This window comes from Apostichopus japonicus, chromosome 19, assembly GCF_037975245.1.
Source record: "Apostichopus japonicus isolate 1M-3 chromosome 19, ASM3797524v1, whole genome shotgun sequence".
Classification (NCBI taxonomy): Eukaryota; Metazoa; Echinodermata; class Holothuroidea; order Aspidochirotida; family Stichopodidae; genus Apostichopus; species Apostichopus japonicus.
Window position 1 is genome coordinate 17,455,386 of NC_092579.1, and position 144,179 is coordinate 17,599,564.

The window sequence follows — 144,179 nt, forward strand, 5'->3', positions numbered from 1 at the left end:
GTGCTGCTCCCTATTCAGTGATAACCACTAGTTGGTGTTTGCATAGTGCAAGACAAGACAAGACAAGTACAACAGCCTGAATATAGCCTATGAGTTCGCTGTAGAATTCCCCCTTGGTAAATGAGGATGAGTACGTACGAGTACATCTGAGCTCTAAGCGCGACTGAGAATACTAAGTTTGCACTATATAGGGTGCTATAGATAACAGAACTGCCTTGCGTGAGTATTGAGCCTTTACGAGTACAATACCATAAAAGAGAGTCTAAGTATGACGGGTAATTACAAATGTCAGAATATGAGTAAGGACTCAATACAATTAAGTTCCCTCAAAGTGTTTCTCTTCTTTTTCTTCCGTCCCGGAAGAGCTTCCGAACTGATTCAAGACGAGCCTATGGGAATTACAGTGAAGGCTGGTATCATATTGAAATTTATCATACCCAAATATAGAAATATCTTACTTCCATGCGTTCGTCAAGGGACCTATACTTCTGGGGCCACACCTCCCTCCCAACTTAAGGGTATCACCCCCCCCCCCTCCCCCTCGGCCCCAGCAATTGGCAGACAGGATGTTACAACAAGAAAAACATGCTGAGCAGTAAATGAATATATATCATGTAAATGCGGTACAACTTGCAGTCGGAAAATTCGTCATCGTTTCAAACTTTGCAAAGTATAGTTCCATTTGCGTCTAATAACCCTCCATTTACCAACATTTCTCAAAAGAAAGGAGCTAGAAGCCACTCCTTTGTCCCCCTCACTGATCTGTACACTAAGTGTACAGATCAGTGGTCCCCCTCCCCTGTACGACTTAAATATAAGTATACAACACCCCCGTACATAAAGTTAGCTGTTCCACTGGCGCTCGTAATCCATGCAGTTATGCTATAGGTCCTAGTTCCTTTATAGAGTATAGTTCTGCCAACCCACCCCATTCTAAAGTCCATCCGCTTTGCCACACATTTACATCGAAACAAGTTTTATGAAGGGAGCCTTGTTAAATATAGACATAATATATAATGACAATACCAAATACAACAGCAATAATATGGGCTTTATTGGGTGAATTACTCATTTTGTACCCACTTTTGGCTTCTCTCCAAGCTATAAAATTGACTCGATAATGGGCTTCGAAGCAGCAGAATAAGAAATAATTACAGACCGAATATGTTGTACACGGACACCAAGCATTATGGAACCATGTTGACATTAGCCAATATTCATGCAAAGACTTTTACCTCAAATTTTGATAAGTATCCTGAAAATGTTATCCCTAAAACTATAGCTCATCGCTGATTTCCATTGACAATTCCAATAGCAATACTGCTATATAGGGAAATGTTTTGTTCCATGCACCCGGATCCTTACCTCCCTGACGAAAAAATGTTGCCAATGAGTAGAAGTCGATGTTTGAAAAAATATTTAAATCGGATTTACAGTTTAAGGAGTACGATGTATTATATCGGCACAACACATAATTGAAAATAATTATTTATATGAGAAAAGAATATAAGATTTGAAAAAAATTACCTTAATTGATAACCAATTTTGATATTATTCCGCCATCTGACTAATCACGTCCTTTTGAAACCCCTATACATACATCGGTAAAGCAAGAAATTTAATATACATTCTAAATCCTTCATAATCATTGCCTTAGACATCACATGCCCTCCGAAAATGTAGCACAACCTTGATTTAATAAATTTTACAAATGTTTCACTAAGTTTGTGTTTTCTATATGCAGTAAACTTTGGCAAATCTTCCTTTATTTATGCTCCTCTTCGCTTGCAAGTGATAGCCAGTTAACGTGTAAGCTTTTAGCCTACTGAGTTCTGTTCTGCATACATTGAATAACGTTAGGATAGGTGAACTGGAACAAGTTCCATCTCTCACTTAACCTAAATATTAATGTTGGCGTAAGGTCGGAGTGAAGCATCAGTTTGTATAGGGTTGAGGTAAACACTTAATGGTATCCTAGTGAATGTATAGCATCCTAAGAATGTAATTTTGTTTGAATATATGCTGACTTGTGCGCGTCAATGCGAAACAATGAATTTGGTACCTAGGCTAGGCCTAAGTAGTAAGTCAGGCCTAGGTCTACCCTTGTAATGTTAGGCCTAGTAGTACTTGCTACAATTGACAATAACAGCCTGGTCGGGTTAAAGCATGTCTCTCAACAATCGATTCGCCAGGTAGGCAAACTCTACACTAAGACAGAGGTACTAACTTAACTTGCATTAACTACTTCAAACATTTTGAGAACAACGTAGGCCTAGGCTAGTGCAGAACATTGTCATTTTGTTGAACATGAGTTTGAGTTATAGTCACAGTTGTGGAACACTATCAAGGGTTTGTGACTATTAACTTCAAGACTGAATGCATAATGATCCTTAAACTATTATCTGCAATTGGTGCAAAGGTTTAGGCTAGATTGGCTCTACTGAATCCAAAGCATTACGTAAGCCTATCATGGATACAAATTACAGGCCACAAGTATATCCAATGAGGCCAACCCAAAGAGTAGCTAGGTTACCAGTCTAGATGATATTTATATTTATTGTTAGCATCCTGAAGAATTTTAGGTTCATGACTAATACACTGAACTGCAGCCTACCACACATGTAGCATAGGCTGCTCTGCCAAAATTATTTCAAGTCTTTGGTACTGTTCATATTCCTCCTTAGTGATAAACATTTATTACTTATTCTACATGTATTTTCACTGTGATAATAAAGTGGCTGTGAGGTGCACAGCAGCTTGTTTTGAGAACTCATTATTTTCTTTTCATTTTGTCAGTAGACTTGGACCTACACTGTATACTGTATATCCTATTCTAGACTGCAAAAAAATAGATTTTACAATCTTTACCGATATCTTTTCTTACCTATCAGCCACCATGGTGCGCATGAACGTATTGGCAGACGCTCTGAAGAGCATCTGCAATGCAGAAAGAAGATGCAAACGACAAGTGATGATTCGGCCCTGTTCTAAAGTCATCGTCAAGTTCCTCACTGTGATGATGAAGCACGGTAAGAACTGATCTAGTACAAATCGCTGCTCACTAATAAGGTCTTATCGTCTGGAGTCAAAACCAGATTCTAAACTGACATTTTTGGGGCTTCTTTGAAGCAATTTCAAGCTAGTCTGGTGCGTTATTTACTAATGTTATCAAGTTAATGTTGTAGAAGATTTTTCTCTACAATAATAATATAAGTATTGCATCGTCTCCCACCGAAATATTTTTCAAAAATCTATGATCATGTTTTGAAATGACATTGTTGATTTACTAAGCTTTGTACAGCACAATATTTGTTATCTTTCTAACCAATCTATTTTAAACTTGACAACTGGTAGTACCTTGGCAAATAATACTATGGATGCAAACCACAATAAATTACATTCAAGTCTAAGCGTGGGTGAGTCCTAATATTTTTGGAGTGAAGTACTCACTGTCTTAAAGGGTGTGAAGACTCTCGCAAAAAGAAACATCTAATGCCGGTAATCTGACCTAGTTTCGAATGAGGTGTAACAGAAGTGTTAGACACCACCATCGATCCCAGAAAATACGCACACAGCTTGCTACCTTCGGTAATTAGACACTAGTGTACAGTCAGTACATACAGCTGCGGTCAATACCCACAGCAAAGTGCACAAACGATACAGCGATGGACATCTCAGGTCCAGCTAAAGATAACAAGGTATCACGTTTCAATACTGTCTGCATTTTGTAGCAATAAGCAGAAAACTTCACTTGCAAGCAACAGAAATCAATTTTTTTCAGAGCGCGGTTTGGGGGGAGTCTTCAATGCCTTTAATCAAGTCTTTATTACTGTAATTATGATAGTGATTAATATGTATTGCCCAGAAACCTGTTTATTTTTGTTCATGTCTATATTATTTTGTATCTTCTACAGGCTACATTGAGGAATTTGAGATTGTTGATGATCACCGAGGTGGTAAGATTGTTGTCAACCTCACTGGAAGGCTAAACAAGGTAAGGTTGACTCTTGTTATGCAAACATTCAAGTTCCTTTAGAGCCCATCAGGGCCAGATAAGACCTTGAAATTTCACCAGGCAAAATGGTGAGGGACCTGAGCTATTTTGCAGACTGGTATTTGTTAACACTTGATTTGCATTAAGAGTTGAAAATTTTGTGAATTTCCCTATTGTTAATTTCAAGCAGCAGAAAATAAATACTCTTCCTTGAACCTACTTAAGAAAGTTTCACAAATTAAGAATATAGCCCACTGTGTCATTTCTGAAAAGGGAAATGTCAGTTTGAAATTCAAAAAGATTCCCTGTGATATTTGCTTCTAGTGTATACAGTAATGTGTTTATAAATTCACATGCATTTTGAGTAAATTTTCAAACTACAGCAGCCCTCAGTCTAAGCAAAGCCCAGCGCCAGTTGTGTTTTAATGAAAAGTTAACAACATACTCTTTGCAGTCTGTATGAGCAGAAAATGATTGGCATTGTAGCAGTCTGCAACAGAAATCTGTTGGTAGTAATGAAAACACAGTTAAGCTCTTTATTTTATTCTGTTAGCAGTCTGAATCATCATAATGTGCTCAACGGACACAACATTTAAACAGTCAGTGTAATTTCTGGAATAATTGTTTACAGTCTCGCTTACACCTTTTCCTCATCCTTCTTCCACAGTGTGGTGTGATCAGCCCCAGGTTTGATGTTACCATACCAGACCTCGAGCAGTGGACTAACAGCCTCCTTCCTTCCCGACAGTTTGGGTACTTAGAAATTTATGAATTTTTTTGTTTGTATTTAAGCCAGTCGTGAACAGAAACTGAGACTAGTAAGAACAATATTGAAAGATGAAAGTTATAAGCTATATGATGTTGTTTACAATGGCTATCACTATGACTCTTTTGGCGTAAAAAAAGAAAAGTAGAAACAGTTCACGTCCATCTAGTCATCATTTGGTGATGTTCTGTCCCTTCTTAATAGGAAGTTTAAAGTCTCAAAGCGTAAAATTTGATAAATATGTGTTACTACTGCCTTGAACATTTTTTTCCATAGTATACCAAAATCTATCTGTTACTGCCAACTTCTGAAATTTGGGGTAAAATTTGTCAAAGAAATGCTTCAAAGAATTTTAAAACCACACAAAGAGAAAAGAAAAGCTTCATACAATATCCCAATCAAAGAGGCTTTGGCTTGATAGTTATGTAGGCTCGTAGAGGTGCACAGTTATTACAAAACTTTTTCATCAATTTGTTTAGAATATCCCTTTATCACACTCTCAAGTTCCAAAATTTCAAGCTACATCTCGGAAATGACGGCTTCTGGATCTTGTTTTTGTATCTGTTCATTGTGAAGTAGTGCATTCTGATAGGGTCATGTGGTACCTCTTTATGAAAATGGTTGATTTGCCACAGAATGAGCCCCTGTGTTTTTGCATAAATGCTACATATAGATGTGTGCAATATACAGTACCATCATGTTAAAATACTAGGAAACAACAAATTTCTACTACTATACAGTTTAGTTGTAACTTGCTTCATGAAAGGACAGACACATTGCCAAAGGAATTAGCAAACAGGAAGTTGTAGGGAATAGTTTATACTGGAAAGCTTTGCTAAATGGTCAAATTGCTGTATAATTTAGATATCTTTTTACACAGAAACCAAAGTATTTTGTAAAAGACAAAATTTGCAAAATTTTGCACGTAGTCCGAACACAAAAGTAATACCCTGACCTAAGAGCAGTTACTTGACCAATTCCAATCACTAATCTCAGTCATATCTTTGTGTTTGGATGGAAAGTAACATTTATTTTACCGTACCACATCATGTCTCTGGTAAGAACATTGTCGTTTCTCTTTGCAGGTATGTTGTGCTGACAACGTCAGCTGGAATAATGGATCACGAAGAGGCAAGAAGGAAGCATGTTGGAGGCAAAATCCTAGGATTTTTCTTCTAAAGTTGGTCAAATTGTACAGTGGGGTTGATGAGATGAAGTAATACATTTGATGAAAGACAAGTGAACTTGTTCATCCATTCTTTGGCTTCATTGGTTGTCATTTCTTACAAGACAGACTACCTGTTTACTTTTGAAGACTGGCTTAATTAGTCTTGATATGTTTTAGTCCTAGAAAAAGGAACAATTTGAGTGCTAATCATGTTTCTAAAGCTATTCTGGATTTGAGGATAAATCCCTGGAATACTCCTTTAAGACTAAATCAATAATAAAGTCCTGTGCTCCTCAGTTCAGGAATAAAACTTAATGTTAATCCATTGTTATACAAATTCTATTCACTCCACCAATAAATGTAAGTTTGTGTTGCATCTGAGGAACTGAGTCATTGTCTGTGTTTTATTACACCAGGAAGTTGAAGCAGACTCCCTGGTTAGACTTTGTAGTGCAGTAACGTTATATAATTGATGACCCTTGGCTGTTAATAGGGTCATTCAAAAATTATAAACATGTCATATGAAAAACAAACTGCACTGATATTAGTGTTTTTTAACGGTCTACATTATCAAAATTTTGACATTCATTAAAAAGACAAGCTGTTAGCTAACTGTAGGGTGTTGCAGATAAATAATACAGTTGGGCTCAGTGCAGGTTACTTTTACTGCAACTGGTGTTGTCGATGATTACCCCAGCAATGGAAGTACATTCGTCTGCCCCCAAGATTCCTGTCCTCAGGTACTACCCACACCTGCTCATATGCTCAATCAGGCTGTGTCTCCTATGCGCACGAATAATCAGGTTACCATATAATTTTAAAGATATCTGGGGATGCGACATTGATGTTGACGCCCTCATCAGGGAGTATTTAAAGTACCTATTGAGGGTACTGTGGTGTTTGTTGGTGCTATGATTTCCGGACAAATGTCAGATGCTCAGGTTTCTGTGATACCTCCAAAAACACATTTCCAAATTGAAATTTATGCACAGCCTTCGTACAAATACCAGAATTGTCCCTAGGACAGCTTTAGCCTGGGACAGTACATGGACTGTCCCTGAAAGCAGCTGATGTCAGTTCGCTTTATGTATAACTATAGCTGCAATAAACAAACCCAGTTTTCCAATGTTAATCACTTGATAAACCGCCCACAAAGTTTTAGGTCACTACCTAAAATGGAGCAATTTTGGAGTTAATTATTATTTTTCAGCACGGGGGAGTTTGCTTTTGGAGCTAGTGATCTAAGATTTAAATTATAATCTCGATATGTCTCGGAATGCACTTTTTAAAAAAAAATAACATCTGGGAGGAAATTCCCTACAGAGGAGTTGGTTTCAATGACCCTAGTGCAACCCTCTATCAAACATCATTGCCTCAGGCTCTTCCATGAAACTTCAACCCCTACCCTAATCAGTCAGGGGAATCTTGGATTTGCCCTCCCACATCCCCAACCTTAGAAATCCTATGCTCCCCACTGATCATACACTGCCTCTCAGTAGTGCACAAAATTGGTGTAGTATCCCAAAAAACGAAATGCACATGAAGCAGTGCACTTACTAACAGTGGCTTTAACAAAATATTTGGTTTCTTCAATGATGAAGTACAAACAATTGCAAGTACAACTTGTCCTTCTTTCTTGAGATAAAATAGGCCCTCGATAAACCTAAACTCGAGTTGAATCTTTTGGGTTGCTGGTATAACATGACAAAAGACGGAGTCATTAACTTGACGTCTTACAATAGAAATTTCTTAAAACCTTTCAACAATTAAAAAAAAAAAAATCTAAAATTTCAGCCTGCAAACCTTGCTCGAAGTTTTCAACAGTACTTTCATAAGAAGAGAGCATTGTATACATAAAATCTGCAGAGATGCGATGCCTCGTTTACTTGTTTTGAAGGTTGAAATTACAATATATACCATCATATAAACGGCACTAACTGTTCGTTTTTATTGAACTGAGGTTTTTGCACTGTATTTTTCGCGTTCCATGCAACATACTCTTCATCTCAAAGGTTGCGAAACGACTTTGGTCAAGTCTACCTGTATGTTACATGTGAAAGTCGCCAAAAGATTGTCAGGTCTGAACAATAAATCTTAATTAAAGTGTTGTAAGGCAGTCTGCAAGATGGAGGTCGCAAATCCTGAATTGCTCCAAGATGAAATTGACGATGATGAGGTATGATTTGAACTGAAAACGTCGCTGCCATGCGACATAGCCTAACGTTGCTACCTAAGTTAGGCCTATGTTGATGTACTGTATACCTAACCCTACACTAGTTAGGCCTACTTTATTAGTAGTACTACCACTGTATTACTACTAGGCTATACTATTACTTATTAGGCCTACTACGTTTAGTTTAAGCTAGGCCTAGCCTACTGGGAGAATATGCAACTATAGTAAGTACTAGGCCTGGTATACTGTCAGGGCTAGTGTAAATAGTAAGTAAGCTAAACATAGATGAATGAGGTCTTGTCAACACTTGCAGGTAAATCTCAAATATGATGTGACTAACAAACATTAGGCCTAATGATTGTTAGGATCTGGCTGTTTGCATTAGGCCTAGGGCCTATATTTATCAGTCCACCCAGCTGTAATTTGAATGTTTCTGTACTGTACATGCCATTGAATTTCCTTCTCATTTGCATAGCAGAAATGATATAAAATGATGTCTTGCCCTATTCTCTCCGGAAATGATTTCATGCAGTAGGCCTAGGCTAGGGCACAGTATGTGTATGTGACAGCCTACATCATAAATGTTCTTTCCTTTCTATTTATATTATTTAATCAGTGGGTAATGTTCAGCAAATACCTCTTCCTCTGAATGATAAGATTTTTCATGATAAATTTAACTATTATTGGAACCCTAAGAAGTTATTGGCTGTAAAACTCCTGTCCCGAATATAGTCTGGCATTCTAAGCCATATCAACCAACAAGACAATTGGGAGACAACCTGCTGTACAGCCTGACACAAAGCCACAACTGTTAAAGGATAATAAGAAATGTACATATAAAGATGACATCACCAGCCATCAAAGGCTGATGGCAAAAACTTTGCTGGGTCTGAATCTGAATCAAGCATTTCATAAGAAAAATGATGTTGTACCATGCTATATTTGTTTAAAGCTGAATTTTTTTATCTCACTTGACTCTATTCCTGGCAGTCTTATGAAGGTAAGCATGGTTATAGCATGACAGGTGTGGTAACTACTGCGTGACTTTTAACACAGTGACTGCATCACATGTATACGTATTTTAAGTAAATTTTGTAATATTCAACTAAACTTTTTATTTTCTTGATTATACTTTGCCTTTTTCAGACCAAAACCTGGAATTTATATGTTATTTCTACAATCATTAAATTAGTAAAAAATGTAGCAATATTGATAGAATTGACACTGTTCTCTCATTTCCAGGAGTTTGAAGATGAGACACTCACAGAAAGATTAGTCGGTTTAACAGAAATGTTTCCTGAGAGAGTGAGGAATGCCTCTACTGTAGCATTCCAGCTGGGTCTTCAAGGAGTTAAGAAAGGCTACAGCTTCACGAGAAGTGCCATGTGGATAACAACAACGTCATTCGTAATCCTTATATTGCCCGTTTTATTCGAGACAGAAATGGCACAGATGGAGCAAGCTCAGATACAAAAACAAAGACAGGTACCGTGAAAACATGTTGTACTTCCTTTATTTCTGCCATTTTTTCTCCATAGTGCCTACAGTTGACAAAATTCATGATGGTTCGGTTGTATACAGTAGTACAGGAGCAAACTACCAACCTGTTGTTTTACTTTACTTTGGTAAGAGAATTAAGAATTCATAATTAGGTACAGTACAGCCAAGTTCTGTGGTGACATTATTAACCCAGTCCTCAAAATTGAAAGAAGATTCTTTTGTCCTGTACTGCTGACATTGTATTCCATCATGGGAAGTTTAATTGTCAATGTTGAAAGGTGGTTGTATTTCAGGGTGAGAGTAGCTATGCTTCAAGTATATTACCACATTACCAGCTGCCTTTAAGATGGCAGTAGTAACTGTATTTCATCTAGTAGGAAAAGCCCTCTGCAAATGGCAACTGCTTGTGATTTTTGTCTTCATTCAAAAGATCACTCACATACCAGCTTTTATTTGAAATCTTTCAGATTCTTTTAGGACCCAATGCTGCCGGAGCTCCAGGCGGGTTAATTCCAGGTGGGATGACACCCCCGATCCCAGGTACTGCTGTAGCACAACCAACCCCAGGGAGGTAATGACACATGATGTAGCTGATGAATGAAAGAGAAGGCCAAGGTCTTGGTAACTCCTGGGATAGGATTATGTCACTATGTGACTAGCCTGGATATATGCGAGAAAGAGATCTATATCAATACACCACCTACTTTAATGTCTATCAAAGTTTCAAATTTCTGAGTCGAACCACAAATGTTATGCTATTTGGTACATGATGTCACCTGGTCTTGTCTAAATAGAAATATCAGTAACCAACGATATGACCACTGGCCATGCATGGTTGATGTCATGGGTAGACTCCAGGTATATGGGGACATATGGCTATTATGTTGCAGATATTTCCATGCAAAGTGAGAGATCATAAATTGTAGATAGATATTAATTGCAAGAAAGATTGAATGAGTACTTGGTAAAAATAAATCTTAAATTGTTACTGGACGGTCTGGACCCCTTTCAATGGCCTAATGCAAAAATCCAATGAATGGTGGTATGTTGCTAAGGGTAAGTTTGCAGCTGAACTTTAGAAATGTGTGTGAAGATTAAAACTTGTTTCCTTTGCTTGAAGAGACAATGTCAGACATCTTATCATGCACATTTATAGCGATATAGATGTCTTGAATATTGCATAATATTTCATAAAATATTAAAACTAGTATGCTTCCATGTAGGCAAAAAAGCCAGGGGATCTCTTTTATTTTGGCATTTTTGTTAACCCCATACCAGGTAAATTGTTCCCCATTTGTACCTTACAGACAGTGCTGTCTTCATGTTATCATTTTATGATACTTCTGCTAAGCCTGAAGCTTCTCATAGATACACATTTAATATTCATAAAGTTTCCTTGACACACTCTGACTCAAATGAATTGTCCTGCTCTTCTGCTTGGAAAATAGTAAATAGCGGGATACTCGCCACTTTCATGTTTTTCCTCAAATAATTTTGGGATGTTAAACTTGTCATAATAATTTTGATTACTAATTATGCTTATCTTCTTGTAGTGGATGTTAATATGGAATTACAAGCTGTGACATTTGCCATTACAATGTTACAGAAGCTGCTAACCTTTCAAAGCCATATCAAAATTTTCACCCCCCTCTTTCTTGTCACTTTAATAATAACAATTCTGTCCAAAGTCAATGGTGTTTTTTGCTCTTGCTCAAAAAAAAAACTTGCACTTAGCCTCAGCGATAAATGGAAATGATAACTTCAGCCTCGATTTTTTAGATACGGCATAGAAAAAGGGACCACCGTACTGTGTGTGGTTGGTCAGTGTGATTCACGGTTTGAAAAGCAATGCAACTATGAAGGCTCTGCTTGGACATTTTTTAATACAGCCCACTAATGTTATAGTTTTTATTGAAATGGTATTTGATGGCAAGAGAAAGTTTTGCAGCAAATATAGTCAGCTGCTGTTAATTATGATGGAAAGAGAGTTAGGCTTTGTTATCATGATTTCTTGCAAACAGTATTTGTATGTTATGTCTTAGTTGGTCATTAAAGTTATTGAGAAGAAGCTGTATCTTCCAAAGTTTGATATTTTATCTTGATGGACTTTGTCTGATCTCTGCACCATACGCTGAAAGTGGTGCTCATTGGTTGATCTCGGAATAGTGTGAAAGGCCAGGAAATATAAACAGACACATTATCTTGATGCTGAGGAAAGTTGAACAGTTATGTATTTGTAGGAGCCTGTGCATATGAATAAACTTTCACTTTGTTAATTTCAATACAATTTTTTTGTCATTTCATTGAAGTACATGATATGAAGTACATGATATGAAGTACTGATATCAACATGGACTTCCATGCGCACCTCACAAACATACTTCTAAGACCTGTCCTCACCCTCACCCTCCCCCCCCCCCCTCCCCTTCTGTTCCCCAAACTATAACATAACTAAATGGTGTAAAGCTTGGGAATAAAACCTTTCCTTCCACATTACAGATGTTTGCCACTAAGAAGTGAAAAATTTAACCTTGTCTTTATTTTAAAATTTTTAAGTGAATGCAAACTGTTGTTACCTGAAAATGTTGCTAAAATAAGGTCACATTGGAATCCACATTGGTCAGATTGGCAAAGCCCATATCAAGAAACATGAACAATGCATTAAACAGACAAAAGCATAACAAATTCCAACAAAGCATGCCAGGGACTCCTGCTACCAAATTTCAAAAGTGAGGTGACTAAGAGGTTTGTGGACCTTGCCCCACCATCGAAATAAAACTATATAGTAAATCGAGTCCGGGAAATCACTAGCAGTGGCTAAATTCAATCTGAACTTGAAGTGTTTTGTTAGCAGGCATGAGATTCTTCCGCGGAGACGCGGATTTCCGATTATTTTTCTTTTCATTTTCGCGTTTTTTCTTGTAATTCGCGTTTTTTGATTTAATTTTTTTTTTTTGATTTTTTTTTTTGGGCCGAACATGCTGGACTGTGAAGGGATGGAACACCGAATTTGACCAGTGGTGGAATCAAGTAGCACAGAGCAAGCAAAAAAGCCTTTTTTTGGTTCAAAAAAGCAAATGGATATATTATACAACAGAAATTCCACACTTTTTTGGCGAGTTACGTGATGTGATAGATTCCATCTAGAGTCCACCATTTTGCATCTAAGCCCTCCTTACCTGGCAAAAATGTTCTCAAGGGTAGGGGGACACCCCCTCCCCTTAAACCCCTCCCCCAGGACGGCGATCGATGAATTTCAGATTTTTTTTCCCCGGCTCAGTGTCATCCCTGCTTGTTAGTAAAGTTGTTACATCTCTGAAACATGTAATCGTACTTATCTATGGTTTGGTCTGCATGCCTCACACCATTACACAATAGATAACAAGAGTTATCTAAATATAATCTGCAAGGCTTTATTGTGACAGTTGCATAAAAGCTCAACCTCTACATGAACATAACTGAAGGAAGCAGGTATGTCCCGACAATTCCTGTACAAAAATACTAGGGGTCCACATACCATTGATGTCTCTGGGAGAGTAGGTACTTCACATGAATTGATAACAAATTATTATTATCCCCCTCCTCGCGGCCCCTCCTTAAATTGTAAGAGTATTTCATAAAACGTGATGACCCTAGTCCAACTGACGATAGTGTTTTTACTGCAACATGAAGCAACCTCAAACATGTTCCTCACAACTGAGATTGATGAAAGCATATCTACAGTACATGTCCTTTATAAAAAACAAAACAGTTGATAACAAATTTGACTGTTATTAGATGGTCAGTCAATCTTTCTTTTAAGTACGCTGTTGTACCTCAAAGATTATCCTGCCAAGAGTCTTGATACCACTTAAAATATTTCCACAAATGTAATGTTACAAATTTGCCAATTAAGATTCTATTTTGCTAAAGTTCAAAGGGCAATTGAAAGTTCAACTTATGGCCCTCAGAAATCCACTCAGAGAAAATTTGACTAGTGATTTTCAAACATCCAAAATTTAATAAACTACACTGTACAGCTAGAAAAACATATTCTGCAGCACTTCTCATGAAACATTTTATTAAGCCAGGGAGCCAGGCTTCCAATGCAGTAACAGTTTTCTTGTCCATTGAGTTGATGGACTCTGTTTATCAATTGGAAAAGTTATGGTGGCCATCATCTGCATCACATCAAAACTTTTAACTCGAGGCTGGTGGTATGTACCATATTACCATGGATGTTCACAGCCAAACTCCTGTGCTATTATAAATGGCAACATTTGATTTCTAGCCCTTTCAATTATCAGGCTACCATCATCGATGTTGTTTGCACCCAATCTTTTCATCACTTTCGTTTATTCTTCCAAGAGGTCCCATCTCCAAGCTCCTTTTCCAAGATGTGTTTCTCTGCAGTGGACTCCGCAAGCTTCGAAAGAGAGAAATTTCCAAATTCAAATTTTTTTTGCTATGGTTTAGGAGATTATTAGCATAAATAGATATATATGTAGCTATGAGACTCCAATAACTGGCAGCTTGGTAATCAGTCCCTTAGATCACTGGTCAACTAAAATAAATTGAACTTTGAGTTCTCATTCAAGAGTAATCAGCACTGTTGTTACAATTTATAGTTTGTTATGTTCGATTGAACTTTTTCTAATTTTGCATCCTGACTCTACATTCTATGAGGGAGGTAGTATAATTTACTCACAATCCAATTTGAGCTTTCTAATTTTCTTTATGTGAAGTGCTTTAAGTTGTGATTTATAGCTGAGTAGGCTGTCATATAATCAACAGACCCATATGCCAATTATTCCATACTGTACACATAATGTGGAGTGCTTTAAGTTGTGATGTATAGCTGAGTGGGCTGTCATATAATCAACAGACCCACATGTCAATTATTCCAGACTGTACCCCTTAATGTGAAGTGCTTTAAGTTGTGATGTATAGCTGAGTGGGCTGTCATATAATCAACAGACCCACATGTCAATTAATCCATACTGTACCCCTTAATGTGGAGTGCTTTAAGTTGTGATGTATAGCTGAGTGGGCTGTCATATAATCAACAGACCCACATGTCAATTAATCCATACTGTACCCTTAATGTGGAGTGCTTTAAATTGTGATGTATAGCTGAGTGGGCTGTCATATAATCAACAGACCCACATGCCAATTATTCCATACTGTACCCTTAATGTGGAGTGCTTTAAGTTGTGATGTATAGCTGAGTGGGCTGTCATATAATCAACAGACCCACATGCCAATTATTCCATACTGTACCCTTAATGTGGAGTGCTTTAAGTTGTGATGTATAGCTGAGTGGGCTGTCATATAATCAACAGACCCACATGCCAATTATTCCAGACTGTACCCCTTAATGTGGAGTGCTTTAAATTGTGATGTATAGCTGAGTGGGCTGTCATATAATCAACAGACCCACATGCCAATTATTCCATACTGTACCCTTAATGTGGAGTGCTTTAAGTTGTGATGTATAGCTGAGTGGGCTGTCATATAATCAACAGACCCACATGCCAATTATTCCAGACTGTACCCCTTAATGTGGAGTGCTTTAAATTGTGATGTATAGCTGAGTGGGCTGTCATATAATAAACAGACCCACATGCCAATTATTCCATACAGTACCCCTTAATGTGGAGTGCTTTAAGTTGTGATGTATAGCTGAGTGGGCTGTCATATAATCAACAGACCCACATGCAAATTATTCCAGACTGTACCCCTTAATGTGGAGTGCTTTAAGTTGTGATGTATAGCTGAGTAGGCTGTCATTTAATCAACAGACCCACATGCCAATTATTCCAGACTGTACCCCTTAATGTGGAGTGCTTTAAGTTGTGATGTATAGCTGAGTGGGCTGTCATATAATCAACAGACCCACATGCCAAATATTCCATAACTTCAAGCAAGTGATTTCTTTAGCCTACATATATGAAAACACTTACCTACTTACATATTGTTCTCTTCAAGTATCTTTACCAATTAAGATCCTCTATCAAACCCCCACCCCCCCCTCCAACTTTACTCCCACACTCACCATATCGAGAAGAATTTCCATCTTGAGTTTCAACAGATTGTTTTCCTCCTGAAGGCTCTGGTTCTGTTTCTTCATCTTTACAAATTCTCTTTGAGTAACACTGCTATTGCCTGCTTCTACAAAGACACAAAAACAGAGACAATTTCCTTCATTAATTTCCAGGGGAGGCATTTCACTATTGGAGAAGAATTATGAGGTTGATTAACAAATTTAAAAACAAAATAAGGTGTGAATTAACGATCAAGAGGGACAAGGCAACTTTCTTAGTGAACTTATAAATTGCCTTGGACTTTAATTTAAATGGCAGGGCACCAATGGCAATATTTAAGCTTTCAAAACGATACAAATAAAATATTTTTTTAAATTAAAAAGGAAACCGAGGCATCTTCTTGTCCGAAGTAAGAGGAAACATGTAGAGAACTGACAGCACACAGGCACGATTAATGACATTGTTTGTAAAACTGTTCGCCTTGACATTAACAAACCCCTGTGACACCCACCCCCCTCCCCTTCCCCACTAGTTATGTTCCAGACAATATTTAGCCCTGATAGAGATTATTATGAGGTCACCTACTGCAACTAATTTAAAAGAGCATGAAAAGTTGTTGAATTCGGTAACAGAGGATTTTGAAGGGCTTTACGGCAAGTCGCAGGGCCACCAACCTCAAATTACTGTTAGTATCATCAGCTTGAATCCTGGACCAAATCTATAAATAGTTATTAGTTATCAAAATATTCATGCAGGAAATTACATGACCTGTTGCAGAACCCTCTTTTGAAGTATATCTAGTGCAAGACTAACAAAAAAAGGCACAAATATTTCTCTGTGTGTGTAAGGTTTTCTCACATCTATCGCACATATATACTAACTATCAATATACCACATGCAGGGATGTGTTCAGGAATATTTGAGTGCCGGGCAGATTGTGCGGAAGTGTGATCCACACCCTTGGAGAGGGATCTCATGGGTGGGGTACCCCCTCCCCGCTGGACAAATTTTGCACAGGAAGTATACTTAGGTTTGTGCTATTTTGCCTATTCTGTGCCATGTATTCTCCAAGATTTTGGTTATGGTAAAATTTGTTAAATTATCATCATAAACGTGACGGGCGGAGATGATTAAAATACTGTTTGTGCTGGGCGGCATTCAGAACTGCCGGGCGCAGCCGCCCAGTCACGCCCAGTGTGAGCACATCCCTGCACGTGACTCAGGCCTGCACGTTGTTACTCACCTGATACCCACATTCCATTTTCGTCATCAAACTTAAACTCATGTCCTCCAAGCTTGAACTTTGGCACATCATAGTTCATGCCATAGTTTTCCTCTCTTATCGAACTCTCTAAATTATTAAGGTTGTTCAGAGAGACCGATCTCCTGGGCGGTGTCTTTTTGGTGGAAAATTTGTTCCTTAGTGGCATTTTTGTCTTCTCATGAAAGGGTAGGTGACCAATGGCAATTTATCAGACCTCTTTGGACTGGAAGAAATTTTAAATATGTCAGTAACTGAAATAGGAGAAATAAAAAAGGCATAAATTATAAGAGGTTTCTGGAAAACTGACACATCCTTCTAGAACTTTCTTGCTATATAACATATGGTAACAATGGCACTTAGCATATATGTTCTTATAAAGAACAAACTGCCTGCATTGCATATGCATTAAAATTTACTGTACAATTTTAGTAAACAGTGAAATCATTCATGAGAGTGCCTTAAAAATACAAATTGATATATTACACTGGTTCTTTCATGGAGGCTAGTTTAAGGCTATAACAAAGTTTTGTGAAAAATATGTACGTAGCTTATTTGCATTGTAAACAACACATAAAAGACAAATATATCACACACCCTCCATGCAAATTGCTAGGTAGCTACTGGTTCACATTGTTGCTACTTAACAGAGAGTTAATAAACCTTTGAATGTTGATAGTAATTAGCCTAGTACTAGTCATACATGTCTGTCATGTGTCAGGCTGAATCATTCATACTTGTTTCATATTGGTGGGGCTTATTCGCAGGGCAGCCCTGTGAATAGCTAGACACATACACCTTATTCGCAGGGCAGCCCTGCGAATAGCCGGACACAAGTATCTTATTCATAGGGCAGCCCTGCGAACAGCCGGATACAGACACCTTATTTGCAGGGCTGCCCCGCGAACAGCCGGACACAGACACCCTATTTGCAGGGCTGCCCTGCGAATAACCAGACACAAGCATCTTATTTGCAGGACTGGCCTGCGAATAGCCAGACACATTCACCTTATTCACAGGGCAGCCTTAGACTGGGTTAACAGGCTCAGTAACTTTTGGGGCCATTGGAATTTGCTTTTGGGCACCAGCTATCTTTTTGAGTGTCTTAATTGGGAGCCCCTATTGTTTGAGGAATTTATTGGCCTTTGGGATTCCTATCTTAATGCTGTTAGGATTGGTTGTGGGAGCCTAGGACCTTAAGATTGAACCAGTCTAGCATTAGTACTGCCAACATAAAAAATGTCATCCCTCATTTTCACCTTTGTTTTTGCAGAGTGACTGCTCATTTGCATGTAAAGGTGTGGGAGGGGGGGGGGGGTGTCACACTCTTGACCATACTGGCTTTCAGGCAATGTCGGCTTTTGGGGAATCCCAAGATAAGCTCCCTTAAAATAAGCTTTTAAAATTGAACTGCTGGGGTTCCAAAAATTAGCTTATGAAGTGGCTAAGACTATTTGGGCCCAAAAGGTTGGCTTTTCAAGGCCCCTAAACTCACTGGTATCAATAGCAAAACCTGATAATAAACCTATTTTCAAAATCGTCACAGCTCTGCGAATAAGGTGTCTGTGTACGTTATTCGCCGGGCTGCCCTGCGAATACTCACTTCGATCCCTAATACTCAGCCTACCACCCAAAATAACGAGCTGAAAATCTGATTGAAATGGTTATTATCCATCCATTTGGTGTGTTCATTACCGTTTCTTGTTCGTGGTGGAGCGGACAGTCTTACTCTTACTAGCATAGCCCTAGTCTCCAGTTTAACTTAGCATGACTTAGGCTGAGTTACTCCCATAGAAATAGTTATAGTTCTTTGGTTACTTCTATTCCTAACGTTACACTCTGGCCTAACGTCAGATCTAGGCTTAGGCTAGTTGCACGATACGTTCTTCATAGCGTTACCTTACTGATTATTTTTCAAGGATAACGAGCAGTTTTCGTGTAGATTGAAGTCTTACAGTGACTATCTCACTGTTCATGATATCATATGGTTTTCTTTCTGTCCAATTTATACTTGCAAGGTCAGTTTACCGGTGCGAATTTCCGTGGAGACAAGTTTGTTTACCAAGAATGTCGACGAAGGTGGCACAGCGGTTCTAAATTTAATCATAAACCACAATCACTTACATTACAATATACTGTACAATCAGGGAGTTGTCAGGGTTGTAGGTTCATTCGTACAATTAATGTACGATAGATTTAGTTGCAATCATTAAGCCTAAAATATACTGAAATTCATACTTAAAAAATAAAAATTTAAAAACGTCATTACAGTCTGAGACTAATTTGCCTTTCTAACATGTTTTTGTGCTTCGAAATCGCTATACATAAGAGATTTTTTTTATCTGATTTCGCTTCTTCAAACTGTATAGGCTTCAAGGGGCGTCGCCCGCTCGAACCCCACCAGGGTTCTGGGACACAATCTAGGGAAATTTCAGATTAATTGCTCTATATGGTAAGTGTTTTGTCGAGGTCACGTACTTCCAAACCACCCAAGGGAACATAAAATCCTGAAAATGTGGCACCTGGGCTCCAAACACAATCTACAAAAAGAAAGAAAAAAATCGAAGTAGGCCCAATTCTTCTTTCTGGTACGTATTTATGTGCTTCAATATCAACTGAATAGTGTACGGCTTCCGGGGACTCCATGCCGCCCCCCCCCCCCACCACACACACACCACTGTGACTCCCAGGCTATCATACCTCATTCTGTACCTGTTTTATGTTCTCTACGTCTATTTTCAAATGGCGAACTCTTTTCTTTTTCTTGACGTAATAATATATGGCTTATGTCAGATATATTGTCAGCCTTTCATCGTTCCTATCAATCTCTATGTTGTTTATTTGATGAACATTGGCATTTAAATTAAGTTCATGCAATGTTCCTTCCCGTTTAGTCACCTCACATAATACATCCCTGGTGGGATACCAATAAAATTTATGTGGAGCAGCTGAATGAATCTATTTACGTTCAGAAAAAAAGTGGCTCATATCTTCAATTTATTGATGGATTACTGAATTTAATTCAAATTTCTCTTTCTCACATGTGAAAATAGGTGTTGAATATATAGCCTTCTACATTACAGTAAGTATACATATATGGTAGGCTATACACTTTAATTAATTAGCTTAATTGTTTATCATGCCTACAGTGACCGAGGTTACATTATCTATCATCAGTATTGGGCGAAACTTATTTTAAGCTTTCAAAATTAACTTCCTCACGGCTATGATTCTCCAAACTATTTCCAGACATTATAATAGAAAACGTGGCTAAATATACTTTTGGAGTGACAGTAAAATGCTTGTTTAAATTCAAGGATGGGTGGCCATTATTTGAATTTCTAGCCGTATTTGAGGGCGATACTAATGACCATAATGGTGCAACTTAAAATTTATGAAGCATAAAAAAAAGTCGTTTGCGTGACAATCTACTTATGACTTTTGATGACGCGGCAAGCAGCAAGGAATCATATCTAGTTGCGTGTAATTGGGCATGACTTTGTAATTTAACCTTTGCCAAAAATAACATCAAACTAAACATACATAGACATCAATCATAATTCAGCTTTCGTTTCAGCATGTTGGGGCATAAAAATTGGCGTGAGTGCGCCATTTTGAGTTAGGTCTGTTTTATTTTCCTGTTATTTTTTTTTAATGACCTGCATTTAGAGTGCCAACAAGTTTTCAATGTGTTGAAAATATACTACCCAACGAAACTAAGTCATCCATAAGACTACAAGAAGTATATGTAGTATTGTATAAAGGCTATACGTGAGTGAAGGGGGGGGGGGGAGGGTTGGAGTGGTGAGCAATTCAAAGATTGCTGAAAGTATGTCAAGTTTAGCGGAGGGGTCTGATTCTCCAAACTAGCTGTTCACTGCAGATATTGGAGAGTGTTACAACTAATGGGACAAAAACGTAACATCCGTCATCCAGTTTGTCACATATGTCAGAGATCTTTGTGAAGAACAACTGTCACAATCAGCATACTAGAAAAATATTGTTCCGTGTGTCTGATATCCTTATTCAAAAGTCGTTTCATAAATCAGTGGTGTCATATAGTGCCAGTATTGGATATGCAACTTTATATTTAGACATTCAATACAATATTTTTCATTCAACAATTTCAAAATCCATCCCAATTAGAGAATTCAAGATTGGAAAAATTGTAGTGAGTGAAGAAAACATTAGAATTCGAAGATGGGACTCAGTGACGTCACATTTAGACTTGATCAAGTCATCATATCTTGTGTGGGAAGAAACATTAAGTATGTGATATCTCCCAAGTGGAGTAAGATTTTTACAGCTGTTTGAGGAAGATTGTTCTTGGACTGAGGCCAGTTATCTCCATCGCTTTCACCGATAACGATCGTTGTTGGATGTGCGTCTCCTTGAAGTGTACAATTCAACAAGGACAAATGCTTTAAGACTTCACTACTGTCAACTTTATTTGAACTATCATGTATTTAACTCTCTGGAGGCAATATTTATGACTTTTACCAAAGAGCGACAGGAATGTATTGACAAGAAATGTGCTAAAAACCAACCAGAGAGACAGTCTTGCCTTTAAGATACGTGCCGTGTGGCACTTCGATGGCTGCTGGGGTACCACCCAGAAGCTGATTGTGTTTCAATAAGTGTCAACCGTAACCATGTACAGAGGAAAATGAACATGAAAATTAATTGGGTATATGTGTAAAACCATGTCACCCATTCAATCGTCGAATATCTTTGTTTGCTAGTTTGCAGACCTCGAAATATTAGTCGTAAAATTATCTTAAAGTATTTCAAAATGCCGCTTTAGTTCCATTATTCAATTAATTCCTTTCCTACTATACATTCAGATGTCGCCAAGGGGAGATGGTTGAGACAAGTGCCCCCCCCAACCCCACCCCAGCCAAGAACATTGCTCGGTGCCGTCCGTGGTGTGCCCCTATACATCGTAGCATTCACATTGATTTGTTTCACCTACCCTACTTTTTCATGACAGCGAGTACACAGATAGTTTAGTGCGTATGCTTGAATTGCATAATTCCGATGGTGTAGTCACATATACTAGCTAGATAACTAACACCAGTGCCTATAGTAGATTCTTTGTCTTTATGTGTAATGTGAGACTGTTTACACGTATGCATCCTTGTATATAATAAGGGGTCATGTAAAGGACAGACGAGGTATGTTAAATAACACATCAGCTATATCTTTATCGACATTGATTACATCAAAAGGACTCAGAACTGTTTGTAACCTGACATTTAGGTGACTTTGTGAGTGCACTTGTAATTCAGAGAGGAAATAAACTTACTTATTAAGATACGGTAGCATAGCCAAACATTTGAACCTCAAGTCATCAATATCGACTACTTCAAACAAAACTGATGTACTGATTTTGAAAGAAAAGTGTGCCGTAATCAAAAACAAATTCAAAGTCAGGAAAAGTCAGGGGACCAAGGAGGGGGATTTCTTCTATAGTAAAGCGAGGAATAAAATTATTGATGTCAAACGATAGGAATAGTCTGGGAGCTACAGGCAGATTTCATCTCATCTCGCTCAGAAGATTTGACCCACCTTAAAGTACTTAGACTGTCTAAGTCATTCAGGAAAGTTAGTCAGGTGTACCCCAGAGGTTGAGTCTGCAGCTCAATGCACCATGGAAAGTCCCCTCTATAGACGGTTGAATTCACCCCGATCTTACCCACAATGGACCAAACTTTCTCAAAACAAAATCGCACCCTAGTATATTTAAAAAGGGGGAGGGACAAAACATCAGGTTGGAAGGGACTTGTCTGCCTCACCCAACGCCCCCAACGGTTTCCCATCTCAGCAGGTTGAAGTCACCCCCACCTAACCCAATGAACCAAATTTGGCATAATGTCAGCTTGGAAAGTGGTTGACAAACCCGCATAAGCTCCTCGATCCCTCCCCTGTTGACTTACAGCAAGTACTTCTTCTTCTGCTAAGATGTTAACTTATCTCAATGGTTCTGATATTGAAGTCTTACATATTTTACTACCTTAGATGTCAACTAGTGTACCATTGACTATTTTTGATAATGAAAACCCGTCTTTGTTATCTTAATTATTTTATTATCAACGTTATCGATCTTAGCAAGACAAATCATGTAATCTGAGAAAATGTCAATGAAATTATACGAAACATGCCAACATACTATAGTGACATGTTAGATGACACATAAGATGTCATGATATGAAAACCGATATATATGAACTGATATAGCCCATGGCCATAGTTCTTCCACTTATTGTGCATTCCAAGTCCATTATGTATACACACCAAACTATTTTTTCGAGATATGTTCGTTTTTTTCTAAAATAAACTTTAGTACCAGATAATATATGTGCGACACCTGTGGTTTGCTTTAGGGCACCACTGGTTCCATGAAACTGGCAGATATATTGACCAAATGGCCCATCTAGGTCAAAACTTCAATAACTCCAATAAATAATGTTTACCCTATACCCAGCCGATAACTATATATTCTCCATCAATCTAGCTACTTTAAGTAAACAGCTAAATGGTGGTGAGTTCCCTCATTTACATACAAACGAATCCAAGGGTGTACCTTTCAGCGATCAATCCCCCGGTAAATATCTTTGTGTTACCCCCTGTAACCTTGTGTAATCATCACAAAGTTCAAGATTAATGACGTTAAACAAAAAGAAGTCGAAGAAATACCAAGCAACCTTTCCTGTTCTTGTAAAGTCATCAATATTCTGTGAAAGATTTAAAACTATAAAACATTATTCACCTAGCTTTTGAAACCATAGATGATTTGACAGACGGATGAACAACTAGTCCCTTTTTCCGATTTCTCTGGCTGTGGCTCTGTGTAATAGTTCGTAGAGTTTATCATAACATCGACCATTTTTGTTTGGCTTACCTCAGAAAAAAAGTTTAAAAGTTCGAGAATCATGAAGACACTTTTGATTTTGATTGGAGTTTTAGCCGTTGGTGTGACAGCTAATGTTGCTGGAAGGTAAGTAACCCTTTAAAGCAAGTCAATTACCTCTGGGTTTTGTGCTGATATTGAAAAAAAAACAAAAAAACAATTCCGCTTTTACAAAATTATGTCGTCAACCACTTGCCAGCAAAGCTTACTTTTACATATAAGATATGATATTACAAGTTTCTTAAAATAAGTTAAAAGACTTTACCATGTCTAACCCATTCATATTGTTCCAGTATTTTAGTATCTTGGGACATCAAAGTGTAGTGCTCATAATAATAGGCAGGATTGGTACATATGAGCGATCTAACGATGAAATTCCTGCGGTCTTCTCTGGGGGGTTGCTTGCCAATTTCGTATAGTTTAACCAAAACTATTTGGGTATCAGTCTAAAACAAAGACCGTGGACTTGTCATTTAATATAAAGTTATGTAGATGTGTTTGTTTGTATGTATGTAGATATATATGTATGCGTGTATGTGTTTGTGAAAGGAACATTTTATTACACACACACACACACACCCACACACACACATATATATATATATATCAAACAAATAGTGCATTGTTACAAAGTTTGTATATTTCACAACTCTGACTCTACACTGGGGCAATATCGGGGTTGGTGACGGGGGGGGGGGGGGAGTGGAGAGCAATGGGTCCCATATTTCTCTGAGCAGTATTAATCCTTTCAACATTCCAAAACACTCTTCGGAGGAATTAGCACCGTGGGCAAGCTTTTTCCACGCTCCGATAAGCAATTGGTGGGATATTGTGTTGGGCTATTCCAATTTTTTTTTTTTAGGGGGTTTGATTTGCTGAGCTGTGAAATTTGTAAAACTCTAATTACGGGTTAAAAATTATTATCCAGAGTAATTTAATTACTAAATCTTAACATGGAGTTCTTGAATGCTGTTGAACCAATGAAATCACACAACTTCATTCAACTTTACATATCAGAAAATTTAATATTCAACTATTTAGAATAAGTATAGGCAGTAATCCTCACCATAGATATTTGTTCTGCAGAAATCGCTGTAGCTCTGCAACGAAACCAAACATGAACTACTTTTTAAGTAGTTTTTAAGTAACTTTTTAAAACAATAATTTGGTAGACAATAAACCAAAAAAGTTTCTTTCACTTATATTCTGTTATAGAACCTGTCCTTTGTTGTAGTAGCGTTAAATTATACGTAATATTTTAAACAAGTTTTAGACTTGTTGTGCACGCTTCCCGTTATCGAAAAGATAGCTCAAGATTCTGCACCGTCTTAGAAGGCTTGTCATTGGACAATTATTTTGTCCAATCACCTTAACTTTTATATCAATGGAAAAGGACATTTTATCATATTTCGTAATGTGAGATATTGTAATATTGACTGTTCTGTTAAAGGGGTGCAATGTTGCTTGGAATGGAAAAACCATCAATTTAGAGGCAATGATTATAACACACTGTGTAATTGTTTAAGCGGATAGAGATTGTAAAATTGTCAGTATTCATCCCCTTTAAATGAAAGTTGACTCGTTTCTGAACATTTTTTTGCACGGGTTAAAGGTACATTGTAGTTGCATGACAAAATACGTTGATCTACTATTTACAGCAAGCTTGAAGTCAATCGGATGGATCGATGCTGAGATATGGCGAACGAAAGAATAGTTGTAACAGTGCAGCGGCTTACATGGAAATTATATTGATTGTTGTGCGTTGTTGCGGGCGTGTTTCACAAGGAGGGGGGGGGGGGGGGATGGGCTCAAAGTTGAAATGCTTCGGGGATTGCCCGAGTACCGGACCGGTCAGTCCTCCCTGTTTGACACAATTGCTTTACTGATCTCGCAGCAGCAGTGAAAACTCAAGAAATATCATCCAGACGAGAGAATTCAATATTTAATTGCATAAAAGAACTTAAGGCCGTTCCGCAAACAAATAGTTACAAATTTTAACTTTGTATTTATTTTCATAAAGTCTTGTTGCGGCCCGATGATTAAGTAAACATTTCACTATGGCCCACAAGATCAATGTCGTACCCAACAGGCCTTGATTAGGACAATCAAGTATGATCAACTCATCATTTAATGTTTCCACTCGATTAAAGGGGGAGCGGATCGCATTAATAGGGGTTTCAAAACCTCGCGAGCTGCAAAAATGTTGTCAGCGGGCCGAACTTTGTTCACCTGTGTCCTGAACGTATTTCATGTCATGTCAAAATATATTGTCAGCGACAATTATTATTATAAAAGTAATATTATATGATAATATTCTTCAGGAACATGTGGCCAATAAACCAAACCTCCTCTCATCTATCACTATGCACCTATACACCTACAATTTGTTGTCGGCATATAACTGACAGCCATCTTATAAAATAAAATATATAAATCACCACTCTCGGCGTCGGTAATCTTCATCTTTCTGACATTTTTATTGCACAGCTTCGTACTATAATCATAATTTTGATGGTAACAGGTTTTCCCAATCTTTGATCAAACATCCGATATCTCTCTTCATATTTATATTTCAAGTAGCTTAAGATAATTTGTTTCTACTATCAAAGATTGACAGAATCACTTAATGTAAATATAGTTTCGGTATAATATATATCTATGAGGCCTACCGACAGGTGTTACACATGACAGAGACCCACAGATAACCTTTATAAGAGCTACCGTTTAGGCTACACTGTGAAACTGTTGTAAGAGTAATTTATTCCTTCCTCAGATAAGCAAAATGTTACCCTATTAGAAAAGACAAACTTAACTTGGCACTAACCTCAAGGCAGTTAAATGGAAGATAGCCTGAAATAACCCCCATCACCAGCTCCGCCCATCTCCCTCCCACACGTAAAAACTAGCTGTTACCGTACTACTCAATTTCTTATGAGGAAATATGATCACATGGGTGTTAATTTGCAAACACATCAAACCGATATATTCCATGTGTTACATCACATTACATAACGATCCATTATCTGTTACCCACGCTTAGCCTGTGCATTACACCCAGGAGAGGTTATCCCACACAATCCACAAATGTACAGAATAGATCCGCAGATATACATAATCACTCCTCAAGTACACAACATCTCCTCAAATTCTTCAACTATACACTTGACCCTGGCCAACTGGGGTCATAATGTGTGACGATATCACTTATCGCTGCAAGTAACCTGACGCCTAGATTTCTACAGTTGTTTCTTCCCCAACGCATTGCCGTTCAAAAGATTTCCGTTGCATTTAACATTGGTCTATTATCATTGTAATGTTCTATTATCTCTTCCAAAATTCTCAGTAAGTTCATGATTTGCAAATTGTGAACTCAGTAAGTTCAAAGAACTATGGGAGTTACTGAGTTGTGAACTCAGTAAGTTCAAAAATTTGCAAAATGATTTGCAAATTGTTTAGGTTTGGCTGACGTAATAATTGATTGGGTTTTTTTCTGCTCCATATTTCCAACTCGTGCTCTGTTTATTTTGCTTTATCTCTCTATAAATATACCTATATACATATCTTCATGTTATGATATAAAGGTTAACTATTCCTGGCTCAATTTGACTTTTGAATCATAAATTTTCAACTGAATAAATAAGTAAGTTTTGAGCAAAGATGAATAATATCGTACTGAATTGATAAACACGAACGGAACACTTTTGACGTAAATACTACACTAAAAAAATGCAGTGGGATATTATTAGAAGCATATTTTGCAATCAGTTTTCTGTTCAAAATTTACCGATGCTGTTCTTATAAAATCTCTAGAACGCCTTTCCCCACTACTTTTCAAGTTGCCGTCGTAAAACGTGGGTGTAACACTTTTGAGGCGTGGTATGCAAGCTTCAATGGTTTGTGACTGTCACTCTTAGCAAAGAAATTTTTAAGAAGATACGTTGCAACAAAATATTGGGTAGCAGTATTGAGTTGGTTGCAAGGGCGTAGGAACCGGGGGGCTGGGGGGCGCCAGCCCCCAGTGAAAAATGTGGAGGGCGGAAGTATCATTCCGCCCCCCGGTTCGCAAGTCAGAAAACCCCTTTTTCATTTCCAAATGAGAAAAAAATCTCATTTAGAGCACCAAATTGCATCTAAGGCCAGGTGAAAATACAAAATTAAGTTTACAAAATGGAGTGGGTGTTGAAGTGTGCTATATTGCACCAAATTGCATCTGAGGCCACCTGGAAATGCAAAAAATTCCTTAGACCCCTCCCCCAGGCTGGCCATCAGTCTTCAGCCCCCCCCCCCCACTCAAAAGTACCTTCCTACGCCACTGGTTGGTTGTTCAAAATCTTCTTGTTAATCTGAAAACAACAGTTAACATAGTTAAACTTGTTTAACGATGCATTGAGAACATATTTGAACGAGGAAATATGTTTGATATTTGTTTCATTTTCATTTCTTCTACAGACGTAACATATGTAACGTAGAAACACAAGACGGAGGGTAAGTTTCTGTGAACAACACCTTTTATTTATGGCAAGAATCAGACAGTTCCAGCCACTGTTAATTTAGGAAAAAAGTCACCATGAGGATTTACACAACACCATGGGGGGGGGGGATAATCGGAGGTGGTTCGGAGTGGCGGTGGGGCCGGGGGGGGGGGGTATGGGCACGGAACCACCTCAGATTTTCCCTTTACGGTTACCGGACAATGTTTCCCTATCATGACAGAGCAACTTTTCTAACATCTAGGTGGTCTTTCAGGCATGCGCAGTGTTCAAGAACTTTTTATCATGTATAATAATATCAGTTTTGAATTTATGCATTGTAACACAGAACGTAGATCATACGCCATGGGAATGATGCTGTAGGATTCAAATCCAGATAATTGAAAAATAAAGGTCTGGTGATTGTGTAGGTTCCGTTAACTTTGTAAGAGTAGGGCGTTTATGTATACTTTCTTAATCGATCACATGGTTACATATTACACTTACAGTAGGCTAGTTAACCTAGCCTTGAGCCAAATGACTTAGGCAAGGCTCCGCATAGTATATGCCTAGGCTAGGTCTTCCGTTAGGTTATCATTCATAGAATGAAACTAGCCTATACTATTTATGCCTAGCCTAATTCTATTAGTATTACCTTTGTTGATACTAATTGTACGGTGGCTACAGCTCTTCGTTCAGCAATTGAGATGTAGGCATTAAAAATGCTAGAATTCTCGTTCATTGTGCTAAGTTACCACTGAATGAATTTTAACGTAGATTTGCATTTTTGTAGGCATAGGCTAATTGTATAAAAAACTGTTGGGCTTGCATAGGCCTAGAGGCTATAAGTATGGCCTACTTAAGTTAGACCTATAGGTAAGCAGGATGGTTTTAGACCACCTAAGAAGTTTTAGTTATTAGTAATGGTATTAATCTAAGTGTGGCAAGACACCCAGAAAAAGTGTTAACTATTATTCTGGTATTCTCTAACAGGGTTGTGACTTATAATTGTCAAACCACTTATTTTGTTTGCTCTCACTGCAGCCACACTTTTGTGTTAAAAATAGCTTGACAATTAGATGGTAATTAAGGTTGTTTGGCAGCAGTAGAAACGGACTCACATCTCCCACTTCCACATGTTGTGCTTATTTGGATGTCACCAAGCAGTTAAATCTGCCCAAATTCTATGTATAAATTTTTGGCGAATAGATTTAATGTTCAAAACATCCATACTTTGTATTCAACAGTACTACTTATCAAAAACCCCAAGCATGGCACCAAATATTTTGGCAGATACCAATAAAGCTGATAAGGCAATTTTAATTAAACAAGCTGTCAAAATATTTGTTGATGAATGCATGGTGTGGTTGTTTACCTTACTTTTATTAAGAGTGTAATTAGCAGCCTGAAAGCAATTGTTTACTGAATATGTATTAATAGCCAACAAATAACAATTGATAACGTAACGAAGGTGTTATTTCCCTCATGCTGTAATATTTTGACTCACTAAAATTTCCACTGCAGCTGATATATCCCTTTAATATTTATGTGTTTTCTCTAAGGTATGAAATTTCACTGAACATTTGTCATGCTTTAAAGGTAGTGAAGCCAGTAAAAAGCCATCTTTTATTTTGAAAGAACATTTATGCAAGATGGCAACATGTTCAATATGCATTGTAAAAGGCACCAATGTTAGTTATTGACCAGAAATGGTGAGGTAGACCAAACCAAACCCCATGGCAGTTAAAAAAAAACTGGCTTGTAGATATAATCAGGAAATTGTAGCAACTTAGTCCTTTGTCTTTATTTGACTGTAAACAATCACAATTATTATGCTTAACTTTAGAAGGCTCGTAACCTATCTGTAGGTCCGTAAAAGTCTACTTGCATTGCCAATACATACAGAAAACAATTTTTTAGTCTTTAGATACAGATGTTCGTATAATATACGGTCATAGTTTCTAAGTTACGCCAATTTCCAGAGTTGTGATTATTCTCAAGTGCTGTATTTTAAGGTCCAATTGTCAACGTTACCAATAATCTTCCTAACTTGAGTAGATTCACTGACTTGAGTCACTGTATCATTTGAATGAGGAAGAACTAACAGTCACTCAAGTCACTTGTCAGACTTTTTTTCTTGGGCAGTGTTGTAGAAGTGTGCTGTGAAGGATGGACTGGACTTGACACTGCATGTGTTACACGTAAGTGTTTTCTTAACTATGCTTTTCTTCAATTTTCTGTGTTCTATTACAAACTTCCCTGCCCAGTGCCCATAGCAAATACCACCCGAGTCCCCTGTTCTTGGCCAAAAACAGGGGAGATTGAATATCTTACCCGAGTTGGTAATGCTAGCCATACTGAACGCTCCTCTGCACAAATTCAATTTACCAATTTCAAAACAAGCCAAATTTGCCTTCACACAGGTAAGTAATGCTGGCAAATTAGAATACTTGTGTTTACAATAATAAGGTGGCTGGTCAATTTATTAGGTGCTCTCAAGGAAGGATCCTAATAACAGTAACAAATTATTATGCTCGAGGGAATTTCAGGTGGACAGTTTTTTCTGTAGGTACAGTAGGCTTGACCATCATGTTGATTGTGTTACATGTTACTTTTTGACAACAGTATACAGTCAATTAAACTGCATAACAATGCATGTTTGCTAAACTGGGTCAAGTTTATTTAAGTGATGTGCATAAAAGTATGAAACTCAGCAGAAACTTGACTTTAGCCAAGTGATTTATTTAGCACTTGTGTCTAAGTGTCTAAACTTGTGAGTGACATTACAAGCAACAAATAGGCAGCATAGTTAAGGTTTCCAGCCCTGGGTTTCTGCCACCGTAAATGACCTACCCAATGGGAAAAGCATAAAATTCAAAATAAAAAATAAAATTTGTCAATTGGATAGCTACTATTGAAGAGTATTGTAGCTACATGCCCCTTGTATTTCCCAGCACACAACTGTAGCTTCCCTTAATAAAGCATAAAATGAGTACCTTCCAGGCTGCTTATCATTAATTTAATATTGTTTTTGTCTGTGTTTGTACCCTTTTCTAACAGCCGTTTGCGAACCGGAATGTGAGCTGAATGGAGGCACCTGTGAGGCACCCAATGTCTGCACCAATTGCCCAGAGGACCGAGTCGGAGCAAACTGTGAGAGTAAGTCAATCTTAAATTCCCGTGCTAGATTCCTGACGACCATTAACATTCTTATCTTATCATACTTATCTCCAATTCAAGCAGCGTTTGTTTGTCAATTTGTGTCAATTTGTCAATTAATCATTTTGATATATGAGACAGTTCTACCAAATATATATGCACAAAGAATAAACTAGTTTGTGGATTATTTCCTAAGACCATATATATACTTGTTGTTTGCAGAGGCCATGATATTGTAGATACTATTCTGGTCACTTAAAGGTCATTATGGTATCAACAAGTATGGAATGTAAGTCATTTTGGAAACAATCACCAGTAATTGTTGTTTATATTAAACAGTTGGAAGTTTCCATCTTGAACTTCTTTGTCAGTTTTCTATGGATTTTCTGACACTATAGTATTGAAACAGTTTATCCAACACAGTCGGAACTTGGAAATATCTTTTAAACAAATTCATATAATTATATTTCTGTATGCACAAGTTTACTTCAGGCTTCTACCATGCAATCTGTATTCTTAGAACTGGCATACTGTGACTAAAAACAAAAATCTGTGAAAAATCTCATTATCCTAAGCACTTTGTAAAAAACTATCTGAGAGGCTCTTGAAAATTGCACTTTGAACAATTTAGAGATAATATATGTTGTGTTAAAGTTTTATACTTTCACATAGCAATATAATAGCATTTCTAGTCATGAGAGGTGGTCCATGCAAGACCATGGTCTTCCAACACTATTTCTATATAGTGATATTTTCATGGCGTTTTTTTATGCATGGGCACGTAGCTACACTGTGACTATATTATAATAGAAGATATGTGGACTACAGCGACAAGGATTATCTTGGTCTCCTAGCAAAGAAAAAATTGTTTGTCAACAGGACTGATTAATTGATCAACTAATAACTGAATGGACTTTGGATATTAAATACTCTATAATGTCATGGTAACAGGTGACTTGAAAACTCAAGCTAACCATGTTGAAAATTTTGCAGACCTACTGTATTTATTGCCATTAGCTGTTCGGTGGCCATTTCTAAAACGTGAATCATGCTGGCTCTGTGACAAAGCGGTTACAAACTGTTCAAACTGTTCAAAATTTTAGCGTGATCAAAGTTTTAAGCTTTCGCTTTGAAAAGCAATGCCCAGGAAGGTTAAAAGACTCTCCCAATATTGCACAGACATTGCCCAGGTTGAAATAAAATTCTTGGTATTGAAATTGGAAGATGAACTTTGACCATTATTTGCCTCTCTGATTATCTTCTCAATCCAAGCTCCGGTCGACAGGAGCATTAGAAGGATAATGCATCATACTTAACTGTGTGAGAGTTCTTTCTCTCACAATCAACAGCAAAGATAAAGTAATACAGAGATAAATACTATGAATGACTGCTTGAATATTTCTTCATAAATCTTTGGAAGGGGATTCTGATTTACTCCAACCTGTCCTCGAACCCTGACCTCCGGGACGTGATCCGATGCTCCAAAGGATGTTCTCGGAGGAAGCAACAACCTTTATTTTCTTGTAAACGTTGTGAAAATTATCTTGCCAATTTCTGAAGAAATATTTGCCCCAAATGGCATATGTGGTTTTCAAGTCAATCTGTCAGGTTGTCTCAAAGGTAGTACACCAGCCAAATCTAGCCCACATTAGATTTGAATTCGGCCTTCCAAAACGTCAGCGCTCCATCTTAATTAAATGTTGTTTTTTTTATTTATACGGTCTTCCCTTGTGTATGATTGCTTGATCTAGATATTGATGATATTTCAATTCTGTCTGGCATGTCGCTCTAAGCAGTTTTTTAACCATGTATACACGATGTTGTGATTTCAGTGTGATAAAAGTGAATTGTTAAAATCAGTGGTTTTGACTTCCTCACCCCTCAGGATTTGTTTGCCTCCGAGTGAGGGAAGACCACGAACGTCTGAGCTGGCACCAACAAAGACAGACATTCAAGCCGACCTGCCTTAAAGATGGTTCCTACACTGTCCTGCAGTGCAGTAAAGTATCGGGCATGTGCCACTGTGTGAACCGATGGACCGGCGAACCGTACGTTAATACCTACACCCTTGGCGTGCCCGACTGCAGCAGGTATACCATCGACGAAAGGCCACTGTGTAAGTATCAGTCGAACTTTTATCTGTATTTCAATTTATTGCAGTGAACATATATATGCATTTTTGACAGTTTGGTGATTAATATATAAAAGAGCTAAGGGGCCGGGTTACCCCCATGGGGTAAGGTTGTTTCCCTCAGGTAGTTTCCCTTTGATTTTGTGCACTGGGGTTTTGCAGTGTAGTAATTCAGTCCTTTGGTCTTGCATCGGTCTGTTATCTCTTGTAGCCACATCACCCTATTCTCTCTGGTGGTCAGAAGGACACGGCCCATCCAGTGATAAAAGTTTCGTTAGGTTCTGTGTTTGCAAAATTTATTTTCATTCTTGAAAGGTGAAGCAGCATTGTTTTCCTTTGATAAATTAAGTAAGAGGATGCATAGTACATACATAGCTCTCTCACACTCTCTGTTGTACAGATTGAGTACCTTCCTTTCCCAGGCCACTCCATCTGTGAAGCAAGCTATTGCAATTAAGATGTGAAAACTACAAGCCAAATGAAATGTTCAATGACCTTTTTTGGATTGAAAAATCTAGAATGTTGACTTGGTTTTATTAGAATTTGATCCAATGTTGAAAATGTCCTACATACCTCTGAATTTAAAAAATATCCACTTTTTTCAAAATAAAAAAAGGCTTCATTCTTGTATTAATAAACTTTACTTTACTTTTCCACTTCTCTTCCTCTTCCTCTCCTTCTACCTCAACCCACCCTGCCACCACCCTTGTACCCCCTTCCCACCACCCTTGTACCCCCTTCCCACCACCCTTGTGGCCCCTTCCCACCACCCTTGTACCCCCCTTCCCGCCAACCTTGTAGTCCTTTATCCTTTACTTCGCCAAATCACTAACTAGTGTAAAATATATATGTAAACATGGGTCAAACAAACATTAAGAAACACAAGAAAAAACATGTGAGAATGTAAGAATTAAAATTAAAAGAATTAAAAGTAAGTAAGTATTGAAAATTGTTAAATTGTATTCTGCAAGGGCAAATGAACAACTGATGTCTAGAAAGTAAACACTTGAGGCATACTGTATAGAAACAGAGAACCTGCATGTGAATGAAATGAATATCAGACTTGGCATCAACCTTTAGCAAAATGGTAATGGTTAAAATATATATAAAGATCATTTCAAGGTGGACGTCAGAATTATATTACAAAATTACTACCTGTTAATAACTATACAGTACGTGTCAGGTAAAAACATTGCGATGCTTCAGTTTTCAGGTATATTACCTCACATACTGTACCTCAATCTCCCTCAAGGGTAAATTATCTTTTCTTTTGTTTTTTACAGCTAGACGCATAGAGGTTCTTCCCATGGAACCGTCCAATGAAGACCGTCCAGCTGATAATGGTGAAGAATTGCCTCAGGTCGGCGGCGATGAATTACCGCCGACTCCTTGCCGCACGGCGCACGAAATCTGGGAGGCGTCTCGTTGGAGTTTCTTTACCACTGAACCGGTCTGTGATAGTGACGGCTACTATGTGAATCAACGCTGCTACCCTCTGTATGGATACTGCATCTGCATTGACCGTAACACTGGTGTGGAAATCGAGAGCAGCAAATTGTCCAAGCCCACTATTGACTGCACAGATGTGGTTGCGCCACAACCAGAGCAAGGTAAAATAAGTTCCAACTTCTGTTTGAGCAGTTACTGTACCTAGTATTCCGTGAAACAAGGTAGAGATATCAAACTTGCAAATCCTTTAATCACTGCGGGCATTTTTATTCACAGAGGTTTATTTTTCATTCTTTCCATTAAATAAAAAACTTGCATTTATTACTTGCCCTCTGTTTAAGTGTAGATTGAAAATAGGAGCCTGCTACTGATTGATAAAGTTACCGATCTGATACCGTAGAAATTAAGCTTGAGGTTGTTTTTTCTTACAGCAGACGCACCAGTGATACTGCCTAAAAATATTCATATTTGCGGGAGGGAAGTTTAAGTTGTTTACTCTGAATACAAGAATCTAAGACATATAGTGGGACTAAAGTTAATAACGATCCATGGTCTGTTTTGCTACATATGTCATAGTAGACCAACAGATATATTGCAAGTGATTTTCTTGATAGTTGGGCTGCAGAGTCATGTTAAAATGTGCAGTTAAGAGTATTTTACTCCTAAACGTCACAGTTTTAGCAAGTTTTATTCCCACATAGATTACTAGTCTCTCTATGCTTGCTAGTGATAAGTACTTTTAATCGCTTTATGGACATATATTGACTATATAGATTTGATGAATGACGTCTTTAACCCTAGTGCCATGTTACAGTACTAAAGATTTGATAAAGACTAACAAACTACATCAACCTTTAGGGTGGGTTCAGACCTCAATCATTTTCCCCTGAGGACTGTAAAGTTAAACTGTGTCGCCCAGACATGGACTCTGGGTTGCAAGATTACCCAGGTAAAAAACCAAATGAATAAATTCTTCTGTTTTTCTCCTTTGATGACATATAGTGGAGGCACCTGAACCAGAGCCCGAGGAGCCTGTTGAAAACGGTTGTACTTGGGAGGGAACACATTACAATCAGGACGAAACATTCTACAGGGATTGCAACTTATGGTAAGTTCATCGTGAAGAGAAAATATGCAGCTAAAGGTTATTCAGCTTGACCTCATGTCAAAGGTCACAGTGAATCGATTTCATCACCAAATATGCTATGAAGATGATCAGCTTTTGGTCACCTCATTTTACAAATAATCTTTGACCATTTCTTTCTCAGAACAATGATCCATTCATTGGTTTTAATTTGACCTAAAGTTGCGACTATATGTTGACCCGTCTGAACCTCCAGTCAAATATTTCTCTCAAAGAGTAACATTTGGACATGGCTAGCAGACTAAGTTAAAATGCTAAACATTTTAGGAATAAATATTGGTGATCTTCAAAACATAAATTTGATGATTTTTTGGTGATAATTTGTTTTTGTCATTTATAATAATAATAATATTTTATAATAATAATTTATGACAATCAAGTTTCAACAGAAAGATCTTGCTGCTTTCACTAGGTCCACTTTTTTTTCTCACAAAAAAAATATCATGTGAGGGTAATTAATTAGAGTAATTAATGACATATGTCTACAAATTGCTTTATTTTTTTTTTCTATATTGGAATATTCACAAGGAAACTTTATTTAGACTAATTGACTAAATTGCTTGCAAATGTGGTTTTACAGTTTGAATACGATCAAAGTTTACCAAAATTAATGTGAAAACTCCACTGGTAGTGTGTTCTTAAGCATTAATGAAACCTAAAAGGAGAATGAACATGTTTAATGGGGATTCATGTCAAATTTAGTCTCTACATTATACAGTGATCCTGGCCTGCAGATGGTTATAATATTGGTTTGGGAGGAGGAAGAGGGGGGGGGGGTACTTCGGTAGATCAAAGTTTTACATTTCCCGCACATGATAGTTTCCATGTGTATATGATTCCAAAGGTGAGAAACAAATATTTACCTCCAAGATATTTTACATTTATTTTTAACATTGCACAAGAATTATTTTCTGCAGTATTTCTAAACTGTGTATAAAGTTGTAGGAGAACCATATAAACTACTCTACATGTTTTAATTCAGAGATCATATCATCCAAATCTTATGTGGTAGGAAATATGAGAATGAACTTTGACCTTTGTTTAATAAATGCTCTAGATTATGTAACAATATTTCTAGATTCTGTCGTTAAATCTCTGTGAATTTTTTTTTGATTTCTTTGTTTTTTTCTTTACTAGTACCTGTGTTAAATACGGTCTTATGGAGTGTACCACCAGGGCATGTAACAGCGGTAATTATGTTAAATACTTTGAGCATTTTTCTGTATATAATTTAAACCATCGGAAGAAAGATTCACTTCAACCACAGTTAATAGCTGTTCATTTGTTACAGTTCTTTTTATATCTGTGTAAAACACTCTTATTATTGTTTTCCATCAAGTATCACTTCAGGGCCAGAAATTAAGCACCTCTTACTTTCTTCTATATCTGGTTTGTATTTATCTTTGTAGATGCATGCCACTTCGGTGAGAGTGACAAAGTGGTGGAGTATATGATTGACGGAACATGCCACAATTGGTAAGAACAGCCATTTTCAGAAATCCTTCCTGATTGGTAGTAATTACTCTGTCCGACCATCCCGAAACTCACTTACTGCATTGGAGGTGTTCATAGGAACTCTGAATTTTTGTTTGAAAGTAGAACATTTTTGTATTTTTTATTGCAAGATATCTGTTTATCAGTGTCATACTTGTACAGTGTGTAGTGTAGTTTTGGGTTGTAGTTTGTAGTGTAGAAAATTACATATTTTTCTAGTGATTTATGAAGATATTCAGCTCTTACTCTCTGACCCCTAATTTCTACAAACTTTCTCTTTCTTTTGTTTTGGTAACATAACTACAGCCTCTGTAACCATGGAGAGTTTGAGTGTAGTGTCGTTTCATGCGACGCATTGACCGACCCCGTGGAAGTAGAGGACGTCACAACCTGTGGCAACAAACCTCCACAGACCAACTTCTACGATGAATGTAACAGCTGGTGAGTTGCTCGACCAGGCTCGACGGTTGTTCGAAAGACGCTTGCTCGAATAAGAATTAACGGAAAGGAATAACTGAAAACTGACGGAAATTTTACCGTCAAGTTTCATAGCATACAAATTTTGGGCTGTTGCGAAGCATTCAAACCCAGTGGCCTTATGATTACTCTGCGTTCTGCACGAGTAAATTTTAAGAGAATTATTAGTTTTGAGATAAGAAGCTAGAGCTGACATTTCGACCCTAGCAGGATAAGAGGCAAACTGACAGGAAAAAACGGACTGGAAAACGACATTTAAAGATATACAGATGGAGAGATAACTAAGAAGGAACCAGGAATAGATTGAAATAAGACCAAAGAAACCTTTTTATGGCAGTGAGATGAGAGAAATCTTAGGACAGAATTGTATGGATATATAAAACTCCTCATTAAAACATTCTCCACTTAGTTTTCTCTTTATCTTTCTTACTTTTTTTTTTTTGCAGCTACTGTTACAGTTCTGGTGTGGCTCCTTGTACCAAAATGGGTTGTTTTGCCAGTAAGAGAGTTTACAATCACATTGATAATTGAACATATTACTTATTAGAGAAAACATTAATTATGATAAATGTTGGGGTTGATTAGTAGCAATGGGGATGTGAGGATTCATCAAAGATGGGTTTAGTTTTTTCCCTCGCTGTGAGAGAAAGGAGCAAGTGATTATCATGCACAGTTATGTACAGTGTATAAATGTATGAATTTGCGAGTAACTCCAACAAGAGATATCAATTTTTTTTTTACCCCATATTATATGTAGATCTTAAAGTTACAGGCTTGTGGTTATACAGCCTAACTAGTCCAGCCAATTTCATTGATGAGCCAGCCACATTAAAGGGTCATTTGTCAAAAAATAATAATAAAAAAGGTATAGATACACCATGTGGCCGGTGGATTGCATAGAGGTGTCTGTAATAGTTTCCAACAGACCAAAGCAGTTTTTGGTGCCTATTAAAAGCTGTCCTTTAATATCTGTATTCTAGTGGGTGCAAGAGTCTAGTAAGGAGTTCAGACATTTCTGAAGGTCCATACAGAAGTTTTTTTTTTTTTTTTTACTTAGCACTGACTATTAATCTGTTTTATTCCATTGATATTAGGACCGGGAGACTGCTACCTCACTCACAGATACTACCAGAATGGACAAGAGTTTACACGAGGATGTGACACATTGTAAGCAGCTCTTCCATTTAATTTGAAAATATTTAAAAATCAATCTTTCAAGTCATTCGTCTCTATTTCATGTGATCACTTTTGGATCTATCCTTCGGCATTAAGCAATTGATTTTTGAAGAACTACTAAAACCCCTTTCCCGGCCGCTGCTCTTGAAAGTTGTGTTGAATTTAATACAATGGGAATGTAAGTCGGATTCTCTCTGTGGTTAAATCAAACCGTAAGGTGAACAGGTCTGACCGTAACAGAACACTACCTAGTTTACAAAGAGAACAGCATAGTTTAATATACATTGGACATTTAAGGTAAATCCACCGAGCAGGGTACTAATGGTCCAACCTACAGAACGCTACCTAGTTTACGAAGAGAACAGCATAGTTTAAGAAAGGAAGATTCGTTCTAAGAGGACATAAGTCTGTATATTTTTCAGGTAACCGTGCGTAGCATGATCCACTTCAGTTAGATTCGGATTATTGATTCCAATATTTGGAATAAAAAAAAGTAAACACAGTACCTTCTAATTGCAAAAAAAATCACAGGAATGTTTAAAAATCCCAACCTCCTTCCACACTCTCCTTCTCTACACTTTTCCGACTTCACCTCCCTGTGCCCTCCTTTTCCTATCCATCCCTCCCTCTTGATCCCCTGTGCCCCTATACAATTAATTAGCAGAGTAATAACAAGTCAATTTCTGTTAAGTTTGAGCCGATTCATTATTACCGTTACATCACACTCTTTGCAACATTTTCTTAATCAAATGTTGAGAATGGTTTTTTTATGTAACTTCATTACTAAGTTCTCTGGGATTGAAACCTTACTACTCTATTTTCCCTCTTGTGGCAGGCGTTGCACTGAAGGTCAAGTGGAAATGGTTGAAAGTTGTGCTTCCATTACAAATGGTATGATTTTCGTACAGACCAAACCAGAGGGTAAGAATTATTTTAACTACAGGCCCCTTACTGTGTCCGCAAAGTCTTCAATGGTTTCTGACAATTAAATTTGAGACAAAAGTTTTGAGGAACTGAGTGCACAATCTTTGTGGGTTACTGTCACTTGTAACACTAATTCTAACAAACCTACTACGATCTTTCTGCTCAAGTTTATGTATGTTGGGAGAGATACTGATTGCCTTCAAGAAGTGTCCACAGTGACAATGTTTTTTTTTTCTTTTTCCCTATATCACTTATATCTCGTCAGTGGCTTGTGAGTATGAAGGTGAAGAATTCTACAACGGAGAGAGTATGCTTCTTGGATTCAAAATGTGGTAAGTTTGATGGCAAGGAATAAGTCATTTCTGTTTGATAAATGTTTGGAACGATGCCAAGGTTTTCTACTAATTAAAGGCTTGTTAATGTGTGCAGCAGAACTAGTGAAATTCTAGTGTTCTATTAAAAACATTTTCAGTTTGGTAAAGTCTGTTGTAAAAAGTTAGTTCATGGTTTAAGTTTTTGCTTGAATCAAACTAAGATTCACAAATGGCATTGATGTCATATAGAGGGACATGTGGCCTGGAATCAGTACTGGTAAGGCAAGTTAGAAATTGCCCTTAAGTTTCATTGAAATAACAAGACCCCCCTGTCAGTAATTCAGCTTTCAAAAGGGCACTTGAGGCTATCTTCCACAAGTGTTGAAACATGTGGCATCTACGCCCCATTTCCAAATGGCGAGAAACCACATACAGAAATGTAAGAAAGTTGGAATGATTTGCTAAAGAGGATCGTTGCATGTCATGCAGCTGCTGAAGAGGTGTTTTCTGGTGCAAATTATAGCAGGAGTTTTCAGACAAGTTTTGAGTCCTGATAATTAAGTTTAGTGATTGCGATAGATATGAGGGCGCCGTCATCAATTAGTTTAAAAGGGCATGGCAGTTGTTGCTGCCTTAAAGGATGATATTTTAAAGGCGTTAAGTCAAGTGGTACGGACACTGACGCCAATTTGCCGTCAGTTAATCTCAGCCAAGATTGACATGATGCTGTTATCAGCAACTAGAAGCCTTCCATTGGCAAGTGAGACAACCACTGTTTGTTTGTGTGACGTGGACAATCGAGGCGCAACCATCATTTGGCTAAACAGGCCAACCTTTTCGTTTAAAGTGCAATTTATTGAATCAAGGATTGTTGCTTTCTTTCTACCATTCTTTAACCAAATGTGCATTCCCTTTATTAATTAAGGGGTAGTTTTCTTATAGCCTAACCGTTCCCTTCATATAATCAATGATGCATGTTTTGCTTGTTTGCTATTTAAGCTTATTTTGAGATTTGTCAGAAATTCCTTAGTATACACATATAAAAGAAATAAAGTTAATGGAATGAACAGAAAAGCTTGAATAATTTTAATATATTTAAAGTGTTATTTCATTTCTCATTTATCTTAATCAGCAAATGCCAGTTCTTTAACTGGGACTGTCAGATGATAGTGTAGTGATGTGAGTGAAAGAGCCTCAAGATTGCAAAGGTGAGCATGCCAGCCAATTTTGAGGTCATATTTTTACATGATAACATTAGGCATTTCCTTCTCTCACTCTCTCTGTTTTATGTTTTTTGATATTCCTCGTATTCTGCTCCCTCCCAAGAGAACTCTACATAAGTCAGATATGTTGAATTTGGAGCAAATTTATTGGGCAAGGAATCACAAAGTCAACTGGCTTTCTGGGGTTTTAATTGTAATAATTTTTAATAATCATTCAATCTTTCAGTTCAATCATTTTTGCCAAAAACACTTTTACCCACAAACAGTTGCAGTGTTTTGGTATTAAAACAAAGCTTCCCCTTCATGATTGTAGCATTATCCATCGTTATCATTTTATTTTATTTTTATTTTATTTGTAACTATGTGATTCCTGTCTCTCATTTTTCTCCAGATTTGATATCTTCTGCATCATTACTCAGTTAAAGTCTTCATCAATTTTCTCAAAAACCGCTGCTTATATTGAGACTTATTTTGCCTTCTGGAGAGCATCACCTACTGCCTTTAACTATATTCACTACATTTTAGAGTCTGTGGAAGTGGATGCTGTTTTATTCCGCATATGTCGTTTACTTCTTCTCAGCTTATATTTTGCATCTATAAACTGTTGCTTATGATTTTTTACAATTCTCAAGAAAACAAAAGCTGTATTACATATCAAGCAGTACATGATTTGATAAATTGGGTTCATCATTTCTGTCTATATTTCATTTCTGTAATATTGACAGGTTTTCCCTGAATTCTGAATTTTTTTTGGCTGACCATTAATGCAAGACAAATCAAGTCACAAAATATTTCAGAGTTGAATTTTGAAGTATAAACAATATCATGTTTTTGGATGGGAAAGAAAATCAATGAAGAATATTCATGCATATTTTTGTCAGCCTTACCTCGAGAATGGGGTTGTCTCATTAGAATTGTTAATCATTACCTTATTAGACAATTCTGGATTACATTTACATAATTTCATGGATGTAAAACTACTAATGAAGAAAGGCAACAGACTGTTTACAAATGTTTGTTTAGAGGTTGCATGGTTAGGTTTAATTGAAATAAAAAAACTAGAAAATAAAGATTTAAATCAAACACTAGTGATTCTTTTTGTCTTTTCTTCTTTATCATTTGATGTTAGCAAAATTTCAGGTCATTTGGAACGATAAGTCTACAAATCCAAGGTTCTCTGCCTCCGGTCGAACATCTCCCAAACTACTGATTTGTGTTCCTTACTGGGTTTTTAAGAATATGAAATATGAAATTTTTATGTGAAGATTTAACCAGTGAAAACTGATCTGCAGTGTTGTCGTTGTTCTACATTGATATAATTTAGCTTTAAAGCAGCATTTTGCGTCCTTTTCTATGGTTTTTATCAACCTCACTGATACCACTATGCTATAACAACATACATAACTAGCTTATCTATTCAAATCTTACTTCAAATGGTGGCATAAAAGTCGAAAAATTTACACATTTCAACTGTTTTTAACTCATACCAGCATGCTGGTGTGAGCTATTGTTACAGTGCGGCGTCTATCACTCTATCATTCTATCACTCTATCCGTCAACAATTGGTAAAACTGCTCCCACTCGCACAGTGTTTGATGGAATTTCATGAAACTTGGACACAAGGACCATTGGGTATAGGGCCATCAGAGATGGTCTGAAATTTGGGTCAAAGGTCACCTGTAGGCCGTAATGGGCCATTTTGTGGAAATACGCAAAATGCTTCTTCTCCTACAGATTCCATGGTACAATGTTGAGGGTTTGTCACGATAGTACTATGGAAGTTTTACCTTCAGGGTGTTCATGAATTTGAGATCAAAGATCAACTAGGGGTCTTTTGTGGCCCGGGCCGCGGCCCTATATTTTCAAATTGCCCCTGTTCGTACAGTGTATGGCCAGTCATAATGAAACTTGGTCACAACGTTCCTCGGGATGAGAGTTACGAGGTGTGTTCGGAAAATTGAGGTCAAATGTCAGTTAGGGGGTCATCGGGGGTCATTCTTTGTAATATTTTCAAATATCTCAATCTCCTCAAGATTTTGATGGATCATATTCAAAGTTGAACTGATGATTGTTGGATTGTGTATGAATAAGGTGATGCCTAATAATTTTTGGTCAAAAGTTAATTACAATTAATCCCCATTGTTTAAAAAAATCTGAGCCTTCTCATTTTGCCAAAGCTCCTTTAATTTGTCTCCCAATCTCTGCAGTGTTTGTTTACATTTGTGGTTAAGCTCTGCAGAGGCTGTTAGTGGAATTAAAGCAGGACTGGGAGTTGTTATTAACTGTTGAACTGTAAGCATGAGAGCCCTATAGCCAATCAGCACTTGCCGATTCTTAGAAGTCTTTGAGCCTGAGGTATGTAGGCAGCCAGCCAAAATTTTGGCAAGGAGTGCTTCAGGTCTGCTCAGGTAAAGGGGAGAAAGTTTAATAGGGTAGGTCAGTGGTATTGTTTGAGAGAGTGGGTAAAATAGGATTTAAAGGGGGAAAAATAGGAATTATAGCCAGTGGTGTGGCCAGGATTCTGCTAACGGAGGGGGTGGGGGGGTTATCCCTCACGGGCCCAAAATTGGTGGAATCTGAAAAATGGCCTGAAATTTGATGGGCCATAAAGTTTTGTGGGCCCTACATTTTTAAGCTTGAAAAGGTATGAGCTTCTGCACCATTGGTGCTCTAGTTCTCAAAGATATTTTCCGTTGGGATCCAAATAAACCTCGCCCATAATATGAATATTTAAAAGTAAGAACGTCATTGGCCAATACATAATACAACACCATGCTTGATTGTGTAGATTGTCTATGGCAGTTGTACCAGGGAGCTGTTAGAGTCTAGCTCGCTGGTTGTACCAAGTTACCAACTCGATGTTTGAATCTATTTTTAGCAACAGCTCATAACTTAACCTGCATCTCTGATGGTTAAATTCAAACTAGTGGGTTGGGGGAACTGTATGCGATTATTATTAAATGTGTAATTTGTCGGTGGACACTTTTCATTATCTGCAAATGTCCTTAATTACTCGCCAATTAACGCTTTTGGCAGGGAAAACACTTGGCTAATATCTTAGTTTGCTGTTTTGTGATTGATATATGTAAAAAACTTGATGGACTTGTCAAAAAGTGGAAAACGGCGACAAAACGCAAAATGCTGCTTTAAGTGTCTGGTGATGGATGTCATATGACACACGTCACACATCTCCTTGCTTGTTATCCTTTGTTTTGATATCACAGACTCAAACAAGAGGATAAAATACTTTAAAGTAGTCAATTGCTATTCACCATCTTGGATTCTGCTTTTAGGAATGGCTGCCACTACAGTGTACACAATTGAAATATGGAAATAAAAAACACAAATCAAAAAGAGTCTTTATAATTACCATGAGTGTATTTACAGAGATTTAAGGCACTCATATTTTCAATTATCAACATTGCACTGATTAGAGAAACCATCTTTGCATTTTAACATCAATATACTATGCTACCCTACAAACAATGAATATATACTTCAGACCTGCCAACCCCCAAAGGTATTAAACCTGGAAATTAAAAAAAAATAACCCTGAAGGTTGGTGCCCAAAACCAGGGAGATTTAAAAGACACCCCCCCCCCCACCCAAAGAGTCCCAAAAGTCAAATAAAATCGTCACTTTAACACAACTTCATGTGTAAGGTTACACATCTCCATGTTTAAGGTTAAGATTTTTACATGTGTGATTCGGAGGTCCCACCCTGAGACGCTACGTAATACATAGTAAATCTGTGAGCATTGGCAGGTACGGTACTATAGTAATAAATCTGTAACCGAATGGAGGCACCCCTTCATTGTATTTTAATCTACCACAAAACAGTTTTTTTGCATCTGAAAGTCATAAAATATGGTTCTCCGGGAAAAAACGGCAAAATCATAGCCCACTTTTGACATTAATGTTATGAGAAGATTATTGTATCATCAGGTGTTGACTTGAGCTGTACTGGTGACAGGTTCTATCTACACCTTCTGTCCACCCCCCCCCCCCCCCTCCATACACAACCACACCTCTCACTTCCTGTTCACAAGCCTGAAATCCTCAGTGTTGATAATTAAACTGCGTTAGAGCTGTGTGTCAATGTCAAAATAACACAGCTTAGTATCACAATTATTGCATAATTGTGAGAATTTGTGTCAAGCATGATTTTGCTTTGGATGCTTAAATTGTTCGAACCAAATACATTATTCTTTATGAACAATTATTTCAGTGGTTTTCAAAGCAAAACTTGTCCTATAACCAAATCAGTGTCTCTACAGCAGGGCATATAACACAGATACATATCCATACCTGTAAATTATGACCTATGCCGCAAAACATTGCACAACAAAATTTAAGTAAATTGTAGTACTCCTTCACCTGACAGGATATAAAGAAGCATGTAAGCCATCCGAACTACAGTAAGTGAATCATGAGGAGACATTTGATGAAAATTTACATTCACCCCAACCTCCGCACCCCACCCCTCCTCCCCCATCCCCCACCCTGGCACCCTTCTCTATGTTACTCTCAAATAGCATCCAGTAAGAACTTTAAAACTCAACAGAAGAACACATCCATCACTAGCACTGCTAGGGTTTTTACAAAGAGGGGTTGGGGGGGGGATGGAGCTCACTTTTTCTAAGAATGATCAATCAATGCTCTTCAACAGAATTAGAATCTGAAAACATCAAACATGAACTTGTCCCAGTGCAGCTTTATATCAAATTATCAAAATGGAATCAAGAGAGAGTGTTAGATGTGATGCTTGATTTGAGATGCACATAAACACAAAACACTCAGAAACACAAAACAGAGTTGTGATCTTTCCAAGTTCTTAACATACTATGTAATTTACATAAATATAAACAAATTCTTGTTTCTTCCTTCTTCATTGTACTGGGAGTTATAAAGTGGACTTCAAAGCTTCTACCACTTCATAATACTGCCAGTAACAATCTACAAAATTTAGTCGCGTTTAATTTCGTCGCAATTCAAAAAATTGAAACTTTATGCTGAAGAAACATTTTATAATATTCTAAATATACATGAAATCACCAGATAATAATTTCTCAAGAACAAACCAAATTCATCAAACTCAAGGCTAGAATTTATCCATATTCAATTAAGTCCCAACCATAATGATAATAATAATACTCAGCATTTATTTTTACGATGCGACCACAAATGTGGGAGAAACCTGCAAGGGCTTGTGGAATACAACTTATATATAGGGTGGCTTCCAATTCAACATTTTTAACCCAAATTTGGAATCTTTTCAATTTATAAAGTCAATTTAGCTGGGAAAACCGTAGATTGCTCTTGGAAGAAAGACCCACCTTACTCCTCCCGATTGCTAATCGTCAATGCTTCAAATGCCACCGCCGTTATCCACTCGGCCACAGCACAATTGGTTAATCATAAGGATTGAAGAGACTTGGTCACATTGAATATGAAACTAACATTTCTACTGGCATCATTTTCCTGGAAGTTCATGATCATCACTATTGAACTTTATTATACATCAAATAAGATAACTGATTGTGCACAAAGGAGTATATGCTGCACTATGCATTGAACTTGTGGCAGTCTATTGGCACCATAAGTACCTGATATTAAACAGAGATAAATATTAAAAGGAATCAAAACTCACAAACCCGCAAGGATTATATCAGACCTAACTTCAAAGGTTTACAAATGAAACAAATCAATTAGTACATTTATGTATTTGTAGGATACAAAGAATGAACAAATAAAAAGTCTCACTATTTTAAACTTAGCCATTTATTTGTATAAATCGACACAAATCTCTTACTTTAGAGTGAGGTGGGTATCCAAAATGTGCTTAGAAGATTATACTTGTCTTGGTTGGTTTACAGCACAACTCAAAGAACAACTTAAAGGAATTGTTTGGTGGAAGATTTTGATACATTGCCCTTGTAGTTCTTATTTATTTATTTCTAACCATGTAAAAATTGTCCCCATTCGACATTTTCTTCTTGTAGAAATCTGTTTTTTTTACAATGTTTGAACATATATTGGATTTTGATCCAGCTATATACTTTCAGACTCAGTTAGTTTAGGTAAAACAAATAAATATTTGAACAGCATTTGTTATTATAACAAACCCTGGTGAAGGATATATTTTGTATAGAATGTTTCTATTATATACTCTTTATACACACAGTTACACCAAATTGTGAAAAAAAAGGTTATTGAAGAACAATTGAAGTGACATCACTTTTACCGTCTGTTCCACTAATAAACTGTTTTCCTCCCTGTGACCTTGTTCAAATCTAATATAGATTTCATTTGTATTCTTACAGCACCTGTCATGAAACATTAGAATATACAAAATTTGTATACAGCAATGTTCTTTATTAACCCATTTCCACTACCTGCACCTCTAAGCAGTGACAAACCTTAAATCTGCGCCTCCCTAGTCAACTATGGAGGAATGCTTTGCACATTAGGCATGGTGTCCAAGGGCCTACTATTTTTAGGAAATTTGTGTTGGCTATACCAGTCGCTTTGCACCGCCTGGAGTCCCTGCCACACACTCCCATGGGGTTGACACACCCCCAGGTTAGGAAACGCTGGTCTATGGCATCTCAGTGTTATTGTTCAATGATAGTTTACACAGGTAAATGTGAACAATGACCAAATGTTATGTAAGTACGACAGCTGGTTACAAACCACTTCTACAATACCATTTCACTTGACTAATATTGGAAATAAAAGCAGCCAATGGTTTAATTCTTCGGTGCTTTTTTAACAAAAACCAGCCCTTCTGTACTGGATCACAAGTATTGGGACAAGCAGCAGAATTGTTTTTAATTTATTAAATTATGTTTTCTTTTATTTAATTATGTTTTCTATTACATAAAACAAGTAAATTCTGTAATTTAAGATCAATTGGCTTTACTTTATAGTATCGTAGAATATTTGTGATCCATTATCTGCCAGATTTGACAGATATTTTGGGGGAATGTATACATTCAATTTATTGACTCTGTTGGCATTGCAAAGAACCGAGATGTGAAAGAGAAATTACAGTCGGATGAATAATTATTACCTGAGAGTACCAATATCATCATCATCATCACTACCATCAGCTGCTGTGTTGCACCACAAATTGTACAAGGTGGGGAAGGGTGAACGGCTGTTCCTTGGGGTATATCACGCTATTTTCTTTGTGCTTCAGAGGGAACAGTATGACGGTGGGATAGGCGAGAGGAACAAACTCCCATGGTAGATCATTCTGATCGCCGTTAATTCTGCAAGTAAAGGGGAAAAAATGTGCGATAAGAACAACTACCTTGTAAAAATTTAAGGGAGCAAAGATTCAAAACAGGTGTACGATGTAAACTATATTTAAAGACCACCATATTGTTTTCTTCAGGAAATCCTGGGACTGATGTTGACCCCCCACATTGACATCAGGCGGGGGAGGGGGGAAGGGGAGGGTCACACAACACGTTAAAACACTTAACATTTTAAGGTACAGGTGGGACTTTGAGGGCATCTCAACGTTTTTAGGGGTGCTATGTTCATGGATGATGGTTAAATACCCAAGTTTCTGTAATAAATCCTCCACAAAACAGACATTTGTTCAAAATTTTCTGATTATTCAGAGCTATTTTTGCACGTTTAATTTGGAAATATGATATCCATTCTAGACACTGTTGGTACGTGTTGTTAAGATGTTCTTAGACTTTTGGATGTCTCGATTCTCACCGAGAGAGGTTATTCATTATTCGTGACAGTTTTTTGGGATGAATTTACTTTGGACTGAGGAAGTTACGACACGTTTTTACAACAGTTGGCACGATGGTAGAATTACAGCAAACAGGTGTGGTGATGTCATAATCTGACACTGCAAAAAAAATTGTTTGCTCTACTTAATTTTCTACTGTACTATTTTGACCTATGGATGAGTTATGCTGCAACTTAAGGGGATTTGATGTTAACGATATATGAAAATTATGCTGTATCGACAATGATGCATCTGAATGTCAAGGTAGAAACGGTTGGATGCATGTTGAAAAAAACACAAACACACATAATTTGTCGATGTGAATCTATGACTTCTTGCACGTTTGCTTAAATGTTGTTATCGCTACATTAGCACAAAGGAAGTGAATGCACACTGTACTCTGAAGAGTTTATTGTTTACAGTTCACTAGAAAAATGTACCTAATTAATGGTAGCATACTGCTTTAATTCTTGTACACGACCATTTCCTATTCTAGGTTAAGTTGAACCTGAGAAAATATCTAATGCAAACCCTGTCATCAAACCAATATTTCATTAATTTTTATAGTTACATAATATGTGAAATAAGACACAACATACAAAGAAAACCTGGATAATCAAAACTTAAACAATAAAAAGAACTGTTTTCTTGTCATGATGGTGGGTCTTAGTTTTCTAATGTATATGCTGAAAGTCAAATTCCATTTCTTCCAAAAATAACAGATGAATCCCAAGAGGAGTTAGAAAAATTCCTACGAATAATGCTTACCTTGCAATTACTATATTCTCTGATGATTCGAACAGCTGTGCCAGGGCTAAATATATATGAGCTATTCTTTTACAGGCTCCACACCACGGTGTATAGTATAGTAGTACAACATTCTGTATTAAAGAAAACAAATAGCAGTCAGTCAATTGAAAATATACTATAACCTCTACTACTCAGCCAGAATATGCAAATACTACACAGCCTAGCCTACATAGAGTTGTGTGTTCAATTAGTGCTATATAGTATGCAGGGTACATCCAGCCTACACAATATTATACAGTATTAAATATTATTCTGTATTAAAGAAAACAAATAGCAGCCAGTCAATAGCAGACATACTATAACCTCTACTACTCAGCCAGAATATGCAAATACTACACAGCCTAGCCTACATAGAGTCGTGTGTTCAATTAGTGCTATGTATGCAGGGTACATCCAGCCTACACAATATTATACAGTATTAAATATTATTCTGTATTAAAGAAAACAAATAGCAGTCAGTCAATAGCAGACATACAGTATTATAACCTCTACTACTCAGCCAGAAATACACAAATACTACACAGCCTAGCCTACATAGAGTTGTGTGTTCAATTAGTGCTATGTATGCAGGGTACATCCAGCCTACACAATATTATACAGTATTAAATATTATTCTGTATTAAAGAAAACAAATAGCAGCCAGTCAATAGCAGACATACTATAACCTCTACTACTCAGCCAGAATATGCAAATACTACACAGCCTAGCCTACATAGAGTTGTGTGTTCAATTAGTGCTATGTATGCAGGGTACATCCAGCCTACACAAAATTATACAGTATTATTCTGTATTAAAGAAAACAAATAGCAGTCAGTCAATAGCAGACATACAGTATTATAACCTCTACTACTCAGCCAGAAATACACAAATAATACACAGCCTAGCCTACATAGAGTCGTGTGTTCAATTAGTGCTCTATAGGCAGGGTACATCCAGCCTACACAATATTATACAGTATTAAATATTATTCTGTATTAAAGAAAACAAATAGCAGTCAGTCAATAGCACACATACTATAACCTCTACTACTCAGCCAGAATATGCAAATACTACACAGCCTAGCCTACATAGAGTCGTGTGTTCAATTAGTGCTATGTATGCAGGGTACATCCAGCCTACACAAAATTATACAGTATTATTCTGTATTAAAGAAAACAAATAGCAGTCAGTCAATAGCAGACATACAGTATTATAACCTCTACTACTCAGCCAGAAATACACAAATAATACACAGCCTAGCCTACATAGAGTCGTGTGTTCAATTAGTGCTCTATAGGCAGGGTACATCCAGCCTACACAATATTATACAGTATTAAATATTATTCTGTATTAAAGAAAACAAATAGCAGTCAGTCAATAGCACACATACTATAACCTCTACTACTCAGCCAGAATATGCAAATACTACACAGCCTATCCTACATAGAGTTGTGTGTTCAATTAGTGCTATGTATGCAGGGTACATCCAGCCTACACAATACTATACAGTGCTAGACTTTACTACAGCCAGACTTATATATGCATAATAATACTACTAACCTTAGAATCATCAAGTACAATCTCATGGAATGTGTCTGTTATAACCTCTACTATACAACCAGTGCTAGAAGATGATGATGACACACAGCCGGTGTCTTTCCTCCTGGCTGGAGAGCCACCGGATGTCAAATTACGACGAAGTTCTCCATTAGTAAAGTTAAGTAGAAATTTTTGTAATGAGAGGACGGTGACATCTTCATCAAGAGGATGTAAATAAAATTCTTCATACTGGAAAAAAAAGGAGAAAGGATCAGAATATCAATTTCTGAGGTTAAAATTCCAAATAGTGAATTCCCACTAACACCATACAATTACGATATTTTTATAATAGCCTGGTGACTTTATATGATACGAACAAATTCACTGCATTTTGAATAAACAAAATAAATTATATTGAAGGCAGCAGGTGGCCATTTTTAAATAGGAGAACCTGGCAATTTTGGACTGTCTTTCAGTTGGGCTTGTAGCCACTTTAAGAATGATGTTGCAAAGATAACTGTTAGCGACTGATCAAATAATTGATGAAGTGTGCAATGGTAGGAGGTTGTCTAAGTTTGCAAAATAAGAAGAAGAATCAGATGGAAACAAAACTCACCGTTAAGATTGTAATAATTTATTGTAAATTAACAAATTAATGAGCTGCTCTTAGACCTACTTTAATGTTAACTAATTAAAAAAAAAAAAAAAAAAAAGGAAACCCTTACCTCTTCATCAATAATAATAGCTACATCACTTCTCTCATTCAACACAGTTTTCTCAACTCCAAGCCTCTCAGCTAGGACTGAAAAGTATTCCATACGGACGGCAAAGAAATTGACAGAGACATCGGCGATGCAACTGAGACCTCTAAAGGATTCTAAGACCTTTGCCGACTCCCTATCATATAAAGTTTCACATAAATGTTTTGTTTTATCTCCTTGCCCGTGAGATTCATTACTACAATACACACAATCGTGGTCTACGGGGCGACTAGTTCTCCATTTTAAGGTCTGGTCGCAGACGTTGCTATGACGATTTACTAGGTTGTCTCTTGTGCAGCAGAGTTCACAGTGACTGAAAGGACTGTAGAAGTTATTCAAGTGTCTGCAGTTATTCGGAACTCCGAAGACGGTTTCTCCGAATAACGGCCACAGGGAATGGCAGGACTTGCCCGCGGTAACGGCACAGTAGTCCAAGTTAAAGCTATAAGAGACGGAAGACTGTTCGCAAATCTGGCAGACGTTTCCCCGGACTCTGACGGTCTCTGCGGGAACTACTGTTGCGAGTGACTGGCAGCAAGGCTTCGGTACGGTCGACTGAATACAATCCTCTGGAGAATGTGGACTTCTCTTCTCTTTTATGAACTTGATTATATCTTTTAAGGGCTCTTCCATTTCCTCGCATTGGTAATACTTCATGGCAACTTCTCTGAGCTGTGGGAAAGATCAAAACGCTGATGCAGTTAGTAAGGTTTCAAGAAGCTTTGTGCTTCTTATTAAAGGGTTAAAGTGTTGAAAATAAATGTTGGCTTTGTGTTTCATTTTCTTCAACCCTGACAAAAATAAAAAGCTCAATAACCTCCACATTCTGCAAGTGACAATATTTTCCAGTAAACGCATAAAACTCCCAATCTATCCATCATGCTCAGTTTCATAATATTACTCAGCATTACAAAGTCAAAGTGGTCAATTTGGAAGTGTGTGACCATTGAAGACTGGAGCAACCAGACCTTCCAATGTCAATGGCAATGGTATAATGTATCTTACATGCTAATTTTCCTAAATATTATTCATGATACCTTTGCCTACAACACATGTTTCATATCAACCCTTACTTCAAGCCCAAGAATGGTTGCACAATTCAAATTTACTGCTTTGGAATTTTGGCTTATATATGGAGTGTTAGCTCAGTGGTTAACACGGGTGCCTTTCAATCATAAGGTCCCGAGTTCGAGTCACTTCAAGATTAATGTATGTCGTCCAGTTACAGAGTTGTTGACAATTGACAATTCATAATCATGGATGTTAAATATGAATCTAAGAGACTGACTTTGGTCAGCTTGCATCTTTGATAAGCCCAATGAGGCATCTTCGCAGTTCCTGCTTGCAGGAGGATCTAAAATACAATACATATTAAGGAAAAGAGGTTGAGCAGATATGATGTTAAGTTATACACGAATCTGCTATTTGTTACGACTAGCATCATATTCACCAGCAGATATCACAAAGACGAGAAACGTATCAGAACAATATTTCATCGATAACAGACTTCATTAACACTCACCATATAGTAATTATTCTGATAGCCTCTGTCTTCCTCATCAGTTGTAAATAACAGAAGCGCTGGACCCTTCATTATTTGCTGTGATAATATAGTGCTTTTAACACCAGCAGGGGAAATCCATACTACTCTCTGTGGAAGGAAGGGGAAATAGTTACACATTTAGTCTAGTCATGAGTGGAGAGAAGGTTATTCTCGATATCTTCATATGAGAATTGCTTATTTATTTTCTTTTCCAATGTCTTGCTGAGAGGGGAGGGATAAATAATCCCAAGAAGTGGACAACGGAACCATTCTGCATGTTGGGAAAGAATTTTGTGGTGAATTTCATCTCAGACTCATTAGACTATTTTTGCGGTAATAAAATAAGGGGTTAATCAACGGTCTAGCGTGCGTTACTCACAGGATTAATGCACGATCGGGGGATAATGCAAGCGATGCACGAGGGCGGAGCCCGAGTGCATCCAGCGATAGCATTAACACCCGGAGTGCATTAATCATGTGAGTAACGCACGCTAGACCGTTGATTAACCCCGTTCATTCATACACTACCATTTGTGTGGGGGAAAAATCATAAAACAAAACATTTTTGGTTACATATAACCAAAGATTTATTAAAGTGATGCCCCGTAATTTTACCGTGCGTTACTCACAGGATTAACCACGGTCAGCTGACCTCAATGGACCAATAGGATTTAGGAATCTTTACTAAGTATGAATGAACATCTGTTTAATGCTAAAAGGGTAACGATATAAACTCTGCTAAATGTAATTGACACATTGAGAGACATTAATGTTGAAAACCCGACTAGATCCTTTCCACTACCGGTATTTAACATGCCCTGCCCTTTTGTTTTTTGAAAAAGCCAAGCAAAGTTTATGAAAAGCTTTATGATATTCCATTCAGATAGATTTTTTGAAGTGCATTTCATGATGTATGACAAGATTCATTAATTTTCCCTAAAATGTCTCATGTACCTGTTCTCTGGCTTCTCCATAAACAAACGACAAAATATTTGCAGCTTTAAATCTCTCAGTTGGTGGAAAAGTCTAAGAATGAAAGAACAACAAACAGACAAATTTATTTTCTTACAAGTGCAATGTACTGTGTGAATTCTATGAAGTTTTTATCAGTTCAAAACCATGCGAGTAGCCAGTTACGAATCAAAAAAGTTACCAACAACACCACGTTCTACTCCAATATTTCTATGCCAAGTAGGCTAGCCTATAAAACTTAGGCCAGAGGGCCAGCTTATAAAAAACTTTATAGCTTATATAAATTTCAAAATTTAAATATGTCACTGTCTCAACAACCACTGCGTGGCATGTGTTTTCAATTTTCATCCAAATATAAACTTATTTATAATACTTTCATACTAATTTGGTGATAAATTCTTTGTATAACATATTCATTGCATCATTCCAAACAGGACATTTACTCTTTTTCATCCTTAAATGTTGCTTTATACTTCAATTTTAATATTTTTTATACACTATATCTGTTGTGAAAGTGTAGGAAATCTATTCCAAATATTTATTATTAAATATATAGTTTGTTTTGATAAGTAAATTTTGTTATTAGTGCAACAAACTAACATTATCTATGGCAGAGGTCAAACTGCATATGCTCCCAGGAGCATATATTATTCTATGAGTGACAAACTATTAAAGAATGACCTCATCTAACAGTGACAAATGGAGCCCTTCTTTCAAATTGCCTTTCATGGCTTCAAGCCCCCATTGATTTGCAAGAAGATCTTTAGTGATTGTAGCCTCCATTATACAGCCCATGGCTTGTATAACTCACTTCCAGTTCATTTAAGATCATAAGATAGTTTAACCTTGGCATTAAAACTTTACATTCTTCTAAAAGTTATTAAGTGGTCTCTTTAACTTGCAACAGTAATGGAGCCACCATGGATATAACCCTTAGTCTAAGAATTATTACTGTAGTAATTTATTACAATTATTACAACAAGGTTAACAGCTCCCTTTTGTACAAAGACCTTATCATAATATGACATATACAAGAGACTTACTACAGTATAATTGAAATTCCTCAATAGCACCAATGATTGTGAGTGATTTAACCCTAGGTCCCTGGCGAGGTCTAATTTTGTGACTACTCCAAACGGTGTCGGGTGGATGGGGTCCTTCTCCAAGGATGACAGGGCAGCTTGATGGAAAGAGGCCAAACCAGGAGGGGTAAGAGTAGATGTAAAGTTGAAGTAGGCAATGGCAATAGTCTAGAGGGGGGGGGGGAGAGGAAAAACAGAGAGAAGTATGCAATTATTAAGTGGCTTATTTGAATTGATTTCTTACAGCTTAGAATATATAGAAATAAACTGATTGTTGGTATGGTCTCTAACATAGTCCTGTTCTTTTTTTTCTTTTTTTTTTAATAATCTTTCTTTTCTCCAGCTTTTAGAGGTAATTAACAGATTTTCCAACTCTCCAGTTCTGATAGCCAACATAGTCTGAACTTCTTTGAACTTATCCAGTCATTCTTAAGTGAGCATGTAGGAGGGTATACAAGATTGACAAAAGTTGTAAATAAATACAGTGAAAAGATATCTCAATGGTGAGTTGGTCATCAATTTGAATACAAAAGGAGTCCCCCATGTTGTCATGACTTTATTTACAATGTATGCAAGGTACAGCTTTAAACTGAGGTCACTTTCACATTGGTACCTTGAAAATCAATTTTTGTTTCACTTAGGGGACAGGGAACCCCTCAACTCAGACCCTTCCCACAGGACAGTAACCACCTTTTTCTCCTTTCTTCAGATACAATATGGTAACTGTATGATCATGCAACATTGTAGTACTCTCTAGAACAAAGTGTTCTTTCAGGAAAACTGAGTATTTGTTAGAGTACAACTTACATCATCCTCAGCCCTCAAGGCAAGGACATCTTCCTCTCTCTGGACGTAAGTGAAAGGATTTCGTAACTTCTTCAAAAACTTTCTCATCTCTGGAAGTTTCTGAATGCCTGTAAATTGGACGCCTTCCCTACCGAGCACATGGCCAACGAATATAGGATACATCGGTGGTTTCACTCTGGACTTGCAGCTCCCATATGGCCACCAGCAATTTACAGCAACAAAGGTAACCTGTGAATGGGAAAGAAAACATTTGAAAAGCTGGCCGCATAGCAATTTAAACACATTGTTTATTTCTTGGTAAGTTAAATCAATTTCATTGCATATAAAGTTAAGGTTAGCCATGAGATCTACAATATTTATTTCCCTTTCAAAGATGATTTATAGAGTACATATTTGTATCTGTTAGTTCATATGGCATACTGAATACAGGAAGTACATTTATGGTTACAAAGTTTTTACAGTACAAAGATTGCATGAGATGGGATTTGATCAATACGATTTGACTCTTGGAGTTGACATTTTCGCTAAATAGTATTTATAACATACACAGTCTCAACGCTGCTACAAAACAAGATTCATGCATTCTGTGAATATGTTAATGAGCATAAAGTACCACTTCTTCAAATTCCTTGGCGAGAAGATCAAATTCCTTGGCAGCATCCAGAGAGGCTGTATCCCAATGTGCATAGTACATCACCATCCACTCTTCCGTCCTAGACAATTTAATGAACTCTAGAGTTGCCTGAAGGTCTCCCAAGTAAAAATCTACCACTGGTGATTCATCTCCAAATAATGGAGCAGGAAGAGGAGGAGGCTGAATGTGTCCCCTGAAGGAGAAAAGATGGGTATTTGGGTACTGTGCAACAATTCTGCTTCAATTGGACAATTTTTCTAATGCTTATCATACCACTCTATACTGTTCACATTTTGAGGCACCCAACCTAACAGCACAAACAGTTCCTTAACTTTATTTAATGGAAATAGAATATTCATACTGCTCATACTGTCTGTGCAAGTGCTTTGAAGCATAACAGTAAAGTGTTTTGAAATATTTTACACGAATACCAACTGGGTAAACAATTTCCAGTACTTAGGCTCGTCTATTCAAATTGAGGATTTTGTGGTGTGACATCAACCCAATTTTCCAGACAACAGAAGATCTAGACTACTACAACAAATACTCTTACCAAATTATCCACATTCCTTACTTAACTTAAGAAATTAAATTGTCTTCACATTAAGATAGATTACCAACTCCTTCTCTCAGTAAAATTTAACTTTGGTTGTCATACATGAGTCACATGACAATATATAGCCAGGTTGGGTGTTGCTGAGAGAAACCAGTGGGCACCACAGTTTGGAAAAATTTCTCCAGATGTTATCAGTTTTACAGCACAGAAATAGCTGTTTATTACAAACCTGTTTTCATCAAATTGATTGACGAAGAAAAGAAGAGAAAAGGCCAACATGAGACTGACGGTTTCTGGATTTCTTGCCATGCTATTCAGGATAGACACTACCAATGCGTGAACTTGGCAAAATAGCTCCACTGTCATATCTTTTATAATTGCCAAATACTGCTTCAAGAAATGGTAGAATCGAAGTCAACCAAAGCAAAGCTATGAAGCAATTAACTTTACTAAGGATCATTTCTTCTGCTGATTGCAATCATGACCTGGGAAAGAAATAAGGCAAAAGATATCTCTAAATGTTTATCTTGTGAAATGTCAAACATGCTAGCAAATTGTAATGTAAGTCTCTTTAACTTTGCATATATGTTCCAGTATTTGGATACTCTCACATGGTATACAGATACGAGTATTGCTGGTTGGGTTAAACATTCAGCCTAATCTTAACCATTGATATGTAACTTTGGCTACCGTGGGCCTAGGCTACGCTTTAGGCCTAACCTAGGCCTAGGCTAACTTAGTTTAGGGCTAGGCTAGGCCAGTTAAGCTCACTGTGTTTCCAAGCCATTGTGAGTGGGATGTGAATTTGCTGAGATATCTTAATGAGTTGTGAAGTTTCATAGTCTCACCGCACTTATTCCTTCATCTACTGAGTACTGGATATGTTATATATCATAGGACTGTCTGTGGCTTCGCTGATCTTATCCTTACGTAGTATAGTGATTCCTGTAATAGTAGATGGGGGCGGCCATGTTGAATGTATACGGCTATGGTAGGCCATACGGGATATAATTGCTGTTTTAATGTCCGTACGAATTAAAATTATTACCGGTATTAATTCTATTAATTACCGGCATTATTTCTCAGCCAATCACCATGCAGCTTCATTTGCCAGTATTAAACATATTAGAGAAAGGTTTTAATTCTAATATATGCGGACATAAAAGCATTTATGTCCTTCATAAATACATTATGTGCCTGCAACACATAAATTATGTGCCGGTATCAAGAACATGAAAATGAATATATGCCGACATTAAATGGTATATCTACCGGTAATTTAGTAGTATTAATACCGGCATTTAATAGGCCATTCGCATAAGCGAATTTTGAGCTTGTCATATACCGGTATTAAATAGAATTAATACCGGCATTAAATATAATTAATACGGACATTAAATAGAATTAATGCCGGCATTAAATAGACCAATCACATCATTAGCCTAGCTAATTTATACTAGAATTTTAAATTTCTGCCCCTCAAACTTCAATTACTTCATCTCACAATTTCGATTTCTTCCAGTCATTTCGACTTTGTTTATTCTAATAAAACCCTTTAAAACCCGAGACAAAAGCACGGTCATCGCATCCGCGATCATGCATATACGTGATGAGCGGTTAAAAAAAATCTTCTTTTTTTTGTTCTCCTTCAATACGTGCCTAGAATCATGAGGTTGCGCCCTATACTGACTAATGGGCAGAGGTTATACAGTGAATATCGGTTAGACTGGGCTACCCATGCAGTCTCTGGCTAAGATGACTAAATTTCTTGAAAAGTGTGATCAAAATAAGCCTGCCTGCAATCGACATGAGTTACTTAATCGGAAACGAAGGCGTGTATTTCAATTTTGCCATTTGGTTTCTCTGAGTTTTCGTTCAGGTGATCATTTATATGATGTTCCATTCAATGAAACCACTAACTTTATTTTGACTTGACAATATTATTGTGCATACTGACTTATCTCAGTACTTGTTTGCCAAATTTAAACTTCGACCTTACCAGCTTACTACACTAAAAGCTCAGTAAAAATGACACCATATTCTATGCAATTTTCATATAAATATTCATTACTTTTATTGAGTTATCTGTCGTTAAGAATTTGGAGCCCAATAAAATTCGCCAAATTTATTAACGATTCCGTAGATTGTACGAATTTCAATCAAAATTTGCAAGCCCGCACAACTAATCATGCGTCAATCATACCCCTGTTTTCAGGGACGTAGCTAAGGCCTGGTGATGGGTGGGGGGGGGGTACGGTGTAGTGGCTGAAAATCCAACTGGATGGGTTTTGAAGCCAGAAAATTCCGACTCCTGGTTTGTATCCCCCCCCCCCAGTCCTCGCGCTACTCGTTAACGATACAGTCAGTGTCACTCAGACACCAAATCTTTCGCGACTGCACTTTTGTTCCGAACTTTTTTCGATACATTTGTACCCACTGGCACTCATTTCACAAATTTATTAGCCCCCCCCCCACCCCAACCAAATATTTTTTTGAAAATTCGGGCAATATGCTGATAACTTTTCGGGCACCTACTGAAAGAAAGATTATTTGCAATGTGTTTTTTAGTAGTTAAACTTATATTATTATTACCATTAATATTGCAACGACTTCCCCAATAATTATAACCAATATGGAAGGGTAATAACTCGGACATGATTATGTTATTGGCATGCGACGTAAAAACCGATGCATGCCTATATTATGATATGCACATTAACATGTGGAACGCGCGAAATTTTGGTTATATTTCTCGGGCAGGTCGTTATAGTCCCCCCCCCCCCCAATCAAATTGGGCTCCTACGCCTATGGCGGTATTTCTATTAGGCATTTTTTTAAGTATTCAAAATCATACGAAGTTTCTTACGTTGGAGGATAGGAATCGCGAGATAAAATTTTCTTAAGTGGCATGGAAAACGTGATAAATATGACTGATTACTAAAGGTCAACTTTGACCGAAATTTTTAGGTCATGCACAATCACAGGAATAAATGAATAGGCCTAGATAAACTAGAGTGCGACAGTCGGAAATTCCGACTGCCGCACTCCAATTTTCCAACTATCATCAGTTTTACCAAGTTTGGGGTGAGATACCCACACACCCTATAACTTTCAGTTTCGTGGCTAGCCTGTCTTGAGTCCATTCTCTTGAATCATTGGCGTAGGAAGGTACTTTTGAGTGGGGGGGCTGAAGACTGATGGCCGGCCTGGGGGGGGGTCCTCCCCTTTGGATTTTTTTTGCATTTCCAGGTGGCCTCAGATGCATTTTGGTGCAATATAGCACACTTCAACACCCAATCCATTTTGTAAATAATTTTGCATTTTCACCTGGCCCTATAGATGCAATTTGGTGCTCCAAATGAGATTTTTTTCTCATTTGGAAATAAAAAAGGGGTTTTCTGACTCGCGGAGCGGGGGGGGGCGGAATGATACTTCCGCCCCCATATTTTTCACTGGGGGGCTGGCGCCCCCACCCCCCCGGTTCCTACGCCCTTGTCTTGAATAGTACCTTTCTCTCGGTCACACCGATGCAGTTTGCGAAATTGTGTCATTTACTTCCATTGCAATGAATAAACTGCAGGTATTTTCATGTTTCCTCTGTGGAACTTTAAAAAGTGGACGATTCGGTGTTAAAATCTTGACCGGGCAGCATGTTTAGACTATTTTTTTTTTAACATTTGTGCATAATGAACATGCTGACATGAGTGGTCGCATTGATTTTAGCTTTCTGTCTTTAGATTGCGACAGCTTTTCCAATAAAACCACCTGGTCGGAGTGCATTTAGAATAAGAAACATTGAATGAATCTACTTCGGGGAAGTTTGTTTTCCGAAACTCATCAGCAAACAGGTACTGAGACTTTTAAAGGCCAATTCCCCTGACAAGCAGCTTTGTGAAATGGCGACCTCAGTTAGTTTTACAATTCGACGATATATAATATATATATATAGAACGAACGCCTTGACCAAGATTACTATTATGATGAAAATACTTTCATGTACTGGTTAAGAAAAGTCACCCAAGATAAAACCTGGACACGAAAACCAAACAAGCATGTTTCATGTTATCTTTCCTTTGATATAATATAGGGGTGTCACATACATCACACCAGAGCAGTTCCAAGGCAACGAGGTAAGTCATCTGAATAATGCTGTAGGCACCTTGATTACAGACAACTGAATCAATGGATCTCGCTGACCTTGATGAGAGATTATTGCGCAATAACTCGAATTGTGGGCGCACGTAAAAATACAGTATACGGATCTACAGTCCCTACGTACAACCATTACCTCAATGGTACAACCATCATGGAGCTATAACCGTGGTACAACTTTCGGTAGCACAGGCGCTTGTTTGTAATTGTACTGTTATTGTTACCTTCAAGTAAACATGTGAAATTGAAGACGATAATAGCAAATAAGTGAAGTAAGTACAAGTAACCTCCCCTATAATATAATCTTTAAAGACAAATCTGGTAGTTTAGAAACAACTTTGAAGGTGAATAGCCTAGTGAGGCTTCAGCTAGGCGTAAGTCAGGCCTGAAGTTTAGCCCTAGCCTAGTGCTTTTTGTTTAGGGCAAAATTATTGAAAATAGGCCGACAGTGGTACACAAAATCTATTTTGCTATACCTTTTCAATATCTGCATTTCTCTATTATGAATTTGTCAAGTTTGGTTGGCTCTAATGTAGAATGTCCTCGCAGTATGTAAAGTACACTTATACTAGGCCTGCATTGTTTATACAGTATCTTCGAAAAACTGCTGCAGTTTGTAACTGAAAGGTTCTTCACACTAATGAAACAACCTACAGTAGATGCCATTATTGCTGTGTATCAGTTGACGATGCCGGTGCTTGGAAAATAGGTCAACATGCAAAACGAGTTTGGATATATAGTAACTTTCCGAAATATATATCTCTGATGTACACTTTCTGACTATTTTCAATGGACGTATCAGATTGTCCAAGTGAAATCTGGTATAGTATACTTGCAAAATACTTTGGTTACACCCTACGAGTTGTATATTCGTTCAGTTAAAAGCCGTATTTCAATTTCTTGGCACCTTGAAAATGTTGTTAATCGTGCTGTATGCCTCCCTAGATAGGCACTGTTAAGTGTTATTTCTGTATTTCCAAGCAGTAGAGTTTGAGCAGCAACAAACTGTTTTGTGGAACAAAGGTTTTCTTTAACAGAAGCATGATAGAGATTCCATTTCGTTTTTCCATTCCACATACATATACTCCTTTTAAGTGGCTCACAATTCTGTGTATTTACTTTATATTTTTATTTAATAATTTCTTACAATATGGATATTAATTGGGCGCTTCATTGCCTTACGTTAAGACTCTACGTAAAATATCAGTGCAGGTTGACGTTTTTGGGTGAGCTGTTGATCTTCAATTTGCTGAAGCGACAAGCCCGAAGTGGCCTCTATGTATAAATTTCTGTGGTTAGGAGTTTTCTGTAGTGATAGGCTAGTCATACTCATAGAAATGCAACAACTAGGTAGTCCATGCATGAACAACTACAAGGTAACTAGGCTAGTGCAGAAAGCTAGAAGATTACAGTAGCAAGCGTACTGATTGGACATTGAATCTATATGTGAAATATGTATAGTGTAAGCACTGCTGTGCTAACTTGTTAGTGTGGTTGTGTCAAATGTATACTGATATTTACATGTCATGTATGTTCCCTGATTGATCTAGCCTAGAGATGGAACGAGTTTATTGTGATATTTAATTTGCACTAAAAACTAAAAGGCCTTTGCCGAGGCCCGTAGTTATACCCTTTACTCCTGTACAATGCTTTGCAATGGCATGCATTCTATTATATACCTGCATATTAATGATGCATGGTCTGAGTGACAGACATGTTCGAGCCATGCAAGGCACGGCTCCTGCAGGTAAATTGGATATTAATGATTGCTGTTGAGGTTGTCAATTTAGATGAGTACATAGCCTATGGTTGAGTGTACGTGTGTAGTTCAAATGTGTACAGCTGAACTGAGGAGATTTAAGACATCAGTACTACTAGTACAATAACTAGTACAAAAACAGCACTTTTATCTATGTATACAGTTTACTATATACTGTGTATGTATCATTCAAAAGTATAATTTCATACAATCTTGACATCTGTATTATCTTTTCCGTTGTTTTGTTTCATCTAAATTCATTGTTTCTTTGCAGGTGGATTATAAGAAGCTGTTTCATCACTTTCTGAACAGAAACCATCTCTTACTTAAAAGTACGGCATCTCCAACTAGAGATTACCAACAAGAGCTTTAAAATATCTTGTTATTCTAGCTCCCAATGTGATAAATCACCAAAAATTGATCACCATGGCAATCTCCATCGATCGAAATGCCTTTTTTCTATCTATGACGATTTTTGGATCAGGACTCATGTCCTCTGTATTTCGCTTCTATTACGTGAAGCTCTTCCTCGATATGTACGGCATTTCACAACCGTGGTTTCAGTTTGCGCAAGTCGTTTATCTGATATGGAATGCGCTCAATGATCCACTGTTTGCCTACTGGCAGGATAATTCTATGCTTATGGCATTCAGGAGTAGACGGCATTCGATTCTATATGGGGCTCCAGTCTTTGCTTTAAGTTTTCTACTATTTTGGTTTCCCTGGAGACAGTATGCTACCCACGATTGGATGATAGGACTACATCTGATGGTGTCACTCTGTTGTTATGATTCTCTATACACTTTTGTGCTCCTAGCCTACTGTTCACTTTTCGCTGAAATATCAAAAAACTTGGATTACCGGCTGACGCTGACTCGATATAGTCAGGTCGCTGGCATCTTTTCGTCGCTCTCTGTTACGGCCGTGCAATTTATATCTAACGGACTGGAAGACTTCCATGCTTTTCAGATGTGCTGTATTTGCATTGCATTCATGGCTTGGATTTCCATGCATTTCACAGGGAAACATGTCAGGACAAATCCCACTTATAGCTATGACACCCTCATCTCCAATGACGAAGTAGAAAGCAGTCAGAAGTCAGTAGAAAACGAAGGTTCCTTCCAACAGCCTTTACGTCAGTTGAGACAGATCCTAACCAAAGATTTTGTGGCCTTTGTAGCCACAAATTTCTTGCAAGTTTTACACATGGAGTACGGGGCCAATTTTATGGTGATATTTGGTGACCAACTGATTCCTAAAGATGACATCTCTGACTTTTCAAGAAAGCTATTCTATGGTTCTTCAGCCATTCTACCAACTGTGAGTACAAGAAACCGATGTGTTACACTTTGTGCTTCAAAGCTGCATTTTTTGTTGTGTTTGCTAAAATCTGATGTTACTTTATTTGTTACTGTATATATCTGTAATTAATATCTCATCGGGAAGGTTAAAATTAGGCATACCTAATAGTTGGCTAATTAATGTATCTTGTATTTCTGTATTGGAATTTATGATTAGTAAGTTGCTAACTGTTATGTTTTATTGCTAATTTGCATACCTTTAAACGAGAAGATAACTGCGTTTCCATCCGTTTGTGATGATATTTGTGATTACTAAGTAAATTATAGTGATACTTTGATATGTCTCACATTGACAATGTGACATCTCTTAAAGCCTGATACCGCCCAAACGAAAGATTATTATGCAAACAGTAGATATGTTGGGAGAGTTGTTCATCATCAAGATCTCTATATCTATATCTCTATCATACATTTTCGATGTATATACATATTTATTCACAGGTGGGAAATTTGGAATAAGGGAAATTTCCCAAGCCCTGCCGTGCCTTGTCCATAAATGAATATAAATCGAGTAAACTTCTCATTAGAAATCTTCTTGGTGCATTCAATAGCAAATTCTAAATTCACCAAACAGAAACGGGTAAAGGCATGTGTAGCTGTACACAAAGATCATGAGATGAACAGTCGTAACACATGGGTGACAACGGACAAACCTTGTATGGGGTGGTGTATAAGTCATCATCAAGAATAATATGCCTAACGAGGATTCTGAAGGGTTTAACAAGGGGTTGCCTTATCAAATGTCAATGACATTACAAGAAGACTGCTCTTGTAATATTAAAGTATCCATATTTAAGTAAATATACAATTACACACTGTACAGTACATTACAAGTTACTGTGTCATTTGTATTCATGTCACTCTCATTTTCATCCACACACATCAAATGAATGATAATGAAATGATAATGTATGTAATCTTTCTTACAAACTACAAATACTACTTTTTCTTCTTTCCAGATTGTGGTTTTTGCACTTAGCCCTATAATCGCCAACCACGGTTACTTCAGAATGATAATATTGACCAACTATATCAACGTAGTGTTAGCCATGGCAATGTACTTTATAGGACCCTCCCACACTTGGATATTTGTAGCGTATCTGCTAATTGACAGGTAATTTGCATAATTCAACTAATTACACCTTTCTTCCATGCGGAGGGCTACTGTTCCTGAAAACTGGAGGGTACGGACAATTATGTATGTATTTTAGATCCTCCTGCAAGCAGGAACTCACGAAGAAGCCTCATTGGCTTATCAAAGTCGCAAGCTGACCGAAGTCAGTCTCTTAGATTCATATTCATATCCCCGGTAAGAGTCACTCCAAGATTAATGTACTGTATGTCGTCCAGTAACAGAGTTGTTGACAATTAACAATTCATCATCATGGACGTTAAATATGAATGTAAGAGACTGACTTCGGTCAGCTTGTGGCTTTGATAAGCCAATGAGGCTTCTTCGCAAGTTCCTGCTTGCAGGAGGATCTAATATATATACATACACATAGTAGACATGTATGATAAATGGCTTGCAGACTTCAGAAAACCCAGGGAACTGTGTAGAAAAATACCTTCCATTATACTAATGTACCGAATAAAACTGTTCACAATATATCCTGCAAGTTGAATACAGAGAAGAATAAGCTACCATTCATAGAATTATGATAGTTTGCAGGAATATTAATTATTCAAGGTCAGTAACAATTTAAGAAGTTTTCAGATCATCCAGATGTATATTTGGTGTTGGAAAAAAATAAAAACATACACAGTTTTGTGCAGCTGACTAAGCTAATATAGTATATTGTTTATTGATTTTTGTTCACTTGTTCATACTGTGCAGCTTATGTATCTAGAAACAATATTGGCAATACAAACATGAACAGGCTATCAGTTACATTATTCACCCAGTATGTTGTAGGAACAGTTTGATTGTAATATAGTGGGTCTGGTATTGCTGTACAAGCTAAAAGTATTCCATAGGGATTCCTGCAGTACTATTTCATAGTGATGTATGAAATCAATATTTAAATCTCGGTCTGGGTTTTATTTTTTGTTGGGTACCTGTAGTTTAAGAAATTGAATAATATACTATTTATAGAAGTTGTAAATCGGGTTCAAGGTATGAATCAACTCACAAATTTATTATTAGAATGTTAGATGCTTATTTATTTTTGGAAGGAGGGGAGGGAGGGGGAGGTGGTGGAACTTTTGTAACATGACTAAACTTGTTATTAGAAAATATTTAATGTGGATGATATCTTTACATATCATCATGTTGCTAATGCCATAATATTGATGTCAAATTGAATTATGTACAGTACAGTAGCTTTGATGTACATTACCAGCGCTGTGTGTTAGTCCACATATCCTGATATCCAACTGTCTAAGCTCAACTATATTCAGTGCGAGTCAAGCCCTCTCACCCGCCCGCTCACCCTCCAACTCCGGGTCCCCCTCCCCTTCCCCGAGTTGTTGTGATACAGAGACTTGCCACATCATATAGTTTTTAAATCGCTGTACAGTTTTTGTTGTTGTGAATTGTAGTCTGTGCGAAAGATAGCTTTTAATCGAGTCAAGGCCTCTAATACTATAATGAGAAAGTTTCATATATAAAATTTGGGGGTCCATATATAAAGAACCCTTTGGTCAAATCTAAAAAGACACCCACAGAAATGATCTACTTATCCATAGCATTTTACAAACCATCTCAACCATCCCTTAAAGCCAGCTCAGTTGAATGTCCTGGTCGGCAAAACGTATTGAACATACTACTATGCTTACTAGCAAAACTGAATACGGTTATAAACTATTCTTTCAAATATCTTGAAAAACCTGATAAGACAGAAACTGGACGATAATTGTCACTAACTTCAGGGTCACCTCTTCTATATCTACCAATGACTATGGCTATTTTCAATTGATCGGGATTCATACAACCAGATAGAGATAAATTAATAATGTAAGCAAGAGGCTTAAAGAATAAAAAGGTATTAATACTTTTCTTATCATGGAAGGGATTATGATATCAAAATCGGCAAATTGTTCTAGTTTCAAGGTTCGCAATCCATTCATATTCAGTGAAGCGTTATTAGAAGAGAGAAAAGACAAGCATTTTGTCATGCCCATGTATCTACAGTAGAACTATAAACATGGTAAAGAAGAGTAAACCTAACATCAGCATACTGTAGATTAGAACTATAACATGGTAAAGAAGAGTAAACCTAACATCAGCATACTGTAGATTAGAACTATAACATGGTAAAGAAGAGTAAACCTAACTTCAGCATACTGTAGATTAGAACCGTATAACATGGTAAAGAAGAGTAAACCTAACTTCAGCATACTGTAGATTAGAACCGTATAACATGGTAAAGAAGAGTAAACCTAACTTCAGCATACTGTAGATTAGAACTATAACATGGTAAAGAAGAGCAAACCTAACTTCAGCAAACTGTAGATTAGAACTATAACATGGTAAAGAAGAGTAAACCTAACTTCACCATACTGTAGAATAGAACTATAACATGGTAAAGAAGAGTAAACCTAACTTCAGCATACTGTAGATTAGAACTATGACATGGTTAAGAAGAGTAAACCTAACTTCAGCATACTGTAGATTAGAACTATAACATGGTAAAGAAGAGTAAACCTAACTTCAGCATACTGTAGATTAGAACTATAACATGGTAAAGAAGAGTAAACTTAACTTCAGCATACTGTAGAATAGAACTATAACATGGTAAAGAAGAGTAAACTTAACTTCAGCATACTGTAGATTAGAACTATAACATGGTAAAGAAGAGTAAACCTAACTTCAGCATACTGTAGATTAGAACCGTATAACATGGTAAAGAAGAGTAAACCGAACTTCAGCATACTGTAGATTAGAACCATATAACATGGTAAAGAAGAGTAAACCCAACTTCAGCAAACTGTAGATTAGAACTATAACATGGTAAAGAAGAGTAAACCTAACTTCAGCATACTGTAGATTAGAACTATAACATGGTAAAGAAGAGTAAACCTAACTTCAGCATACTGTAGATTAGAACTATAACATGGTAAAGAAGAGTAAACCTAACTTCAGCATACTGTAGATTAGAACTATAACATGGTAAAGAAGAGTAAACCTAACTTCAGCATACTGTAGATTAGAACTATAACATGGTAAAGAAGAGTAAACCTATAACTTCAGCATACTGTAGATTAGAACTATAACATGGTAAAGAAGAGTAAACCTAACTTCAGCATACTGTAGATTAGAACTATAACATGGTAAAGAAGAGTAAACCCAACTTCAGCATACTGTAATTTCTCTATATTCTGGGGTTCATATGACAATGCACACTAAGAAATGTTAATTACATAGGTATTCTACGCCATTGTGTTTGCCATAGGTACAGTAGTGTATTGTTAAGTGTTTACTCAGTGTGCATGTTATAAACAGAACCACATGCTGATGTATTGTACTTGCAGGTATACTGACTGAATGATTGGCACAGTAGCTAGCATACAGTATGTTAGTGGCAAGGTACAGTATACCAGCATGATGGCATCAATGTTTAGTATGTAGAAAAGATATATGGGCATTTGAAATGTTGCTTAAGATTTATATCAGAGGAAATAAATAGAGAAATATAAAAAAAAAAAAAAAATATTGCAGAAACAAAATCCTAATTTATCACCTTCAGCGATGGTATGTGATGAGAACTAATTAGAGACTAGCTTGGAACTGTCTTGCCTGTTTGTCATCTAAAATGTCAGTACTTGGGCTTGAAAACTGGTTTATCATGATCTTTTTCTTACATTTTGTTTTTGATTCCTTGCCGGAGGCAGAAGGAATTTCTATATGATGGTGACGGGCATGTTTGTGTTCATGTTGTGACACTTGCTTGTAAACATCGTAACTCAAAAATTATATGGTGGATTTAAACTTAATACTTGGTGCGTGGATCTGTCTTATTGAGTAAAAGAATGCTATTGTTTTCTGTGAAGTTCAATGGTAAAGAGGTAAAGTATGAAAACTTTGAAATCTTTGTTGAACTTCATTCATGGTATCCTTACCAATGGATTATTAAAAGGGTTGATGCCACACAAGGGATAGTGCTAAAAAGAAGAGCTGCAGATCTCTTCTGGTTGTCGCTTAATTCCTGGACTAATTTAACCCACTCGCTCTACGTTAGTCAGATAGTTATTTGGAATTCTGAGTATATTGAAAGGCAACTTTTCACAAATTATCCAACTGGCATTTTGGTTATTTTTACTTTTTCAGATGTATGTCATCTTTTGTGTTTTCCTTCTTCAACCTTCCGCTGTCCGACATCATTGATCTTGATCAAGAAAAATACGACAGGAAGTAAGTTTTAGACTCATTTATAAAGGAGGGGCTCTGTCTTGCTCCAAATTATGCTACAAATTATCCCAAAATGATTACTTTCAAATCCTTACAAATCTGTTTACCGACACTTCTCAGCTTTTTCTCTCACGGTTATGTACTTGTTTGTTTTATTTGAAATTGCTCAATGTCACGGACGATCTACAATTTACATGATTTTTGCTATTCGTTCAGATTAGATCGTTTCTGATTCTCTCCTTTTTATATTCAATCAGGACACCGTTGTCCAGTAGTGTCTTCGGCTATAACGCTCTGTTCACCAAACCGGCCATCTCCATCGCACCGATGTTGGTTGTCGCCATCCTAAACGGTTACGGGTACGAATCTCTCCAGACGGATAGCCTCACGTCTCAGGAATACAGCTCTCTGAGGAACGCTATGTTCAACATTACTTGTTTCTTCCCGTTGGTACTGAGTGCGTGCAGAATTTACACCTGGAGTAAATACAGCATTCGTACGTCACACTCTCAAGTAGCTCGCCACATTGAATCTTGATTGGTCAGAGGTGGCATTCCCGATTAACTCGCCGCATCGGAACAGGATCGATTGTAAGTCACACGCCCAATTAGCTCGATCAACGTGCCGAAACCTGATTGCCAGTTTAATACGACACAGAGACTTCCTACCTACTGAAATATGTATTGAAATCTGATTGGTGGAAATATAGTAGAAATTGGTTTTACCAGGAGATTTCTAAGTGTTGGGAACTTGGGATACATTTTTAAGGAACACACAAAATGACTGAATGTCCCATTGAGGTTAATTTCCTCAAAGGTTGTAATAAAAACAGTTTAAGAATTTTGACCGAAGGTGACCTTATTTGACTATAGATCTAGCATATGTGGTGCCAATACAGCCTATGGACCTTTAAAGTTATCCCGATGAGAAAAGGTGGATCTTTCAGTATGACTAAACCCTGACCTTGTGGTAACAATTCTACAGCTATCAGCTAGCAATCACTTGTGTTTTCAGGATGTCCAATAATAAGATTAGCAAACACAATTGCTAAGTATTCTTGTCGTTTAATATTACTTGTGTTAATTTGCGTATCAATTATAACATGCTGGAATGCATCTTGTGGACCTCTTCCGTGAGCGCTATATCAAAACAATTTATCTCAATAAGATCTCCATACCTTCCTTTATTTAATACAACTATTGATTCTAAATGCATGAACAGAGTTTGTTAACATTAAAATAGGAACTAGGAAGTCACAACAATCGTATTGAACATTTTGTCATTTTTTCGATCAGTCTTGTCAGAACGTTATAATCCTTCCATATGACTTTCTGTTTTCTTGCACGGTGCCATTTAGAGGTCACAATACCTTGCAACCCAAGTAACCAGGGATAATCACACCCCAATTTCATTCCACAGGACCACAAAATTCTGAGGTCAAAGACAATATCTTTGCTCTTTGCAATTTTTTTTTTTTTTTTTAACAGACATTCACAAAGTAATTCCCATCTTCTCTGACATAATGTTTCTGTTCCAATTAATAATGTTAGTAATATGGAAGAGAGTTTATACGGCATATTACAACTGGTCTCCTAACAATGCATTTGCCAGTTAGTTTTGATCACTTTTCTTATTCTGTTTGAGCCTAACATGTGTAGATTCACATAATGAAGTAATCTTCATTTTTTTTTTTTTTTTCATTTTCCAATTTGCTATTCAGTGTGTTATTATACAACTATGACGAATATTAGAATTGCAAACAATGATGAGAATTTAAAGGAATTTATTTAGTTAATTTCCTCATTTAGGTTCATTTTGAGAAAGAAATGTCACCGAGGTCGCCTTGTAAAGGAATATCAATTGGAATTAATCTCGTACTGAATACTACACAATATTAATTTTGTGGATCTGCTGGTAAAATTAAAACTTTGCATAAACATCTGATATCCTCGTATGATGTCAACAAGTTGTAGCAATTATTAGCTTCAAGATTTTTTTATTACGTACCTGTATAAATTTCTGTTGGAGTTCTTATTATGACCTGCACAAAGCAATTTCTACAAATGAGCCTAACAACACTAACAGATTCTCTGTCAGTGTTGATTCTATACAGTTGGAAGTATATTTACATAGGAGTTCTTATTATGACCTGCACAAAGCAATTTCTACAAATGAGCCTAACAACACTAACAGATTCTCTGTCAGTGTTGATTCTATACAGTTGGAAGTATATTTACATAACAATATCTACAAATGAGCTTAACAACACTAACATATTCTCTGTCAGTGTTGATGCTATACAGTTGGAAGTATATTTACATAACAATTTCTACAAATGAGCTTAACAACACTAATAGATTCTCTGTCAGTGTTGATGCTATACAGTTGGAAGTATATTTACATAACAGTTTATACAAATCAGCTTAACAACACTAACAGATTCTCTGTCAGTATAGATTCTAAACAGTTGGAAGTATATTTACATAACAATTTCTACAAATGAGCTTAACAACTGTAACAGATTCTCTGTCAGTGTTGATTCTATACAGTTGGAAGTATATTTACATGACAATTTCTACAAATTTCTGCAAAAAGAAGAAAATGTAGTAATTTGCCAAGAACTGAATGTCTTCCATAAATACACACTATTTATTACACTATTTCCTTTTTTATATATGGAATCATGATACTGTTCATAACATTTGTTTCTGCACAGTTCTTTTATAATAAGATATTAGATCACCTTTAGTGTTCCATTGATGGCTTTCCATGATAAATTTATAGAAATAGTATTAAAATTCAACATAGATTAGGAGGAGAAAACGATTCACTTTAAGGTAATTATCTTTTCCTGAATTTCTTTGCCAGATGTTAATATAAAATGCAAAATCCAATCATTTCTTTGGATTTTTGTTCCTGTTCGGCTGCCAATCAACTTGAATACTTCCTCATGTCACAGGGTGAAGTCTAAATGACATTTTCTTCCTTCATAATTTATATAGGTCAAAGACAAACATAATGAAAGAGGATGGTTGATGGGCTGGCAAATTATTAGAACAACTTTTTACACTTGATTATTTATGAATGTTTATAGCAGGTTTAACTATTGCTTATATTATTGGTACCCAAGTCATACTTGTTCTTACAAATACAGATGTCTAATATAAGTACTTTCAAAATTCCTTCATAATTTATAGGTCAAATACAAAAGTAATAAAAGAGGTCAGTTGATGGGCTGGCAAATTATTAGAATGATGTTTACACTTTATTATTTATCTCATTTATGAATGTTTATAGCAGGTTTAACTATTTGATTATATTATTGGTACCCAATTTCATATTTTACCCAAGTCATACTTGTTCTTACAAATACAGATGACTAATATTACTGTAGTACTTTCAAAATTGGAATGGTGTTTCAAATCAATTAGTCAATCAATCAATCAATAAAATAATATTTCTCATGGTACGTTATCCAGCTATGCTAACAGACTGACTTGCCATGTTTTTTTTCCACCTCTGTTGGTCGCAGAGTTATTAGTATTAAGCCAGTCTACCAATTTAGTGAAGTTATGAAATAGCACAAAAAGGTATGAAAAGATACAGGATACAACTCACATTAATTGTTTTGTTTTGGGGTTACATTACTCTCATCTTCAATATATTATACTGTGTATTAGTACATTATCGTTGTTATTTGATTATCAATCTCAGTTTAGAAATAAATAAATGAATTCCTTATACAAAATCTCCAAGTTGGATATTACAAAGTGCTTACACAGGTAAATATATTTCCTTGAACTTTAAGGTCACAGAGGCATTGAAAGATAAGTTGGGGTTGGTCTGGTGGAAGGTCGTGGAGGGAAGTATCGGTACATATACAAAAGTTGCAGTGCAAAGATAACATTTGTGAAAATAACCTATTTGCACAATTTATCTGTTTGGAAATTATGCTTGAAGGATCTGTTGACTGCCCATCTCAACAACCCCAAATGACCAAACTAGTTACTTACTTTAGTTACTTTGAAAAGGTAAAATGATTAATCTATTAATTTCTTGTAATAGTAATATTTGAATAATATGTGGTGTATGAATTCTAATTGTCATCTTAACAACATACAGGTCAAAATTTAATACAAGAAGAAGACAATCATTTGAAGTCATGTTTACTTTATTATTCTTTGAAATGATCCTCCTTTACTCTTTTGTGCACTTGTGTCTTAGCATGGAATTGGTGCAATGGGGGAGGGTAGAGGGCCGGGGGTGGGTGGGTGGGAAGGGGACACTGTTTTTTTTCTTCATTAAAGTTACTGGGAGGTGTTCAGGCATGATACGATCAATGGGAATGAATACACAAGTTGGAAGGAAATTCTTAAAGGATCACAAATCAGTTTTCGTGAGGTGGCAGGGGGTGTGGGGGGGGGTTCTCTGACCCTCTGATTTATATACAGAGGGATTGACCATTTCTCTCAACCACTTTCCCTATCCCCATCCCAGCCCAGTGAGGTTCACAGATGTTTGAATTTGGTTTCAGCTATTATATGCCTAATGCTGGTTTCCACACAAAAAGAACAATTTATGATAAATAATTGGAAATCCAACAATTTTGGTCTTGGGACGCAACATTTGCATGCAGTATATATTTCGTAATATTATGCAGTTAAATGGCATTGTGGTGAGAAATGTTTATTCTCAAAAATATAGAAAAAACCCTCACAAAATGGAATCCTCCAATCCTTGATGGAATTTGGGGCTTCCGAGGCCAACTAGCTACCGTCTCAAAGATGACAGAAAGCCTCTGGAACACTATCAAAGGTGGATGTTCTGCTTTTAGTTTTACAACACTTTGAAACAAACTAGTGTTCTTGCTGTGGTGAGTACCATATCCAACCCCTCTGGATGGGTACCATAAATTTCCCCATTCTTCATTTTCATCACACCATCGACCTCCAAGAATTTTCTGTTAAAGGAGGAAAAATTAGCAATATAACATCTCTCCACATTCATTCTGCAAGTAACTGAACATAGTTGATTTTCTTGTGACTATTTTCAAATTACGCCCTCACTTTGGAAGAGTAAAATCCCATCGCATTTGATTGGTTAATATACGTAGCATGTTATTTGAGACTTCATGTTAGTACATAAACATTAGACGTGCAACAGCCACAGATTGTAACCCATGTAGAGGAAGCAAAGAACTGCACAATATATGTGCTATGTCAAAGTTTTGCGTGCTATATATGTAATTACCATATATGATGTCGTACGATGTTGGCGGTTTGTTCAATAGCATATTGTTATCGATGTTATCATGCAACGTATCCAGGTATTGGTATTGATAGCTGGCACTGCATGATCGCATCCAGAAACTTTTCGTGTTTGCAACGCCTCACAAACGTAGTTCTTATTTCAATGGTAATTACTACGATCAAGTGGATGGTGCGGCAATGGGTTTCTTCATTCGTATCCGTGTTGGCCAATTTATTTTGGGGGCATTTGGAAAAACATTTCCATAATGATGTGTCTGCATTCTCCATCCAAACCTAAGCAATTTACCGCGTAGATGTGTTGACGTTATTAACTGTATTTTCAATAAATGAGAATGAAGCCGAGGATTTCCTTCAATTTATCAATACCCGGCACCCCAACATAATGTTCCAAGTATAGAAACAAAAGATGTTAATCTTCCATTTTGGATGTGCTTATCATGTAGTATTGGTAAATGCCACATTTCTGTGTTTCATGAGCCCACGTACGAATTTTCCCGTTCCGGTACATCGATATACGATATGTACATATGGTAATCCGACACGTTATGATAACGTTTTGTGTTTGCACACTGGGAGGTAAATTTGATGTAGATTTAAAACGACTTATGTCAACATTCGGGGGAAATCAGTCCTCATCTCACTAAAATTAATTGACAAAGTTCAGTTCTAACATCATATGTAGAAAACAAGGTCTCTTCCAAAAAAACACTACTGCATATATGTTTCTTACTACACTAGATTTTACAAACTTCCCGACGTACATTTGGTAATTTTTCTGGTTACGCACATTATAAACTTAACGACAGTTATTGCACAGCCACTGATGTTTTTATTTAAGTAATAAGTGTTAACTTTTAATTTTTACAAGTTAATTACATATCGCCAAACCGACAATTTTATAATTCTTTCTACGATCCCGTATAGTACGTATGCAATGACCTCCTTTTGGGAAATGGCCACCCTATTTGAACGTGAGATTTTTGACATAACTTGTGAGACGATGCATGACAAAACGTCCGGTATCCCAATGATGTAGTACGTGCGTAAACTTGCAACAGTATAATATGGTAATGCAGTGCATCATATTCATATAGTATCTGTCCAGGGACTGTCCATAGGCACTGCACGGACTGTCGGAGTTTGTTTTGCGTAGACCCGAACTCGACAGTGGATGGATGATCGTATCAACTAGACTACTCACTGTACTGCTACCTCGATAATACTACCTGTAATATACCGTAACTTAAGGCGGATCACAACCTAAAATGTTTTAACCTCTAAGGCTCTATACTATACGAGAAGCTGTACAGTAAGTAGTAATATTGACATGCCTAACCCATACTCCATAGGCCTAAATTTTTAAGTTTAGGCTACAGTGCTACTGTTTACTGTAGGACTGGGCTAGGTATGCCAGTATTTGCGTTCAAGTGATTGATTCTGCGAAACGTAAGTAAAAGTATTGCGTGAAAACGCATAATCGGAAATAGTTGTGCGATTTTATGAAATTGGCATGTCCTTTCACAGGTTTCAGCCTTATGTCATGATTGATACCAATACATACCACACAGGCTAGGCCTCTATGGCTATTCCCTCACCAATGCTTTTAGCCATCAACCTTGGCTATTGTTATCTATAGGCGTACAGCATCTGTGAGACTAATTAAACAATCAATATACAGTATGCATGTATATTTGCTTGTGGAGAGAAGTTATGTTGGAAGCAGAACCGTCTGCTTTCATTTACTTGTAAATGCAGCAGCTGTAGAGTAAAGATCTGAATTTTTTTTTACTTCTGTTGGAACAGTGTTTACTTCAGGAAGGGTATATTGTATGTGTGTACGAATATTCACTTCTGAAATATTTTGTTGAGAACTTTAATACTGCAGGTACGTATCTTCATTTTTTATTCTTTTCTAATAATAATAACCAGCAGTTATTTTTAAGACACTTAAGCGACCACAAATGTGAGAGAAACCCGCAATGGCTTATGGATTAAAGCTTACATATTGGGTGGCTTCTAATTCAACAATTTTAACTCAAATTTGGAAAGTCATTTAAGATAGGAAAACCGAAGATAGCTCTTGGATGAAACACCCACCTTACTCTGACCCGGCTGTGTATCAAACCTGGAACCTTCCGATTGCTAAGCCTCATTTCCTTCCATATAATAGTATATTGTACAAGGTGGTATTTCATAAAGGCCTGAATATAGTGCATGCTATTTGTGCATAGGCCAGAAGCATGGGTTTACCTGTTTAAGTGTATTACTTACAGTCTAAATTTGCCTTATCTTTTGCAGGTGTGAAAGGATATATGTTATCGGAAGATCAGGAAGCTACATAGTTGCCTTAATGCATCTCCCTTGTTAAACTTTCTTCAACAACTGTATGTGAAATCCATTTTTGAGGTACTGTGCTTAACATTGGGGAATCCATCATCATGTCTGTCTTCTCCATAGACAGAAATGCATTCTTTCTGTCGTTGACTCTATTTGGATCCGGGCTCATGTCATGCGTGTTTCATTTCTATTACGTCAAACTTTTCTTAGATAAGTATAACATTTCCCAACCGTGGTTTCAGTTTGCACAAGTTGTTTATCTGATATGGAATGCCATCAATGATCCACTGTTTGCATACTGGCAGGATAATTCCAAGATGGTCGCATTTAGGAGTCGACGTCATGCGATTCTCTATGGGGCACCGCTCTATGCCCTTTGTTTTCTACTATTTTGGTTTCCATGGAGAGATTATACTAATCATGATTGGCTGACAGGAGTGCATCTGATGGTGGCACTCTGTTGTTATGATTCCTTGCTGACCTTTGTCCTCCTTGCCTACTGCTCTCTCTTTGCTGAAATTTCAAAAGACCTGGATTATCGACTTACACTTATGAGGTATGGAAAGGCCGCCGGCATTTTGGCATCTACCTCGGTCACTGCTTTGCAATTCATATCTAACGGACTGGAAGACTTCCATGCTTTTCAGATGTGCTGTATTTGCATAGCATTCATGGCTTGGATTTCCATGCATTTCACAGGGAAACATGTCAGGACGAATCCCACCTATAGCTATGACGCACTCATCTCTAGTGACGAAGTAGAAAGCAGTCAGAAGTCAGTAGAAAATGAAGGTTCCTTCCAACAGCCTTTACGTCAGCTGAGACAGATCCTAACCAAAGATTTTGTGGCCTTCGTAGCCACAAATTTCTTGCAAATTTTTCACAAGGAATATGGAGCCAATTTTATGGTGATATTTGGTGACCAACTGATTCCTAAAGATGACATCTCTGACTTTACAAGAAAGCTATTCTATGGTTCTTCAGCCATTCTACCAACTGTGAGTACAAGAACCAATGTAAACAGCTTTCCATGTTGTATTTCAAAGACAGATTTTTCCAAGCTTTCTTTTGGAATCCACGTACTGTACACAGATTAATTAGAACACAAGTGTCATTGAAATCATGTGAAACTTTGGTAAATATTAAAGTACGTAGGCCTAGTAATGGCATTGCTGTGTAACATAGATAATGTGGTGTTACATTATGTTGTGTTACATTATGTTTATGTTGTTTATGTTGATTTATTTTATACTGTCTGACTGCATTGTACAATAACTGTTTTAAGCAAATTTTAATAGGAAAGTCTTGTTGTGTTCACCTGACTTTGAAACCCCTCACACTGTCTTGATAAATTTACAACATGAGTTACACAATAAATTTGATGAAGGAGAAATGCACTGTTTAGACTTAATTGTCCAATCTGTGTGAAATCTTTTATATTTTCCCATGTAATATCCAAGTCTTTTAGTCTATGAGTCATGATTGAAGTGAATATATTAGAGTCTTCTTTCTAATTTTCACAATCTTTTACATATTCTTCTTTCTACAGCTGACAGTGTTTGCAGTAAGCCCTGTGATTGCTATACATGGGTATTATAAAATTATCGTATGGACTAACTATCTCAACATACTGTTAGCCATAGGAATGTATTGCATAGGATCGTCCCACACTTGGATACTTGTAGCATACATGTTAATTGACAGGTAATTTGCATAAATATGATTAAATTCATGTTCATACTTTTACATTGTGAGACATTCAGGTTTAATAGATTCATTAACATTTTTACTAGCAATATTATGTTCAATATGATCAGGTTTAGATAGATTAGAAAAAAGGGGTATTGTTAGTTTGATCAATGTTATAATTTGTGAGATATTTAAACAACTTATCAACATACTATAGCCCAGTTGTGTGATGTAATGATTTCATTTTCCTTGTGGGTTTCATCAGCAACTGAAAATTTGCTCAACCATTTTGTGAAATTAAGTTACTTAGAATTACTTTCACATGATTAGATCTTTGTGATAAAATAATGAACATTGTTTTCTGGCAATAACGGGCAGGGCCGCAGGGGTGTTGTAAATTTGAGCAATAGTAATAATTCATGGAATGCTCAACTATTATATTGTAGTAACATTAGTATTTAATATCAAGATTGAGTAAATCATAACCCAATAGTATGATGTGAAGATTTCATGTTCGTTGGTGCTTCATCAACAACCAAAAATAGAGCAAAGTTCTGTTTCATAAAATCGCGGCAATTCTAGTGTTTTCAGTCTCCAAACTGCAGTCCCTTGCATTGCAATGCATTAACTCTCTGCGTAGATGTTGAAAAAGAATTTTATTTGAAAACTCTTTAAAGCTTTGGAAAAACATTTGCTACCTATTCAACTGTATCAATTAACATGACTCATGTGATCTGTTTTGTTTACCATTGTTGGTGAATATCAATTTAAAAAACAATCGTAAACAATTAAAGTAATTTATTATTGGGACTAACAAGTTAAATCACAAACCTCAAATTTGTATTAAAGCTACTACAATCACTGGGTTTAAAAAGGTTCATCGCCTTTAATGTTGATCATATAAACATGTCCAGTACATTTTCATAACCGCACAAACTGATCCGTTCAGATATGTACTGGGTGTAATCATGGAGGTAAAACAGACTCCATGGTGTAATTAATACTAACGGAAAGCTGTCATTACATCTATTCTGTGAAATAACCTCAATTACAAGACTTTTCCTGACTAACCATGCTTTTTACATAGATATCATCTTTTATCATTCTAGGAAATGAAATATTTTTCTTTTTCATTGCATACATAACAACAGAGTACTAGGCTATCAGTACCCAGGCCATGAATACCATGGTTACCTTTAATATTTTCTTCCATTTTCATTGTTTACAGGTGTCTGTCATCTTTTGTGTTTTCCCTATTCAATCTTACTCTCTCTGACATCATCGACGTAGATCAAGCGAGATTCAACAGAAAGTAAGCTCATTTAAAGCTAAGTGTATCAGTGGAGAGCGTTGTGGTCAAGTGGTTAAGGCAGTGGACTTGTGATCTAAGGATTACAGGTTCGAGCCCTGGCCAGATCATTGCGTTGTGTCCTTGGGCAAGGCGCTTTATCTCCATTGCCTCTCTTCACCCAGGTGTATAAATGGGGACCTGCGAGGTAACTTGTAAATATAGTTGCGTGCGCCGGTTTGTGGCTGCACCCTATGGGAAGTCCCCCGGGGGACACGTGGTTGTGGTGCACTGTGGTGCCCCAGGAGAGATTGATTGAATTGTGCACACTTTGGTGTGTGGGTGTGACAAGTTACCAATGACCAGGGGTTAAGTTTTAAAGTCGTGTGAGGAGGCATTAGCCTCATACAAGACTGTAAACCTTCAACTTCAACTTCAACTTTATCAGTACTGCTGTGAAATATGCTAGAGACTTAAAACTTGGTCGCTTGGTGAATTCACATGATCGCTCAAGTTAACTACTGTGGTTGATGGCTGGTAAGTCTAGTCACTGAATTTGCATTTTGCATTGGTTGTCATTTTGGTTTCGATGATAATCGTAACCTTTGCATTCATGATGGCGTATGTGTGTAAGTGCGTGTGCGTTTGTGATGCCCAGCTTGTAAACACAATATCTCAAAAAGGGGAGGTCGGACCAATTTCATATTTGGTGTGTAGAAGAACCACATTAAGTACAAGACGCCTATCATTTTTGGCAGAGTTGAAAGGTCATTTTGGGTCACCAGGGGTCAAATTGTGAAAACCTTGTAAACACGATATCTCAAGAAGGGAAGGTCGGATCAACTTCATAGTTAGTGTGTAGATGAGCCACATTAAGTACAAGAAGCCTATTGTTTTTGGTGGAGGTCAAAGGTCATTTGTAGTCACCAGGGGTGAAATTGTGAAAACCTTGTAAACATGATATCTCAATATGGACGGATGTCATATTTGTTTTGTAGATGTACCATATCAAATTTAAGGAGCCCAGTATTGCTGTTGGTGGAAGGTCACTTGAAGTCAACAAATGCGAAACATTTACTTCACTCCCCTCTTATCTGTCTCTTTACACTAACACACCATCCTAAACATAATATCGCAAGGGAAGCTTGGACAGATTGCATATTTGGTATGTAATTGTACCACATTGAGTACAAGAAGCCTAATGTAGTGGGCGGAGGTCAATGGTTGTATGAGTTCACCCGGGGTCAAATTATGAAAACCATGCTTATTTCCAAAATATTTCAGCAAGAACAGATGTCATATTTAGTATGTTGATGTATCTATCACATTTAGTACAAGAAGCCTGTTGTTGAGGTTAATGGTCGATTCAGGACAGCCTGTGTCATTGTGAATTTATTGTCTGTCACATCACACTGCTTTTCACTGTATTACTAAGATCAAGTATGTTGTACACCCTCACTATACATTACGTCAGATTCATGAAGAAAACTGCTCATGTTACATCATCAAAACCACAATGCTTGTTTGCATTCTTTTTATTTCACTGCGTAATACTTACCAGGGAGTTGCTAGAAGGAGAAACAATTCCAGTCATTTGTACAACGTCCATATTTCACAATAATCTATTGATATATTTTCTGCGAACATTTAAATCTTGGCTTTTGTTTCAGATCAGCAAACTGAATATCAGAATCATACATGGAAGTGGCTTTTAAGTCCAAATGTCTGCATTGATGTAATATTGACAATAATCATGATGAAATTGCAACATTTGTTGAGTTTTTGACACAAATATGAATAAATAGTATCAATGCATTGAAGTAATTCTTTTGTTCCAAATTGCTCAAAAGTACACAGGTGTTTGTCTATACTCTTGCTAAGATAATGGAGTAATGCAAATGTGGGGGTGGGGAGAGTTGAAGGAGGTGGTCTGGGAGGAGGTAGGTGGAGGGGGGGAGAAATAACTTGGAAGTTATTATTCAGTAGCTTGCTCAAACAAGTTCATGGTAATTCTACACCTCTGTACTCTGTTGTTGTCTGTTATGAAATTATTTTGATTAGAACATTTTGTTTCAGGACTGGATAAGAGTGGTGGTTGAGCTAGAGAAAAGTCCTGTCCGTGAACAAATTTGGCATGACAAAGATTCAAGCCCATGTTCAAAGCATCCTTAATTAAACCTTAAAAATATTAGAAGCAAATGCAATCCTTCTCTAACAACTCTCTGCTTCTAAGGATTGGTTAGAAGTACTTATTAAATTCACCTGCTATGGAATGGTTGGTTCTAAATAAACAAATAAAGCTGAAGTATTTTTTGTTGCATGTATTGACATTTTTTAAAGATATTTTATTATTTCATTGTTGAGTGTCCTGCAAGATGCTAAACAAGGAAGGATATATTTTGAGGAAAAGAAAGCAGTAGTTGGTATTGAACCAGGGACCTCCTGCTGCCAAACCAATTTCTCTACCACTAGACCATTAGGTGGGAGAAAGCTCTTCCTTGCTTTTCAAATATTTAAAGATCCAGTTGTTTGGACTTAGTGTTAAGTGTTTTTATAAAACATTTTCTCCACTGATCCTTGTCAGGGAGAGTTCATAATGGAAGGAAAGAGGTATAAGAATAGAAAAAAGAAATTGGCTTCACTGGGGTTTGAACCCTAGACATTGAGTTTGTCAGACACAGAGCACTACCACTGCACCACTGTAACTGAGGAGACTTAAAAAAAAAATACGGAAAAGCCTGTTGGCTTTGAGATTCCTTGCCATATACGTTGCTCAAAATTTCAAATAAGTGAGGCAATTTACCAAGCGTAAAAGTAGTGAGAGATATTGAAAACTGGATACGATTTGTGAGGAGAACCAGGAAAGACTTCATCACACCAGGAATTCTCAGGACTAGAATTTTGTTGATCCTGCTTTTTGGTTTCGATGATAATCTTAACCATTGTAGTCATATGCGGATGTGTGTGTGTGTGTGAGACGCATTGCTCGTAAACACGATATCTCAAGAAGGGAAAATTGGACCAATTTTATATTTGGTGTGTAGGAATACCACATTGAGTAGAAGAGCCATATGTTTTCTGGGAGGTCAAAGGTCATTTGGGGTCCCCAGATTTCAAATTGTGAAAACATGTAAACAAGATATCTCACGAAATAGAGCTTTGACTAATCTCATATATAGTATATAGTTGTGACACTTTGACTTCAAGTTCCTTATTAATTTTGGTGGAGATCAAAGGTCATTTGGCATAACAAATCTTGTTATACTTGGCATGTGCATGAATCATATTGAATCATATTGAAGTTTATTGTGTAACGTGGAGGTTAAAGGTCATCTGAGGTCACCAGATGTCAAACACTGAAAACCTTGTAAACACTATATCTCAAGTTAGGAAGAATGGAGATTTAACTTGTGATATGGTGTTACAAGTGGCATGCATTATATTGAAAAGAAAAACTCAATTGCTTTTGGCAGAGGTCAAAGGTCATCTGGGTCACCAGCAGTCAAACTCTGGAAACCATTTAAACATGATACGGTATCTCGTGGAAGAAATCAGGACATTTATATTATAATATCTGTTTCTGGTGAATAATCAGAAGTCTACTGCAATGAAGTAATCAAAACTTCAATGCAATTTTGCATTCTGGTTTCAATATTCTGACCAATATTTTGTTCATAGTTATTTTAGCAAACCTTACTGTTTAAAAAGACCAAATTAGAGACTTAATTTATAGCCTAAACATGCCTCAGAATGCACCATTTTCATGTTTCAAATTTTAATATTTTCTATGAGAGGATCACCACTCTTTAACCTGTTTACAAAGAGAACTCTTTGATCCAATTGTAATACATGAGATGGATTGTTCCTATCCTCATTTTGCTCCCATTTCATCTGCATGTCTTTTTAGCTGTTTCCTTTTTGTTTTATTTTTGCCCAGGACACCGTTGTCCAGTAGTGTCTTCGGCTATAATGCTCTGTTCACCAAACCGGCCATCTCTGTCGCTCCCATGGTGGTCGTTGCCATCCTAAACGGTTACGGGTACGAAGCTCTCCAGACGGATAGCCTCACGTCTCAGGAGTACAGCTCTCTGAGGAACGCTATGTTCAACATTTCTTGTTTCTTCCCGTTGGTACTGAGCGTAAGCAGACTTTACACCTGGAGTAAATACAGCATTCGTAAGTCACACTCCCCAGTAGCTCGTCATGTTGAAACTTGATTGGTCGTCCTCCCGTACTTGCCATATTACAACCTGATTGGTCCTTGACCATACTTTCAAGTGTCTTGCTATTTTGAAACCTGATAGGTCATTTTTCATACTCCCCAGTAGCTCACCATGTTAAAACCTGATTGAAAGCAAGTCACACTTCCCATACTTCGCATATTAAAACCTGATAGGTCCGTATTCATACCTTCCAGTAGCTAGATCTGTTGAAACCTGTTTTTTTTTCATTCTCCCCTGAATGGTCAGTAAACCTATTGAAACCTGATTAGCCTTTTGTCATACTCCCAAGTACCTTACCATATCTAAAACCTTATTGATCATAAAGTCACACCCCAAACTAAAATTAGGACATGTCAAAACTTAATTGCTTTGAACCTGATGGGGTGTGAAATGACTAGACGGACTTGCTGCCTTGTCATGATGTACACTCTTCACCTTCACCTTCCAAATATGACACTGATATTAACAAATGGAAACAGTAACATAACCCCCAAGTATATGAGACACTGACCAGGATTGAATACATAAAATGAGCTAAGTTACGGAGCTTTTAAAAAGCCATAACAATGTCTGCACGTTCTTCACCATTTCATTGTCTTTTTATCTTGCCATATCAACATCTTTAAATATCTTGCCATGTCAACATCTCTTAAAGGTTCATATCAGGTCAACTGAGGTGAATAACCCAGGTTCCTTATAGCTTATTGTGTGTTCAGAATCCAGATACATGTTGAAGGCAACCGATATGCACTCAGGAATGTCAAATACTCAGACACCAATTTATCTCTGGAAGACAAAAATCATGTATTACCAATATACGCAAAATTAATATTTTTTCTACTCTCTTTTCTCTGTTTTGTATTTCAGATAATACTTTTCACAATTTTAAGGCTGATATTTGCTTCACTATTAATATGTAGCTTATATAGGATATATACAGTAGACTTTCTTAAATGACGTGTTAGTTTTCATAAAATTTTTACACACAATTTAACAGTATTTTCTTATAAACCTATTCGAGAATTTTTATGTGATATTCCAGGTGACATTTTCAAAACTGATGCTTTACCTCATAATGCTGCCTGTTAATATCATGGCTTATCATTTGATAATCAATTAGGAAAGTGTGATATTCTATAATGCTGCACAAATACACAATGTAAAAATATGAAATAGTTCTAAACATAAACAGTCTTTCAAATCATATTTTTTATTGTAAAATTTCAGATAAATCAAAATGACAGAAATGTGCTTGATAGTCTATTATAGGTCAGTCAAGCTGCTTACAACTTAAAATTGTCTTGTAGCCACCCAGGAAATAATTAATTCTTGTAATATGAAGTGAAACAAATGATGTTTCCATTTGCTAAAATATAAAGCCTTGCATATCCACTTTAATATTGATCTTTGAGATGTCAAGTACAAAATGATACAAAATATTTTTAATATAAAAATAAAATAAAACTGTTAGCAAAATGCTTATCCACTAGAGAGCCTGTGTAATAGAATGTGTAAAAGTAAGTTGGCCAATCTATTTCATTGTGTTCACCATGCTCATTAACCTGTCTGTATTCTGTGTGTGTTTTTGTCCCTTCTGTTACATGTCATTTAGCCTTTGAAGAAGATCCTGCTAGGATTGAAACGTCACGCCAACTTAACTTTTACACAAAATATTTTTAAATGAATGTCTCACTTTAGATATTCTTCTAATATTCAGTTTTAGGAAAAGAGTCATAATTTAAAAAAAAAAAATTTGCATTTTAAAGATGTAACTGATTCTTGCTTGGATTAATTCATACTTGATGTTAATAATTTATATATTTTTGACTAATCCATAAGAGGAGATGCCTGAAATATGAAATCTTTCTCTGTAGTTAACCTTTACTCCAAACTATACTTTCTTAGACGTTGTCATCAGTATTGCCGCCAAAGTGTGGGTCCATTATAAAGCATTACCGAAGGTTTGAAAAAGGCTTAATTTCCCGGGGGGAGGGGGGGGTGCTCTGACCTGCCAATACTATTCCTGGACATTTCAGGAGTCTTAAATTAGATGAGGAGTTGTCAAAAGATGTGTGTTGAGGTTTGAATATGGGTGACCATTATTTGACCTTTTCTAGCATATTTGTTGGCTATACTGACGACTTAAGGGTAAAGTGGGCAAGCCGTCCAGGTTTCATGCCAAAGATGAAAACTCTTGTCAAAAGAGAGACACCTTCTCATATCTCTTATGTGTGTGTTACAATAGACTAAGCATGACTACCTTTTACCCTGGCATATATTAAAACCAATGGTGATATGTTTGAACAGCTATCTATCTCGTACCCCTTCATGTTGATTTGTATCTCAATTACATTTAATACGTTCTAGGTTTGTTAAAGAGTAACATGAAGAAGTACTGCAACAGAATCATGAAAACAGTTGAGTGATGCACTGCTGGAGTCTTGTTATTTGAGAAATATATTTGAAATGAGAAACCACACAAAGGGTCGTCATATTGTTGGTCGAGTTTATGATATTTCATTACATACTGACTATTTGCAGGAGACATTAGTCAGACTGAGACTAAAGTGATATTGATGTCTATCGTCATTTTGGCGTAGTAACTTCAAGAAATGGGGGGGGGGGGCAACCTGCTGGAACAATACATATTGTGTGCATAAAGGGTGTTTGCATTGATCCAGTAGCAATGGGGATCTGTCTTTTGCCAAACCACCACCAACCCCCCCCCTTCCCACCCCCATCATCCCTACCCTTTATTCTTCTTTCCTACATTGAAAGGTATTTAAATGACAGAACTGCAGTGCAAAATGGAGTCATATGAGAACACAAAAACACATTCAAAAGCGTTCGTACACATGATAGTTTTTTCTGATTCTTTGGAGTAATTTCATTTTCCATTTGACAAAGTTCAACCAATGTGGTTAAACTGAAGACAATTATCCCCCCCCCCCCCCCTTCAACTAAAATAAATAAATAAAAACCACCAGAATGAGGTAGAAAGAGTTTTAAGCAATTTATTTCAAAGACGTATTTCGTTAAAATATTCCTAGTTTGCTAGGAATGTGTTCTTGTAAAGAATACATTCATGCAGACGAAAAAGGAATATCAGCCCAATTAGGAATTAAATTTCAACATCTGAAGAAGAAGAAACACTTGTTTCTTTCAAGGAACAGTTTTTTTTTTAAATATAAAATAATAGATACCACAACTTTCTACATTTTTCTGTACCACTGAACTTGAGACATTCTTGGAAGTACAACGTTGCTTTCGTCATAAAGACATAAGGTCCCAGTATATGAGAGGGCCCAAGTAAGCAAATAGGTCCCAGAAAACCAATCAATAATTTTTAAGATTTAAATTCTTTGATTTCCTAGTTGCTAAAGTAATGGTCAAGGCAACGTTTGATGAATCTGCTTAGCTCATTTCGCGGCGCGGTTGGGGTTGAAAACTATTAATATACAACAACCAGTTAAAACAACAGTACCGGGCAGTATTTTATCACCCTCCATTCCATTTTTGAAGAACAAAATTAAGATTAAAACATTGAACACTTCGCTTAGCATGCAACTTCCGAGGAACAACACAAAACCGGAAAACATTTATGAATAATAAAGGTTTGATTTGACTGCTTTGAAATCACTTATCACTGACAAGATGCGTGGAGCGCCCTCTTTTGTCGCCTTTATCGCTTCTATTTCTTAGCTTACAACTTCCGAGGAACAATAGAAGACCGAAAAACATTTCGGACGAACAAAGGTTTGTGAAACCTTTGTTCTGCCTAAAAGATATACAGAAAGTTGGTTTATTGTAGATTTGTGTGCGCGGAATTAGCCTGATTGATACGGGGAAAGATGATTACTTTGCTCCTGGTGGGTTCTGGTGCGGTTATCTATAATTCTTTCGAAACTCCTTACCTAAGGCTGGGAGGAGACTAATTGGTCAATAGTTTTGAATTTTGGTGCGGTCTTTACTTAGTTTCGGTATTAAACATTTTTTGGCGGATTTCCATGGGGTTGTGAAATAACCCAGTCTAATGAGTTCGTTAAATAGTGGGGAAATATGAGAGTTAACCAAGGGCGTAGGAACCGGGGGGCTGGGGGCGCCAGCCCCCCAGTGAAAAATGTGGAGGGGCGGAAGTATCATTCCGCCCCCCCCCCCGGTTCGCCAGTCAGAAAACCCTTTTTCATTTTCAAATGAGAAAAAAAAATCTCATTTGGAGCACCAAATTGCATCTAAGGCCTGGTGAAAATACAAAATTAAGTTTACAAAATGGAGTGGGTGTTGAAGTGTGCTATATTGCACCAAATTGCATCTGAGGCCACCTGGAAATGCAAAAAAATCCAAAGGGGAGGGGGACACCCCCTCCCCTTAGACCCCTCCCCCAGGCCGGCCATCAGTTTTCAGCCCCCCACTCAAAAGTACCTTCCTACGCCACTGGAGTTAACGAATATCGGAGGGGAGTTTTTAAGCATTTGGTCATTTATGTTGTCAAGACCTGGGGAGGGGACATTTTATAGTGGCACCATACCAATTGTTTATATCTATTTTTATGAGTAAAGGATGTTTTCTTTGAGACATCCTAAGGGGTTGGAGTTAAAGCTGGTTCCATTACTGATACTTGTACGGTCTATTTCGTGTTGGAATCTGTTGGAATCGTATGGAGGGCCATCTAAGATAATGAATATACTTTCAAAGTACGATTCAATTAGCTTTATTTGGTCTTGAGTTTTTGTGATAAGGTTACCTACGTTATCTCTAAGGCCTTGGTCTGTTTTACCTGTGTTTGGGGTTGTAATGGGTTTAATGATTTTTTCTTTTAATTTTCCAAAAGTGTTTCGGGTTTTTATCATTAACGATTGAATTGCAGTTGTATTGGACGCGGTTTTGTTCATCATCCGCCAATATTAATCTGTTTATTGCTATTTAAGTTGGTTAATTTGGGCTTTTTTAGTTGGATCTCGGGAGATCATATAGGTTCTTCGTAGGCGACGTCTGAGTTTCATAAGTATAAGGATATTCTTATTTAGTTTTCGTTTTCTGTTTTGTTTTAAGGGACAGTACCTTTTGAAAGTATTGAAGATATGATGGGAAACACTGTCACAGTAATTGTCGATGTAATTTAGCTCGTTGTTTTGGTTGTTGTATTTGGGGAGTCTGTTTTATTGTAATTATACGTCAATTCGTTATTTTGTATGCGGTTGAGGTTTATGTCTAGCTCAAAAACGAGTGGAAAATGGTCACTGATTTAGTCATCTTCTAGGATTTTTATCGAATGTGTTTTAGTTGCGAGGTGATTTGAGGTTATATGGGTAGTCAAGTAGTTCTGTAATATTGTGGTTTATTTGGTTTATCCTAGTTTTGGTATTTGGTTAATTATCGTTAAGTTGTATTTATCACATATTTCTAATAGAGATTTGCCTTTTTCAGATATTTTAGTGCTACCAAAAATAATGTGGTGGGCATTTACTATGACTTTTGCATTTTTATTAGAACATTTTTTTATTATTATAGCGCTGGATATGGGCTCATTTGGGGGACTATAATCATACCACGAAAGTGTCCATTAGCTATAGGTTGAATTGAGGGTGTGTTATTCTTGCGTCAAATGCAGTGGCGTAGGAAGGTACTTTTGAGTGAAGGGGCTGAAGACTGATGGCCGGCATGGGGGAGGGGTCTAAGGGGGGGGGGTTCGTAATCAGCGTGTCGCGAACTACCAGAAAAGATACACATTTATCGCCTTTGCGACAAAATGATTTTTCACCTAAAAAACCGTAAGGGGTACGTACCCCTTGCAGTTTTTGCCAAAACTGACCCATTTATTATTCATAAATGTCAAGATAAAACTCAAGATGATAAACAAAGGTTTGATTTTACTGCTTTGAAATCACGTATTACTGGCAAGATGCGTCGAGGCGCCCTATTATGACACTTATTTCGCTCAGTTTGCAACTTCAGAGGAACAATAGAAAAGCGAAAAACTTTTAGGGACAACAAAAGGTTTTAAGCCTTTGTTTGTCGTAAAAGTTTTTCAATCTAACTTTTTTTTTTGAGGTGAAAAAACTTGTTGTCGCAAAAGCGATATATGTGCATCTTTTCTGGTAGTTCGCGACACGCTGATTACGAATCTGAAGTTTATTTTGGAATTGGGTACCAAAAAGAGGTACTTTTTAACTTTTCAAGACAAAAAACCTATTTTTGGCGCAAGTAGAAATTGCCAAAATTGACCCCAAAATCGATTTCGCCCAAATGACGTAATTTGTATATTTATTTAAAGAAAAAGTCTACAATGAAATTGTAAATAGACTTAAAGGAAGAAAACTGTGTGGTGTCTATTCAGAAAAAAAAAATCACATTAAATTTGGTTTGCTATTTTCCAAGCTATATAAATGTTGTCTATAAGTACATATGTATATATAGTATAATTTTGTATATTCATCACTGTTTTGTACAATGACATTGTCATTAAACTGAAAGAAAATAATACTTATAATACTTATCATATCACTTAGCATATCTCTTTTCTTTCTTCAGGGAGTCTTCTACATTGTTAAGCTATTGTATGCTTTATAGAAGACTTCCTTTCCCTTTGTATATTTGCACGTGAAAAAAACAAAATAAATCAAATCAAATAAATAATAATTATTTCTAAACAGTAACAGTGGTTAGTGCTATGTACTCAGAAAGTAAGACAAACTCTTTGTCTAGAATTCAACTCATTTGTATTGATTTGGTATTTCTTTTCCTCATTTTGCAGTTAAAATATTAGAAAAGCCTATCATTTCTCAATAAACAGTTACTGTGGCGCAGTTGTTATGTTGTATAATTTTGCATATTTGTTATTGTTTTGAACAACGAAATTGTCAATAAACTGGGGGAAAAAATGAGACAGAGGATGCATTTGATTTTCTAGTTGTTTGCCTCCTAATATGGTGAAGATTAAATATTAGAAACGAGTATTAATTCTCAACAGAGCATTTTGATTTTCTGTTCATTCCCTTCTTCTATTCTGAGTTTAAATATTAGAAACGAGTATTAATTTCCAACAGTTCTCGTGGAGCAGTTGGTAGTGCTCTGTAATTGAGAGAGACAGACAAACTCCATGTCTCCGGTTCGATCCCCAGACAGAGCATTTTGATTTTTTGCTCTTTTACTGATTCCATTCTGGACTTTAAAGTTTAAATATTAGAAACGAGCATCAATTCTCAACAATTCTAGTGGCGCAGTTGGTAGTGCTCTGGTCTGGAGAGACACAGACAAACTCAATGTCTCCGGTTCGATCCCCAGACAGAGCATTTTGATTTTTTGCTCTTTTACTGATTCCATTCTGGACTTTGAAGTTTAAATATTAGAAACGAGCATTAATTCTCAACAGCTCTAGTGGCGCAGTTGGTAGTGCTCTGTAACTGAGAGAGACAGCCAAACTCCATGTCTCAGGTTCGATTCCCAGACAGAGCATTTTGATTTTCTGTTCTTTTACTGATTCCATTCTGGACTTTGAAGTTTAAATATTAGAAACGAGCATTAATTCTCAACAGTTCTAGTGGCATAGTTGGCAGTGCTCTGGACTGGAGAGACACAGACAAACTCGATGTCTCAGGTTCGATCCCAGACAGAGCATCTTGATTTTTTGCTCTTTTACTGATTCCATTCTGAACTTTGAAGTTTAAATATTAGAAACGAGTATTAATTTTCAACAGTTCTAGTGGCGCAGTTGGTAGTGCTCTGGACTGGAGAGACACAGACAAACTCAATGTCTCCGGTTCGATCCCCAGACAGAGCATTTTGATTTTTTGCTCTTTTACTGATTCCATTCTGGACTTGAAGTTTAAATATTAGAAACGAGCATTAATTCTCAACAGTTCTAGTGGCGCAGTTGGTAGTGCTCTGGACTGGAGAGAGACAGACAAACTCCATGTCTCCGGTTCGATTCCCAGACAGAGCATTTTGATTTTCTTTTCTTTTCCTTCTTCCATTCTGGACTTTGAAGTTTAAATATTAGAAACGAGCATTAATTCTCAACAGTTCTAGTGGCGCAGTTGGTAGTGCTCTGGACTGGAGAGACACAGACAAACGCCATGTCTCCGGTTCAATCCCCAGACAGAGCATTTTGATTTTCTTCTCTTTTCCTTCTTCCATTCTGGACTTTGAAGTTTAAATATTAGAAACGAGCATTAATTCTCAACAGTTCTAGTGGCGCAGTTGGTAGTGCTCTGGACTGGAGAGACACAGACAAACGCCATGTCTCCGGTTCAATCCCCAGACAGAGCATTTTGATTTTCTTCTCTTTTCCTTCTTCCATTCTGGACTTTGAAGTTTAAATATTAGAAACGAGCATTAATTCTCAACAGTTCTAGTGGCGCAGTTGGTAGTGCTCTGGACTGGAGAGACACAGACAAACTCCATGTCTCCGGTTCGATCCCCAGACAGAGCATTTTGATTTTCTTCTCTTTTCCTTCTTACATTCTGGACTTTGAAGTTTAAATATTAGAAACGAGCATTAATTCTCAACAGTTCTAGTGGCGCAGTTGGTAGTGCTCTGGACTGGAGAGACACAGACAAACTCCATGTCTCCGGTTCGATCCCCAGACAGAGCATCATGTCTGCGGTTAATGTCCAGACAGAGCCTTTTACTTTTCTGTTCTTTGGAGGGAGTGGAAGTATAAATATAAGAAACGAAGTTTTTCCAGAGGGAACCGAAATGGTGTAATTGGTTATTCCATCGTTCAGAAAGCGATTGGTTTGGATTGCATCGGTTCAAGTCCCAGGTGAGTATTTGCAAAAGGAGTTCTGACAAGTGGATAAGGTGAATCCCGAAGGCGGGCGGTCCCCCTCCTCCTGGCAGGTGGACAAGGTGAGTACCGAAGGTGAGAGGGGGCAGAGGTGAGAGGGGGTGAGGGTGCGGACAAGGTGAGGTCGCTGCCCCCCTCCCCCTGACAAGGTAAAGGCGCGGACAAGTGGAGTTCGCCGCCACCCCCCCCCTGACAAGGTTCAACGCGGACAAGGTGAGTCCGCCGCCACTCCCCCCCCCTGACTAGCTAATCGGGGGTGAGGGAGCAGTGGAGAAAATGTTTTACAAAAAAGACTAAGTCCAAACAGCAGGATCTTTAAATATTTGTAAAGCTTTTGCAACCAGAGGCCTACCTAATGGTCTAGTGGTTAAGACTTTTGCTTTTGCATCTCAAGGTCCCTGGCTCAAACTCAACCTCTGCTTTTCCTTTTACAATACTCAAGTAAAAGGAAGAAAGAAAAAAAAAGAGTGATACAGTGTGATACTTGGAAATAACTTCTTTTTTTCAATGACAAATCAGTTCATGGACAGGATATACCTTCATCCCTTCCACCAATGTTAATACCCTTCAACTACCTGTCCAGAAACAGGTTATCCCTTATCAAATTATTATGCAAATACTAATCAAAACATGCAATACATCTTTCATAAATATTCTTAGTGATACCTGCATCTACTATTGAGAAGGTTGGGTGACAACAGACAGTTAGTTTCTATAATGTTTCTATTATTTATAATATCAGCCTGGAGGGCAGTTATTTAATGATGCTAAGCAGTCACATATACATATGGGTAAGCCCTATGGCCTTTTTACTTCACACCAGGTGGCTATCCAATTCACACCAGTACATTCTTTTTGGACATTTTTTTTTTAAACATTTGGAAGACCATTTTCACATGAGGGAAAAAAAGAATGGATTTCTCCTAGATAAAAATAAAAACCCCATCTTACTTTAGCCACACAGTGCTTGGATCCATAGGTTTGCTTGACAACAAGTTCCCAATAAAAAGGAGGTGGCCTTCCATGGCTGCTTGAGTTTACAATACCGTGGCACCTCTGATACCAACAAAATCATTTTCTTTAACTTTCATTTATTAACTAAACCACTAAACCTGATTTGAAATTAGTTTTAGATAACTCTTAATTTTTACATTTTTGCCCTCCAGTTTGAAAAACGAAACGATACTACCACAGCACAAACATCATAAATGTGGAAAAGTTGCTCCCTTTCATTGCAAACTCAATCCCCCCCTCCGACTACAACACCCCCAATAGTGCATTATTGGCACTTTCTTTAAATAAAACCTTACCAGTAAACCTGTGCTACTGCAAACTGAAATTCAATTAAAAGATTCTCCCTCTTCACTTTCAACACTTTCATTTCTCCTTCTTGATCCTTCGCCTCACAACCCCCCCCCCCCCCACCCAACACTGGACCTTCCAACTACCATCCACAACTCCTGCCAATATTAAATTCAGTCACCTTAACATCCCCATAAAGTGTCAGTCGGTCGAGCACCACAATGTTTGTAGACCAAGAAATCAGCAACCGAAACCCATTTTTAAAACTTTAAAGCCCCATAAAATAAAGATGCTGTTTTTTCTTCTTTTCCTTTAAACGAGATAAACACACAAACACCAAATCCAAAATATATAAAATTCCAATTCCCATTTTGAATAATCTTCAATTTTTTATTGCCAAGCCACGTTAAAAAAGTGAGTGTTATTCTTTTTGGCCTTCCCCCATCTTTGTGTTTAAAAAAACAAATAAAATCAAATAAAACTTAAATAAAGATGATGACAGCACATGCAGGAGAAGAGTGAGAGCCCTCCCAAATACTACCGGCTTATGTATACAAAAGACCTCACGGACGCAGATGAAGGGTGAAGGAGTTTCACCTTTTTTCAAGTTCCAAATATCCTGGACTAGCCCATTTGATCTGATGTGTGTCATTCCTGTGGTCTTATGATGGATGTTTACGAAATGTGATATATCAATCTGTGGGAGCTTCACCTGAATGCACCCTGAACCACGACATGCAAAACATGCAGATATAATCATGTAAATGTATAATGCCAACACATACATACTGTAACAACAAAGACCAAAGAAGAGAGAAAAAAAAGAAAAATAACATGGTTGGTAAAGGATATCACTCCTATTCACCTGCTGACATTCCCACTGGGGATCGCATTTGATCCTGGAGAGACGTTATCTTCCGATACTTTTTCCGACATCGTGGCAAATCGAGAGTTACTTTTCACTCCCGCTCCACCATCCACGCAGGAACCCACCCAGACCCCCCTGCGCGGCCGATCTATTCTGTTCCAGTTTCTCATCCAAGGAGGGTAACGCTGTACGGTTCAGAGCTATGTCAAAGAAGAGCGGTTTGCACGGTGACGGCTTAAAGTCTGGTGGAAATGCCGTGAAGTTGGGCTTGGCGGCCAGGTCCGACTGGTTGGCACTGACCGGTCCAGCCTTTCTGCCAGCGGTTGATTGTCCTTCAGACCGAGTGGCGCCATTCCTTTGCTGATGGAAGGATCATTGGAATCTGAAAATTTGTGCAAAGAGGTTCTTGGTAAGCCTTGGCCTTTTGTTCTTAAAAAGTATTCTTGGGTGGAGGGTATTTTCTATGGGTGAGGGTAGTCGGAGGGTGGGGGAAGTCAATTCAGTTAATTGTGAGAAATGTTATTCAATTAGGAACCACCTAAGGCCTATTCTCATCTTTGTAGTAAGTTCGTCAGCTTGAGCTACAGTACCTGACTGTTCAAAAGTAGGGGGGTATATTGGAGTGGAATTTGATATTCGAATCCCTGAATAGAGAAAGTTTAAAAACTTTGCAGTCATTTTTGTTGTTTCTGTCACAAACAGAAATTGATACCCACTTTCTATTATTTGTTGATGACAGAGACTGGTTCAATCGCAATCTACAAGGCCAGATAAACTCTTTATATTTTGGCTTTCAATTTCTTTATTCTGACAAATTTCGATGGTACAAAAAACGGCATTTTTAATCGGGCTTTTGATACTTCCTTGTGATCCCAGGACATCGTACATTCAGCAACAAGCTAAAATAACTGTTGTCTGTCTTGTCCACCACAATAATCTTATTGTAATATTTTCAGACCCTAAGGGCTAAAAGGTCTCCCCAACACCCCCCCCCCCCTCAAAAAAAAAAGGGTGAAAAGCGTGGTGCTGCTTCCAACCGAATGAATCTTTTCACTCATTGTTTAACCAAAGAGAAAAATTTGGGAAAGAAAACAACAGATTATTAATATAAAGGCCACATTTCTCTGAATCATTGTCTTTGCTCTGAGAGATTACATTTGTTCAAGTAGCAGGGTTCAATTCCCAGGTTCCACATAGACATGGCAGTTTAATCTGCATTTTCCTGACGATCAGACCCAAAAGAGAAAAGCGATATGTCACTCCACTGTTATCCCAAAGACGAAACCTTTCAGTAACCCAAGGGTGCTAAAGGGATTTCTTCATTTCAATTTAACCAGGGGTCCTACACTAAATTAACAGGGTAGTGGCATGATGGTCTCTGCCTGATTCCACCTCCCCCTCCCCCTCCCCCTCCCCTTACCCCCACCCAATTTCTTTTATTAATTTGTAGATATTCATCCTTTCATATATGGTCGGTCCATCTTGAATTTGTCTATAAAAACAAGAATCCATAATCTTCTTCCAAAGCAGCAAAAATTTCTTTCAAAACACAGTAAAATTGATTATTATCATTATATTATTATTATTATAACTACATACCTAGAATGGAGGCAGCCCAAGCAGAGTACTTCAAGCCGTTGATATCCTGCGCAAGATTGCCCAATTCCTCTACCTCGACCTATCGATTAAATGAAACCAAAATCTAATTATGATGTCTTCTACATTAATTTGTTACATCTTTCATTTAATTCAAGTAAAACTTTGTTTTTAGTTTTGTTGATATTAAATCAAAAGGAGTTAAACCCCTGGTCGACCTGGCAAGAGGTCCTACGGGGGATAATAAGTTTGTTCTGATAGAATAGACACTCTTTTTTTCTTGGAAAAGTTGTCTATGTTCAGCCAGGGAATTGCTGGTAAATGAAGTCTTATATTTTTACACTGGACAGGATAGCCATAATCATACCCGGGATTTCTAAAGAAGAGGAATTTATAAGTACTGAGGAATGTGGAGACAGAGTGGTTTCTATTGTTTGGGTAGGAAGTGGTTGAGGTTTCTATTGTTTGGTAAAGGAGTGGTTGCTACTTTGTTTTAATCAATCGGTCATTGTTGGAATTGTTTTTGTTCTTTATATATATGTACACTTGGAGTCGGGCCTTGACCCATTTAGGAAAGGATTTTTTTAATGGAATGAGACTTTTAGTAGTAACAATTGTTAATACAGAAAGGGTTTGGTTTTGGGGTAATGAGTTGTTGCGACTTTGCATTTCAGGGGGAGGTCTTCAATCAAAGGGTCGTTCTCCAGGTTATTTTTGTATAACTTGGTGTTTAATTCTTCAAGTAGGGTGAAAATAGATTTTGTGTTTCCTGCACGGAGAACATGCTAATTAGCAATATAGGTAGGGATTTTGAGTGCAAGTTGATAAGCTGTGGTGTGGATTCGGTTCAAAATTTGTTTATTGGGATAGAGATGGTAAGCAGGGAAATTGTATTCCGTAACTGAGAATCGGTTTTACTTTGGATTTATAGATTTGGATAATGGTTTTCAGAAGGAAGTTATATTTGTGTGAGAGGATTTGAATGGATTTAAGTTGGGACCAGCAGCGTCCTGCAGTTCTGTTACAATGTAGATTAAACGATAATTTGCTATCGAGTGGTACCGAGGAAGGTTGCAAAAGGAGTAGCAGTGATTGAGGTGTTGAAAAGATTAATTTTGGAAATTTGGTTATGGCATTTTGAGTTTTTAAAGGAGAAATTGACTAGGATAGATTTTGAGGGATTTATCTTTATTCTCCACCATCGAGCACCATTTTTCTTTGCTTTTTTAATATTTTGTTCCATCATATGGATATTTTTTCTAGTGCTCCAAATGGCTATACCGTCAGCATACTGACTATAGTTGCAATTAGATAGAGGGGGGATGTTCAGATTATTAACAAATAGGGTGTAGAGCAGGGGGATGAGAACAGCGCCCTGTAGAGTACCTGCACGAAGTGGAATAGGGTTTGAGTATTGGTTTTTGTAGCATATTTTTGTATTGCACTCACTAAGGAAAGAGGAAAGAAGTCTGGTGTAATTGGAGGGGAGATTAAAGTTAAGTAGTTTAATTCTTATGCCGTTGTGCCATGTTCTATCAAACGCCTTTTCGACATCAAGACAGGGGGCAGTGGTATAACGTTTTTTTATAAAGCTGATGCAAATTTCTTTGGATAAGCGGAAAGTTTGGTTTATTGTAGATTTGTGTGCGCGGAATTAGCCCAATTGATACAAGGCAAAGTGATTATTTTGTTATGGCTCAAAAAGGAGTGGAAAATGGTCACTGATTAGGTCATCTTCAAGGATTTGAAGCGAATGAGTTGCAAGGTGGTTTGAGGCGTAGTCAAGTAGTTCAGTATTATTGTTTATTGGGTTTATCCTAGTTTTGGTAGTTTGGTTAATTATTGTTAAGTTGTGTTTATCACATATTTCTAAGAGGGATATGACTTTTTCAGATATTTTGGTGCTACCAAAAGTGATGTGGTGGGCATTTAGATCTCCTAGTAATATTGTATTTTAGAACTAATTTTTATTATATCGATGGATATGGGCTCATTTGGGGGACTATAATAGCTAATAATGTGGAGAGGTTTATTGTCTCTTTCGAGTACAATTTCAATTGTTTGTTTGGGTTGGGTTCGGGAGAAGAGTGGCTTTGAGGTTGTTTTTTTCAGCAATAAGTACTCCTCCCCTAGAGCGAGAGATATCGTGTCTGAAAGTTTGGTAACCAGGGATGCTCAGGTGGGAATTTGTATTTAGTTTAGTTTCATTTATCGAAATGATATCCGGGGGGGGGCGTTGGTGAATATACTAAGTAGGAGGCTTAATTTTGGAAGGACACTGTTAATGTTTAGGTGGAGGAACTTGACCCAAGGAGGGAGTGTGCTTGTCATTTTGGTGATTGAGGGCTATATATTGAGGGTTGGTGGAGACGTTCCATAATTACAGTTTTGGGGATATTTAAGTTTAGGTGTTTTAGTGCTAACACGGTCGCGTAACTGGCAAGGTCGTCAGATTCAATATTAATGTTGGCTTTTTGGAAGGTGTATTGTACTAATTCAATTAAAAAGTTGCGATATTAAATTTTATTCAGTGGTGATTTTATTTGTTATTTCATTTTAGGGGCAGATTTGGTTACATTCGCGTAGGTTCTCTGTTCTTGTTCTTCAGTTTTAGCTTCTTTAAATTTTGGGCATCCTTTGTAAAGGGCTGCATGAGTCCCTGAGCAATTGGCACATGTTGTGTTTTCTGTTTTGTTCGGGACAGTCTTTAACTCTGTGGTTTTCGCCACATCTGAGACATCTGGTTTGATTTTTGCAAGTATTGTGGGTGTGTCCAAAAAGTTGACATTTGAAGCACTGAGTGATTTGGGGCGGGGGGGGGGGGGGTTCATGGTATTCTTCTGTTTTGTGTTTTGAGTATCCTAAATAGAGACCTTGTTTGATTAGGGATTGTTGAGGTTCTTGTTCTTCAAACGTTATTTTTACTTTCCAAGTTGGATTGTTTGTGGCCTGACTAATGAGTCTTTTAGTTTGTAATTGGGGTGTAATCTTGGTCTTTGAGTTCTTGTGCAATATCTTTGATTTGTATTTTGGGGTTTATGCCACAGGTTACTACAGAGAAGTTTCTTTGTCTTACATTTTTGGGGATTCTTGGTTTGGTATTGCCTACTTTAGTCTTTTGAGTCCATGGTTTCAGGAGGATATTTGCAGATTTAGGGTCATGGGGGGGTGATTAGGATGTTGTTACTATGAAGACGGTTTATATTTGAGATCATGGCATTTGGTTTTTCTTCATTGATTAGTTTAGCAAGTGTTATTGGGTTTTTTTATATTTCGGGTAAGATTCCTGATACAATGATTGTTGGAGCGGACTTTTTGGTGGTTGGTTTGGAGTTAGGAGATGGGTTTATTTCAACGGAGTTTGGACGTTGTCTTTTTCTGCTATTTTGTACAGGGATCCAGTCATTAATGTCTGTCAGAATCAGAGAGGTTTATGATTTCGACTAGGGGGGCGGTTATAGGTGGGTTAGGGGTTGCCATATTGGCAAAACAGCCCCTCCCTATGGGTTTTAAATGGCTTCTATACAATATGATCATAGACTTCCCTTACCAGAAAAAAATATGAGTCACCAGCCTAAGATGGCGGACAGAAAGAATAGGAACTCCTTTTGAAGAGACACTATGATTTGAAATTGCCTTCGGTAGCGTTGTGTTGGTATCCAAGGACGTGTACGTTTTGTAAATTGCAGGTAAGTAATAGAGTGAAAGATGATGGGGTGGCGCTATGTCAGAAAGCTAACTGTTGACCAACATAATCCACAGATCCCTAATGAAAGGAGAGGAATGCAAAAAAAATTAGCCAGTTTTCTTCAAAGTAAGTCTCGTACATTTAGCACAAAACATTAAACACTAATTAGCAACTAATTCCAACAGAGTTTTAGGCCATGATTGAAATTTTACTGGTGCAAACCTAAGTAAATATATAACATTTTTAGGAATCTTTCTTTCTTACGACTAACCTTGACTGTATATTACAGCTTTCTAGCTTAGCTGGTGTTTTTCCATCAAATCAGCTCATCTTTGAGTTTTCTGATCTTGACAACAATCAACTGTTGAGAGGACAAGACAGATGTTCATGATACTGGCTCACACTTTTTCTCCAATTTCTGTTAAATCACCTCCAGAAAACACTTCCAGATCTCTCTGTAGAGGACAGGCTTGTTGGATCTTCTCATATTTGGTGGAGTTGAGATCTTTACCAAACAGAACCTCTCCTCTCACAGTATCATTTTGGATCCAAGCTTGTTGACCAACATAGGCCACAAATCGCTGATGAAAGGAGAGGAATGCAAAAATAATTAGTCAGTTTTCTTCAAAGTAACAGCAAAAGTAAAAAAGTCAAACCTTGTTAACAACCGAACTGTCAGCTGTGAGACAAAAGATGTGTACTCTTCTAGAGGGGCCATTTGTGAAAGAAATGGAATTATATGGTCAGTAGAAGTTATTGGCCACTGGTTTGAACAACTCTCAAAAAAGACCTCACTAAATACCAACTCATTCCATCAAACTAAGGCACAATGTCTTATAAATTTACCACAACTCAGACCACACTAATTAGCAACTCTTCCAACACACTAAGGCAACAATCATCTATTAAAGACAACCAAATTATTAATTAAAAAATCATTCCAACAAACTTAAGGCACTAGGTCTCATTAATTTAGCACAAAACAGACATCACTGAATACCAACTGATACCATGGCTCTTCAATTTAGCACAAACAGACCACACTTATTAACTACTCATTCCACCAAGCTGAGGCACAATGTCTCTTTAATTTACGAAACAGACCACACTAATGAATTAGAAACTCCTACCAACAAATTCAAAGTTCGCCTTGTAAACCACCAAACTTAAGGCAAATGATCTGTACTCTTCTGGACAAACATTCTGTGAAAGGAATGGATTTATAGGTTCAGGTCAAGACTGCTGGTGACCAATTTGCACTGTATGCTCTGTAAAATTGGCTATAAAATGTCTCTGTTCCTACCCTGAAGATCATTTCAAGGAGAAGTTAACATTCCATATCTTTCAGTCACCTTAAGATCTTTCAACCACTTGTTCTAAACCTGATCCAGCTTCATTAGAGACGTCCAAGACTCACAAGTTTCCTTCCATTTTCTCTTCTTCTTCTTTTATATTCTTCTTTCACCTGAGACAGTAATTTTAAAGATAAGAAGATTTCATATATTGGAAAGCAGATAGCCATCGCATCTAGACTCATTTTTATACACTCCCTCCCTCCCTCCCTTCCTCCCCCTCCTCCTGACTTCCTAAACAACCCCTGACTGTTGCCTCATTGATATAACTATGTATTAACAAATGTATATCATTGTGGTTTCGTAATGGCAGAAATTAACAAAGCGAATATCATAGCTTAAATATATCTGTGTTACTATAATAAACTGCATACCCAACAGAAGCACCACTGAAAGCTACAATATCTCAGACCCAGTCCAGCAGGATGTTACAGTCACAGTTCATGGCATCAATCAGTGTGGCCCATGCAATGCTGTAAAGACAAATATGAAAGCAACGTGTATATATATATTCCTATGGTGTGAAATAAAATTTTAGTAATTGTTTTACATAAAATCATCTCCCAGCTTGCGTACATGCAGACACCTTTTCCGATGAATGTTTACAAACATGAATAAACTGTACCTCTTTTTGTTACTAAATACTTCATAAAATGCCGAAACTTCCTTTGATGTACATTGTTCACTATCATGGTCAAGCCACTAGTAAGGAATGAATGCAATACAAATTAAGAAGATTTCATCAGCCAAACAATTTTGAGAGCATGTACCAGTTTAAACAAACTAATTGGCAAGCACATTAAAGAAGAACTGGAAAATTGAAAAATTTCTGAAATAAACATCATTCTTGAAACGAGAAACTTGACAAGTGAAATAAGGACCGACACTTAAGCTACAACCTGTACACTTAGCAAAGATGAAAACTGGCTTAAATTCAGCCTTACAAAAGTACCAACAACATATTGGTATATTCATAGTAAACCCTCATGTGCTTCCATGACTTCTAGCACCGGTGTAATAATATTCTACATCAACAAGGACAGAGATACTGTATAGTGTACTGTACTTGTCTCTCAATACTCTTAAATTGTAATTACCATGGGTTTTGTTCCTCACAACTTTCAAATTAAAATCCAAGTTAAAGACAATTACTCAACAATGCGAGGTCGACTTAGCAAAGTTTGAACTTGGTTTTATAATAATCGAAGTTTCAGTGAAACAGTTCTGCCTACCATAAAATCACGCCTTATAGGCATCAAAAGAAGTCTATGATCTAATAAAGATCTTACTTAAGCCGAGAGTTGGACCAATACTGTTAAGCCTAGCTTCGGGTCAAAACTATGCTAGTTGATCAAATAAATACATGGATGTATAAAGTTAGTTGCCTACGCTAGGTAATATCAGCTTGCATGGAGTTTTCTCCATATTTGAACCATCACCAACATCACTTAGACCACAGAGCTAGGCCCAATTGCTTGAGAATTTCATATTACAAAGTACCATTGCTTGTATAAGTAGCCTAGGATAGGCTAGTTCGTCACCATCTCTATCTAGCCTGCACTTTGGTAAGCTAGCCTAGGTTTTCCGATTTCATTTCGTGGTAGGCCTAGCTTGAGGCCTTTAGTTTCTGGATCCATTTGTTTCCTCCCATGAAACAACGTGATTTTCCTCCCACTAAAAACGTTCCGTAAATTACCTCCCCTACATCATAGAGGAGTCAAGTAAGTTTTCATGTGAAACTGACATTTTCAGGGGAGGAAGGTACTTCATGGGAGGCATATTGGCTAGGCTATGTGGAAAGAATAGATGTTGTAAGTGGAATGACAATGACAATGATGACAATGAAACTGTTTATTTCCAACACAAAAGATAAGTACATTTTAAACAAGAATGTAATACATATAATCAAATAATCATGGTATTATATTTATTTCAATGAAAAATACCAAAGATCTAATGTGTGGAAAAGGAGAGAAACTGAAGTGCAATACTTATGAATCGTTTTCCTCCAGATATGTGTTGAAAAGTATAGACAAAAGAATTAGTCAAGACAAGTTAACATACATAAAGTTACAAAAATAAAAATAAGAAAACAGAAAATTGAGGGAAAAAAAGAAAAGATTGAGAGAAAAAAGAAAAGAAAGAAAGAAAGAAAAGATTGGGCATTTATACATATTTTACATTAATGGAGATCATCAATTTGAACTAGCAGTGGATAACAACATTTGTTTGCATATTTTCTTAAATAATGACTGGGTTCCATTGTTCTTCAGTTTATCATCAAATGAATTCCAGAGATGGAGATGCACATCTGTTTTTTGGTTGTTCTTGCAAAAAGGAATTACTGTAGGAAAAGATTTAAAAGGGAAAGGTAACATTAAGGGAGAAAATAACGTGGTTAAGGAAACTAACAAAATATTTTCAAGGGAGTAGACTGTTGCTCTGTAGGCTCTGACGGCATATTTTCTTTGTAGAGTAAGCTAAAGAAAGTTGTGATACTGATAGTATGAAGGAAAATAGGAAATGTGACCAGGTACCTTACTTGTGTAACTGTTCAGTGATTGGAAGATAAATAGTGTTTGTGAAAATTAGGGCGGATTGTTTGCATAGGATTGTATACGAACATCGGGTAATTTACATGCGTGAAATTCATAGTGATAATGGGTTATTTGCTTGTATGGTATTCATTGTGGGAATGAAATAACATAAAAAATTTAGCCTATGGGCCCAGCAAACACAAAACGTTATGATACCAATTTTAAAAGAGCCTCTAAAATATGTTTTTATAACTTTAAATGTGGTGTTATAAAAACGTCGGCATAACGTTTTTATGAGATATTAATGTTATATTAATGTTATATTGATGTTTTAACGATAAAATGTTTTGAAATTATAGCCTGAAAACGTTTTCGTGACATATTTATTACACCACAAATAACGTTATCAAAACAAAAGACGAAACGTTTTAATAACGTTTTAAAAACGTTTTTGTGTTTGCTGGGGGTATGCCTTCCTTGGTTCCTCCCCAAAAATCGTTTTTTCCCCATTTACCAGTTTCTTCAATATCTATAATAAATTTCTTCAATTACTATAAACTTTATATACGAACAAAGGTTTGAGAAACCTTTGTTCTGTCTAAAAGTTTTTCGGTTTTCTGTTGTTCCTCGGAAGTTGTATGCTAAGAAATAGAAGCGATAGGCACTAACAAGCAGAGCCTTATATAGAGAGAGTTGCGACAACTCGGGTCCCGGAATTTTCGATCACGTGACCTCATGGCACCATTTTGGGGCCAACTAATTCTGGCCGTATGATCCACAACAACGTACGTTCGAGCAGTCAACACCTGCGCTGCCATCACAAAATGCCTGGCTGTTCAGCGTGGGGCTGTTCAAATCGTCCCGAAAACGGTTCAAAACTTTTCAGATTCCCAACAAACCTACATAGGAGGAAAACATGGGAGGCAAAAGTAAACAGGCTTCACTGGAAGGCGAACTCCAATCACAAACTTTGTGATGTGAGTACTTCACCTAGGCCTAGGCCTAGTACAATGAACTAAGATTCGTAACACTAGGCCTAGCCTAGTCCATAACCATTAACCAGGACTGTGGGTTACACCACACAGTCCTTACAGCTATGTATGGTGCACTGTGCAGTGTACATACACGCATAGTTAACATCACAGAAAACAGAGCATAAATTTCAGGCATGAAAATGGTCTATTTTTAACAAGTTCTGATCAAGAAAGTTGCGATGTTGGGATGAGATCTGTTATAAGGTGCATAAAAATATCTCTGCAAAGTTTAGTGGGTATATTCCTTAAATTGAAGGCTCCAGCGTGGCAAGACAAATCGGGGATCTACGAAGCACAGTGTGCAATACAAATCACCAAGGGCTAGCCTAGCCCCCTAATGAAAAACTGCTTGGCTCCATTGAGTCATGAGCTTTTTCGGATTATTATTTATGAAAATTTGGGTGGCGATCTGGCAGACCATTGAAATGATTAATCATTCTGCTTTGCACTTGATGATTTGAATTGAACTGGTCCAGAACTCCACTATCTTTTATGAAATAATATTGAAAAATTAGGTTACTAAAATATCACTGTAGGCTAGGTAAAAATATTTCCTAGAACATTGTGTCCTGTTAGAGGATAGCAGGTAAAACTAACAGAGTCAACTGAAAACCATAGGCCAAATTAGGCTCAGGAATCATGTTTGTCCATGTCATACAATCACATTTATGATTACAGTGAAATTTGAATGAGAAGGGCAAAATTAGTAGAAATGATTAAACTAATTCTTACTATTGGCTTTTAATGTGACCAAAGAAGTGTTCCTGCTTCTATAATTCTCTAGCACAATAAACATAAATTATATACTGGGGAATTGATCGCCATATTCAAGGATTTTTTATCACCTGAATTATTCTGTTCAAAAAAAATCACTGCAAATTAAGTATTTTGGTGGATCAGAATTTGCTTTACCAGAGTTGACCACTTTTTGATGAAAATAATTTACTTTTTATTTTGGCCTTCCATGTCCCATGTACTGTGGAATGCCCCATGTCAAAGCTGTTTAGTTTTATTTTGGTGTTATAATGTAAAACAGTTTTTAGTTTTGCTGCTATGCAGAAATTATTAGTTTACAAAATATAGTGTTGCATGAAAATCTTCATTTGTTTTACTTTAGTATTTGTCTGTTTACTCTTTGTCTGTTTAAATTGTATTTTTTACTGGACTTATGGGTTACACATCTTAAACGTGTTAAGGCATAAATGTGTAATGCCTGGTAGGAATTGTAGATATACTTCCACAATTTTGTCCGTATATACTGTAAATGCCCTTCCCTTGCCCTTTTTCATTGCCCTATTTCCCTGCAGAGAGTTATATTAAACAGATATGCAGAGGATTGTGCAAGTAACCACAATGTAATCATGATTGTAATCACGATTACATTACAATGTAATCGTAATCGATTACTTCAACTTTAGGCTGTAATCGTAATCGTAATCATACATTCTCAAGTAATCGTAATCGATTACATTCAGATGTAATCGCCCCAAGCCTGATGTGATTGGTCCATTTAGTTACCATAGCAACCAATTTTCAAAGATCTAGCTTCATAACTCTGTGCACCATGTCAGTACCAGTCACATGTCCAAATATCAACTTCATTAGCCATTGCTAGCTCAAGTTACAGTTAATCCCAATTTTGACCAATCACAGGCTTTGTTTGGTTACCATGGCAACAATGGAAGAATGTACATTATTCTGCAACTGTGCAATATGTGTTACAATATGATATATAACCAGTCATAATACAATTTTACCGTACCAGAATATCAACTGTTGAATTTGGACTTCCAAATGTGCCAACCTCATCCCCTTGAACTTGAGCGCAGCCAATCCCTCCCCCCCCCCTCCCGTTCGACACTCGACGCCCTACTTACACAGCCTCGGCGCCCAAAAGCACCACAACATTATCAGGCCAAAAATAAAACCCAGAATCCCGCTCACACTTCTACAATGCCATCGAAAAATTCCCCTATCCACCTGAACGCCCATTCCCACACATACTGTATGTTGCCCATTTGGCCCCAAAATGGCGCCCAAATTTCAGTTGTCGCAACTCTCTCTATATAAGGCTCTGCTAACAAGATGCGTCGAGCGCCCTCTTTTGTCGCTTCTATCGCTTCTATTTCTTAGCATACAACTTCCGAGGAACAATAGAAGACCGAAAAACATTTTGGACAAACAAAGGTTTGTGAAACCTTTGTTCTACCTACAAGTTTTTCGGTCTTCTATTGTTCCTCGGAAGTTGTATGCTAAGAAATAGAAGCGATAGGCACTGGCAAGATGCGTCGAGCGCCCTCTTTTGTCGACAAAAGAGATTCAGGACACGTTGCCTTGACCATTACTTTAGCAACAAGGCAATCAAAAGAATTTAGATCTTTTTAAAAAAATTATTGATTGGTTTTCTGGGACCTATTTGCTTTCTTGGACCCTTTCATATACTGGGACTACATGTCTTGATGACGAAAGCAACGTTGTACTTCCAAGAATGCCTCAAGTTCAGTGGTACAGAAAAATGTAGAAAGTTGTGGTAGCCTATCTATTATTTATTTTATATTTAAAAAAAAAAAACTGTTCCTTGAAAGAAACAAGTGTTTCTTCTTCTTCAGATGTTGAAATTTAATTCCTAATTGGGCTGATATTCCTTTTTCGTCTGCATGAATGTATTCTTCATGTATGAATACTTTAACGAAATACGTCTTTGAAATGGATTGCTTAACTCTCTTTCTAGCTCATTCTGGTGGTTTTGATTTTTTTTTGGGGGGGGGGGGGGAATAATTGTCTTCATTTTAATCATATTGGCTGAATTTTGTCAACTGGAAAATAAAATTACCGAAGAATCAGAAAAACTATCATGTGTACGTACGATTTTGAATGAGTTTTTGTGTTCTCATATGACTCCATTTTGCACTGCAGTTCTGTCACTTAAATACTTTTCAATGTAGTAAAGAATAAAGGGTAGGGATGATGGGGGTGGGAAGGGGTGGGGGTTGGTGGGGGTTTGGCAAAGACAGATCCCCACATGCTACTGGATCAATGCACACACCCTTTATGCACACAATATGTATTGTTCCAGCAGGTCCCCCCCCATTGCTTGAAGTTACGACGCCAAAATGACGATAGACATCAATATCACTTTAGTCTCAGTCTGACGAATGTCTCCAGCAAATAGTCAGTATGTAATGAAATATCATAAACTCGACCAACAATATGACGACCCTTGGTATGATTTCTCATTTCAAATATATTTCTCAAATAACAAGACTCCAGCAGTGCATCACTCAACTGTTGTCATGATTCTGTTGCAGTACTTCTTCATTTTACTCTTTAACAAACTTATAACGTATTAAATGTAATTGAGATACAAATCGACATGAGAGGTACGAGATAGATAGCCGTTCAAACATATCACTATTGGTTTTAATACATGCCAGGGTAAAAGGTAGTCATGCTCAGTCTATTATAACACACACATTGGAGATATGAGGGAGTCTCTCTTTTGACAAGAGTTTTCATCTTTGGCATGAAACCTGGACGGCTTGCCCACTTTACCCTTAAGTCATCAGTATAGCCAACAAATATGCTAACAAAAGGTCAAATAATGGTCACCCATATTCAAACATCAACACACATCTTCCGACAACTCCTCATCTAATTTAAGACTCCATAAAATGTCCAGGAATAGTATTGGCAGGTCAGAGCACCCCCCCCCCGCCCCCGGGAAATTAATCCTTTTTCAAACCTTCGGTAATGCTTTGTAATGGACCCACACTTTGGCGGCAATACTGATGACGACGTCTAAGAAAGTATAGTTTGGAGTAAGGTTAACTACAGAGAAAGATTACATATTTCAGGCTTATCTCCTCTTATGGATTAGTCAAAAATATATAAATTATTAACATCAAGTATTGAATTCATCCAAGCAAGAATCAGTTACATCTTTGAAAAGCACAAAAAAGAAAAAAAATTTATCAAACTTTTCCTAAAACTATGTGGAATTAGTTAATATCCTTATGCATCTCTCGATCAAGGAAACAGAGAAGACAATTGTTGTGAATCTTTGACAATTATTTTGAATTCATCCCTGTCTGTGAATGACTCCCCCTAATATTCTTTTTTTAATTTCTTCCTCCTCCACATTCCCTACCCGTTTCCCAACTAAAACATTCACACATTGAAAAGTGGTTCTTCCAGACTATATCAGAAAGAAACGACTTGGGCATTACCTTTTTACTAATTTTGCTTCACTGGTGAAGAAAAGGGATTTAACTCTTATGAGGAAATAACTGTCTTCAGAATATTAGAAGAATATCCAAAGAGAGACATTCATTTAAAAATATTTTGTATCATTTTGTACTTGAAATCTGAAAGATCAATATTAAAGTGGATATGCAATACTTAATAATTCTAGCAAGTGGAAACATTCTTTTGTATCACTTCATATAACAAATGTCTAATAGCAGTCTAACAATAGATGTTACATCTTTAATCATGCAAAAATTCTAACTTTTCAAACAAATGAACACTTCCCACATTAAATTAATACCATTCATTCCTGCTAGTCAATTTAAATCAATTGTGCTTAAATTTGTATTGTAACAACTGTAACAAATGGTATTGAATACAAATTAGCTACTGTCAACCAGTAGCATTACAATTTTGTCTGTAAACATTTCAGCCACTGCAGGGGTTATCAACAGGCAGCCCGAGGGCAAAATCCAGGCTGCAAGAGATAACCAATCTGGCCTGTGAAAAAAAATCAGCCCACAACCTTGTATTAATTAGACATGCAGACCCTCTAAGGTGCTAGGCTTCAGCAACCTTCTGGCTGAATCTGCACATTGCTCAATCTATGTACAGCGATTTTTTTATTCTCAAGACATTTCATGTTGTTTTGATGTGCTCAAATCTTACTGTTCTCTATGATCTAAGTTTGATGTACAACAGTAACGACATCCGAAAACCACCCCCCCATACCCCACAGGTTTCATGTAATGTACTGGATGCCACCCCTTCTGCACATTGTTACCCTCCACATACCCACAGGATTTATTTTAGCACACGTACGCAATGATATAAAGTTCTACACTTTATGCACATACATAGATCCAGTAAATCCTGTTTTTTTAAATACTGGACTGGTTTATTGCCACTGCAAGAACAAGCTGAACAAGAAGGTTCAATACTGACAAGATTCCCCTGATCTTGTCTATTCGATGTACATCAGACATTGCAGTGTTCTGTGAGTTTTTGTAATAATTTTTCCTGGACAAGTCAGCCCGTTAACCAGTGAATCTTGTTTACAAAGTTTGAGCAGTTTTGTTTTCTGCCCTTCTTACACACCATGATCATCGTCCTGACATTGTTCCGAGTAAGTAATTAAACCACCTCAAGATGAATTTCTCAAACTGTGGTGATCTCGTCAAAACACAGGCATCAATGGATTAACTAACAGAATAGACCATCTCTATCACATCCATGTCCGCCATAGTTGGTAAGAGATGAAGGAGGCGATGAAGTTGACAGAGGATTTTAGAGATAGCTTAAATGCAATGCCTGATGAAAGCTCAGTGATAGACCAGGTACAGCCTCACAAACACCGGGTACCCATACCTCACAACTGATATCAAAATTTATTAGAAATTAAGAACAAGTAAAAAAAACAAAAGTTGTGCTTTCATTTACAACAATGTTGCTACTGGCATACTGTACCAGTCAATCAATGTTTGCTTCTCTAGCAGTGTAAACATGTACCTATTCCAACTTTTGAAGATGAGCTAGGCTAGCAGTGTCATCCATACACGAGGATTTTATCACATTGAAGTAGCATTCTCTTTACTATCACAGTAATGTATAAATGTAAGAGGTATCCCATAGAGAGTGCTGTTCCATGAACAAAAGGACAAGGTTCCTGCACAGAGGAGAACAGTTTCTATGGATATGTCCTAGCGAGGGTGTGGATGATTGGGTGTAGGTTCACCTTACTATCACAGTAACGTATCAATGTAAGGGAGTATCCCATAGAGAGTGCTGTTCCATGAACAAAATGACAAGCTTCCTACACATATATCCTGCACAGAGAAGAACTGTTTCTATGGATATGTCCTAGCGAGGGTGTGGATGATTGGGTGAAGCCTTCCTTCAAAATTTGAATATGTATATGAAACAGAAGCTAACAGCCACATACGTCTTAATTAGAGCATGCATTAGCTATTTCAAATGAGAGGCTTGATTCTTCCATGCTACAGCATAGCTGTAAATGACAGTGTCTTTGAACAAAGTCACTTTGGGCAGAAACTGAATACAAAGCCAGACATAACAGACTAAAGTTTAAGTTTACTGTTCTGCTACATAGACCCCATTCTCTGTCCAGCTTTGTTTTATATCCAGGCAAGGGTTATCTGATTATGATGATGTATTGCCTAGACAGTAAGTTTATACAGTACAAAATTCAGTCTTTACACTAGCAATAGGGCCACTTGGAATTGACGTGTGTCAGTTCTCAGAAGCTCAAATTGGAATTAACATATTCTAGAAGCTACAACTCGGAGAAACCAACACATGCAGCTCCCACGACAGTAGAATCTGACACATTCAGTCATTACAGGCTCAAAGAGAACTAACCTGTTTCTTTTCAAGTTAATCTTGTTTCTTCAATTAGCCTATGAATCTTAAAACCTTCAGTAAAAAACCTCTTCCAACTATTCCTTTACAGTAGGTCCGTTTACTTTACACTATTGTATTTGACAGTATGCCTCATGAATATGCATTTAATCCTAATCTTTACATCAGCAAGGGACTTTCAAATGTTTGTAACTCTCCCCTAAAGCACTCTGTTATAACATAACATACCCATATTAACTCTAAAGACAGTGATTCCAGAAGGTACAACTGTAACAAAAAGCTTTCCAAAATGTATTCAAAGAAAGCAGACTTATTCCTCTTAATAACGCCCTTGTAGTAACAATGGTAAAAAAACAATGGCTTTACTATCAATTTGATGACTGGCAATATAAACACAATAAGACAAGATAATTCAACCCTTATTGATGCCCATCAAAACTTGTCTCCTCCAACAAATTCAAAATTCAAGCTTGAGAGAATTCACAAAATCTGACGAGCAGCAGCGTTTATTTGAGAAAGAAAAGGAAGAAAGAAATTTAATTTCGTCCTATGTCGATGACGATTATTTGCATGCACGCTCTGAGATTTGGATACCACAAGTATGTTAGCCAGGCGTGAGCTTAACGACTTACCTATAAATCAATAACTTCGGCGTATCGATTTAAAAAATAGCACATCAATACAGGACCAGGGGTACAGTGGTAATGGCCCTTTACCGTATTTTGGGGTAGGTAAACAAATATGAAACTGAAACGGTTAATGATCAAATGAAGAGAATAAATAATTCAAGAGTAATAAATCCTCGTGTTGCTCGAAACCTCTCTGACTCTCTCCCTCTCTCTCACAAGCTATCGTGAAAGAGTAAGAGGATTCCCTTACACTACGGTAGAGTCAGAAAGCAGCAGTTCAATGTGAGAGCAATTTCCGAAGGCAAAAAGTAACATCTTCATCCAATCTGAGGGAGGACGACTCCGACGAAGCTATTGCAACCAGACAAACAGTTTGATCCAGCATCTATTGGTCGACCTTGCAGGTCAGAGGTCTGTTTTGGAACCAGACCTGTTGATAAGCCTATATGCTACGTACGCACCGATAGCAGATACCACGACTCCTACACCAACGAATAACCAAAGGTTCTTGCTCTCTTCTGGCATTCCCTTCAGATGGCTGAAATAAAAACAATAAAAGGAAAAGATTCTTGGTTTGGTTTAACAGTTTTTCTCTTTTTTAACTTGTTAAAAAGAAAAAGAATTAATCGGTCAATTTATCAGGTACTGTAACAAACTGTAACTTTCAAATCTGTGAAAATGTATGAGTATCTCATCGTGTATAACGAGCCGATGTAGAGAGCAGTTAATACAAAGTCACATCGTAATGCACCAGTGGGTACAACAAATACTACACACCTTGATTTACCTTGTCAGGATTAGCTGGTATTAGGGTTGGTTAGAGAGCATGGTACATACATAGTAGTAGAACTAAGGTATAGTTTAGTAGTAAGTAACAATGTTACACTCTTGTGGATGACAACTGTTAGCCATTTTCAACTTGTGAGTAATGTCATTGCCATAGAATCTGCACAAAACTGTGTAACTATGGGAACAAATGTGATGTTTTAGTATTGCAAATGTTCACCTAAAACAGTAGAACCAATGAAGTGGATAATAAAGTCTGGTAATTAATGATAACATCTGTGGTTTAAATATGTGTACTTACTGATGTATCAGCATAATTGTAAAATCATGGTTAACTGTACATTTTGTCAGATCTTGTTTATAGCCTGATAATCCTGTTTAAACATTCAATGTATCATGGTCCCTGATGAGGAATGAGTCTATAACCCATCAGCCTGGGAGAGGAATCCATCACTAAAACTAGAATTTAATACATGTATGATTACTACAAGATGCAATGCCAGTTGGGACTGATAGAGTCAGGATAGTCATACTACTCATACTGTCAGTATGAGGAGCTTTGAAGCCAGAGATGAGAGGGCAGTATATAGAAGGGATAGACAATTGGCCCAACTGGGTGGAGAATTAGCATTAATCTACTCCTATTCAAGTACCATTTAAACATTGATATTCTAATCTCTCAGTATAATTCATAGATTAATTAGAAGGATTACCTGCATATCTATATACAGTAAAATAACAATTCTGTGTCCTTATAATGCATCTCTAGGAAACATGGCAAGAATTGTATATAACACACAGAACAATAAGCAATCCCACATGATCCCTGTAGAATCAGAATGGATTGGAAAACTCTGTTCTGAACAATAGCCACGTTATATGCCTGCACAGATCGACAACATAGCAACGACTTTAACAATACATGAAAAGCCAAGCTACAAGTACCAACAAATATTTCATTTGCACAATTTAATTGAAGTTCATGATAGCGCCAAATCTAATCATCAAAGACATTCTGGTTGATGTAAAATACAATGTTTTGAGGGAAGTGATACAGTACAATTTCTGAGAAGAGTTTGCAATGATGTTACAGTAAAATGGCAAGCAATAGGCCCAATGAATTGTACAATAGGCACAATGTGTACATCAAGATATTTCATAATTTTTGTCAACAGAATTCACTGACATCAAACTTTGCTGCACTGATAAATAAGATTAGCATAATTTGACATGATTTCTGGGTTGAATTTTTCCAGCTATAAAGTATGGAAGAGATTACCTGACAGTCTGTATATACAGACAATCCATAAACCACTTGGTATTCTTTCGATCAGTAATTCTGGGACCAATTTATATATAAGTTCTCAAGCTTAATCTGTGCACAAGATCTTTGGTGTCTTGTCTATTGGCATACATTGATTAATGACACTAGTTATCAATTCCCAAAAGAGCACATCACAACACAACATCAAAGTCAAATCAGAGCAAAGCTTCATGATTTTGTACTTTATCTGCAAGTTTCTGATACGCAAAGCAAAACATCAAAAGCAGCAACCCTTTAGAAATTTTAGACCGTTTGAAATTGTTGTCAAGAGATTAGTAACTAAGTAAGAATAATCAAACCAGTTAATATAATGAGTTGATAATAGTACTCAAATTTCAGGCCTCGAAATTCAGACTTAGCCTTCTTACTGGGTCTTCCCACTTTGCCAATGACGATAAAAAATGGGCAACATCGGCATGATTTACCTTAGAACACACCTAAGCCTTGTATCACTGTTTATCATAATCAGCAAATATTACTCGGCTCCCCCAAAGCCTGCACAGTAACTGATGTTTGCTGTAATTCAGGAAAATGCCAGTGGTTACTTGATTTTAGCCAGTGGATTTTTTTCAAGCACTTTCATTTTTAAAGAAGTGGCTGGAATTGTGAAATGAAAATTTCAGGCCAGAATGTGTTAATAAATCAGTACAACCCTAATAATTACAGCACTGTTTCACTTTTCTTCCAATTGTATTATTTACCTATTATTCAAATTTATAGATTATTAGAGATTTAGAGAAGTTAGTTCCAAGCATTGCCTACGACAAGCAACATTCAAATCACAAACAGTAAATTTTGAACTTTGAGACTGTATTTATCGTTCAGCTGTTTGTTCAATCCTTACCAACTTAACAACAACTTGGGCAATTCAGTGGATACATTTGCTGTATCTTTGAATGAGCTTTACCAACATGAAACATGCTTTTCAGGAAAGTACCTAAACTTGTCATCAGAATGGACAACATATGCTATTTCTACAAGTTCTGATAAACTAAAAGCTGTGTAAAAGCTGCTCCATTTTGGCTTTCAATTTATTTTTTTCTTGGATTTGATACCATCAGCCATAAAAGGATCAGTTTTTATTTCTCTTTATTTTTTTTTTGCACAACTTTCTTTTTTTCAGACATCTGGAAACTTATCATATCAACTTTTCTGAAGGGATGAACCCATTTATTTCTCTATACCGGCAGAGATCTGACAGTCTGTCAAATACACTGCTTTGTTTGATCAAAGCAGTATTTTATTCAACATGATGGTATAAATATTAGTCACCAACTTGTTGGTCTACAATTTAGTAAATATATGCACAACATGCATCATCATTGCAAAGCTGGTGCTCAAATCGTTGTTATCATTGTAAGAGACGAGGATGGTGATGGGAGCAGGGGGGGGGGGGGGGGTTTGAAAAAAAAAAATTAATATTACTTTCTTTGGGTTTTTTTTTGGGGGGGGGGGGGCCATATAACATATGGAATGCACTGCAAACAAAAGTGACATTTAAAGGGCTGTAAAGGCACATAAACATGTGAAGTCGGAGATGTCGCAGCCCTCCTCACATTTCAACTTAATAAGCCTTGTTTGGCATTTTAGAAGCAACCTTTTGGTAATTTGCTACATTAGACCTCGATATGATAACCTTCATTCCATAAACAAAGTTCCTCAGACAGCCTCGACACCCCATATCAGGCATAAAGAATGAGAGAACGTTTTTTCTTTCCAGGCGTGGATATCGGAGAACATTAAGTATAAAGAATCCACAACATAAAGTAGCACTTCACAAAGGGAATAAAAACAATCATTGATAAGAAGGATTTAATGCACTCTTATCACATTCTTTACATTGTAACCTCCCTTGCTGAGAAACACACATACTGGTTGATGCGATGGCGAGGGGGGGGGGGGGGGAGGGCACATGGGAAAATAAAAGGACAAGGACACAGCCAAACTGATGTGGAAATACTAAACAGTTTCACTAGTAGTACTACTAAGAGTTCATGCACACTGAAGTCACTCGATAACACCAAAGACTACCGGTCAGGGTGACAACACATGCAGAGACGAGCCAGCTAACAGTAAAAGATCTAAAACCTGAAGGCTGGAGAAGATGCCAGGAGTCTGTCCCTGACCCAGACAGCCGCAGGGTGGTCCACCAGCACCCCCTTAGCTACACTGTACATGAGAACAGAGAGTCAACTAATGAATATTCATAGGGACAACAATAGGACTGATTACTCATTTATTTAAATTAGTAGTCTCTTAGTAACATCTAAACATGAAACAGCTGCTGTTTTTTCCTATTTCCTAATGTTCCTTGTTTTTTTAACAGTTTTGACCAAAAAACTGTAAATGTTTCTTGCAAATTTGCATAATTAATTATTGACTAATAGTTAATTGTTGTGGCATTTTCAATGTGGCTTTTAATGCTGACTGCAGTATAAGCAAACAAAATTAAACAGCAATACTGCTTTTGGGTTTGGGTTTGACTGATATTTGTAGTCTACATTGCCACATGAGGATTTCTAGTTTTACTAGTTGGCAATGTTTGCATCACCTGAAAAGTTAATGTAACAATCACATTCTTTTTAATATCCCGTCTCTTAATTTCAGTCACAACTGAGAAGGTTCCGTCGGGAGTAGCAGATCGGACGTTGTCACTTGAATTGGACGGATCGGCTTGAATGAAATGTTGAATTTGGTTGGATTGTTAAAGAGGCATCTGAACTACTCGCACGTCTTGGTGTGGTCAGACAGTACAAGAAGTAGTTGTTACTGCTTATTGTTGCTAAACCAAATAACTACTGGCAACAATATCTGATGATAAAGAGTCACCTATATCAGAAGATATCTATAGACACTGGGACTTTAATATGAGAAACTTACAAACACTGGAGCATACATAATGCAATGTATGAAATTGATTGAAAATAGTAAGTATTCATTTGTAATGATGTATTAAGGTGGTGTGTGACTTTAAAGTAAATAGGGAAGAAAACAATAAGAAAAAACCTCAGTGATTTAGTACAATGTTGTACAGTGGAATGAAAACTTTATATTAAGCTTTTCAGTGGTTATTAATAACAGCACAACATAATCTGCAAACACACTAATTTCAAAATGTAAAGTACAGCAGTCTGGTTGGATTGTATTAAATTTAATTACTGAAAGTAGAAACTATTTGACCTAGAATGCAATATGAAAACTTTAGCAGGTTTTTTAATTTTTTATTTTATACTTTAAGAATACATTGCAATTAAGCCAGCATGTGCTTTGTGCATTGGTTATAACCATTTCAACTGGTATCAAAATTATTGACAGATAAATGTAACCGAGTAGCAATGGCTGGAAGAAGAGCAAATGAGATTATCTTTGGTTATCGTAAACTGAGAGGTTACGTATTCTGTTACGTATTCTGTCGATGTCTTTGTTGGTGTTGTTGTTGTTGCAATTTTACAAAATAAAATTGTGAGAAATGTGCAAGCAGAAGACACAAAGCAGGCTCAAAGGGAGCTGGCTAGATGGCTATAAGGGAAGCAAGCCAGTAAAGGATGCAAAGAAACTAAAGATATTAATTACAGAAATAGAATCAAAAATTTGAACGCAAGAAGACTAAAGTAAACATGTGGCAACAGCTCAACTCAAATGTGCACAAAAGCCACGAGGAGAGAATACGTGGAATATAGACATGCTGATCAAGTGCACGGTGAAGTAAGTCATATCAATGATCATTCTGGTATTCTCAATTAATGTTTAGCAACTGGATAAAATATGGTGATGTTTGCTATCGGTTCACTTTAATGTGGCTAAACTCATGTCAGTTATGGAACTTACAACTGTAGTATACACTTTGTAGAAATCTGTAAGCTCTCTTTCAGCTTCTTACCATGTTTTTACTTTCAGACATAAAAGACATAGGTCAGTGGTAGGATAAGAACTGATTCTAAAATAGAGCTCCATTATTTCTCCATCAATTTAATAAAAATTTAAGAAAACACAAAAACAAAAAAGCTAAGTTGTTTTAAGTGGGGCAATTTACAGGTAACGGTGACATGTTTGAAATATTGTTTTCACTTATTTTGTGTTAATCAAATGTTCCTAATTTTCAGAATGACTCAAATAACCAGTTTATGGAAACCTAAAATTTTGCAAAGCAACCACTGTCATGACACCAGTTTTTCAAAAAAAGATTCAAACAAGAATTTATCTAATGAAGGATAAGATATTTGCAACAAGATTTTCTTAATTTTTTTTTTCTTGTTTGTTTCAAAATAAATGTAACAGTCTACACTGGCAAATCTACTCCACAAAACCACCTTACCTTCACCCTACCCTGTCAGAAATAACAGTACAGATTGCCTATCTGCAAAACAATTCCTTATTTAGAATTCATAACAATTGAGGTATTACAGTGACCAATATCAGTAGTGTAGTATCACTATGTAGTGTAGTATCACTATCAGTATCACTAGTGACCAGTATAAGTGTCATCAATGCTTTATTGAAGCAGTATGATTCTGTACGATACTGCTGATTGCTTCAATCTCAGTTTGAGTCTGATAAGGATCCTGCTACGACTGAAACTTTGAACATTCCAACTAAAAATAAGCAAATAATCTTATCAAGTCGTTACACCTTCACACAGTCAACAGAAAACTTTATGCAGATGTTTCAATACCCAGAAGAGATATACGATGACTAGAAACAAAAAGAGCAGAGAGCATATACGCAATACTTACGGATAAGCTGCGACTGTGGCTAACTTGACGTAAATATCCCTGCTGGGTCTGCCTTCGCTGGTAAAGGTCTGAGGAGGGGGCAAGCGATACTGGCTGCAGAAGGCAGCTGGTTGAACCATATAATCCTGCTTGGCAGGGTGTTTGTCACTCTTACCAGCTACCAGAAGACATGGGGTGTTACTCTTTTCAAAATGGAGCTGGTGAAAAAAGAGAAATAGTCTATTAAATCATAGAATTTTAATTAATGTAAGAAAATCAAGGACAGAAAAAAGACTGGAAAAAGTATAACTTAAGTTTCAAAAACCCAAAACTTTTTGACAATAACAAGATTGGAACCAGTGATCTCACGATTTTAAGTTCTGTACTCTACAGAATGAGCTCTCTAGCCCTTTGTTGATGGCAATTTCCATATAACCATTATTCTGGTAGGGGGTGGGGGAGGGCAGGGGAGGGGTGTCAGTCCAGAGCTGCAGTACTTTGCGCACCATGACATAACCATTTTCAGTCAGTCCAACCAAATATCCAAATTCAAATACAATCAATGTATAAAACAGTGCAAGTATAGTCAAAATAATGCAGTGTAACAAGCTCAAAAACCTGCTGTCTTGAACTTGAATTTACTGTTACCATTAGCATATGTACCAGGAGTATCGGAGTAGCAGTACTTTAGAACTCACAGGAATTCACATATCTAAATTCAGCCAGCAGCACAGTCTGACTGAGTGCCACATGACTCAACTTGTTCATAGTAACATGAAAAATTGTGAATAGCCATGTGCTGTCTTAGATCACAAATGGTCAAGATTTTACCAGTTTTAAGATGTGTCCGAATTAGTATAGGAAACTTAACATGTAGCGTTTTAGTCTGGCAGTTAGCAGTGTCCTTGGGGGGAGGGGGTGGGGGTTCATGTGTGCAGCCAGGCTGCAAAGGACATCATCATTTGCGATCTGCAGTTTCAAAAACATTAGGCACAGCAGCTGCTCTGTCGAGATAACCTCTATGGTTTGATGTTGATTCAGCTTTGCTGCAGGGAATTTTAAAGCAGCTTTTACCTTTTGACATGGTATCTTACCGAACAGCATATATAGAAAAGCACCAGATTGTCAGAATCAACCCCATAATCTGCTTTAATCGTAGACATACTTATGAGGAGGAATATTATTATACTATAGAAACCATGATACAAACCTTATACATCCTTGCACAGTATTCAAATGTTCTGGGATCTGAGATGTCATACATAAGACAAACGACGTCGCACTCCAGATCTTCAGAAGTCAACTCGTCAGTTAAACCGACATCAATCTCATGCAGCTTGGGATAAAAAGCAAACGGTACGAGTGATGGAATCAAAATAACTCGGGTACACAGGAAATGAATGAAAAAAATGTGCTGACAGTTTTCTGTCAATTAAATTTTAACTAACATACAAAGATCTTAATGAGCTAAAATGGGCACAAGGAACAGGTGTAAGGCTGCACTAAGACAAACTTGACTTGAAACTAACAACATAAAACTGAGAATTTGATGGTTAGATCCAAAATGAACATACCAAGTGAGAAGAAGCATTCCTTTTTATTTCTCTAGAAATTTATGCCTCCAACTCACTGTAAAAGTATGGAAATAACTACCTAGAATAAATTCTACTTTTGAAACGAAGTGGTAATTAGCATGCAAGCTTGTTGGACTATGGACTTGATGTTAAAAACAAAAAAAGAAAAAGTTAATTTATCTCCAAAAACTGTAGATTAATTGTTACATGTCTGGGAAAAATCTTGTGACCCACCAGAATGTTTCACAATCCACTTTTGTGCCCTTTTGACCGATAGTTTGTGACACTTTACCCTGACCTACTAGGCTATGGACACTGTATGTTATATTCGGTCGTTTGAAACCACTAAAGGTAGATATTTCTGCTCACCAGTAGATATTTCTCTTGTCCATAAACCTGTACGGTATTGACAGCATACATAGAGAGATTGTCAGAATTGATGACAGGATTGTCAGGCATCCTATCGACAAAAGCCTGAAGAAACGCTGTCTTCCCAGCCCCACGGGGGCCAATCACGTTACACTGGAAGGTATTTCTAGACGTCTGTCGCTTTTGTAAGTCAATCTTTTTATCTCTAGTTACTGTAAATAGGAGATGGAAGCAACAAAAAAGTTATCAATTTTGTCTTAAACTACAAACACTCCAAATTGATAAAACTTCTTGCTTAAAAATGCAACAGGGCTGAAATTATTTAAATAAAATAAAATTGCAAATTGTCAAGCTAAGTCACTCCTTCCTTCGTGTTTTTGTTTTCACCAAGTTTACATTAATTAGCAGAGAAGTACTAAATCTATTCCACTACACATATTTTGCTAAAGACATCCTTCCAAGTTTATGTAAATCAGCAATAAATCGTACAACTTTCACAACGTTCTTTATTTATTAAGACCAAATGTTTTGAACTACTGAATCTCATGAAGCAGCAGATTCTTATAGGAGTTTATTATCGCAGCAAATCCATAAATTTTACCCCCCTGTGACAAAAGACTGCTTCACAACTGATTTATCACCACTGTGAGTAGCTACATTACTAAACAATGTGAGGTTCCATCCTGGACAAGATTCAATATCTCAACACCCCAAGACTATAAATCTGCAACATTCAATGTCAATGACAGGGCAGAGAGAGTCCCTGTGCATTATCAAACTGTAACAGCCAATCACATTAGTCGACAGGCCTTCTTGAGCGACTCACCGATTATTGCCGACAATTGATTCTCGTGGTCAGCCATGACGTATCTGTAGCCAAAGTAAGCCAAGAGCTCCAAGGTACGAGAAACGTCCAACAGGGTCGTTAATCTAAGAAAATCAAGGAAACGGATCAAGTGTGCTGTCAAAAACACGGCAGATTTAAATGCCCAAGGTTTATATCAAAAAGAAACTAAAGCAGAGAAAGGGACAATTTACAACAGGTTCCATCCTTGAACATTAATGCAACCTTTTGCATCAATGGAAGTGTTTGCAGAACAGTATCACACATCTTAAGACATTCACACAACACCTCATGGCATACTATGTAGGTTTCTTCAAAGAGTTTGAAATCTCAGATACAATACAGTATAATGTTGTACATAATAAATAATATGTACTTTTCGTTCTACTTCAAAGGTCTCTCTTCACACAAGGAATATCACAAATTCACTGTTCGAACGTTTTGCAGTCCGAAAATTATTGCAGAGTAGTATTAGACATATCAATGTCTATAAAACTGTTAAAATTTTGCAAATATTTTGCAAGAAACTTTCTGTAACTGGAACACACAATGTGATCCTGCCAGATATTATTGTTAGTATTATTGTTCTTAACCAGATTCCTGAATTAGAATCAAACCATGATTTCTGCTTTAATAACAAACATATTCTGAATGACAGAATGCTAAGTAATAGTAACATGACTTTCATTAAGCTCAGCACCTTGTTAAATCCATTTCCTCTCTCCCACATATAGCTGTGACAGACCGGGCTACACCCATCCCCCCCCACCCCCACATCAAATAAAACTTACAGTTTTAAGATCCTAACAAGTTATTTTATGTTCAGCATTGTATTCCTTGGTAGCTTTCTTTGATTTTTCAAAAGTTAAGTACCCATTTTTTTTTGGTCTCCATGAACTTTTTTTGCATAAGAAATTTGGATTTGCCACCATGAACGCTACATAAAACTGTGAGAGTTGGCAGGTATGCCATTATGCAATATAATCCAGTCCACACCTACAGATATTCACACGTGGTACTTACGTCCACTGAGCAAGGTAGCCTTGAAGGGTGATCCACCCCCTCTCATTGGTTATCACTGTCATATTGACATCGGGACCCCAAGGCATCATGGGACAGGTTTGAAAAAGGTTCTGCAATTCTGCTGGGGATAGCGCTCCATCTTTATCCTAGAGAGAAATCAAAAGTATCATACACTGAATAGAACTGGGTGCACTGATGTGCAATAGAGAAAAAACCTATAGATCTGAAGTGTGTGACAAAACAGAAGGCTTTACCAGGATATCCAAGAACTATTTACGAGTTAGTCGGGAGAACTTAAAATTTGTATAAACCTCAACCTTTTAGCAAAAAATCCACCAACCTACAAAGAGATAAGGAGCAAATCTACTTTAGCAGTCAATAGAGGTAAGATATGGTGTGTCTTGCTTCAAAGGAAAAACTTTCAATGAGTACAGCTAGGGGTCAGATGGATGTAATATCTATTTTGGTTTTGGAGGAAGTGGGGGGATGGGGGATGGTGGGAGCAGTTAAGAGCGGTAAGACTTGAGAGCTTCTGATTCAAAGCAAAAACTTTCCATGAGTACAGCTAGGAGGTCAGACAGATGCAATATCTATTTTGATTTTGGAGGTGGGGGCGGGGGAGGGGAAGCAGTCAATAGAGGTAAGACTTGAAAGCTTCCTATTCAAAGCAAAAACTTTCCATGAGTACAGCTAGGGGTCAGACAGATGTAATATCTATTTTGGTTTTGGAGGATATGGGGGGGGGGGGAGAGGGATGGAGGCATTATCACAAAAGAAATTGGACTGATACTTTTTTTAAGATGGAAATAAATAGTGCAGACTCGACAGTGGAAAACACAGAGTTGAATTACCTACCTGATCATATTTTTCAAAGTGTGATGTCAAAAACTGGTAACCTAAATGGCTAAGTTCTGTGGAGCAACCTCTACCAACTCTCAACCTTGGTCTCAAGTAATCGACAGTGAGCTTCAAATTATCATTGTAACCAAACTTTCTAAGAACAGTCCAGGTGGTCTCGTGCCGACCCCTCTGGATGAATAATGTGTGAAGAAATAAGAAACCTGGCAAAAGAAATAATTGAGAAAATTTAATACTTGAACCTAGTATGAAAAAGTAAACCTATTAATTATTCTGCAGGCGTCAATTTTTTCTATTTTGTCGTACAGATGTCAGTATGGAAGAGCTTGGTAAAATGCTTTGTACTTTATCTATTCTGATGGTGAAACTTTTCCAAGTTCTCATGAGCTTCTCATGTTTAACTTCTCTTTTATATCCTCCTGAGTATTCTGGCTTTGACTTTAAAAGCTACTTTTCTGATGGAAGTCTTGAAAAGTTCATTAGCCTTACAAAGAAAATCTACACAGCTTTTGTTTCTTACTACTTTATTAAAATAACATTTACATAAGTCTGCAACATTTATGAGATGTATTTATGAGGTGTCCAATTTACATGCTAACCCTGAATGCAGTCTGCAATCAGCCATATTAAAAGATTGTAAATATGCAATTTTTTTTATCCTTTCATATTAAAACCCCTATTCCTGGTCAACCCACATACAGCCAAGGAGAACACTACAATTAAAACAGCAATGAAACTTTGAGAAAATAATTACCACAAAAACAAGAAAGTTAAAGCAGATATCGACTGGTTTTGCCAGCAATCAAGAAGACATTTCGTGAAGGTCTTATCTCAGGAAAATTTAGGAGATGTTTAATTTTTACATCAATTTAACAATAGAGATCAACCACTGATTAAATATTTCTTTGAACATAATTTCTACTGACTTAAAATCTCAGGTTTTAATACCAAGCATATTGCTTCAGGTCTAAATAGGTTTTATTCCTTACCAATTTGTGTGAGTCCATTATTCATTACACCCTCTGGTATATTTTTGCGCACCACTGCTTTGACGTCGTCTAGAGCCTGAGTTTGTAACGGTGCGTTGAAACATCTTCGCTGTTTTTTGAAAGAGAGATGCAAAGGACGATCGTGAGAGCAATTTGTACATCTCCCTTTAACCATTACATTTCATAACTTCAATGTATTTGACAGATGATAACAGCTGTTATTGATGTCAATGTCAATACAGTTAGATAATGATAATCATAATCATAATAATAATCTGCAGATATTTTTTTAACGACGCTTAAGCGACCACAAATATGGGAGAAACTTACATGTCGGTGGCTTCCAATTCAACATTTTAAACTCAAATTTGGAATCTTTTCAATTAAGAAAGTCATTTCACATGGGAAAACCGTAAATTGCTCTTGGATGAAAAACCCACCTTCCTATGACTCGGCCGGGTATCGAACCCGAACCTCCCGATTGTAAGCCTCACTGCTTCAAATGCCACCCCCTTTATCCACTCGGCCATAGCAACGGTTAAACTAGCTTTATATTCTACATTACACAAACATCACTACACATACACAACAATCAGAACTTCTATCAAGTAAACAAGGCATTATAAACACAAACTCATGGAAAATTGTGGTTCTGTGATGCCACCTTCATGGATGATATTAAATACACCACAAAGACTTCCAAGCGATGGAGATTTGAGGTGTAGCTGTGGAGCGACAAAGGGAGTTTGCACGAATACCATTCTTAAGCTTTGTGTTATATGGTGACTAGAACATAACCTTATCAGAATCTTGATAAAAATCATTGACAATTAATCCTACCTGATGCAGTCCAGTGTATTCTTAAACAGCCCTTCTCATTGGCTAATTTTTCAGTGCTTTTTCCGACACCACTTCACCTACTTTAAACGCGACTAAACATTAAATTTGAGATTTCAACGATAATGATGTAATCATGTTGGTCTAACCTGGAAGAGGTTGAGTTCGTAGTCGTTCAACGAGCCATCGTTGTCTAAATCACAGATGGTGAATATCCTACTCAGAGCTCTCTTACACTCCGGCTTCAGTTCTTTGTCTTCGGCTGAATAGAGTGGGCCAGTCGGATGCAAGACTGCCTTCTGGGCGTAATAGAAAACTTCTGAAATGTTCTTTAAGTTACGAGCTGAGCACTGTTAAATTAAGTAGAGCAAAAGACAAAACAAAAAAATTAGAAATGAAATAGACTGCATCGTTCATAATCAAAAGCAGACAGAAAGAAATATTGAGAAAATCATATCACAGAGACAAACTAATACAGAGTAAGTTAAAAAATTGTCACTCTCTGAGCGCTACATCTACAAAATGTCAAGTGAAACTGAAATATGTGATCCGCATTGTGGAGGGACTTCTTTTAGATTGACTTGAGAACTTCATAGAGACTTTGGATTTGGGCAATTGTTTTTTTTTAAAAACTAAGAGCAATTTGTCAAGGAGACCAACATTGGAATACCATGTAGCTTGAGTTAACATTGACACACCCCCTATTCCCTTATCCCTGCCTGGTCATATCATGGTAATCGAACACACTGTCCGGACAAACAGCTTTATGACAAAGTGAACAGAAGTAACTGCGACAAGAGTTTCTGTTCACATGCAAGATGACTGTCTTCTTACCTCAACACAAGTCTCAATTTCTGCATAGTCATTCATTATAGGCACTACAGTCTCCAGACTGTTAGCATCAGCCTGGTCCGATTTGTTCCCCACTAGGATGATCGGTGTGGTGTGATCCGCGCTCAGCGTGTTCCGTATCAGCGGCAGCCAGTACTCTGTGATGTTATCGATGGTTTCTTTGTCATTCACAGCGTAGACCACACATATGACATCGGCCTGTGATAGAAGCACAGAAACATGTAACAGATGGTTGTTATTATTATTGTTTGGACTGTTTTATTAAAAGGGAGAGGCAAACTTTCATCATTGATCTATGCGATAGACAAGCTACACAAAAAGCTTAGGTATTATAATTCTATTTCTATATAATATCATATATATCATATTATTTCCATTGGGAGATAATGCAGGTTTAATCTTCCTTCACACACGAGGTCCAAATATGGCATCATCTGGCCATATGTGTTTCAACTTTTGATCATTTTTTCTTCTTATTTTCAATCTTTATTCCCTGTTATTGAGGGTGGTTTTTGCAATGCTGAATCTAAACAATACAAAAGTTCTTAATATGACATAATGATGGTAGTGGTTTTAGTGTCAACACTGTTAATAGTCTAACTTGAAAATATGAAACGAAAAGCAAATGTAATATGTATCAGGTCCTAGTGGCACTAGATGATTATCACAATTTATCAAATGACAATACCCCTTTTCAAGGGTAAGGTGCAAGAAGTACCAGCTACTTTTGATAACAAGGACCTTCACTCTAATACAAACTTACCCGTTCAATTTCTTCTAAAAGAATCTCATCACTTTGATCTCTAGCTGCAAAGTAAATTAAGCAAGAAAATTTAAAAAATAGAACTTGTTTAAAGAAAGTGCTATATAATTTAAGATATAAAGACTAAAATCAAGTACTGACTGTCAGTTTCCTGAATTACAATACACCTCAGTTATTCTACAGGCTTTTGGGGGCAGCAAAATCATATTTGTTGATAATGAGCACTTTTAAAGGGTAACAGGCTGCTTATGCTAGGTATTGAACTTGCACAATGTTTTGGCTGATGGTTGTTACCTTACTTACAGCATCATGTGTGTACGATACAGTATATGTTCTTAATGCTGGTGCCTGTTAAGTTTTCTACAGGCAGGTGGGAAAACCCACCGGCATTTAGCCAGATGCCTTTAATTTTGAGGTCAGGATTGATAAAATAATAATTTAAACCTATTATACATACATCATACAAAACAACAGATGAGTAATGTATCCTAAGTCAGTTTCATTATGCCATATATGCAACCAATACCAAAGTCTCATGAATATTCACTTCCCAGTAAGTCCCTTTTGACACTATAACAGCTACCCAGCTTTAAAGAATGTCAAGCATTAACAACAATTTTCGCACATTCTTATAGGCATTCCAATGCAGTTCTTTCCAAGTTGTTTACCACTTAGCTTCCCTGTTCATTAAACTACATGGCTTTTATTATTTGAAATATTACAAAATAACAATATAAAAAACAATATTAGGGCTAAAACGAGACTTTTTCATAAATGATTTCAAGATGACAAATCATGTGCAGTTAGAGCTAACCAGCCATTTGAGGCCAGCTCGATGCCTCTTTGCAAGTAAACCTTCCTATCATTCTTTCCTGTTTGTAACGATCTATAGCTGTACCCACCTGAATAGTCTACGATGTGAGTTGGAACCTTCTCTGGGGTCACATCAGGAGGAATAGTTATTTCTTCTGCCCTTGCTGGAACCTGTTTATAAACATGTTACAAAAATGAATGGTATAACTCTATATATTTATAAACAGAAACCTGACATGTTTATTAAAACAATAAAAGAACCAAAAACAAACACACACAAAATATCTGCAAGTTCATCATCCTGCCAGTTGTATTGGCTGCTGTACACTCAAGGGACAGTCAAAAGTCACTTTCAAACACTATTGTAACTTCTACCTGAGATCAATTTCAATCAGAACGATAGGCACTACATCATTTTCCAGCATTTCACAACAGAAGATTGCGACCATTCAATCATGACATTTACAGATTTTCATCATTGAAGTGTGTGCTACCTGTAACTGCCCAAAAAAAAAATTGCATATGCACACAGTACAGGCACTCTGGGACGAAATAGAAACGTTTTGCAGAAAACTGGGAAAATTCTTAACTGACAACCTGCGTGGCCATTTGGCACTAACGCAAATCAGCTATATTTGAATGGCAAATATAGTGTGGAATTAGCTCACAGTAGATATTGTTCTCCTCGAAGGAAAAGGAGAGCACAGACAGGTTTGTAGCCCTACTGCTTTTCTATTTGAGTAAGGGCCTTTAATATATCAGGATATAAATTCAAAATAAAATAAAACTGTTAGCAACCTGCTTATCCACTAGAGAGCCTGTGTAATAGAATGTGTAAAAGTAAGTTGGCCTGATGGCCAACTTACTTTTACACACAGGATATAAAATCCAGTGTTTTACATCTCCAATCTACACACGCAGCTTGAGTGGACACAAAATGCAGTCAAAACTAGACAACGATTTAAGTAATTCTGTCAAAACTGACCATAGACCACTTACATCTTCATCAGGAAACTCATCACTGACAAGGGTCAGAATAAGAGATGTTTTTCCAACACCAGCTGTGAAAGAGTGAGAGAGAAACATTTAATGAACTGTACTCCACCACACACAAGTAAATATCACAAACAATGTATACCTGTATACCTTGCTTTGGTGACCTGTAGTAAATAACCAGGCTCACTTATAGAAACTATGACATTTCCTACATCAGGATGTGAAAGTTCACAAATTCACTACAGAGTCATTACAGACAGGAATAATTCTTAAGGAATTTCACGGGTTGTTAAATAACTCCTACAGAGTTGATCATAAACTGTCAAATTAACCGTTATTGCATATATCTGAATGTACTGAGAGAATTGTCCTTTAATCTTGAGTTTGGGCCTTCTGAATAGATAATAGCTGTTTTGGATGAGAATGAGAGCAATACTTCTAGAAACATCACTAGAAGTGAGCACATATGTTTGCTCTGCGAAGAAATAAGAAATGGATATCAAACTTACCATCCCCTAATAATAGTATTCGTACATCTCTGTGACCATACATAATGCAGATTCCTGTGAGTATAAAAAGTGTTTTATGTTACATATTACACTCATTGAATTAAAATAATCAGATGGACAGTTGACCCATATTAATAGCTTTGCTGTATTTAATAGTTCATGTCTCAGAGTAAAGGAACCAGCTACTGTACTGTATGAGGTCTGAGAGTGGGACTAATGTGTTTCTGATACATAATTATTATAATATGTATCTCAGACTTCACTATCATGTCTATGACAATACTTTCCACTACTAGATAAGTAGTAAAATGAACAGGATGGCAAGAAGTTCCAGTTCGCAAGATACTGACGGTCCTGACATTTCACCAGTTCAATCTCGAAACAGTGAAGCAAGAGTTGCAGTTCTGAGAGACATGTAAAGAACTCAACATTTACTGCAAATATCTCTGCATGTAATTGGCCATTTTAAGACAATAATATCTTGACTTATACCTGCTACTGGCAACCACACATTATAAATCATGTGCAGTTCTACCCCTGCAGCTACAGACTTTCAAAAACTCCATAGGGCATGTGACCAATTTTCCTTATTTTATTTCTAGTAAGCTTCTACAAGAATGTACTTGTAATGTTCCAATAGAGGTATTGAGGCTGTAGGCTAATGCTACTGATGTTCAACTTGTCAATGATGTAAACATAAAACATTTTGTTAATAATGACAATTTTCTGTGAGTCATTGGCTCATACAGGCTGTTCAGACAAATCTGAAACTTTTTTCCATGGCCTAGCTTAAAACAAATTGTAGCCTAACTAGTGCTAAGACTTGAAGTCACAGACAGTAATGTCAATAGGCCTAACACAACATCAACAGTGAAAGCAACAAATGTCGGGAGATCTGGGATGCTATGGAAATAAGCAACAATAACTTCTACTTAAGTTGGTTTTATATCCAGCTTGTTCATAACTAAAAGTAACACCTTTAAGTAGAACATATTTCTGGTGGAGACATTTCACTTTGCAAAGTGAATGTAGGAATAAACTGTTTCAGAATGAAGATATCACAAAAATGGACACAAATTGGGTAATTTTGAGCAAAATCTAACACCAGAACTTATTTCATTAGAGAATTTACCATGTATCAAACATCAAGAGGAACAATATTTATATATTTATTTTGTGCAGCATGTTGCTCAATAGTTTTACAATTGGCAACATTTTTAGAAATATGCATACATTTAGCACTAATGTTATATGGGCGTCCAGGAATTTCCCGATCAAGCATGACGATATAAATTGTGGTGTTTCTACAACTGCCAAATTACCTAGTTTAACTATACTTGTGTATTTCTTCCATCACAACAATAACGTTTTCTCATCTGTTTCTAAAAAATGAGATACTTCTGATACATTTTGGTACTACCTTTATTTTTTTTTTTGTGCACACTTGAAAAATAAATGTCAGTAGGAATAATGCGAAAAAATCTGTTTTCATATTTCAGGTTCCTCTGAGATGCCATGCAGAAATTATCAAAATTTCATATTCATATGTTGGTTAGATGGGAGCAATTGCAGAACACCCTGCAACTCACATACAGGGGTATCTGAGAATGACAATACATTCTCTACTACAGGGACTTCCAGTCATAATCTGTGAGATTTAAGAGTTGGCAGATATTCTGCAATCAAGCAGTTAGATGTTACCGGACATACATCTATTGCTCCATTGATACAATGAATTATGGGTTTTGTTTCACCCTTAGTTTTAATGCTATTGTCCAGGAACTCCTGACTGTTAAACTTTTTAAGTTCTCCTAAAATTGACCCCTGGTTTTCAACCTTTGCATAATTAGGTAGCTTCGCATTCCTTTCTTTACATAAACAAACCTTAATGCATCATAATAAAATTCGACATTTTTCTTACTTCTTTATAAGTAGGGTTTAATTTGTACTTTTATATGACCTTCGCCTTTGTAAAAAGTAAGTAACTAACATAGTAACATGTTCATACTGCGAGTAGTGTAAGGCCTAACCACCTGGGCAGATACAATAGTATGTTAGGATGTCTACATTGCCTGCTTCCGAAGTTATTACCAACCCAGTTTCAAGATTTAAGAAAACAATGAAATTATGAGATAAACAGCATTTGCACGTAGACAACAGCACCTGACAGTAGATGTCACTCTATAAATTCATCCAAAAATCGACGAAGATAATTTGTGCTCATGGAGGAAGATTCCTTTCATTTGTCGGTCTTATCTTTCACTGGGCAAGAGAACGTCGTTAAATTTAGATAATTTGTCAAAGGTCAAGTTTGCTTATCTAGCAGAGTACATAAAATTACAATATGGTCACGTAGAACTTTGTAGTTGGTTTTCGCGTTCCTGACGACAAAAACATGTAATGGCATTTTAAACTACGTTCTCCACAATTTTAAGTAAATATTCGCTTTTCGAAGTTTCTAAGGTAAGAATTACGACACTCGTCTTCGCAAAGTTCAATGATCGTTAGTGTTTTGAATCAAACCATAATATGGTTGGTTGGTAGCCCTAACTCAGTCTGTTGTACAGTACCCTGTGTGCATGGTACGACTACGAGTACTACGTGCACTGTAGAGTGGTAGCAATTTGACGAATGAAAATGGTCCTACGAGTAAGATAAGCCTGGCCCGAAGCTAGGCCTACTGTGCAGGACCAGGATACGTAAAGCCAGAACACAGACGCGAATGGTCAATTTCGATTTTCGTCAAAATCGCAGTGAATGAAGAAGTTGACCACTGCTTTAACAAAGTATTCTAACACAGCTATTTGTGGCTTTGTCAACTAGCTGTCCCCACCCCCTCCCTTCCCCCACCATGGCTGTAAGATACAATCCAAAGATATTCAGGATAAGTCCTCTTTCTGAGTCTAAGTTCTTACAACATTGTTCTTACAAATGGCTATGAGTATGAGATAACAAACAGACCTAGCTGAAAATTTCAACTGTTGAGGGCTTCACCTTTTTGACCCCTACCAGGCATATCTCAGATACATTACGAAGAAATGTATTAATCTTTCTACATGAAATATCATTTTGTGCTTCAAAATCCTTACAACTACAAGGGAACAAGAAATGTCTGAAACAACTGCAGTTTCTGGTGGCTTCTTCCCATGAACCACATCCAAGGCTGTGAGAAATTTGTTCTCTCAAAAGTGGTTGCCACATGCACTGCTTTGATTCCCTCCTCACTGCATGGTCACATTTAATTCCCTAGTATTTTGAGAAATTAAACCCTCCTTGTCATTGCAGTCGGTCTCAACAAGCTCGTTGCGCTCAAAATCAATTTACACCCCCTAAATGTTATATGTATGCTCCTGAGCATTGTATCTGGACCATTTTGTTGTTGTTGTGATGTGTAATTTCATTTTATGAGTCTATCCAGCTGATCTTGTCCAATAGCATTATAAGTTTTTATGTTTGTAATACTAAAAGAACTAGGCATATAAACATTTGAAATGGTTCATAGGCTGAGTTCCATAAATAAACACATTTGTGCTTGGTTCTCTTTGCAGAGACCACAGTGATGAATTGTTACTCAAGAGGTCATTGCAAAAGACCAAATGTAGATACTCTTCCTTTGGGAAAATGAGTACTTAATGATTCCATCTAATTCTAAAACTTTGAAGCTCAGACACTTATTCAGAGTTAAAGGCTATTGTTGATCACATACCAAAAGCTCATCTTAAACGTTCAAAACTTTCATTTTATGCATTTGTTTTATAATCACAACGTACACATATATACAGTAGCCTATGTCAAATTTATGTAAAGATGCATACCTGTTGTACAAACAGTGCAAGTAGAAGGGATATAAGCAGCTCTCCCTGTGTTACATACATGTATAAACTAGAGGGGAATTTTTTTTTAATCATAAATGCTATGAAAAAAACAAACAGCAATGCTAAGTAACTTGTATGAACACTATGCTGAGACTACTAGAACGTATCAACTGCCAGAGAGTATGGAATTTGTTTTACCCTTTGTGTACTGTGGCTGTGAGACCGTTCCCACATTGTCAAGTACTGGCAAGATGTTTGAGGACAATATTTAAAGTGTGTCTGGTAGCCTTAACATGTTCTCTTCATTCCTCCAAAGAGTCATCAGTCATCATGGCAAGAAGACGATTAGAGGCTGCGATTAGAGTCGGAAAAGAAATTGACCACCAACAAACCACAGAAAATGACCTTTTCAAGGGTATCAAGATGTTGGGCATGGCTTCCATGGAGGAGAAGATGATGGGAGTGTACAGTCTACAGTTTTCAATGGAAGGGGATCAGTTGGCTGTCGGATGTGGAAATGGCAGTATCATTGTAAGTGCCAGCAGTTTGTTGCATTACTGACTGTTGCAGCCAGGGCATTTAAAAAAAAAAATTTAATGCTAGTCAGATTGAACAAGACAACCAATTTCTGTTTCGGACAACTGAAATCAGCTTTGGAGGTCGTCCGGCAGACGACTAATTGTTCACAGCAAATTCAGATTACATATTCTGGACATAGAGGAAGCAAAATCAACAAAAACTAAAAGTCAATAGAAAAGTAACAAGATAATTCAGGACAGCTGGAGAAAGCATGTTGTAGCTGTATAAAATTGACCCTATTCTTGTTCTGGTGACATGTTCTAAAATAATTGTTCTTGTCATCACTAATTGTAAAACTTAAATTTATTAATGAATTCATCAATATACAGTTTCTTGTTTGTGCCATATATTCTGGTAGATGTAGCTTATGAAATGCAAAATGAAAAAAAAAACAGTTGATTGGATGATTACAATTTTCCCCAAAACCAAACATAAAAACTCCTTGTTTTGGACAGAAAATTTTGTCCCTTGAAAAAAAAAACCAGCATTTACTTCTAAATTAAACACTGATATTAAACTGCATTTCCACAGCAGATTTTCAGGTCTGTCTTCATTTATTTCACAAAATGGACATTGGCTGTATCATAAGTTTTACCCATTAGAAACAGAAGCATATTTGTAGCAGTCATTCTTTAAAAATCGGAATTGAAAGTATTGTAATTTGGCATGTGAAACGATACACCTCGCCATGCTGAAGAGTAAAATCAAAGTTTCTCGTTGGACTTGGATTCTATATATCTGAATACTGTAGTCTAGAAAACAAACCATTAAAATAGAAGCAGATCAAGACATCATAGAAAATTAATGATACTTTAATGTGTGCTTATCTTCTTTAATTTGATTATAGTTACTAAACAGTAGAACTGGAGCTGTGCTAAAAAACCTTCATCAAGGCAGTATGGCAGAACTACCGGTGCTTTCTCTCGCATACCATCCCTCCAAGCCTTCCACCCTCCTCTCAGCTGGCTCAAACGGTTGTATCTCTCTCTGGGATTTAGTCTCCTCTCGGGAAGTCGATACAGTCATCGGTAAATATAACAGGTTTCCTTCTCTTAATTTTCTTTCGTGCTTGTTTGCTTTTGATTTACCTCAAGGAGCTTAATTAAAGTCAACTTTGAGTCTATATATGTTCATACATCTGTGAAGAAGATATTTTAATTTAAAAAAGTTTTGCTTAATTTACTGTAATTGGCTTTTTATATTTTTCTTCTCTGTTTTCTTTTATGTACTTCCAGAGGCTCACAATGAAATCAACGGTTTGGATTTTTGTTTGGATGGAGGTACATACGCTACTGCAGGGAAAGATTTAAATGTGAGATTGTACTGTGCAGAGACAAATAAGGTAACTCTCTCAATTTATTGTACCAATGCAAAGTTAAAAGTTTTTCTTGCTCATGGGGGGCTTTCCTGTTCAATCATCTATTGTTTATGACTTAACACACATTGACTTAACTCACAACATCTCTTTGTGTTGATTTCAATGACTTGCGTTACTATAACCAAGCTTAATGAGAGGGGAGTCATGAAGGGCTACAGCCTGGGTTTCTGGTGTCAATTTTGTGGCCAGGGAAAATATGGAGGGAGAGTGTGAAGGAGGGGCCTGGTGAATGATTGTCCCCCCAGACCTGCCCTATCCTAGCTCCTAATATGCCTCTTACATATCAATAGAAATATGTTTTACTATGCAGCTTGGCTATTTCAAGTTGTAATTTTAGATAAGGATGAAAAAGTCCCAACAGTTTCGAAATTTGATCTTGTGGGCTTTGTATGTGATTAATACAGTTGCTGCTTTTGTTTTGTGATACTTCCTATGAGTATTTATATCAGTCTCCTAACATCTCTAGCAATTGGTGGAACCTAACTGTCCGATTGACAGAAAGATACTTTGATCATCCATTTTGCTTTTACTCTTTCCAGCTCTTGAAGGTTTATGAAGGGAGCAATTCTCTCCTTCTAGATAAGGAAGAGTTGTCAGAGTTTGGTCACGGGATGAGAATATTTGCCCTTCGATTTCATCCAGATGAAAACAACATATTTGTGACGGGAGGTTGGGATAACCAGTTAAAGGTTTGTTTACTACATTAAGACTTATTATGTATGATCTTTCATTCAGGAGAAATCCATGGTTCTATTCCCATCTTGGCCAAATGATCTTAAAAGTCATAAATCATCCAAGTAAACTAAAGTTGTAGATTGGATAGCTATGCATGCTCCGAGTGGCTGCTTGAAAAGAAACAGAATCAGAAAGCGAAGTCACTTCTTCTCTTTTGAAAATATTAATTGACGTAACTCACATAAAAAAATACCAACAGTACACAGAATTGGATGAATGTTTTTTTGTTGTTAATAGATTTGGGACAGCAGAACAGCATCTGGTGTACAGAGAAGCATTCCTGGTCCACACATCTGTGGGAGTGGTCTAGATATCAAGGTATTTATATATATTTCTTACATATTACTTTACTACTCACGTACCTGTCTCCTCACCGCAACTGCACTATCGACCTCCATGTCTACAGCACTTGAGCACAATTACCTCCCCATTCTATAATGATAGTCGTGGTTGTGGATATAATGATAACCATGATTGGGTGTTGTGTCCCAGGTAAAATTCAACCATGCGGATGATTTAACCATCTGGTTCATTCTTACATAATACAGAATGGGAAGATTCTGACTGCATCATGGGTGAACCAGGATGCGTTGCAGCTCTGGGATCTCGGAACCGGCCGGCTGGAGACGGTGATACCCATGGAATGTGATGATCAGACAGGAGAATATCTGTACTGTGCACAGTTCTGTGACGGTCATACAGTATTAGCCGGAGGTAGTGGCACCAACAACGTACAAGCTGTCAATTTTAAAAATTACAAGGTAACTTGTGAGTCAAACTAAAGCTTATGTGATCCTTGTCACTGCTTTGGGTCACTTGATGACATGAGACTCTTGTATTCTTAGATGCCACCTCTACTGAGCTTCAGAGATATGTTGTAATCAAAGTGGCTGTACCAGACAGTAGTCCTGAAGGGACAAATGAGTTATTGCCTTATTATAATATGACACATTGGCAATTTGATACTTGTTTTAAAGATGTCATATTAGTTGTAACTTGACAAGTCCCAAACGTCCTGTTTTGGAAGTGTCAAAATCTCTACACCAGAGAAATATATGTGACAATTTAGCAACAATTTAGAGATGTGAATTTCTACACTAAGTAGAAATACATCATAATAGATAAGCATTATTATGTTACCAGATGAATTACATTAATTTCATGATAATGAAAGCAATTGTTATAGAATGTTTAGTAGACTGTAATATTAGTACACAAAAACATATCCCTTTTTTCTTTTCTTTTTTATGATTTTTTTAATGCTTGCAGTGCTACATTTGAATACATTACACATGTATTTTACAAGAAATAACTGTATTTCTCTCTCTCTCCCCCCCCCCTTCCCCTCTCTGTCTGTCTCCTTCTCATGCTCTGTAGAATCTGGGCTCTGTATCTCTAAGCCAGAAGTCTGTGCAAGCTCTGGATAGTACAGACGGTGGACGTTTATTTGCGGTCGGTGGAATTGGAGGACAAGTAAAGATTGGAAGCTTGCAGTAACCTGAGGCCAAAGAGATGAAAACATGGTAAGTAGGATACTTAGGCTGGTCTACTTTTAACCAAGAATGATATATGTGTCTATATATGTATATAGAGTCAACCAATTGATTGATGCCAGTAAGATGGAGTTTTACAGGTCCTTTCTTGCAAATTCTGACAAAAAGGATGTTTTTAAAACTGTAAACTCCTTGCTCAACAAAAACCGTAGATTTCTTCCTCAATCCGATTCACCTCAACTACTGGCAAATGACTTTGCCACATTCTTCAAGGACAAGGTTGATAAAATCCGTAATGCTCTTGATGAGCAGCTGCCTGGCAATGATAAGGCTACCAATGAGATCAATGAACAGCCTACCGACTTGGAAATGTTTAATGAATTTGAACAGATTTCAGAGGAGGATGTACGGAAATTAGTGAAGGGGTTTGCAAGTAAATCATGCACCCTTGACACCATTCCCACATGGCTACTAAAACACAATCTAGACATCATGTTGCCTGCACTTACCTCAATCATAAATGCATCTCTCTCATCCGGCATTTTCCCAAATTCTCTTGGTCAAGCCATAATATCGCCAATTTTGAAAAAACCTTCCTTGGATCACAATGCTTTAAGTAGTTATCGTCCTGTATCAAATATCAGATTTGTGGCAAAGCTCATTGAAAAAGCTGTTGCCACACAGTTGAAACAACACATGTCTCTGCACAATCTCGACGAGCCGTACCAGTCTGCATATAAGACACATAACAGTACTGAGACAGCACTCTTGAGGGTTAAAGATGATGTACTTAAGGCGATGGACAAGTCTCATGTTGTTTTTCTGGTGTTATTGGACTTGTCCGCCGCCTTTGACACTATAGACCATGATGTACTGCTTAAGAGAATGAATACAGAGTTGGGAATATCAGGGATTGCCCTCCAATGGTTCAAATCCTACCTGTCTGATAGACAAAGCCATGTTTCCATTGGCAACAACTACTCTGATCCTGTTGATTTAGAGTATGGACTGCCACAAGGTTCTATCCTTGGTCCCTTAAAGTTTGTAATCTACACACTCCCTCTTGGTAAAATCATTCGTCGTCATGCCTTAGACTTTCATCTCTATGCAGATGACACACAGTTGTACTGTTCTTTGACCCAAAAATACCAGGTGCACGGCAGCATGCTATTGAGAAGCTTCAACTGTGTATTGCTGAAATCCAAGAGTGGATGACTTGCAACAAGTTAAAATTAAATGAGAGCAAAACTGAGTTCATTGTGCTTGGATCACCCTATTTTCTTCAGAAACTGCCACCTGTGTTACTGAAAATCGGTGATGCACATATTGAACCAACACAGTCGGTTCGGAACTTGGGCATAATGTTTGATGCAAATATGACTATGACTAAACAAATATCTAGCCTCTGTCAATCAACACATTTCCAGTTAAGAAACATCCGGAGAATTAAGAGATATCTTGATAAAGAAACTCTCCATCATGTCGTCAGGGCTTTAGTCATCTCTCGTCTCGACTATGGAAATCTTCTTCTTTTTGGTGCTACGGAACATGAATTGGACAGAGTTCAAAGATTGCAGAACAATGCTGCCCGGTTGGTATGTTCCATATCCAAGAGAGATCACATTACTCCAACACTTAAAGAACTCCACTGGCTGCCAATAAGGGAAAGGATTCAGTTTAAACTCTGTCTTTTTGTCTTTAAATCCATGAACAATACTGCACCTGTTTATTTATCCAATCTACTGTCACCATATACTCCTCAAAGAACTCTCCGCTCTACTCATGACATAACCCGCTTGAATGTTCCTAGAACGAACAAGGTCTTGGGTCAGAAATCGTTCAGTGTAGCCGGTCCACAGTCATGGAACAATCTCCCTCGTACTGTAAGAGAAACTGACAATATCTCTCAATTTCGTAGTAATCTTATGACTCACCTATTTCCATGCTAATTTGTGTCTGTGTCACAAGTGCTATGATCTAGATGGAATAGCGCTATATAAATATTAATTGTTATGTTATGTTATGTTATGTTATGTGATAATAATATTAATTGTAGAGCAGATTGAATATTAAAATTAGAGAATATGTTTATGAAAATTGTCACCAGACTTGAAGTACAAGTACAACATGAGTAAAAGAAGAATAACCATTAGTATGAGTACAAGGCTCTTAGCATGAGTACCACAGCATGAGTATGAGTGCATGTAGAGTTAGTCTGAGTATGAGTACAAGACTCTAAGCAAGAGTACAATCGCCTGAGTATGAGTACAGCTAAAGTTTCCCTTGGTATGGGTATGAGTACAAGGCTCTAATACATGAGTGAATAGCATGAGTATGAGTACAAGACTCTTGACATGGTTACGAGTACTTCTACTACTAGCAGCAGTATCCATTGTAGATTTCCAACTGCCCAGATGCCAGAAAGGAGGTGGGGGGGGGGGGTGGTGCAAGTACAGGCAACTATGTGAGAACACAAGTTAGAACAAATAATCACTAAAATTATATAAAATAGAGGATTGAAACATTTGGCTTTTTGCATCAATAATAGATAAGTTTCCTTTTTGTTTTGTTGAGTGCATTTAATGATGGCTTTGGAATTCTTGGGTTTGCGAAATGGATGATTTTTGACACAAAATCCATTTTGATATGTTGTGGATTATTACAAAAACACTGCGATTATTCAAGGTCGTATGTTTATACCACTGGTTTGGGAATAGCACTGAAGTGACCTGCCACAAACTTGGAAAACTTAAGCCATCGACAATATAGAAACATTACAGAAAAGGTTGGTAACCAACTAGATACCACACAGTCAATCTCATTTTATTTAACATAATGGTTTTAATATACTGCCCCCAGTTTTTGCTGTTTCTTGGCTTAGTTTCAAATGGAGGCTGTTTTTTTTAATTCAGTCTTATTCTTCATGCTGTATGGATTGCCTGTACTTATAGCGGGAAGAGTCGCATATGTAAGTTCTCCCCTCCCCCCACACACACACACGCCACCCATGCATGGAGCTTGCTGTATTTGTATTACACAAGTACAATACCTGTGCCCTTGTAAAACAAAAATGTTCATTTTCTAACAAACTAGGGGGAGCTATATACATCTATGGTGCATGGTATAGAAACAGGTATTGCTGTGCCACTGCCATTAATTAAAGGATCATTTTAGGCAGAATTTTTGGTATTGAAATAATTGAGTGGTGGTAATGTTTATATCTTGAGAATCTGCTTAATCTCTGGATTGCTCCTTTAAGACTTAACTGATGATTACCGTTGGCTCCTCAGTGCTGCAGGACTAAATGTTAATCCATTGCTTTACAAATTCTAAATACTCTGCCAAAACATTCTCCTTTAACCTCTTATGCAAGCATCAGAGTACCCTTGTATAACATTAAACACCGTCTGTCCTTGACACATTTTGTTTATCCGTTGTAAACATGTTATTTGATACCATGAGAGTCATTTATGTGTTCCTATAAAGTTTTTGCCTTGTATCTAAGGAACTGACCTAATGACCTGTGTATTAGACTAAGTTGTCCAGCCACTTTAATTGATGAGCCTCAAATGTCGGAAGGGTGATTTCTCAAAGTTATAAGTGCCATAGGAATTTAAAAAACAGATAGCACTGTGTCTAATTACAGTCTATGACATATTACATGTCAGTATTAATTGTGTGCCTGTTTATAGCCATCCTTCAAAAAAGCCTTAAAACTTACAACCCATCTTATCTCTTAAAATTAAAAAATCAAATTTAAAAGTTGTAATCTCACTTTGAGAGTCTCATGCCACTAAGAAATTACTAGCTAAATTAAAATTTATTTTCCTTAACAGATTATTATGGAATGCATCTGGGTATTATGTATGCCATCTCTTTTGTAGAGTATGGTATAACAAAGATTGGATCTGTGGAAAGATCATTATCAGCACTCTGCAATTATTAGGTCCACCCCTCCCCCCTCACCCCCTCCGCCTTGGTTTACTTCTTTCCTAATGTTTTCACCTTTCTTTTAATCTGTTGTCTCTCTGTTGATAGGTTTTTATCACCATTTTCTTTCCTTTTCATCTGGTTTTTCCTTAAATGGTAATATCTTGTGAAAACTTTGTTGCACACAAAAAGAACAAATTTCTGTGAGTCATAGGTGTTCAATCCTCGGCGGAAGGGTTTTAAGTTTTGCAATTTTGCTCTGAGACTAAACAGAATTGACAAATTGAGAAAAGGTTGCTACTAATCTTACTATACCTTATCAGATGTTTGACGTACATTTTGTATTATCCAAGGTATATCATTGCGGATATATATCTTTTATCCTCTGATAATTCTACTTTATAGCGTTATCTCGGAATCTTTGCACGGCTCGCTTGCGATCCGTTGTACTGCATTATTAAGTACACAGGCTTTTACCACCCGAGCTAGCGAGAAAAAAATATTAAAATAAAAAGGTTGATCGGAAAGGTTAAAAAGCAAAGATTCATTTAAGATGCCTCTTTTGGATATTTGTTGATGTTATGGGCCGTAGCGTAGACGGTCGGTAAGACAGAGTGCTGTTGGGACCGCTGATAAATGCCATTCGTAAATTCCGAGGTGTTGTAATTTAAATACCACACGCTAACCAATAGTCACAATAATACATGGCAAGAATGCGTGTAAGGCATGCTATCACCTAAAGACGTCACCTGCTATTACCCTCCAGGGAATGGGGGGGGGACTATGTATGACTCCACACGTTGCCTCCTCGTCAGCGTGGATGCATTAAAATAGTCTGACGTCTGTGCATCATGAGGTAGTCACGCTCCTTCGATACTGTAGCGCTGATTGATAAACAAACAAAGGAAGATATAAATCTCGACGAGGATTAGTGTCGGCTTGTATTAAGAAATACATCAAC

General features: G+C 37.1%; 10 protein-coding genes across 29 annotated transcripts in view; 6 read left to right on the plus strand and 4 right to left on the minus strand.

Annotated features, from left to right (window-relative positions):
* The first annotated feature begins 1,476 nt into the window (after positions 1-1,476).
* On the plus strand, positions 1,477-5,999 carry LOC139959336 (small ribosomal subunit protein uS8). Its single transcript, XM_071956817.1, has 5 exons — positions 1,477-1,604; positions 2,892-3,029; positions 3,915-3,994; positions 4,662-4,747; positions 5,846-5,999. The coding sequence occupies exons 2-5, from the start codon at positions 2,897-2,899 to the stop codon at positions 5,937-5,939; spliced, it is 393 nt and encodes a 130-aa protein (XP_071812918.1). The 5' UTR covers positions 1,477-1,604; positions 2,892-2,896; the 3' UTR covers positions 5,940-5,999.
* A 1,922-nt stretch (positions 6,000-7,921) lies between these two features.
* On the plus strand, positions 7,922-10,962 carry LOC139959335 (mitochondrial import receptor subunit TOM22 homolog). Its single transcript, XM_071956816.1, has 3 exons — positions 7,922-8,104; positions 9,344-9,586; positions 10,069-10,962. Exons 1-3 carry the CDS (start codon positions 8,054-8,056, stop codon positions 10,174-10,176), a joined length of 402 nt encoding a protein of 133 aa, XP_071812917.1. The 5' UTR covers positions 7,922-8,053; the 3' UTR covers positions 10,177-10,962.
* An 852-nt stretch (positions 10,963-11,814) lies between these two features.
* Positions 11,815-19,054, minus strand: LOC139959337 (protein chibby homolog 1-like). 8 transcript variants are annotated; one of them, XM_071956822.1, is made up of 4 exons: positions 18,914-19,054; positions 16,868-17,139; positions 15,636-15,751; positions 11,815-14,006 (listed from the first exon to the last, which is right to left on the minus strand). In XM_071956822.1, exons 2-4 carry the CDS (start codon positions 17,052-17,054, stop codon positions 13,926-13,928), a joined length of 384 nt encoding a protein of 127 aa, XP_071812923.1. In that variant the 5' UTR covers positions 17,055-17,139; positions 18,914-19,054; the 3' UTR covers positions 11,815-13,925. The 8 variants fall into 8 exon arrangements, with proteins under 8 accessions (XP_071812923.1, XP_071812922.1, XP_071812920.1 ...); XM_071956821.1 differs by having other exon boundaries at positions 16,868-17,111; positions 18,790-18,992; XM_071956819.1 differs by having other exon boundaries at positions 18,790-18,992.
* A 4,538-nt stretch (positions 19,055-23,592) lies between these two features.
* On the plus strand, positions 23,593-42,843 carry LOC139959334 (uncharacterized). The gene is made up of 16 exons (XM_071956815.1): positions 23,593-23,882; positions 28,245-28,280; positions 30,410-30,465; positions 31,325-31,423; positions 33,309-33,539; positions 34,838-35,164; positions 36,006-36,111; positions 37,285-37,337; positions 37,557-37,623; positions 37,948-38,082; positions 38,565-38,617; positions 39,213-39,285; positions 40,130-40,215; positions 40,484-40,550; positions 41,665-41,740; positions 42,147-42,843. The coding sequence occupies exons 1-15, from the start codon at positions 23,818-23,820 to the stop codon at positions 41,705-41,707; spliced, it is 1,497 nt and encodes a 498-aa protein (XP_071812916.1). The 5' UTR covers positions 23,593-23,817; the 3' UTR covers positions 41,708-41,740; positions 42,147-42,843.
* Positions 42,844-45,114: 2,271 nt separating this feature from the next.
* LOC139959333 (thioredoxin domain-containing protein 11-like) lies at positions 45,115-59,195 on the minus strand. Of its 2 annotated transcripts, none has more exons than XM_071956813.1 (11): positions 59,040-59,195; positions 58,421-58,676; positions 57,615-57,828; positions 57,002-57,229; positions 56,156-56,362; positions 55,095-55,166; positions 54,120-54,248; positions 52,562-53,269; positions 51,858-52,085; positions 50,277-50,389; positions 45,115-49,029 (listed from the first exon to the last, which is right to left on the minus strand). In XM_071956813.1, the coding sequence occupies exons 2-11, from the start codon at positions 58,555-58,557 to the stop codon at positions 48,864-48,866; spliced, it is 2,202 nt and encodes a 733-aa protein (XP_071812914.1). In that variant the 5' UTR covers positions 58,558-58,676; positions 59,040-59,195; the 3' UTR covers positions 45,115-48,863. The 2 variants fall into 2 exon arrangements, with proteins under 2 accessions (XP_071812914.1, XP_071812915.1); XM_071956814.1 differs by having other exon boundaries at positions 58,963-59,114.
* Positions 59,196-62,162: 2,967 nt separating this feature from the next.
* LOC139959963 (transmembrane protein 180-like) lies at positions 62,163-72,969 on the plus strand. Of its 2 annotated transcripts, none has more exons than XM_071957919.1 (5): positions 62,163-62,321; positions 64,377-65,422; positions 66,423-66,577; positions 70,733-70,816; positions 71,071-72,969. In XM_071957919.1, exons 2-5 carry the CDS (start codon positions 64,529-64,531, stop codon positions 71,348-71,350), a joined length of 1,413 nt encoding a protein of 470 aa, XP_071814020.1. In that variant the 5' UTR covers positions 62,163-62,321; positions 64,377-64,528; the 3' UTR covers positions 71,351-72,969. The 2 variants fall into 2 exon arrangements, with proteins under 2 accessions (XP_071814020.1, XP_071814019.1); XM_071957918.1 differs by lacking the exon at positions 62,163-62,321 and adding an exon at positions 62,460-62,615.
* A 4,176-nt stretch (positions 72,970-77,145) lies between these two features.
* LOC139959961 (transmembrane protein 180-like) lies at positions 77,146-88,094 on the plus strand. 4 transcript variants are annotated; one of them, XM_071957914.1, is made up of 5 exons: positions 77,146-77,392; positions 78,382-79,418; positions 79,970-80,124; positions 81,338-81,421; positions 85,335-88,094. In XM_071957914.1, the coding sequence occupies exons 2-5, from the start codon at positions 78,522-78,524 to the stop codon at positions 85,612-85,614; spliced, it is 1,416 nt and encodes a 471-aa protein (XP_071814015.1). In that variant the 5' UTR covers positions 77,146-77,392; positions 78,382-78,521; the 3' UTR covers positions 85,615-88,094. The 4 variants fall into 4 exon arrangements, with proteins under 4 accessions (XP_071814015.1, XP_071814016.1, XP_071814018.1 ...); XM_071957915.1 differs by having other exon boundaries at positions 77,147-77,285; XM_071957917.1 differs by lacking the exon at positions 77,146-77,392 and adding an exon at positions 77,400-77,529.
* A 6,796-nt stretch (positions 88,095-94,890) lies between these two features.
* LOC139960347 (ATP-binding cassette sub-family C member 2-like) lies at positions 94,891-105,352 on the minus strand. Of its 6 annotated transcripts, none has more exons than XR_011790489.1 (7): positions 104,716-105,352; positions 103,590-103,688; positions 103,216-103,328; positions 102,268-102,444; positions 101,726-101,941; positions 98,179-98,257; positions 94,891-96,961 (listed from the first exon to the last, which is right to left on the minus strand). XR_011790489.1 is itself a non-coding variant. In XM_071958653.1 (6 exons), exons 3-6 carry the CDS (start codon positions 103,176-103,178, stop codon positions 96,780-96,782), a joined length of 450 nt encoding a protein of 149 aa, XP_071814754.1. In that variant the 5' UTR covers positions 103,179-103,328; positions 103,590-103,688; positions 104,716-105,348; the 3' UTR covers positions 94,891-96,779. The 6 variants fall into 6 exon arrangements, 3 of the variants coding, with proteins under 3 accessions (XP_071814754.1, XP_071814752.1, XP_071814753.1); XR_011790488.1 differs by having other exon boundaries at positions 102,135-102,444; positions 104,716-105,349; XR_011790487.1 differs by lacking the exon at positions 101,726-101,941 and having other exon boundaries at positions 102,135-102,444; positions 104,716-105,343.
* Positions 105,353-110,010: 4,658 nt separating this feature from the next.
* Positions 110,011-133,601, minus strand: LOC139960635 (mitochondrial Rho GTPase 1-A-like). 2 transcript variants are annotated; one of them, XM_071959156.1, is made up of 15 exons: positions 133,452-133,600; positions 131,289-131,342; positions 130,783-130,844; positions 129,873-129,954; positions 128,971-129,014; positions 128,190-128,405; positions 127,505-127,705; positions 126,519-126,627; positions 125,527-125,732; positions 124,672-124,817; positions 123,631-123,734; positions 122,805-123,016; positions 122,072-122,197; positions 120,883-121,079; positions 110,011-114,577 (listed from the first exon to the last, which is right to left on the minus strand). In XM_071959156.1, exons 2-15 carry the CDS (start codon positions 131,329-131,331, stop codon positions 114,445-114,447), a joined length of 1,881 nt encoding a protein of 626 aa, XP_071815257.1. In that variant the 5' UTR covers positions 131,332-131,342; positions 133,452-133,600; the 3' UTR covers positions 110,011-114,444. The 2 variants fall into 2 exon arrangements, with proteins under 2 accessions (XP_071815257.1, XP_071815258.1); XM_071959157.1 differs by lacking the exon at positions 110,011-114,577 and adding an exon at positions 118,192-118,318 and having other exon boundaries at positions 133,452-133,601.
* Positions 133,602-133,613: 12 nt separating this feature from the next.
* Positions 133,614-144,179, plus strand: part of LOC139960636 (uncharacterized) — a 26,319-nt gene continuing 15,753 nt past the window's right edge. Inside the window, exons 1-8 of one of the 2 annotated variants that reach the window (XM_071959158.1) lie at positions 133,614-133,751; positions 135,420-135,634; positions 136,530-136,710; positions 136,918-137,024; positions 137,600-137,749; positions 138,033-138,113; positions 138,344-138,556; positions 139,173-139,318. In XM_071959158.1, the coding sequence (XP_071815259.1) occupies positions 135,434-135,634; positions 136,530-136,710; positions 136,918-137,024; positions 137,600-137,749; positions 138,033-138,113; positions 138,344-138,556; positions 139,173-139,292 (1,053 nt within the window). In that variant the 5' untranslated portion in view covers positions 133,614-133,751; positions 135,420-135,433 and the 3' untranslated portion in view covers positions 139,293-139,318. The remainder of the gene's footprint in view (positions 133,752-135,419; positions 135,635-136,529; positions 136,711-136,917; positions 137,025-137,599; positions 137,750-138,032; positions 138,114-138,343; positions 138,557-139,172; positions 139,319-144,179) is intronic. The other variant, XM_071959159.1, reaches the window with a different exon arrangement.

Bases quoted from the DNA above. Each gene is read 5' to 3' on its own strand.
- LOC139959336 (XM_071956817.1), top strand. From the start codon at position 2,897: ATGGTGCGCATGAACGTATTGGCAGACGCTCTGAAGAGCATCTGCAAT. The intron at 3,995-4,661 runs GTAAGGTTGACT...CTTCTTCCACAG, and splicing joins TCACTGGAAGGCTAAACAAG to TGTGGTGTGATCAGCCCCAG. The intron at 4,748-5,845 runs GTACTTAGAAAT...TTCTCTTTGCAG, and splicing joins CTTCCTTCCCGACAGTTTGG to GTATGTTGTGCTGACAACGT.
- LOC139959335 (XM_071956816.1), top strand. From the start codon at position 8,054: ATGGAGGTCGCAAATCCTGAATTGCTCCAAGATGAAATTGACGATGAT. The intron at 8,105-9,343 runs GTATGATTTGAA...TCTCATTTCCAG, and splicing joins ATGAAATTGACGATGATGAG to GAGTTTGAAGATGAGACACT. The intron at 9,587-10,068 runs GTACCGTGAAAA...GAAATCTTTCAG, and splicing joins AGATACAAAAACAAAGACAG to ATTCTTTTAGGACCCAATGC.
- LOC139959337 (XM_071956822.1), bottom strand. From the start codon at position 17,054: ATGCCACTAAGGAACAAATTTTCCACCAAAAAGACACCGCCCAGGAGA. The intron at 15,752-16,867 runs GTGAGTAACAAC...GTGTCTTTGTAG, and splicing joins AAATGGAATGTGGGTATCAG to AAGCAGGCAATAGCAGTGTT. The intron at 14,007-15,635 runs GTGAGTGTGGGA...TCTCTTTCGAAG, and splicing joins TGGAAATTCTTCTCGATATG to CTTGCGGAGTCCACTGCAGA.
- LOC139959334 (XM_071956815.1), top strand. From the start codon at position 23,818: ATGAAGACACTTTTGATTTTGATTGGAGTTTTAGCCGTTGGTGTGACA. The intron at 28,281-30,409 runs GTAAGTTTCTGT...TTTCTTGGGCAG, and splicing joins GTAGAAACACAAGACGGAGG to TGTTGTAGAAGTGTGCTGTG. The intron at 38,618-39,212 runs GTAAGAGAGTTT...CATTGATATTAG, and splicing joins CAAAATGGGTTGTTTTGCCA to GACCGGGAGACTGCTACCTC.
- LOC139959333 (XM_071956813.1), bottom strand. From the start codon at position 58,557: ATGACAGTGGAGCTATTTTGCCAAGTTCACGCATTGGTAGTGTCTATC. The intron at 52,086-52,561 runs GTAAGGGTTTCC...TTTTTTTTCCAG, and splicing joins CTATTATTATTGATGAAGAG to TATGAAGAATTTTATTTACA. The intron at 50,390-51,857 runs GTTAGTAGTATT...TCTTTAATACAG, and splicing joins TTGTACTTGATGATTCTAAG to AATGTTGTACTACTATACTA.
- LOC139959963 (XM_071957919.1), top strand. From the start codon at position 64,529: ATGGCAATCTCCATCGATCGAAATGCCTTTTTTCTATCTATGACGATT. The intron at 66,578-70,732 runs GTAATTTGCATA...TTACTTTTTCAG, and splicing joins GCGTATCTGCTAATTGACAG to ATGTATGTCATCTTTTGTGT. The intron at 70,817-71,070 runs GTAAGTTTTAGA...ATATTCAATCAG, and splicing joins CAAGAAAAATACGACAGGAA to GACACCGTTGTCCAGTAGTG.
- LOC139959961 (XM_071957914.1), top strand. From the start codon at position 78,522: ATGTCTGTCTTCTCCATAGACAGAAATGCATTCTTTCTGTCGTTGACT. The intron at 79,419-79,969 runs GTGAGTACAAGA...TTCTTTCTACAG, and splicing joins CTTCAGCCATTCTACCAACT to CTGACAGTGTTTGCAGTAAG. The intron at 81,422-85,334 runs GTAAGCTCATTT...ATTTTTGCCCAG, and splicing joins CAAGCGAGATTCAACAGAAA to GACACCGTTGTCCAGTAGTG.
- LOC139960347 (XM_071958651.1), bottom strand. The intron at 98,258-102,267 runs GTGTGAGCCAGT...TTTAATCGATAG, and splicing joins TAACAGAAATTGGAGAAAAA to GTCGAGGTAGAGGAATTGGG. The intron at 96,962-98,178 runs GTATGTAGTTAT...ACAAATTTTCAG, and splicing joins TTGGGCTGCCTCCATTCTAG to ATTCCAATGATCCTTCCATC.
- LOC139960635 (XM_071959156.1), bottom strand. From the start codon at position 131,331: ATGTATGGTCACAGAGATGTACGAATACTATTATTAGGGGATG. The intron at 129,015-129,872 runs GTGGGTACAGCT...TTTACTTTGCAG, and splicing joins TCACATCGTAGACTATTCAG to CTAGAGATCAAAGTGATGAG. The intron at 125,733-126,518 runs GTAAGGAATAAA...TTCTTTTGCCAG, and splicing joins TAATGGACTCACACAAATTG to GTTTCTTATTTCTTCACACA.